The sequence below is a fragment of the Dendrobates tinctorius genome, unplaced genomic scaffold (genome assembly GCF_039654945.1).
Source record: "Dendrobates tinctorius isolate UK_male_01 unplaced genomic scaffold, ASM3965494v1 ptg000103l, whole genome shotgun sequence".
NCBI lineage: Eukaryota > Metazoa > Chordata > Amphibia > Anura > Dendrobatidae > Dendrobates > Dendrobates tinctorius.
Window position 1 is genome coordinate 43,942,159 of NW_027361771.1, and position 144,179 is coordinate 44,086,337.

Sequence of the window (144,179 nt, forward strand, 5' to 3'; positions counted from 1 at the left end):
GTTCTTGGTCTCCCCCTAGTGGCCAAATCCAGTACTTTCCCATCTTCCACTCTCTCTGTCTTCCCACAGCAGTCCAGTATTTTTACTGCACATTCTGCATTCACCTTCTTACTGCAGATAGGTATGCCGAGTTGCTGCTGAACACGTGCATACCGTCCCTCCTCTGGCATCCCGTTTTACCGGTTTTATCCAGTCCACTGCAATTATCCAGATTTTTCAAATATAGATACGTGTTTCTGGCATTCAGTAGCGTTGCATAAATTTCCTCTATTATCTCACAGCCAGTAACTGAAGAAGGCCATTCGTGGCTGCAATAAAAAATTATGAAATATACCTTTAAGTTGAGAACCATGGGATAGTCTGCTGCCACCTGGAGGCTGACACTATTATTGCAATTAAATACAGTTGGCTTCTCCCCTTGCTGCAACAGGCTTTCTCAGTTTTGTGAGAAAGCAGTAGGTGGAGAAAAGAATTAAGGCAAGAAAAAACATAACTGTAAGCACAAATGGGAAACAAATGGAGGGAGCTGGATCCCCAAATGAAGACTACGAGAAACAGATTTAACAGTAAGTAAAAAAAAAAAAATTTTCTCGTTCATCTTATTGGGGGACACAGAACCCTGGGACGTCCTAAAGCTGTCCCTAGGGTGGCATAGTATTAAATATCATACCGCTACCACCTAGTTTTTCACTGTAACTTAAGCTGAAGTCTGGTCTATAGCATCTGACGAGGCAAAAGTGTGCATCCTGTAAAACTTAGGAAAACTATACACTGATACCCAAGTAGTGGCTTTACAAAGCTGCAAAGCCGATGACCAATGATGAACCACCCAGGAAGTTCCCAACGCCCGTGTAGAGCACGCCTGAATCCCAAATGGGGACATCCTGGACTTAGCCTTAAAAACCTGAATAATAGCAGTCTTGATCAGTGGGCAATGGTCACTTTAGAATTGGATTGACCCTTATGAGACCATGTGGTATAACAAACAGGGACTCAGAACGCCTAAATGAGTCAGTAGCTGATAAAATATTACTTAAGTCTCTAACCACACCCAAGCTGCACAGACCCTTTTCCCTAGGATGAGATGGCACCGGACAAAAGGAAGGTAAAACAATATTAAGGTGAAAATTCAAAACCACCTTTGGGAGAAAAGACAGTACCAGCATCAACACTACCTTATCCTGATGGAGAATGAAGTAAGGGACGTGACAAGACAGAGTCGCCAACTCCGAGACCCTCCTAATAGCAGTGATGGCTATTCCGAAAACTACCTTACAAGAAAGAAAAAGCGCAGAAATCTCTCAGATTGGTTTAAAAGGCAGAGACTGAAGAGCCTCCAATACAAGATTCAGGTCCCAAGGGTCCCGATAGGGTGGCCTAACATGTGCCAACCCCTGTAGAAAAGTCTTTACCTGGGGTAAAGATTCTAGATCCCTCTGAAACAGAATAGCCACGGAAGATACCTGACCCTTGACGGTGTTAAGTACCAGCCCTGCTTCCAATCCAGACTGTAAGAAGGAGAGAAGAACTGGCAAGGAATAAAGAATAGGTGAAGTACTGGTAAACTCACACCAGTGAAAAAAGTCCTCCATGTGCGATGGTAGACTCGCAATGAGGATGACTTCCGAGCCCTAATCACAGTCTGGATGACCGAGTGGCTTTGACGGCCATGCTGTCGAAGGAAGCGCCCTTAAATTCAGATAAAATAACGGACCCTGGGACTGAAGGTCCGGGCAGTCCAGAAGAGCCCATGGAACATCTGCCAAAAGACTGATCACATTGAATACCAGGCCCTCCAAGGCCAATCTGGAGCAATGAGAATGACTGGAACACCTTCTGCCCTGATCTTTTTGAGAAGTCTGGGTAAAAGCGGTAGAGGTGGAAAGAGATATAAGGCAGAGTGAAATGGGACCAAGACATTACCAGGGCATTGACTGAGATCATCTGTGGGTCCCGGGAAGTTGCCATAAATTTTGGTCACTTGTGATTTACTCTGGATGCCAATAGATCTACTTCTGGCATACACCATTGCCAACAAATCTGCCTGAAAACCTTTGGGTGAAGAACCAGTCGCTAGCGGGTAGCAGCTGGCGACTTGAAAAGTCCGCCTCACAGTTGTCTCCCTCTATGAACTGAAGAGATTATAGGAACTTTGTCATCTGCCCACTCCAGAATCTCTACGCCTTCTGCCATGGCTGATGGGCTTTGTGTGCCCCCTTGGCAATTGCTATAGATCACAGCCGTAGCACTTTCTGACTGTACTCTCATCGGCAACACCTGGAGTAGATCTGCCAAGGTAAAACAGCCCCACAGACAGCGTCTGTCTTGGTGTTCCCATGCTTTCCGCAACACCTCTGTAAACTCCATATGGTTAGAAAAGGATGTAGCCATGCGCTTACCCTTCCCTAAGGCTGTGTTCACACACAGCGTTTTTTTCGCGGTTTTTCCCTCGGATTTGCCAAAAAATCCACGGGAAAAACGCGAAAATAAGCTTCCCATTCATTTCTATACATTTTCCACTTTTTGTGCACATTGATGCTTTTTTTACCGCGAAAAAACCGCATCGCGGTAAAAAACGCAGCATGCGCATTAATTTCGCAGATTTTTCAGTGTTTCTGATTATTTCCATGCGTTTAGTAAACGCGCTGAAAAAAACGTATAAAAACCGCAAAAATCACGGAAAAAACTTGCAGAAAACGCGCGGTTTTCTGGGAAGTGAGTCAGGTTTTCAAGCAGAAATTTTCTGCTACGTGTGCACTTAGCCTTAGGAAACCTGTTTCGGTAATGGGAGGAGACGGCGCAGCCGTCACTCCCAGAAAGGCATCCGCTGCCGACACAAAACTATCCATCATCTCCCTTAGTTTTCCCAAATTATATGGATCCAGGACAGATTCTGAACAGGATTCTGAGTGCTGAGGGAAGCAAATCCTCTGGGAAGGGAAAGGGAATTTGGGCACCTCTCCTGTGAAGGTGACCGGTATGTGGAAGTATCCCGGGGCCGTCTGGACTATTTTTGTGACCGGCCATATTGGTAGGGGGTGGCTGGAGGATCCTTCCCACTTGCAGCAGCGAATGAAGCTTCCGAAGTGACAACACTCACTGTCAATCGTTCCATAATAGCAACCAATGTCCTGGACACCTTGATTAGTTCAGCCACAGACTGAGCTAAATCATGAGCCCAGGCAGGAGGGGCCACATTCTCCACACCTATCATAGAGGTCCCCTGTGTGGCTATCAGCAAGGAAGCAGGAAAGGTACAGGCAGTACAATAGGTCACATGCTGGCAGGTGGAAAACTTACCATTAGAAGTCACACAAGCATAGTGACAAGTGCAGAATTCGCTAATGGGAGTGAAAACTCTGCTTTGGACTCACACATTCTGAGTAATAGAGAAAAGACAGAAAGAAAATAAAAGACTCCACTAAATAGTGACACAAATATTGCTAGAGTCCTAGTATCAGTCCCCAGTACCAAACAGCCTATCACATCCACGTTGCAGGAATCTATGTCCCTGGTGAGCTTGTTATCCCCCGATGAGGAAGACGCTGAAGTGCTTCTGTGCCCCACACCATTTCAAAGTACTGCGCCGTAGCCAGGTAGAGGAAGGATGAAAGCCAGAGGGGAACCCAGAACGGCGAAGACACTGCCGCTGATTGGCTGGAAACATCCAGCCCAGTGATTGGCAACAACATTCCGTCCGCAAAATAGCCAAGCTCTCCCACGGCCATGCCACATGTCAGTGGCGCACATCCAGATACCGCCGTTTCAATGCCCAACTCCCTGCAAGTCTAACCCTTACCCACTAAGGCTGAGGGGCCAGCTGGATGAGTTGAACCCCCAGCAGCAGTACCTGCCCCCTGCCCAGGTTGTTACCACCACCCCGAAAACATAGAGAAAGGGGGAGGATAGTGGAAAGGGGGGGGCATGGTTACGGGCTCACAACAGGGTTATACTTACCTGTCCTGAAGCCCGAGATCCCTTTATCTTCTGCTCTATGAAACTTCAACTATGTGGGGCGGCGGGCAAGAGCTAGTTGGCGTACAGACCTCAGCCCCAGTACCTGAACCGACTGTCAGGGAACCTTAGTTCGGCGACACCGACGCGAGTGGTCACGGACAATAATTACAACCTGTACTCTGTCGCTACTTGGGTGAATAATGATTAATAAGCAGGCATAGTTCCAACAAGAAGCACTTCCACACAGTCCCATTATATTGAATCAATCCTCTGTAGTAGATCAACAAAATGGCGCCATCAATTTTCCCTATTGTCAGACCCAGGGGTAGGGAGCAGGAGGGGGAGGCTCAAGGGGAATGTAATCAGAAGTTACCCGTACCCATGCTCTTGTCCAAATGCAGGAACGAATTTAACATACCATCATTTGGAATATTTTTATGAATATGAAAGCCAATTGTGTTCTCTCTATTATGCAGCTTTGATATATTCTGGTATGCCCGGACTCATCTTGAATTGCTCTGTTTCGGATTCATTATGTACTGTATTTCTTTATTATGCTTGTACTTTTAGAATTTTGTACTTACAATATTAAATAGCATTTTTGATATTATGAAGCTCTGTATTCTGGTGTTTTTCTCCAATTTTCTTGGTGTCTATGAGTGTTAGGAGCTCCATAGCGTATTACCTAATAGTATCCCGAATGGGATAATCATCATATGACTATACATATTGCACTCTGTACTTAAGATTTTGTTTCTTGGGTGAAACAGAGCGCACAATTACACTCTGTTACACTGAGACATCCATCTGAAAAACAAGACAGGTTAGCGTCTATCCTAAGGCAGGTCTGAGACTTTGCCTCTGACGGACACTACACTAAACTGAGGAAGTCTGCCCCCAAATAAGACTGATGGAGCTGCGTGATGGCTTGTTTGTTGCGGACAAGATGACTATAACATGTTTATTTACATTGATCACTTTCATTGCGTCTTTTTTTTTACACTTTTTTACAGCGGTACAATAAAAAACCATAGGGTGAACTAGAGTGACAGTTTTATAGATTAGGTCGTTCTGGAGGCTGCTGATACCAAATAAGTGTACTTTTTTTAATTTACTTTTGTTTTCACAAAAATACATGTATTTATGTATGGTGCAATATTTTTTGTTTTTTATTTTTTAAGGATGCTTATATAACCTCCTACCTCTATCTGTGTAAGCCTCAAAAACCTTTTAAAGTTACCCTACGCGCTATCATAATCAGGCCGGTCCGGTCCTCTCCATTCCTATCCCTGGCTACTGCTCGCCATCCTCCTGTAATTGACGTCTGTCACGGTGTCCTTCTCTGATACCACACAATCATCAGAGCGAGGGATGTTGTGAGTTCATTTTCCCCTTCATTACTGAGGCCCGAGGAACTCCCTCTTCTGGTGAAGAAAGGTAGTGAGCCTGATTGTCAAACACCTGAGGCTGATGATGATGACTGGCTGAGTGGAGTTACGGACTGGATATAATGCTGCCGACGCCCTTCTGCCCTGCGGGTGATTTCTCTGTGGGATCCTTGGAGACCAGTCTGAATTCCTGCTCCTCCAAAGCTAAGTTTGCTGCTCGGCCTTTGGCTTTTGTGCTTTGACTTTGTTTTTGCTTTGTTTTTCTGGATTTCTGCCATTCCCTGCTGGGTGTGCTGAATTCATTTAGCTCTGTCTTCTGAAAATACCTGAGTGCTGATTCAGTTTTTGAAGCCTAGCTGCTTCAGGGCCTTTTTCATATCAGCTGGTTGGCTTATGTCTTTGATAGGGTTTTGGCAGATTGCAGACAGCAGCCTTCCTGTCCTTTCCTATCTAGGTAGTTTTGGGGCCCCGTCTTTGCTCAGTCTATCTTTCTGTCTGTGTTAGTATTTTCATCTTGCTTCACCGTCATTATATGTTGGGGGCTGCCAATTGCTTTGGGGTCTGCTCTGGGGCAGTTTAGATTTCCCCTTTCTTTCTTTAGGCCTATGTATTTCTCCGGCTGTGATCGAGGGGTCTAGGGCATCGTAGGAACCCCCCACGGCTACTGCTAGTTGTGTTGATAGGTTCAGGGGTCTCCAATCTGATAGTTGCCAACTTCTCTGGTTTTCTGGACTTAGCTTGTATTTCTGCTTTTGCCTCCTACGGTGACTCATTCATAACAGAATCACCCACCATACCGCAGATTCTAGGGTACTCAATAGCAGGAAAGAATTGTAAAAAAAAAAAAAAAGTGTATATTTTTTCCTCTATATCTCTGAGGCCGTAGGGGGAATTTTTTTTTCTCTCAATGGAGATAAAGCAATTGTCTGATCGTGTGGAGCAGCTCGCTGCGGAAGTGCGGGGAATTTCCGCCTACCTTGCTCATTCACATGCTGCTGAACCAAAGATTCCTACACCTGATGTATTTTTTGGGGATCGGTCTAAATTTTTGAATTTCAAAAATAACTGTAAATTATTTTTTGCCTTGAAGCCTAACTCGTCAGGGAGCTCCGCGCAGCAGGTTAAAATTGTCATCTCTTTGCTGCGTGGCGATCCCCAGGATTGGGCGTTTTCTTTGAAACCTGATGATCCTATTCTGACTAATGTGAACGCATTCTTTCAAGCTTTGGGGTTGTTGTATGACGAACCTAATGCCATTGATCAGGCTGAAAAGACCCTGCTGGCATTGAGCCAGGGTCGTGATTCTGCAGAATTGTACTGTCAAAAATTCCGAAAGTGGGCAGTACTTACTACCTGGAATGATAATGCCTTGGCTGCTCTCTTTCGGAAAGGGTTGTCAGAAGCCGTAAAAGATACTATGGTGGGATTTCCTGTCCCCTCTGGTCTTGACGATTCTATGTCATTAGCCATTCAGGTTGATCGGCGTTTGCGCGAACGCAAAGCTGCACGAGAGGTGTTGCCACCTGTTGAACAAATGTCTGAACCTATGCAATGTGATAGAGTTTTTTCCAGAGAGCAGCGTCAGGAGTTCAGAAGGCGTAATAACTAAGTTGTGTTTTTTCTGTGGAGATGCCTCGCATATTATTTCTGTCTGTCCCAAACGAGAGAAACGCTTTGCACACACGTTTTCTGTTGGGGGTGTTCAACCTAAGTTTCTTCTGGCTATTACTCTGATCTGCTCCCTGTCCACATTTTCCGCCAAGGCGTTTGTGGATTCGGGAGCAGCCCTAAACCTAATGGACTTGGATTTTGCTAAACGTTGTGGATTTCCGATGACACCTCTGCAGACGCCTATCCCTTTGAGGGGAATTGATGCTACTCCTTTGGCTAAAAATAAACCCCAGTTTTGGACCCAGGTGGTAATGCGGGTCGCCCCAGACCATCAAGAAAATTGCAGATTTCTGGTGCTGCATAATCTGCATGATACTGTTGTTCTGGGGTTTCCCTGGTTACAGATTCATAATCCAGTTTTGGATTGGAAATCTGTGTCTGTGGTGAGTTGGGGTTGTCGGTGTGCCTTTAGTGAGGCTCCGGTGTTTTCCACCTCTCCTCAGTCGCATGATGTTCCTGATTATTTGGCGGACTTTTATGATGTATTTAGTGAGAATGAGTGTCAGGATCCTAGGACTTTCCGGTCTGTTTTGAATGAACTTTTGCCCTTGGTTAAGATGGAGTTTTTGGTCCTGTCACATCACTTCCTCTTAGCTGCCCTTAGTTAAGATGGAGTTTTCGTTTACATCACTTCCTCCCCAGCTGTATAAAAACCCGCCCCTAAGCACAAGCAAATCGCTTGAGTATATTGATTCCTGGTGTGCTCCTGCCTTGCCACTCTCCCAGATCTTGTGACTCTGGAACAACCCTGCTTCCTGCTTGAGACTTCACCTCTCTGGACTTCTGGCTACCGTACCCGGTTAGTGTTTGTGCCCACTGAAGGTCCCCTTACTGGATCTCCACCGGACTCATCATACCAGAGGCTCGCTACAACTGGACTTCTGTTTGCTATACTGGTTAGTAGCTGTTACCCGGTGCCCGCTGAACATTATCCTGCTGGACATTTGTTATACTCTGGACTTTGCCTGCAATACCCGGTTATATTCCGTACTCAGTGACTCCTAATAACTCACCATCCTCGCTGAACCTTTTGCTATGTGCTGCTGTATGTCTGTGCTCTGAACCTGTTACGTATTTCCACGTTTGTTGTGCACAATTGTATATAAATCACTTGCTTCACTAAGCGTGTCTCTGCCGTCATTGCCCTACGCCATTGAAGTCCTTATACCATACATAAGTATTATATTATACTCAAGCCATTTTTAGAGGACTTCGCTGGGGCAATGTCAGAGGCACGATTAGATCAGCTATACTCCATGATCCACTCCTTACAGCAGGACATGGATGCTGTGCACGCCAGGCTTGGAGATATCGAGGGACGGCTGAATCATGACCACCAGTTCCTGGGTACAGCTATGCAGGAGCTACAAGGCAAGGTGGAGGCTCAGGTGGCCGACCGTACCTCGCCCGGATTTGCTTCCAGTATGCTTAAATTACCTCCCTTCCGCTTTAATGGTGAGCGCAGTCAGTTCCGTGGCTTCATTAATCAGTGCATGCTATTCTTTGATGTGAATACTGACTATTACCGATCGGATCGATCTAAGTATTATGCATAATCATGCTGCTGACTTCACGTGCCCTGGCCTGGGCTAACCCGATTGAGACCAGGGACGTGCGGTTGAACTGCTTAGAGGATTTTCTAACAGCTATGGCACTGATGTTCGACGATCCGAACCGCCGTAATACTGCTGAAACGGCTCTCCTTTCTTTACGGCAAGGCAAGCGGCCTGTGATTGAATATGTCACCGACTTCAAAAGACTGGTGGTGGACACTGACTGGGGTAACAATGCGTTGTTGTCGGTATTTAAAAAGGGACTGTCCGGTGCCATCAAGGACGAGTTAGCCCGTGCCGAATCACCCGATGATCTTGACCTGTTCCTTCAACACTGTGTGCGCATTGATACCCGTTTAACAGAGCGCAGACAGGAAAGATGGGCAGCACTTAACCGGGTACCTGACTTTCCGTCACCTACCAGGGAACCTGTTCCTAAGACACCACGAGAGCCTGCGGAGGTTCCCATGCAAGTGGACTCTGTACAAAACCGAGAGAACCAGGAACGCCGCGAACATCGGCTCCGTGAACGGTTATGTTTTTATTGCGGCAAATCAGACCATTTCCTTATTGACTGTCCAAGGCGTCCTAAACGTTCCAATAAGATCTTGGCGGCTGTAGCCGAATATGATAATACCAACATAGAATCCGAAGCTAGTTCCCACCTGGATGCGGTATTTCCCTCCACAGTATTATCCACTGCAGCTAAGGACTCTGAAGGGAGATCCACCCACTGCTCGCTCCATATACAAATAAAATGGAAGAAACAGCTAATTCCTACGGCTGCAATGATTGACTCTGGGGCTGGGGGGAATTTCATGGATCTCTCTTTTGCTAGGAAACATGGTATCCCGTCTCAACAGAGAGCATCACCAGTTACCATGGAAACCGTGGACGGGTCCCCATTGACTTCCGGACCCGTGGATAAAGAGACTGTACCCCTCGAATGTATGATCAAACCAGCTCAGCAGCAGACCCTTGTCTTTATGTTAATTTCATCTCCACATTTTCCAGTCATTTTAGGAATCCCCTGGCTTCGGGCTACCAATCCAGTCATCAACTGGGAGTCAAAAGAGATTTCCTTCCCATCCCAGACTGCTCCTGCCGTAAAACCAACTGAACCGGCTCCAACAACGCATGCTATGGAGGACAATGTACAGGTACCCGTTCTGCCCCCGGTCTATCATGACTTTCTCGACATCTGCAATAAACAGAATGCTGATCAGCTCCCCCCACATAGACCTTACGATTGTCCTATAGACTTATTACCCGGAGCGGAGATACCGTTTGGACATGTGTACCCGTTGGCGGCCCCTGAACTACACGCCCTAAAAGAATATATTGATGAGAATCTTGCCAAGGGTTTCATTCGTCCCTCTACCTCACCCGCAGGGGCACCCATCTTCTTTGTAAAGAAGAAGGACGGAACTCTGCGCCCTTGCATAGATTACCGGGAGCTCAACAAGATCACCATCCGGAACCGGTACCCATTGCCCCTGATCCCCGAATTATTAGAAAGGGTCCAACAGGCTACAATTTTCACCAAGTTAGATCTCCGAGGGGCGTATAACCTGCTCCGTATCCGTCCAGGGGACGAATGGAAGACAGCATTCAGGTGTAGATACGGACATTTTGAGTATTTAGTCATGCCCTTCGGCCTTTGCAACGCCCCCGCAACATTCCAACACTTGGTGAACGATATATTCAGGGACATTATGGACCAGTTCATGGTCATCTACCTGGACGATATTTTGATTTATTCTAATTCTTTACAGGAACATCAAGAGCATGTCAAGACGGTCCTTGCTCGCCTACGTGATAACCGCCTGTACATCAAGCTTGAGAAATGTGAATTTCATTGTACTAATATTCAATTTCTAGGGTATGTCATTTCTCCACAGGGTCTAAATACGGAAACCAGCAAGATAAAAGCAATACTGGAATGGCCGGTACCGGGTACCATCAAAGAGGTGCAACAATTCGTCGGATTTGCCAACTTCTACAGGCGTTTCATCCGTAATTTCTCAGAAATTGTCCGCCCTATTACCGCATTAACCAAGAAGGGTCAGAGGTTTGTGTGGTCCGTCCAGGCTCAGGAGGCTTTTGACCATCTCAAGGTTTGTTTTACATCAGCACCAATTCTGATTCACCCAGACCCCTCACTTCCGTTCCTTGTAGAAGTCGATGCCTCTGATTATGCTCTGGGAGCAGTTCTGTCCCAGAGAACTGGGGACAAAGCTTTACTGCACCCATGTGCTTTCTTTTCTCAACGGTTGTCCCCTGCGGAGAGGAATTATGATGTTGCAGACGAGTTGCTGGCGATCGTGTCTGCTTTCAAAGAATGGCGGCACCACTTACAGGGAGTGGCACAACAAGTGGTGGTACTCACAGATCACCGCAACCTGGAATTTCTGAAATCTGCCAGATGTCTGTCCCCACGGCAAGCCAGGTGGAGCCTTTTTCTTAATCAATTTAATTTTGTTGTCACATATCGACCAGGTTCCCGTAACGGAAAGGCTGATGCCTTATCCCGTCTCCACACCTCGGACCCTGTGCCTTCATCATCATCTCAAACCGTGTTGTCTGATTCCAACTTCATCGGAGTGATCCAGGACCAGGACTTATGGAAGGACATCAAGCAGGCCTATGATGGTGATGTATTCCTTGCTGCCCCCACGAGCGACGTGGCACTTGTTCTTCGGAATGGTGTGTGGTTATGAGAACGTCGCCTGTATGTCCCGGAGGCTGTAAGACTTCGAGTCCTTAAATTGGTTCATGACTCCATGGTGGCAGGACATAGGGGGGTACAAAAAACTCAGGAGTTCTTGACCCGGTTCTTCTGGTGGCCTACCTGTATGAAAGACGTGAAAGACTACGTCACATCATGTGTGATCTGTGCCCGGTGCAAGGTCCCTCGTATGGCTCCTACAGGCCTCCTCCAGCCTTTACCCGTGCCGTCTCGCCCCTGGGGGTCCATCTCCATGGATTTTATTGTGGATCTGCCTCCATCAAGTGGCAGCACTACTATCCTTGTAGTGGTAGACCGGTTGACCAAAGCCGCCCATTTCATCCCCTGTACTGGCCTCCCCTCGGCCGCAGAGACTGTTGACCTGGTAGTACGGAACGTATTTCGTTTACACGGGGTCCCGGATCAGATCATCTCTGACCGAGGTGTTCAATTCACCTCTAGGTTCTGGAAGGGGTTTTGTTCTGCACTCCAAATTAATGTGTGTCTATCTTCTGCCTACCATCCTCAGACGAATGGACAGACGGAACGGACCAACCAGACCCTGGAACAATACCTGAGATGTTACGTGAGCCATCTACAGGACGATTGGGTGAAGCTCCTTCCTCTGGCAGAATTCTCCTACAACAACACCCAGAGTAGTTCCACGAAGGTAACACCCTTTTTTGCAAACCTGGGTTACCATCCAAGTATTCTGCCTAGGTCACCGGTCGCAGTCCCTATACCCGCGGTTGGAGACAGGGTGACGGAGTTGCAACGAGTTCAGGAGGTCCTGAAAGACACCTTGACAACTGCTCAGCGACGTTACAAGGACTCGGCAGACGCTCATAGGCGACCGGCACCCTCGTACCAGGTAGGGGACTCTGCTTGGTTGTCCACCAAAAACCTGAAGCTTGGTGTCCCTTCACAGAAGCTGGGGCAAAAATACATCGGCCCATTCAGGATCTCCGGGATTGTGAACTCCGTGGCCTGTCGGCTGAAGTTACCACGGACTATGAAGGTACACCCGGTCTTTCATGTTTCTCTGCTCAAACCGGTAACTCCTAATACCTTTCAGGGACGTGTTGTACCACCTCCTCCCCCGGTGATGGTAGATGGCCAAGAAGAATTTGTCGTTGAGGCCATTCGCGACTCCCGTCTCCATCGGCGACGGCTGCAATACCTGGTTCGCTGGCAAGGCTATTTACCCGAGGACGACTCCTGGGAACCCGTTGACAACATCAACGCATCTAGGAAGATTGCTCAGTTCCATCGGAGGTACCCGGACAAGCCCGATCCTGTTCCGTCCTGAGGCCGTTTTTTGGGAGGGATGTACTGTCAGGATCCTAGGACTTTCCGGTCTGTTTTGAATGAACTTTTGCCCTTGGTTAAGATGGAGTTTTTGGTCCTGTCGCATCACTTCCTCTTAGCTGCCCTTAGTTAAGATGGAGTTTTCGTTTACATCACTTCCTCCCCAGCTGCATAAAAACCCGCCCCAAAGCACAAGCAAATCGCTTGAGTATATTGATTCCTGGTGTGCTCCTGCCTTGCCACTCTCCCAGATCTTGTGACTCTGGAACAACCCTGCTTCCTGCTTGAGACTTCACCTCTCTGGACTTCTGGCTACCGTACCCGGTTAGTGTTTGTGCCCACTGAAGGTCCCCTTACTGGATCTCCACCGGACTCATCATACCAGAGGCTCGCTACAACTGGACTTCTGTTTGCTATACTGGTTAGTAGCTGTTACCCGGTGCCCGCTGAACATTATCCTGCTGGACATTTGTTATACTCTGGACTTTGCCTGCAATACCCGGTTATATTCCGTACTCAGTGACTCTTAATAACTTACCATCCTTGCTGAACCTTTTGCTATGTGCTGCTGTATGTCTGTGCTCTGAACCCGTTACGTATTTCCACGTTTGTTGTGCAAAATTGTATATAAATCACTTGCTTCACTAAGCGTGTCTCTGCCGTCATTGCCCTAAGCCATTGAAGTCCTTATACCATACATAAGTATTATAATGAGTCTGCGTCTCTGCCTCCTCATAGGAGTTATGACTGTGCAATTGAACTGAGCCCGGGGTGTAAATTTCCCAAGGGTCGGCTCTTCAATTTATCTGTACCCGAGCACAAGGCTATGCGATCCTATATTAAGGAGGCGTTGGAGAAGGGTCATATTAGACCATCCTCGTCACCCTTGGGTGCCGTTTTTTTTTTGTAGCCAAAAAGGATGGATCATTAAGACCTTGTATTGATTATCGTGCCCTCAACAAAATTACTGTTAAATATCAGTATCCGTTACCCCTGATTTCTGATCTATTCTCCAGAGTTAAAGGTGCTTGCTGGTTTACCAAGCTTGACCTCAGGGGGCGTATAATCTTATTCGCATTAAGCATGGGGATGAATGGAAGACGGCGTTTAATACTCCGGAGGGACATTTTGAGTACCTGGTGATGCCTTTTGGGCTCACTAATGCCCCTTCTGTCTTCCAGTGCTTCATGAACGATATTTTCTGAGATTTTGTCAATAAATTTTTGATTATCTATCTGGATGATATTTTGATCTTCTCCAAGGATTGGGATTCTCATGTGGAACATATTCGGACTGTGTTCCGGATCTTGAGGGAGAATTCCCTGTATGTCAAGGGATCTAAATGCCTTTTTGGAGTACAGAGGATTTCTTTTTTGGGATTTATTTTGTCCCCGTCAACTATTGAAATGGACCCGGCCAAGGTACAGGCCATTCACGATTGGGTTCAGCCCACTTCTTTGAAGGCCCTCCAGAAGATTTTGGGTTTTGCTAATTTTTATCGGAAATTTATAGCAAAATTTTCTAGTATTGCCAAGCCATTGACTGATTTGACTAAAAAGGGTGCTGATGTGTTAAATTGGTCTCCGGAGGCTGTTTCTTCCTTTCAGGAGTTGAAGCGAAGATTCACCTCCGCCCCGGTTTTGCGGCAACCTGATGTCTCACTTCCATTCCAGGTAGAGGTGGATGCTTCTGAGATTGGTGCAGGAGCTGTTTTGTCCCAAAAGGATCCTGTAACATCTAAAATGAATCCCTGTGCTTTCTTTTCCCGAAAGTTCTCTCCATCTGAACGTAACTATGATGTGGGGAATAGGGAACTGTTGGCCATGAAATGGGCATTTGAGGAGTGGAGACATTGGTTGGAGGGAGCTAAGCATCAAGTCGTGGTCCTTACTGACCACAAGAATTTGATTTACCTAGAGTCGGCTAAGAGCTTGAACCCTAGACAGGCTAGGTGGGCCTTGTTTTTTACACGTTTTGATTTTGTGGTTTCTTTTCTTCCTGGAACAAAGAATGTCAAGGCAGACGCCCTCTCTAGGAGCTTCCTTGCTGATTCTCCTGTGGTGACCAAGCCTGCTACCATCTTAGGCGAAGGGGTAGTTCTTTCTGCCATCTCGCCCGATTTGAGACGTGCTCTGGAAGAGTTCCAGGAGGACAAACCTGAGCGTTGTCCCAGTGGAAAGTTGTATGTTCCTGACCAGTGGAAGGAGAGTGATGTCTGAAGTTCATTGCTCTGCTTTGGCTGGTCATCCAGGTATTTTTGGTACTAGAGATCTGGTGAGTCGTTTTTTTTTTTTGGTGGCCCTCCTTGTCTCGTGATGTCAGGAATTTTGTGCAGTCCTGTGGGACGTGCTCCCGGTCTAAATCGTGTTCTCGCTCTAGTGGGTTGTTGATGCCTTTGCCTGTCCCCAAGAGGCCATGGACCCATATTTCAATGGATTTCATCTCTGATATGCCTGTCTCTCAGAGGATGACTGTTATTTGGGTGATTTGTGATAGGTTCTCTAAGATGGTTCATCTTGTACCACTCCCTAAGTTGCCGTCTTCCTCTGAGTTGGTGCCCCTGTTTTTACAACAGGTGGTTCGTTTGCACGGGATTCCTGAGAACATTGTATCTGACAGAGGAGTGCAGTTTGTGTCTAGATTTTGGAGAACTTTCTGTTCCAGGCTGGGAATTCAGTTGTCCTTCTCCTCTGCTTTTCACTCTCAGACCAATGGGCAGACAGAGAGAACAAACCAGACCTTGGAGTCATATTTGAGATGTTTTATTTCTGCTGATCAGGATGATTGGGTTTCATTTTTGCCCTTGGCCGAATTTGCTTTGAATAATAGAGCTAGTTCTGCCACTTTGATGTCACCTTTTTTTTTGTAACTTTGGGCTTCATCCTCGATTTTCTTCAGGGCAGGTGGAGCCCTCTGCCTGCCCAGGTGTTGACACTGTGGTGGAGAGAATGCACCAGATCTGGGACCAAGTGGTGGATAAGTTATCTCTCTCCCAGGAGAAGGCCCAGCGGTTTTCCAACCGACATAGCACCATTGGTCCCGTTTAAGGTTGGTGATATGGTGTGGTTATCATCAAAAAATATTGCTATGAAGGTGGCTTCTCCTAAGTTTAAGCCTAGATTTATTGGACCTTACAAGATTGTGGAGATTATTAATCCGGTCTCTTTTCGTTTGGCTCTTCCTGTCACATTTAAAATCCATAATGTGTTCCATAAATCTTTGAAGAGGTTTGTTGAACCTGTTCCGGGGGTGGCACCTCCAGACCCTGTATTGGTTGAAGGTAACATGGAGTATGAGGTAGAGAAAGTACTGGATTCCCGTCTGGCTAGACGGAGACTCCAGTATTTGGTTAAGTGGAAGGGTTATGGTCAGGAGGATAATTCCTGGGTCTCCGCCTCTGATTCATGCCAAATGATTGGTGCGTGCCTTTCATCGGGCTCACCCTGATCGCCCTGGTGGCATAGTTGAGGGTTCGGGTCCCCTCCTCAAGGGGGAGGTACTGTTGTGAGTTCATTTTCCCCTTCATTACTGAGGCCCGAGGAACTCCCTCTTCTGGTGAAGAAAGGTAGTGAGCCTGATTGTCAAACACCTGAGGCTGATGATTGTGACTGGCTGAGTGGAGTTACGGACTGGATATAATGCTGCCGACGCCCTTCTGCCCTGCGGGTGATTTCTCTGTGGGATCCTTGGAGACCAGTCTGAATTCCTGCTCCTCCAAAGCTAAGTGTGCTGCTCGGCCTTTTGCTTTTGTGATTTGACTTTGTTTTTGCTTTTTTTCTGGATTTCTGCCATTCCCTGCTGGGTGTGCTGAATTCATTTAGCTCTGTCTTCTGAAAATACCTGAGTGCTGATTCAGTTTTTGAAGCCTAGCTGCTTCAGGGCCTTTTTCATATCAGCTGGTTGGCTTATGTCTTTGATAGGGTTTTGGCAGATTGCAGACAGCAGCCTTCCTGTCCTTTCCTATCTAGGTAGTTTTGGGGCCCCGTCTTTGCTCAGTCTATCTTTCTGTCTGTGTTAGTATTTTCATCTTGCTTCACCGTCATTATATGTTGGGGGCTGCCTATTTCTTTGGGGTCTGCTCTGGGGCAGTTTAGATTTCCCCTTTCTTTCTTTAGGCCTATGTATTTCTCCGGCTGTGATCGAGGGGTCTAGGGCATCGTAGGAACCCCCCACGGCTACTGCTAGTTGTGTTGATAGGTTCATGGGTCTGCAATCTGATAGTTACCAACTTCTCTGGTTTTCTGGACTTAGCTTGTATTTCTGCTTTTACCTCCTACGGTGACTCATTCATAACAGAGGGAAGTGTGAACAATCCCAAGACCTTTATTATAGGCAAAACTAAAAAGGTCCATAAACAATCCACCACATTGAGGATACAATAGTCCAGAACACGAATGCAGTTCAGTAACAGGATGAATGTCAAAGGAGATGAGAGTCCGATAATCCAGCAGAGGATAAAATGGGTCCATATGCTTCCCCCTCCTCTCTGACGTGCTGTCTTCACACGATCATCACCACACAAGGTCTGACTTGTACAGCTCCTGTCCTCCCCAGCCTCCTCCTTATGTCCAGGGGTAGTCAGACAGGTTGGGGCAGTTTTCAAGCCTCCCAGACCTGACAAAGGTGCCTTGGGGATTATGGCACTACAGGGGGTTCATCAAGAGGCATAGATAGTCAGGCTGCGGACAGTAAGTGAGCTAATTCAATTATCAGACTTTTGGAAGGTAATTGAGACTCTAGACCCAATATGGGGAATACACGGAATGATACAGGGCAACAAGAGAACACTATGGAAATCCGTAAAATATAGACACAAAATGATACCCACATAACATATCACACCATCACAACGTCCATGACGCCTCTCATCATCTACATTTCCGAGCAAAATCTTGCTCCTGCTTACAGAAATCGCAGCTTTTGCCTGAGCACTATGCTTTGCCCTACTGCAGGCACATGAGCACTTATGTCTTTGGCTCTGCATGCAGTAGGGCTGCATTCAGATTGATTTCTGTGAGCAGTTGCAAGATTTCGCCTCGCAAGGTGGATGATAAGAGGCGTCATCCACGCCAATTAAAGGATGATGGTGAGCAGCAGCCGGAGGGTGGGACGGAGAGGCCCGAAACCAAGCCCATTGGCCTGGACCAACCCAATCATCATACAGCGCAGGAGAACTTAAAAAGGTTTTTGGAGGTTTATACAGAGGGTTATATAAGCATTTATAGAATGCAGAACAGGCGCTGAATAAGGAGATAGTTTTAGTTTTTATATGACAAAACTGGTGACAGGATGCCTTTACAAATTTTTTCAATCATCTTAACTTTTTTTTTTCTTACTTTTTCACTTAGTCCAACTATGGAACATTAACTTTTATTAGTCTGATCACTGGTCCCATGCATTGCAATGCATTAGACCTGCGATATTAACCCCTTCACCCCCAAGCTTGGTTTCACCTTCACGATGAGGCCAAATTTTACAATTCTCACCAGTGTCACTTTATATGGCAATAACTCTGGAACGCTTCAACAGATTCCACTGATTCTAAGACTGTTTTATGGTGACATATTGTACTTCATGACAGTGGTAAAAATTTCTTCAAAATGAAATTACATTTCCCACATGTCTACTTTACATCAGCACAATTTTTTAAACAATTCTTTTTCTTAGGAAGATAGAAGGATTAAAGGTTGACCAGCAATTTCTCATTTTTAGAACATTTACAAAACCATTTTTTTAGCGACCACATCACATTTGAAGTGACTTTGAGGGGTCTATATGACAAATAATACCCCAAAGTGACACCATTCTAAAAATTACTCCCCCCTCAAGGTGCTCAAAACCACATTCAAGAAGTTTAACAATCCTTCAGGTGCTTTACAGGAACTGAAGCAATATGGAAAGGAAAAAATGAACATTTTACTTTTTTTTCACAAAAGCGTTACTTTAGACTAGAGTTGAGCGACTTTTGCTTTTTTAGGGTCGAGTTTCGTTTCATGAAACCCGACTTTTCCAAAAGTCGGGTCGAGCAAAATCGGCCGACTATAGGGAAAAGTCGGGGGTCTGACCGAAACACGAAACCCAATGTAAGTCAATGGGGAATTAAAGTCGGCAGTGAGAGGAGGACAGGAAACACACCTACAGTGCCCATTTGAGTGCCAAAAGCATCAATTCTTCTTACTTAAGCTTGTCAACCTTAATTAACTTCATAATACTAGTTACGCACTGAAAAATGGGGGTTATTTGGCTAAAGTTGTGGGGGGGGTAGGGCTGGCTCCAGGTTTTCATGTGCCCTGGGCAAAAGAGCGCCCCTTTAACACATACCACAACTCATGATGCTCCGATACGGCAGAGAAATAGCGGTATAGTACAATGAAAAATACATCACTTTTTACATCTCATGACGAGGCCCATCTATTTCTCCATACAGAATCATTGGTCGCATATAATGTTTGAAACAGTATATGATGAGCTCCACATAATGCTACAGTATATGTTGGTCCCCATGGATGAAGCTCCACTGTCTTATGGGCCCAAATAATGCTCCAAACATAATGGGCCCCATTTCTAATGCTCTAGTGTATAATGGGCCCTGTAAATGCTGCTCCAGTGTCTGATGTCAACCTTTGGAATGTTCCAGTGTATGGTGGGCCCCATCTATCATTCTCCAGAGTATAGTGCTCCCCAAAAATTGCTGTCCCAACATTGAAAACAATGAAATAAGTCTCCTCGCTAGGGAATCCCTGTACTAGTCTGGACTCCTCGTCGTCCCCATCTTCCATCTCACTGCACAGTATTTCAACCTTGCAAGTGCTGTGATCCTGAGCAAGCAGGGGGGCCCACTCATTGGCGACGGCACTGGCACAGGGCCCTTGATAGTACGGTGGTGTGTCTGACGGCGGGTGTGCCGAACCTGCACTTTCATCTGCAGCTTCCTCTTTGTCACCGTGTAAGATGGAACTGTATATGGGAAGGGTAACCTGAGTTTCATCAGGGTCAGATTCAGGCCGTGTAGTGTGCGAGGGGAATGTAGTGGTCTGGGTCAATGTACCAGCAGATTCATCGAGCAGTGGCTGGGCATCAGTGCACTTGTGTCGCCCCCAGGAGTACGGTCGCCACAGTGGCATTACCTTCCTCCTAGGGAGTGTGATGTCATGCTTGGGAACAACGAAGGATCTCTCTAGCAGGTTAACTTATTGGGCGGCGTTATTCCCACGAGTCACGACCCTCCAAACAGCGTTCATGAAGACAAAGTGTTTGTTTTACGTGGGCAGTATGGTTGCAAAGCTGAACCTTAAAGGAATGTCCAGAAGGGCACCACCAGGAGTGGAGCCTACGGTGTAATTTGACTCAACATGGGCAACCTCAACCATCCAGCCACAAAAAAGATGCACACATTGCAAGCTTAATTCCGTTAACGAACGAGACTCCGTCATGCCCCGCGGTCCGAGTCCGGCTTACTAGAGGGACACGCGAGGCTCTGGCACGTGAGATTGGCTAATAACTGGTGTGTCATGCCCTTACATGTCCGTGGCTGCATGTGCGCTACACTGAAAAGGCCAGCGTTTGTCGCTTACAGGTGCAGATAACCCGCTGAACACCGTTAGTGATGGGGATCTGGGATTACAATTATTACCCGCGAACGATGATTTCCCAGTAAGTGCAGGTCAACCGCAGTTCTGGAATTAGGCCTAACCGTCATTCCTGAAAAAATGAAAAACTTACGTGTGCAAACCACAGGTGCTGTAGCTTGCTTAAAAGCTCGCCAGCCGTTCTCAGGCCCAGTATGGATTACACGTGATTGCACAAAAGTGAGAAAGGGTACCGTATCCCCGGATAACATGTATGGATAGCATAGTGTACACATTCAAAATATATGTCTATAGATCAGGAGGCAGGCTCAGACGGTGTCAGGCCCAGTATGGATTACACGTGATTGCACAAAGGTGAGAAAGGGTACCGTATCCCCGGATAACATGTATGGATAGCATAGTGTACACATTCAAAATATATGTCTATAGATCAGGAGGCAGGCTCAGACGGTGTCAGGCCCAGTATGGATTACACGTGATTGCACAAAGGTGAGAAAGGGTACCGTATCCCCGGATAACATGTATGGATAGCATAGTGTACACATTCAAAATATATGTCTATAGATCAGGAGGCAGGCTCAGACGGTGTCAGGCCCAGTATGGATTACACGTGATTGCACAAAGGTGAGAAAGGGTACCGTATCCCCGGATAACATGTATGGATAGCATAGTGTACACATTCAAAATATATGTCTATAGATCAGGAGGCAGGCTCAGACGGTGTCAGGCCCAGTATGGATTACACGTGATTGCACAAAGGTGAGAAAGGGTACCGTATCCCCGGATAACATGTATGGATAGCATAGTGTACACATTCAAAATATATGTGTATAGATCAGGAGGCAGGCTCAAACGGTGTCAGGCCCAGTATGGATTACACGTGATTGCACAAAGGTGAGAAAGGGTACCGTATCCCCGGATAACATGTATGGATAGCATAGTGTACACATTCAAAATATATGTCTATAGATCAGGAGGCAGGCTCAGACGGTGTCAGGCCCAGTATGGATTACACGTGATTGCACAAAGGTGAGAAAGGGTACCGTATCACCGGATAACATGTATGGATAGCATAGCGTACACATTCAAAATATATGTCTATAGATCAGGAGGCAGGCTCAAACGGTGTCAGGCCCAGTATGGATTACACGTGATTGCACAAAGGTGAGAAAGGGTACCGTATCCCCGGATAACATGTATGGATAGCATAGTGTACACATTCAAAATATATGTCTATAGATCAGGAGGCAGGCTCAGACGGTGTCAGGCCCAGTATGGATTTGACGGCCCAGACTACACAGCGGAGGAGCAGGGAGAGGTAAAGATTGCAAATGCTGGGGCCCCGCTCAAGCAAGGGGGGCCCACTCGTGGGCGTCGGTACTGGCACTGGGCCCCTCATAGTACGGTGGTGTGTCTGACGGCGGGTGTGCACCACCACCGTCAGAGACACTTGATTGCACTATGAGGGACCCTGTGCCAGTGCCCGCGCCCAAGAGTCGGCCTACCTACCTGTCCAGGGCAACGGCACTCGCACGGTTTCGTGCGCTAGGTGGTGACCCCGGCCATGGGGGGGGCAGGCAGCACAGTTAGGGAGTTTTAGAAAGTGGCATATGTTGATGTTGGACATTCAGCTGATGCAAAAGGCAAAACTGTTCAAGTCCCAGGAAGAGGAGGACCAAAGCAAGCCATTTTTCTGTCACCCTATGTGTCATCAGGGGAAGGTGGGACAAAATCCTTGGAAACCCATGCATGGTTCATTTTAATGAAGGTTAGATCATCCACATTTTGGGTTGACAGACGGGTCCTTTTTTCTGTCAGGATTGATCCAGCTGCACTGAAGACTCTTTCCGATAGCATAGAAAGAACACCGTGAGCACAACTCAAGATGGTGCTAAGGTTAGGTTCCCAAACCGTTAAAGCAACAAATATGAACCTAGCACTCAACTTAAAGGTATTTGTAAGGCAGTTTATTGTAGTACACGAAAAAAGACGTTTCGGTCAATGTGACCTTCTTCAGTTACGTGTGGTATATAGATTGTATAGAGCTTATAGGCATCTATCAGAAAGGACGATGGTGCTTTAGGCATTGAGGAGAATGATCTCTCTAAGGAAATGAGCTTGTCAGTATATAGGAGAGGGGCAAACGTGCCTCCAGATGCGGTTTGCCCCTCTCCTATATACTGACAAGCTCATTTCCTTAGAGAGATCATTCTCCTCAATGCCTAAAGCACCATCGTCCTTTCTGATAGATGCCTATAAGCTCTACACAATCTATATACCACACGTAACTGAAGAAGGTCACATTGACCGAAACGTCTTTTTTCGTGTACTACAATAAACCGCCTTACAAATATCTTTCCGATAGCACACTTGCAGCTGGGCAAGCGAGCTCCTGTAAGGCATATTGTGCCAATTCAGGCCAGGTGTCCAGTTTAGCGGCCCAATAGTCAAAGGGGAATGACCTGTGCGGGAGAACATCGATATGGGAGGAAAAGTAGTTTGTAACCATAGTTGACAACTGCTGTCTCCTGTCACTTTCCATTGATGCAGTATTACCAGTTGTGTGAGCGGTACTTGAAAAATCAGTCCACAACATTGTCATGAAACCCCTGTCTCCAACGCCACTTCTGCTGTGTGCACCACGAATACCTCTGCCAAGCTGCCCCCGGCCCGTACGACTCGTGAGAGAACCATCACCGCTGCTGTGTGCTGGGAATGCCTCAACCAACCGGTTTACCAGAGTTGCTTGTTTATTAGCCAATATTAGGTCAAGGTTCTTGTGTGGCATGATGTTTTGTAATTTGCCTTTATAGCATGGATCCAGGATGCTGGCCAACCAGCAGTCGTCATCGTTCATCATTTTGGGTCCCTTTTTAGGATCTGCAAGGCATAATCTGACATGTGGGCCAATGTTCCCGGTGACAATGATGCACTGCGAGTGCTGGTTGGAGGAGCACTTTCTGGCAAATCCACATCCCTCCAGTCACGCACAAACCCTGTACCAGACCTTGCCACGCCAACATTTTCACTTGCCCCACGAGATGCATCCTCCTCCCCTAAGTAATTGTCCCCATCATCATCCTCCTCATCCTCCACCTCATCCAGGAGAGGTCCCTGAGCAGACAATGGCTGAATGTCATCAAGGATTCCCTCCTCCTCTTCCTCCTCGTCAACATTGGCTGCAGACGCCTGCTCCTTAAGGTGCGTCAAAGTTTGCATGAGCAGACGCATAAGTGGGATGCTCATGCTTAGGATGGCGTCGTCTGCGCTTACCAGCCATGTGCATTCCTCAAAACACTGAAGGACTTTACAAAGGTCTTTCAGCTTCGACCACTGCACACCTGTCAACTCCATGTCTGCTCTCAAAGTGCCTGGCCGTGTATCCTCCCACAAATGCATTATGGCCTGCCTCTGTTCGCACAGCCACTCAACCATGTGCAGGGTGGAGTTCCACCTTGTTGCAATGTCGATAATGAGGCGGTGGTTGGGAAGGTGGAGCAATCGCTGCAGCTTCTGCATACGAATGGAGTGTACAGGCGACCGGCGGATGTGCGCGCACAGTCATCGCACCTTCTGGAGCAGGGCTGTTAACTCCGGATAATTGTTGAGGAAGCACTGCACCACCAGGTTCAAGGTGTGAGCCAAGCAAGGTATGTGGCTGAGTTTTGAAAGGGCTATGGCTGCCACAAAATTACGGCCGTTATCACTAACTACCTTGCCTGCCTCAAGATGTATACTGCCCAGCCATGACTCAGTTTGTCGCTGAAAGTACTCGGCCAGCACCTCCGCGGTGTGTCTGTCGCCCAAACACATCATCTGCAACACAGCCTGCTGACGCTTTCCACTAGCTGCTCGATAGGGGGACACCTCGTGTGCAACAGTGGCAGCTGCAGATGGAGTGCTCGTACGACTGCGCTCTGTGGACGAGCTTTCGCTTCTGGAGGAGGAGGAGGGTCGAACGCCTACAGCCAACTGTTTCCTATACCGTGGGCTAGGCAGCACTGTCCCACCACCGCTGTCCCCTGTGGACCCTGCATCCACCACATTAACCCAGTGCGCAGTGATGGACACGTAACGGCCCTGGCCATGCCGACTGGACCATGCATCTGTTGTGAGGTGCACCTTTCCACTCACTGACTGCTTGAGTGCATGGACAATGCGGTCTTTCACATGATGGTGGAGGGCTGGGATGGCTTTGCGAGAGAAGAAGTGGCGAATGGGTAGGTCATAGCGTGGTACTGCATAGGCCATGAGTTCGCGGAAAACTGCGCTTTCCACTAACCGATAGGGCATCATCTCTAACGAGATTAGTTTGGCAATGTGGGCGTTCAAACCCAGTGTACGCGGATGAGAGACTGAGTACTTTCTTGACCTACTCATAGTCTCTGGGAGGGTGAGCTGGACTTGAGAGCTGCATATGGTGGAACTAGCGGTGGACAGAGAGAGGGTTGATGATGGTGATGTAGTTGGTGTTCTTTCTGATGGCCTAGATTCAGTCTTTCGTTGATAAAACAGTGGGATTCCCTGACTGCTTTGGCCTTGCAACGACACCTCAACATTTGCTGCTGTGTTAACCGGTGGGCTTACAGTGGGGGAAACAATGTAGCGTTGCTGACTACCTTCTTTGTGATCAGTTGCACATGTGGTACTTGAGGTTTGGTGTTGTGTCCACGCTTGCAAGTGCATGCTGGTTAAATGTGTAAGCATGCAACTGGTATTCAAATTTTTCAGATTTTTCTCTCGGCTAAAAGGTCTTTGCGCACTTCTTACAGATAACCTTGGCCTGATCATGAGGATTTTGTTCAAAAAAGTGCCACACTGCACTCTTCCTACTTTGGAAGACATTTTGCGGCCTAGCACGCTGTGCTATTTTGACCGTCTGGACAAGCTGTCCAGCAACTCTTTTGATTTTTGTAACCTTTCTTTGGAGTGCTCCGGGCCTGCCAGATAACAGCTGTTGCGATGTCGATGTCTGCTGTGGATGCTCCTCCTCCTCATCTGAGCTATTGGAAGCAGCACCCTCTTCCCCCAATGGATGCCAATCTGGGTCAACAACTGGGTCATCCATCACCTCCTCTTCAACGTCATGTGCACCTTCCTCTGTGTCACCGTGTATGGTGATATAGTATGCGGGAAGGGGCACCTGAGTCTCATCAGGGTCAGAATCTGGCTCATTACACTGCGAGGACAATGTAGTGCTCTGACTGAATGTACCAGCAGAATCATCTATCAGTGGCTGTGCATCAGTGCACTCCATGTCAGATTCATCTTGGCCTGGGTAATTCACCATTTCACTTGATAACCCAGGCATGGTATGTGAAAACAGCTCCACGGAGTAATCAGTTGTATGACCTGCGTCATCCTTCAATCTTGGTTGGGGTGAAGGACACAAGGAAAGGTGTGGTTCATGAACATGACCCTCCAATGACGACTCAGTGCTTTTATTTTTTACAACTTCAGAAGAGGAGGCGATAGAGCTGGAGGCTGAGTCAGCAATGTAAGCCAAAACTTTTTCCTGATGCTCTGGCTTTAAAAGCGGTTTGCCAACTCCTAGAAAACTAAGCCTTCGAGGCCTTGTGGAGCCAGACGATGATGCAGGCTCAACACCTCCTGCATTCGGTCCTATTTTGCTTTTGCAACTACCATCAGATCCACCACCAACACCATCATTACCAGCTGGCAACCCCTGCCCAATTCCACGGCCTCTTCCACCAGCCTTCCTCATTTTTGGTAAAAATGTACACAAAATCCCACAAACTATATAGTAATGTAAAACAAGGTACACGGTGTCTATAGGACAGGGGAGACGTCGAATTTCTGAACACACTTGTGGACACTGTTGGATTGTGTGAGGCCCAGTTAATATCACACCGCTATGTCACAGGCTCAATGTCGCAGGTGTGAAAAATGTCACTATAGGACAGAGGAGATATAGAATTCCTGAACACACTTGTGGACACTGTTGTGTGAGGCCCAGTTAATATCACACCGCTATGTCACAGGCTCAATGTCGCAGGTGTGAAAAATGTCACTATAGGACAGGGGAGATGTAGAATTTCTGAACACACTTGTGGACACTGTTGTGTGAGGCCCAGTGAATATCACACTGCTATGTCACAGGCTCAATGTCGCAGGTGTGAAAAATGTCACTATAGGACAGGGGAGATGTAGAATTTCTGAACACACTTGTGGACACTGTTGGATTGTGTGAGGCCCAGAGAATATCACACCACTATGTCACAGGCAGAAATTGGCTAGTGTATGACAAACTACAAGGTGTATATAGAATTGGGCAGAATAGGAATCTCCCTAGAGTGTAGGTCTGTAAGAACGGAACATGTCCTCGACTTATTCTTACAGAGTGACACACAGATAGCTTCGCTGTGGCCGTGATAACAGCCGTTACACGGTACTGAGAGAGGAGCGTGCACGTACACCGCTGTCCGGTGTCCGTAAAATTGTCAAGCTCCGTGTTTTTTAAGTATACGGACTCACACACGCTGTCTCTCTATAGTTTTGAATGTGATCAAACAGCAAATATACTTAACTGTTTGAAAAGCAGACAAAACTAGAAGGGGGGGTCTGTAAGAACGGAACATGTCCTCGACTTATTCTTACAGAGTGACACACAGATAGCTTAGCTGTGGCCGTGATAACAGCCGTTACACGGTACTGTGTGAGGAGCGTACACCGCTGTATGGTGTGAAAAAATGCACGCTCAGTACCTCACCAGGACAAAAAAAAAAATTTGGATTACTTTTAAAAAAGCAGTTTGCAGAGCAGTGGGAAACAGCAATGCAGCTATCAGGAAGCCTTATAAGGCAGCCTAACAACCAACACAGCTGATCCAGCAAAATATAGCCTCCACTTGCACTGCACACACAGTGACTGTGTTGTACAGGCAAAATTGCTAGCAGCAGAAGCAGTTTTTGGTGTCTTCTTCCCTGCCTAACGCTCTCCCTACAGAATCATCAGCAGCAGCTCTCCCTATTCTGAGATCAGCATGAGTAACATGGCGGTCGGCGTGCACGTCCTTTTATACCCCCTGTGACGCCCCCCAAAGCAAGCCAATCACTTGCATGCCCTTCTCAAAGATGGTGGTGACCCCTGCCTATGTCATCACGTTGCCCACAGTGTCCGTGGATCCTGATTGGCTGAAAAAGGGCAGAAAACAAACTTTTGAAACGCGACTTTGGCGCTAAAGTCGCCGAGCTCGTGGCCGACCTCACCCTAGGGTCGGGTTTCGTTTCATGAAACCCGACTTTACCAAAAGTCGGGGACTTTTGAAATTTTTCGACCCGTTTCGCTCAACTCTACTTTAGACCCAATTTTTATTTAATTTTCACAAATTTGTGTTGAGCAATTTCTCCTGAGCACGGTGAAACCCTATATATGGGGAAAAAATACTGTTTGGGTACACGGCCGGGCTCGGAAGGGAAGGAGCGCTGTTTGACTTTTTGAATGCAAAATGTCATGGAATTATTAGCAAATGCCATATCGCATTTGTAGAGCCCCTGATGTGCCTAAACAGTGTAATTCCCCCCTTCATGTGACTTCATTTTGAAAACCAGACCCCTCAAGGAATATATCTAGATGTGTGGTGAGCACTGTGACGGGAGTATTCTCCAGAGCAAGGAGGAACAACAGGCCTGGGAACGATCCAACAGATTTATTGACCAGAAAACAGGAACAACACGAAGGTAATTTGCAGAGTCCCAAAATAAGTCCACAGGAAACTGATTCGGGGGCACCTCCCGACAATCTTTGTGCCAGATCACAAAACCATAGTCCTTTAAGAGTCCCAGAAATCCACCACGATCACACAGAGGCTGAGGCTTCCTCAGACAGCCTCATCCTTCTCTTTTAGCATCCAACTCACATCTGACTGAGTTGCACAGGGATCTAGTGTCTCTGCTCCTGGATCAGCCCATGTGTGTAGTGGAGGAGGGTTCCACTCCTCCTATGCAATGGTTTGGCCCACAGCAAGGCACCGCTGTGTCTAGGAGGATGTGCATTGTGAGTCCTCCCCCTGCTGAGGAGAATAATGGTGATTCCCCTAGCTGTGTTGACCCAAGCCTGAATTCAATTATGGTCTAGATACACAAGTCTTGTGGAAAGGAGACAGGTTACTTACATAATTACATTATAGTCCCAGAGACACAGGCAATGGGGAAAGGAAACATATTGTTACAGGTATACACAAGACATTGCAAAGTATTGGGGAAAAATACATATCATGACAATCCCTTCCCCTCCTAATTTGTGTACGTACTAGGGACCTCTACAGGTCACTGGTTAAGTACACACAGGCATGGCGTAACTTACATGTGGCTTCATGCAGCCACGAATTGGCATCGTAGCTTTCCCACATCATTGCCCAGGAGAACAGCTGCAGGCAGACCACCCATCACCCCAACCAAACATCGCCTGACCCCAAAACCAAAGATCAGATCCACAGTGGCTGTGGGAATAGTCCTCCATTGTCCACCAGCCAGTTCAATGACAATCCCAGGTCCTCTATGGATTGCCTCAGGCCGAACCACTCGGGGATCCGCCAGCGTGAGGAAAGCCCCTGAGTCACAAAATCCAACAAGTCTTTGTCCATCCAGCACGACCTTCTGCAAGTGCTTACCTCGTTGAGCTGAAGTCGTCATAGCTGCGGGTCGCACACCATAAACTCCTAGTGGTGCAACATGGGTGGGTGAGGCACTAGGCCAGTCCTCACTGAGTGGTGACACGTCTTCCTCCATGGCACTTGGCTGTACATAATTAATAATATGATTGGGTACAGGATCAATCCTCATTTGAACAGCTGGGCAGGAGGCTTGCAGATGCCCCGGCTGCCGACATCGATAGCATCTGTGCTGTGTCTCACTCCATCCAATGCGTCCTCTTGGGCGAGGAGTAAGGGAACCTGCCGGTCGGCTCCCACCTGAAGGTGCTGTAGGGGTTTGAGGACGATTCCTCCATGAGCTGGCTGGACATGAGGCCTGCAGATGCCCCGGATGCCCACAACCATTACACCTGCGCTCTGCTACTTCCTCTCCTCGTCGTATTCCAGAAAACGCAGTGGAAGCAACAGGAGGCACATTAACACAGGTATCAACACGAGGTGGTGGCTCAGAGGAACGGGGAACAATGGGGACAGAAGAACTGGGGGCCACCGGTGTTGTGGAGCTGGTAGGCCTCTCTCCATCCTCCAACAGAACTCTCCACCGAGGCTTGATGGTGAGAGCCTCATCAGCGAGAGATGCAGCTTCTTCCACTGTAGCAGGTTTCCTCTCACGCACCCATTCCCTGATCTCAGCGGGGCACTGGGCAAAAAATTGTTCTTTTAGGATAACCTGGAGACAGGTGTTCCAGGTTAAGGCCTCCTCTGCCTCCAGCCAGCGATTACATATTTGTTTGAGTCTGTGGGCATACATCTTGAAAGACACTTCCTCATTACAGGCTAAAGTACGAAACTGGGTCCTGTAAGTGTCTGGGGTCACAGCATAATGTTCTAGAACAGTCCGTTTAATCTCTGCATACTCACAGTTCCACCGAGGGTCCATAGCTCTATAGGCTGCGGCAGCTCCACCCTCTAAGAGCCCCACAAGATGTCGGACGCGCTCCCTTTCCGGGACTTCCATTAATCGACACTGATGCTCAAAGTCCAGGAAGAAGCCCTCAATGTCACCGGAAGCCTCATTAAACGGCTTGAAGTCTTTGCGGGACACTCTGGGGAGTTCCCTCATGGGGGATGCTGTGGGTACAGTCTGTCTGGAGCTTCTCGCTGCCTCCAAAGCGATCTCCCTCTCCAGCATTGCCCTCTCCTCCATCCTGCGCTGCCTCTCCTTGGCTGTGCGCATGACCTCCCTCTTATCTTCTATGGTAGCCTCTTCTCCCAGCAAGGCCATCTCCTCCTCGTACCACACAACCCACTGACTTTTTTGGGTATTTACCTCCGACTGCCGCCTTTCCTCTCTTTGCTGTGAGGATCCTTCCTCAGCATCATCTTGCAGGCGAACTGCTTCCAAAGCTTCAATCAGCTGCTCCTTGGAGAGTCCCTTGCAGCTGACTCCCAGTTCACGGGCCTTTGTTTGTAGGTTCTTTGCAGTCCAGTTCTTGTACTCTGAGGCTCTGGTTCCAGAAGTTGATGGGCCGTTGTCCTCCATTTCTTCTGCTCTGATCCCACCGCTGCCAACCAGTTTGTGACGGGAGTATTCTCCAGAGCAAGGAGGAACAACAGGCCTGGGAACGATCCAACAGATTTATTGACCAGAAAACAGGAACAACACGAAGGTAATTTGCAGAGTCCCAAAATAAGTCCACAGGAAACTGATTCGGGGGCACCTCCCGACAATCCTTGTGCCAGATCACAAAACCATAGTCCTTTAAGAGTCCCAGAAATCCACCACGATCACACAGAGGCTGAGGCTTCCTCAGACAGCCTCATCCTTCTCTTTTAGCATCCAACTCACATCTGACTGAGTTGCACAGGGATCTAGTGTCTCTGCTCCTGGATCAGCCCATGTGTGTAGTGGAGGAGGGTTCCACTCCTCCTATGCAATGGTTTGGCCCACAGCAAGGCACCGCTGTGTCTAGGAGGATGTGCATTGTGAGTCCTCCCCCTGCTGAGGAGAACAATGGTGATTCCCCTAGCTGTGTTGACCCAAGCCTGAATTCAATTATGGTCTAGATACACAAGTCTTGTGGAAAGGAGACAGGTTACTTACATAATTACATTATAGTCCCAGAGACACAGGCAATGGGGAAAGGAAACATATTGTTACAGGTATACACAAGACATTGCAAAGTATTGGGGAAAAATACATATCATGACAAGCACCTTGAACCCCCAGGTGCTTCACAGACATTTATAACGTTGAGCCGTGAAAATGAGATAAAAAATTTTAGAAAAACAACATTTTTCCCACAAAAATGTTCCATTAGTTCCATTTTTTTTTCATTTTCACAAAGGTAATAGAAGAAAATGGATTACAAAACTTGTTGTGCCATTTCTCCTGAGTATGCAGATATCCCATATGTGGAAGGGGGGAAATACTGTTTGGGTGGACGGCAGAGCTCAGAAAGGAAGGAATGACTTTTTTGAACTCAGATGGAATGGTCTGCGGATGTCACATTTGGAGAGCCCCTGATGTGCATAAAAAGTGGAAACTTTCCACATGTGACCCCATTTTGGAAAATAGACACCTCAAGGAATGTATCTAGATGTTTGGTGAGCACCTTGAACCCCCCGAAGTTTCTAACGTTGATCTGTAAAAATGAAAAGATAAAAAATAAACAAATTTCCCACAAAATTGTTGTTTTAGCCACAATTTCTATCCCTGTGAAGAAAATGAAAAAAAGAGAAAATGGACCCCCAAACTTTGTTGTGCAATTTTTCGCAAATACACCGATATGCCATACATGGTAGAAAACTACTTTTCAGGCACAGAGCAAAGCTCAGAAGGGAAGACGTGCAATATTTAGTTTCAGACTTTGCTGGACTGGTTTGAGGCTGCCATGTCACATTGCTGGAACCCCCCATAAGTAACCTTAGTTTACAAACTTCATCTCTCAACAAATTTATCTAGGGGTGCAGTCAGAGGTGTATGTAGGTTTTCTGGCACCCGGGGCAAGAATTCAGTTTGGCGCCCCCTCCCCCCAAGCACATATGCGATTTGCACACTTAGTCACGTGTCAATGAGCTGCTCGCCCTAATTCAATGTTCAGTTGAAAACTGAGAGACGTAGAAGAGAAGCTCGTCTTTACCTAACAGTATGAATATTGCATATGAGTGAAGAAGCCATGTGATGACTGCTGGAACCAGCAAGTAGAGCTGAATCCTGACAGTGATGATATTACACTCTGTTAGGTTTGGCTGAGGGCTTAATTTTATAATTAAAAGGTGCGTCCAGGTTTGAGATGAGGCTGCAGTCACTGAATAGGTGGCTCAGGCTGCAGGCTTCTGAATTCTCACAGTGCATGCACTGCACACTTTTAGGATTCTCCATTGCACACAAGTATGTGATTTGGATACTTCTGGCCACATTCCGACTAGATGTGCCCAGCCTCGCCCAATTCTTTTTCATTGAGTGAGGCCACGCATATCAAGTCAGCACGTGACCACATGTACACAAACCACTGGCACTAGAGAATCCTGACAGCGTGCAATGTGCACTGTGAGAATTCAGAAGCCTGCAGTCACATAGAATGACTACAGACTCAGCAGAAACCTGGACAACCCCTCTAATATTCTTTACGTAAATAAAAACATAAGAATTAGTATCACCAAAAAAAACATTTACTTCCAGATAGCTGCTAGATGACGTCTTTGGAGTCATTCTCTTTCTTTTCTTCTTCATCTTGTCCAGACTCCATGAGTTTTCTCATCCACAGCTGTCTCTGCCGACTTTCATCTTCCCTGATCTCCTGCAGCACATCCCCACATGACACCCTTAAAGATAGAAGTGTCATTATAATGCGCATAAATAAAAATATCTGCCCTACGCTGGGCCCCTGAATAATTGCCCCTCACTATATGCCCTGCACAAAATATCACCCCCAACTCCCCCTCTTATGGTACATGCCCTCCACTCCACACTGTCCACCACATTCCATAGTGGGCCACCTCTTCACACTTTTCTCTTACACTAAGTCACCCCTATAGGGCCCAGTCTCTAAACTGTGCCCCCTTACCACACTCCCTCTCCTTGGTATACTGTTGTCTCCTGACTGTTCCCTCATGCTACACCCCCGCACTACTCAATCTCTATTCTGTGCATACTCACACTTTTTTACGATTATACTGTCTCCTCGCACCTTTCCTCCTCCCTCCTCATACATTTATCTTCTCACTTTCCATACTGCCTCCTCACACATCCTTCCGACTTCGCATATTATGTCCTCATCCATCCCATCATCCTCACTCCCCATACTATGTGTCTCATACATATTTCCCTCGCTCTTCATACTGTGTCCACACCCATACCACCATTAACCATACATTGTTTTCACCCATCTGCCCATACATGCCCAACATCTCATACCTTCCTACTCATATTGTATCTTCAAGTCCCCCCCCTCACACACAGTAAATCCCCACACACACAGTAAATACGGAATGTGGAACATTACAATCAATCCGCACCTCTGCAGCATCGGCAAGTGACATCAGCAGCGTGATCACATGACATGATCACACTGCTGGCGTCACTCTGACCCGGCGGTCAGATCTTCAACTGTACTCGACGCAAGTACAATTGAACATTGGGAGCTGGCACGCTGCAGTTTCTCTGGCTCAGAGACCTGCTGACTCCCAGTCTGGGGGGTGGCAGAACGCAGCTGCCGGGGAAGAAACTATGGACTGCCGCATTAGGCGGCCCGACTGCGCCCCCCCTGCCAACTGCACCTGGGGCACATGCCCCGGCTACCTCCCCCTGGATACGCCTTTGGGTGAAGTGATTATATTGACACCACAGGTGTGTCACAGAACTTTATACTATTGGGCAGTGAATAAAAAATAATTACATTTTTACCACCAAAAGGTTTTAGCCCCAGATTTTACATTTTCACACTGGGTAATGGGTAAAAATGGCACCAAAATATGTCAATTTCTGCAGTAGAAATACCCCATATGTGGCTGTACAGTACTGCGTAGCCATGCAGCGAAACTCAGTAGGGACGCGTTTTGAGGTCCATTCAGTGACCTCTTCTTCAGGTTGATTTTCTGTACATTCGACCTGAAGAAGAGTGTCATGATCCAGGACGGGATTTTGCTTTGACCCGTCCTGGTTAGACTATGGGTTAATTGTGCTGCCTCTCTCTGGCAGCAGGAGGCTATTTAGTGCTCACTGGACCTGGGTCCGGTGTCAGTTATACTCCTGCCCTCGGCTGAGTTAAGTGACCTCTTGTATACGTGTGCCTTGTGCCTGATATCTTGCTTGCTTGTTCGGTTGTGATCTGGTTCTGTCCCTGTTACGAGTTCTGCCTGACCTTCTTGTACTGCGCTACCTCTCGTGTATGACTCTCTGCTTGTGACCCGATTTCTCTCTGCTCGTCCCCTTGGTACCACGTCGCCCTCTTGTGTATGACCTTTGGCTCTGTCTGACTACCCGTCTGTTTGTCCCTCCTGTACCTCGTTTGCCCGTACTGCTGTGACCTCTGTTTTGCCTGACTCTGAGTTGTTGTATGGTGCCCTGTCCTATCTGAATACAGGACGCTAAGCCCCGCCCCCTTGCAGTCACATGACCATAGGTCCCGTGCAGACTATTCAGTTTCAGTGTCCGCAGGTCCTATGCCTCTTTACTTTCCAGCGCTGACTGGACCCTGACACTATTAGCCTGAAGCACGCATTGTCACCTCTGCTGCCCTGCTCCACAGGTAACTTTCAGCACTGCTTCTGTACTCAGGACACGCGCACTGGCTCTATGAGCAAGTGCAGTGCGGTGTCTCTGACATTATAACTGACCCATACCATTTTTTTTTCTCTGCTCCCATTCACCTGTGTGTGTGATGGATCCTATGCACACTCTTTCTGAGCAGGTTAAGCATCTGACGCAGATGTCTCAGAAACTCTTTGGAGAACAAAGAGTCCTGGCTCAGTCTCAGCAGCTGAAAGCCGACACTGTGCAGGGAGTTCTTTCATGGGGGGCTCGGGATGTTACATTAATTTCCCCTGAGTCTCCAGTGAAGTTACCAGATACCTTTTCTGGAGATAAAAATGACTTCAGAGTTTTCAAGGAAGGCTGTAAGCTTTTTTTTTCCTTTAGACCACACTCTTCTGGGGATGAAAGTCAGAGAGTGGGGGTCATTATGTCTCTGTTAAGGGGAGTCCCCCAAGCTTGGGCTTTCTCCCTTCCTACCACGGCCCCTGAGCGTTTGACTGTGGATGCATTTTTTGAGGCCCTGGGGCATATTTATGATGAGCCTGATCGGGTGCGTATGGCTGAGGACAGGCTGATGAATGTTTGCCAGGGGAAACACTCAGCCGAGTGGTTTTGCTCAGAGTTCAGACGCTGGGCTGCTGAGTTCTGCTGGAATGACGCCGCTCTCCGGGGGTTGTTCCGTAGAGGCCTGTCTGAGCATCTGAAAGACGCCTTGGCTCTCCACCCCCCACCTGATGCCCTGGAGGAAGCTATGACACAGGCCGTCCGAATGGATCGCAGGTTACGGGCAAGGGGAGTGATACAAACCGAGACATCATTATTCTCCCAAGGAAGGGGAGCCAGTTCTTCATTGAAAATCACGGAGATGGGAATCATCAACCTTAAGGAGGAAGAAAGGAGACAACGGCACGTGAGAAAATGCTGTGTTCACAGTGGCGATTCTGGACGTTGGAAAAAGGATTGCCCCTCCCGGCCACTAACCAACAAGCGACTGAGCCCGGGTGATTATCGTGGAGGTCACCCAGGCTCTCAGGTACCCTTTTCTGCATTTTCTAAAATGTCATTTCAAGTCGAACTTTGTTGTGGGGGTGTCTCCACATCCACTTCTGCCTTCGTGGATTGCGGTTCATCATTGAACTTTATTGACTCTGACTTGGTGGCCAGGTGTAAGTTAGGGACAGTTAGGTTGGAAACTCCGATTCACCTTGTTGCTATTGACAAAACACCACTGGTTAAGAATGACATTGTGTTTTGTACTGAAGAGTTTCTCCTTAAAGTGAGTTCCTTACACCAGGAACGTATTTCATGTTTTGTAATGAACAACCTGCCTGCGGGACTGGTGTTGGGGTTCCCCTGGTTACAGCTGCATAATCCTGTGATTAATTGGGAATCTCGGGATATTGTTAAATGGGGTCCCTATTGCTCTGAGAAATGTCTTGTTTCTGTGTCTGTGTCGTCCGTGGGTCTAGAAGGCATTCCGGAGTGCCTGATAGATTATACTGACGTTTTCTCCGAAAAAGAGGCTGAGGTTTTACCACCACACCGCCCATTTGATTGTGCCATTGACCTGGTTCCAGGTTCTAAATTGCCCAAAGCCCGCCTATATAACCTCTCGGGTCTGGAACGGGCTGCGATGAAGGAATATATTTCCGAGAGCCTCCGTAAGGGACATATTCGTCCTTCTGTTTCTCCTGTGGCGGCAGGGTTCTTTTTTGTATAAAAAAAAAGACGGTGGTTTGCGCCCATGCCTCGATTTTCGTGAGTTAAATAAAATAACTGTGAGGAATACTTATCCCCTTCCACTTATTCCTGATTTATACAATCAGTTGTCCGGAGCTAAGTGGTTTTCGAAATTAGATCTACGGGGAGCGTATAACCTTATCAGAGTCCGGGACGGAGATGAATGGAAGACCGCTTTTCTCACTACTGAAGGGTTGTTTGAAAATTTGGTCATGCCCTTCGGCCTGACCAACGCTCCAGCGGTCTTCCAAAATTTCATAAATCATGTGTTCTCCGATTTGATTGGACGTTTTATGGTGGTGTATTTGGATGACATTTTAATCTACTCGCCTGATAAACAGACTCACAATGGTCATGTTCGGGCAGTTCTCCAAAGGCTCAGGGAGAACTGTCTGTTTGCTAAACTTGAAAAATGTTTATTTTTTGTTCAGGAACTGTCCTTTCTGGGGTTCATCGTGTCTGCTGAAGGGTATAGCATGGATCCTAATAAGGTGCAGGCCATTCTCGAGTGGGTTCAACCATGTGATTTGAAGGGTCTGCAACGTTTCCTAGGGTTCGCTAATTATTATCGGAAATTTATAAGGGGGTTCTCACAGGTGGTTAAACCCCTCACAGACATGACTCAAAAGGGGGCCGATATCAAGAATTGGTCAACCGCAGCGGTAGCGGCATTTCAGTTTTTGAAAAAATGTTTCATGTCGGCCCCGGTTCTTATCCAACCGGACCCCTCTGAACCATTTATTGTTGAGGTAGACGCCTCAGAGGTGGGGGTGGGGGCGGTATTGTCCCAGGAACCCGCCACTTTGACCAATTTAAGACCTTGCGCCTTTTTCTCAAAGAAGTTCTCCCCTGCGGAGAGAAACTATGATGTGGGGAATCGGGAACTTCTGGCCGTAAAATTGGCTTTTGCAGAATGGAGGCATTTTTTGGAGGGGGCTATTCATCCTATAACGGTAATCACGGACCACAAAAACCTAGCTTACATTGAGTCAGCTAAAAGGTTGACTCCCAGACAGGCTAGATGGTCACTTTTTTTTTCTCGATTCAACTTCTCGATCACTTTTCGACCAGGATCCAAGAATATCAGAGCGGATGCATTGTCACGCAGTCTTGATCCGGTGTCCCCCCCGGAACCTCCATCCTCCATTCTTCAGCCTGGGGTGGTGGTGGCAGAGGTTTCTAATGTGTTGGAACGGGAGATTCGAGAAGCCCAGGCTCTTGCACCTCCAGCTAAGCCGTTGGATAAACTTTTTGTGCCAGCTCAGTTTGGTCTCAAGGTCCTCCTGGAGTTCCATGACTCAGTTCTGGGTGGACATCCAGGGATCTCAGCGACCCGGAAGGCCATTGCTAGAATATTCTGGTGGTCTTCTTTAGCCTCTGATGTTGGGGAGTATGTGTCTGCGTGTGAGGTTTGTGCCCGTGCGAAAACTCCCCATAACCGGCCGGCCGGGGAATTGGTACCACTGCCAATTCCTGAGAGACCAAGGACTCATCTGTCCATGGATTTCATCACCAACCTTCCCCCTTCCAAGGGTAATACCGTGGTCTGGGTCGTAGTGGACAGGTTTAGTAAGCAGGCACATTTTGTACCTTTGGCAGCTCTACCTAATGCGGAAACATTGTCCAGATTGTTTGTGGAGCATGTGGTGCAGTTGCATGGGGTGCAGTTGCATGGGGTACCCCTGAATGTGGTGTCTGATAGGGGAGTGCAATTTGTGTCCAGATTTTGGAGAGCTTTTTGTAGGAGGTTGGGTATTGGTCTGTCCTTTTCATCCGCCTACCATCCAGAGACTAATGGGCAGACTGAGCGGACCAATCAGTCTCTGGAGCAAATTCTGCGTTGTTTGACCTCAGCCCGACAGGATGATTGGTGTTCTGTGTTACCATTGGCTGAGTTTGCATTTAACAACCGCACTAACCAGTCTACGGGTACATCTCCTTTTTTTTGCAATTATGGGTTTCAGCCTCATTTTGGAGAATTTTCCCGCTTGAATTCTGGGTGTCCTGGGGCGGACGAGACGATCCAGCGGTTGGGGGAGGTATGGCGGGAGGTCCAGAATAACATTACGAAGGCCCAGGACAAATTTAAATTTTTTGCGGAAAAAAACCGATCCGTGGGTCCAGTGTTTCAGGTCGGAGATAAGGTATGGTTATCCACCAAAAATATAAGGCTCAAGGTCCCCTCTGCGAAGCTTGGACCCAAGTTTATAGGTCCCTATGTAATTACCGAAGCAATTAACCCGGTGGCTTTTCGGTTGAGTCTTCCGCCATCTCTAAGGATCCCTAATGTTTTCCATAAGGCCCTTTTGAAACCTGTGAGGTCCAGTGGGGAGGGATCATCATCTTCCCCGACACCGGTTCTGGTAGATGGGCAGGCTGAGTACGAGGTGGAACGAATTGTCGACTCCAGGTTGGTACGTCGCGCCCTTCAGTATCTGATACATTGGAAGGGCTACGGTCCTGAGGAACGCTCGTGGGTTCCTGCTCGATCAGTTCATGCGGATCGGTTGATCCGAGCCTTTTACGCCAAGTACCCTGAGAGACCTGGGGGTCCGGTGGCCCCCCATTGAGAGGAGGGTACTGTCATGATCCAGGACGGGATTTTGCTTTGACCCATCCTGGTTAGACTATGGGTTAATTGTGCTGCCTCTCTCTGGCAGCAGGAGGCTATTTAGTGCTCACTGGACCTGGGTCCGGTGTCAGTTATACTCCTGCCCTCGGCTGAGTTAAGTGACCTCTTGTATACGTGTGCCTTGTGCCTGATATCTTGCTTGCTTGTTCGGTTGTGATCTGGTTCTGTCCCTGTTACGAGTTCTGCCTGACCCTCTTGTACTGCGCTACCTCTCATGTATGACTCTCTGCTTGTGACCCGATTTCTCTCTGCTCGTCCCCTTGGTACCACGTCGCCCTCTTGTGTATGACCTTTGGCTCTGTCTGACTACCCGTCTGTTTGTCCCTCCTGTACCTCGTTTGCCCGTACTGCTGTGACCTCTGTTTTGCCTGACTCTGAGTTGTTGTATGGTGCCCTGTCCTATCTGAATACAGGACGCTAAGCCCCGCCCCCTTGCAGTCACATGACCATAGGTCCTGTGCAGACTATTCAGTTTCAGTGTCCGCAGGTCCTATGCCTCTTTACTTTCCAGCGCTGACTGGACCCTGACACTATTAGCCTGAAGCACGCATTGTCACCTCTGCTGCCCTGCTCCACAGGTAACTTTCAGCACTGCTTCTGTACTCAGGACACGCGCACTGGCTCTGAGCAAGTGCAGTGCGGTGTCTCTGACAAAGAGGTCACAGAATGGACCTCGAAACGCGTTGTCTCTGTATGTACCATAAATAAAGTACTGATATTGGAACCAATTTCTACAATCTACTGGATTTCCTCTATTTGATGGTTGAAATATAGCAGCGCGGGAATCTGTTTTTTTTCCTCTTGGGATTTCCTCTTTGAGCAACTGCCATTGTAGTGACCAGTACGGTGTAATGACCAGTGCATTGTAGTCACCTGTGTATTGTAGTCACCAGTACTTTATGCACAGCTCGTGCTTCTGGAGACACGCACCCGTAAATTAGGTGAACTGTCATCGCTGCAGAACTGCCAAACTTGTGGATGCTCAATGTGCTTTAGGCACACTGGAGTTCAGAAGGGAGGGGGCATTTGGATTTGGGAGCACAGAATTTGCTGACTTTGGGGGGCAAGGAGCCATTTCACTTTTCCAGAGTCTTTGTACTAGTAGCAACGTGGAAGCCTCCTATATTAACAGATGATGGACCTTAGTGTGGCCTTGCTTTTTTGTGGATTGAATTGAAGCTTTTATTGGGAACAGTTTACTTACCATTTGGGATCACATTTATCTGGCGCTCTACGCTGAGCACTTACTTTGGGTTTCCCTCCACATCTCTGAGTGACATGATTCAGATGAAACCCTGATGGATCCATTCACTATAATGAGGCAGCAGAGTTAGGCTGCATTCATATGTTCAGGTTTTTTCGCGCGATTTTGCCGCGAAAATGCAAAAAAACAGCATCCCATGCAATCCTATGGGATTCCACAAATGCTGTGCTAATGCTGCGGATTTTCCCACGGCGGAATCATGTCACAGAAAAATCCGCAGCATGCTCATTAATTTGCGAAATCACGGCGATTCCGCCCACATAGGAATGCATTGTTCTGCTTACTTTCCGCATGTGGCTGTGCCCACCATGCGAAAAGTAAGCAGAACATTTGCGGATGGTACCCACGGTCCGGAGGAGAGGAGACTGTCCTCCGGACTCTGGGTACCATATCCCTGTAAAAAATAGAATTAAAATAAAAAAAAAAAAAATCGGGTTATATTCACCTTCCGACGTCTCGCGCAGCGTCCCCAGGCTTCAGCGATACACACGGCAGTTCCCTTTCCCAGTAATGCATTGCGATGACCTTTGCTGACGTCGCATCTTGCGATGCTGTAGCGGTCATCAAAATGTAATGTAACGTTATCAAAATGCATCACTGGGAACGGGACCTGTCGGAGCATCGCGGAGGCCTGGGGACGCTGCGCAGGACGTCGGAAGGTGAATATAACTAGATTTTTTATTTTTTTTATTATTTTTAACATTAGATCTTTTTACTACTGATGCTGCACTATGTTTGACGAGTGTGACCAACCTGTAAATCAGTTCTCCAAGCGATGTTACAGATCGCTTGGAAAACGCCAGTATTCTGCAAGCTAATTACGCTTGCAAAACGCTAGTTTTGCCACGGGAAAATCGCGGGAATTTAAAATGCGATTTTCCCGCAGAATGGAATTCCGGAATTCTTGCGGTAACTTCCGCGGGAATTCCGCTACGTGTGAACTACTCTGGACTCTGCCTGGCCTGTTTAGCATTGTCCTTTCCAGCAGTGCACAAAACTGTGACCGACAATGGTTTTGTGCACACCTAAACAGACAGGCACAGCTGAATCATAAACGGCCAGACAGCATCCACAGTGCCTCCATCTGCCTCATTACAGGGTATCTTCTGCCGGAGGTTCTGTTTGAATCGCGTATTTCAGATATTTATACGGAAACCCTGATGCAAGCGATCAGCGCAGAGAACTGGATAAATGTGAGCAGAGCCTTACTGTGATCTTTGGAAGGCAAAATAAACAAATCAACAGCAGGTGAAGAATTGGTTTCATTTATTTTTTACGTCATTCCTCGTGCTATATAAGTAATTCGAAGACTTTATTCTTCAGGTCGGTGCAATTACAGCGATACCAGATTTATATCAGATTTTTATGTTTGGCTGCTGTCACACCCTAACAGACACTTTTTATTGCAAAAACTATATTTTTGCATCCCCATATTTAGGCAGTTATAATTTTTCCATATTTCGTCCGACAGTCATGTTAGGGCTTGTTTCTTGCCTGACAAGTTTACATTTTTATTGTACCATTTTCTAGCATATTACATTTTTTGACCGCTTTCAGTTCTGATATTTGGGAGGCAGAATGAACAAAAATCAGCAATTCAGGAATTGTTTTTTTATGCCGTTCCACGAGTGGGAAAATTGATAAGGCAGTTATATTCTTCGGGTCAGTACGATTACAGCGATACCGCATTTATATAGTTTCTTTACGTGTCAGCGCTTTTACACAAACTTTTATAGAAAAAATAATACCATTTAATTTATCTTTTTTATTGCGTTTTATTACACTTTTTGTTCGGTGGTTAGATGATAAAAAACAAGGCAAAAAAAGATTTTTTATTTTTTTTTATGGTGTTCACTGACAGGGTTGACTAGTGGGACAGTTTCATAGCTCAGGTCCTTCCAGACACAGCCATATGTGTATTTTTTATTTTATTTTTACAGAAATAAATGTTTTTATTGGATTAATATATATATATATATATATATATATATACACACACACACACACACATGCACAGTGTGTATACATACAATTAGGTCCATATATATTTGGACAGACACAACATGTTTCTAATTTTGGTTCTAGACATTACCACAGTGAGTTTTAAACAAAACTATGCAGATGCAGTTGAAGTTCAGACTTTCAGCTTTCATTTGAGGGTATCCACATTAAAATTGGATGAAGGGTTTAGGAGTTTCTGCTCCTTAACATGTGCCATCCTGTTTCTAAAGGGACCAAAAGTAATTGGACAATTGACTCCAAGGCTATTTCATGGACAGGTGTGGGCAATCCCTTCGTTATGTCATTCTCAATTAAGCAGATAAAAGGCCTGGAGTTGATTTGAGGTGTGGTGCTTGCATTTGGAAGGTTTTGCTGTGAAGGAAACATTCAGTCAAAGGAGCTCTCCATGCAGGTAAAACAAGCCATCCTTAAGCTGCAAAAACAGAAAAAACCCATCCGAGAAATTGCTGCAACATTAGGAGTGGCAAAATCTACAGCTTGGTACATCCTGAGAAAGAAAGAAAGCACTGGTGAACTCCTCAATGCAAAAAGACCTGGGCACCCACGGAAGACAACAGTGGTGGATGATCGCAGAATAATCTCCATGGTGAAGAGAAACCCCTTCGCAACAGCCAACCAAGTGAACAACACTCTCCAGGAGGTAGGCATATCAATATCCAAATCTACCATAAAGAGAAGACTGCATGAAAGTAAATACAGAGGGTTCACTGCACAGTGCAAACCACTCATAAGCATCAAGAATCAAAAGGCTAGACTGGACTTTGCTAAAAAACATCTAAAAAAGCCAGCACAGTTCTGGAAGAACATTCTTTGGACAGATGAAACCAAGATCAACCTCTACCGGAATGATGGAAAGAGAAAAGTATGGCGAAGGGGTGGGACAGCTCATGATCCAAAGCATACCACATCATCTGTAAAACACGGCGGAGGCAGTGAGATGGCTTGGGCATGCATGGCTGCAAGTGGCACTGGGTCACTAGTGTTTATTGATGATGTGACACAGGACAGAAGCAGCCGAATGAATTCTGAGGTATTCAGAGCCATACTGTGCTCAGATCCAGCCAAATGCAGCCAAACTGATTGGTCATCGTTTCATACTACAGATGGACAATTACCCAAAACATAAAGCCAAAGCAACCCAGGAGTTTATTAAAGCAAAGAAGTGGAATATTCTTGAATGGCCAAGTCAGTCACCTGATCTCAACCCAATTGAGCATACATTTCACTTGTTAAAGACTAAACTTCAGACAGAAAGTCCCACAAACAAACAGCAACTGAAAACCACCGCAGTGAAGGCCTGGCAGAGCATCAAAAAGGAGGAAACACAGCGTCTGGTGATGTCCATGAGTTCAAGACTTCAGGCAGTCATTGCCAACAAAGGGTTTTCAACCAAGTACTAGAAATGAACATTTTATTAACAATTATTTAATCTGTCCAATTACTTTTGGTCCCTTTAAAAACAGGGTGGCACATCTTAAGGAGCTGAAACTCCTAAACTCTTCATCCAATTTTAATGTGGATACCCTCAAATGAAAGCTGAAAGTCTGAACTTCAACTGCATCTGAATTGTTTTGCTTAAAATTTATTGTGGTAATGTCTAGAACCAAAATTAGAAAAATGTTGTCTCTGTCCAAATATATATGGACCTAACTGTATATATATATATATATATATATATATATCACACATACACACATTATATATACAGCATTTGGAGAGCCCCTGACGTGCCTAAACAGCGGAACCCCCCCAGTTCTAACTCCAACCCTAACCCCAACACAACCCTAACCCTAATCCCAGCCCTTCGGCTTCTTTTACACTTACCGTTTTTTTTTGCGGCCCATTATTGCGGGCCGTACTGCCGCAGTTTTCATGGTCTGCCACAATAATGGACAGCAAAAAACTTTCGGATCGCCGTTTTTCAGGTTTTCTTCTATGGAAGAAGTATTTGGAAAAAAAAATGCGTACCGCAAAAACAGAAGTGACAGTGCACCGCAAAAACAACTTCTGATGTTTTTGCGGCCCCATTGATTTTCAATGGGGGCCCGTGTCCGTAAGCCGTGGAAAAGATCGAGCAGGCTTGATCTTTTTGCACAGCCGCAAATACTGCCCTCACGGTCATACGGCGCTCTGACTAATTTTTACGGGTCGATTTTTCGGCCCCATAGAAATCTATTGGGGCTGCAAAAACAGCCAGCAAAAACACAGTAAATGTAAAAGAAACCTTACCATAACCCTAACTGCAAACCTAACCCTAACACAGCCCTGACCCTAATCCCAACCCTAACTTTAGCCCAATGGAAATAAATACTTTTTTTATTTTATTAATTTTCCTTAACTAAGGGGGGTGATAAAGTGGGGTTTGATTTACTATTTATAGCGGGTTTTTATGTTTGGCAGCTGTCACACACTAAAAGACGTTTTTTATGGCAAAAATAGTTTTTGCATCACCACATTTTGAGAGCTATAATTTTTCCATATTTTGGCCCACAGAGTCATGTGAGGTCTTGTTTTTTTGCGGAACTAGTTGACGTTTTTATTGGTACCATTTTTGGGCACATAACATTTTTTGGATCGCTCTTCCTTCTAATTTTTGGGAGGCAAAATGTACAAAAACCAGCAATTCATGAATTTATATTGTTCCGCGTGTGGTAAAATTGATAAAGCAGTTTTATTCTTCGGTTAAGTACGATGACAGCGATACCTCATTTATATCATTTTTTAATGTTTTGGCGCTTTTATACTATAAAGACTTTTACACAAAAAAAAAATATTATTTTTGCATCCCTTTATTCTAAGAGCTCTAACTTTTTTATTTTTCCGGTGATAAGCCGCCATGTAGCTCTGTTTTTTGAGGGACAAGACGATGTTTTCATCAGTACCACGTTTATTTATATCTGTCTTTTTGATCACGTGTTATTCCACTTTTTGTTCGGCGGTATGATGATAAAGCATTGTTTTTTTGTGTTTTTTTAATGGTGTTCACTAAAGGGATTAACTAGTGGGACAGTTTTATAGGGCAGGTCGTTACGGACGCAGCGATACTAAATATGTGTACTTTTATTGTTTAGATTTTTTTATTCAAATATTTATTTTTTATGGAATATTGATTATTATTATTTTTTATTTTCTTAAAATATTTTTACAATTATTAATTTTTTTAATTTAATTCTTACTTTTACACTTTGTCCCACTATGGGACACTCATTTTGTGCAAGCTGATCGCTTCTAAAGCATGCACATCTGCATGCTATAGAAGCTGTCAGCGCTGTAGCTTCTATTACACTTACTTGAGAGACTTCCTGGTCATCACTACGCATAACAGGAAGTCTCTCAGATCTGGAGACCCAGATGTCGTCATGTCGACATCGGGTCTCCATGGCAGTGATTGGGACCTCGCGTCATGCCGCGGGGTCTCGGATCCAAAGACAGAGGGGCTTTCAGCCCCTTTGCTGGCTGTGGAATGCTGCAATATTTAATCGCAGTGTTCCGGAGGTTAAAGTGCCGGAAGCGGTCCGTGACTGCTCCTGGCACTTAGTGCCGGGTGTCAGCTGTGAGAGTCAGGTGACACCTGGCCGCGATCAGCCGTGCTCCCCCCGTGAGCGCGGCTGATTGCCTATGACATACTATTCCGTCCATGGGAATTAAGTCCTAGGTCACATGGACGTAACAGTACGTCTAACTAGGGATGAGCGAGTAGTGAAATACTCGGACTCGCTGTACTCATTACAAGTACCTCCTAATACTCGGGTATTCGTAACGAGTCCAATGTAAGTCTATGGGAAATGCGAGTAATGGGCAGAAAATGTGTGTGGGGGTCTGTGAGGCTGTGTGTGTGTGCAGGGCTGTGCGGGCATCGTCCCATCTAGCTATGCCCGCTACAGTGACAGCATTAGTGGATGATGGGAAAGTAGTATTCCCATCATCCGGCTAATGTGGTGAATGAAAAAAAAAAAAAAAAAAGACATACAGAACAAACAACATACAGTACATACACATAACATACAACACAAAACAGAGTACATAAAATATACGTCATTTTTTGGGGGGTCCCCTATTTTAATAGCCAGTAATAGCCACCTGATAATGAGGACGACAATTCGACATTGGGAGTTTCTGACTGGATTTAAGACAGCCGACTCCCTCTATCCCTGCTGGTGATTTTTTTCCTGCCTCCTGAGGTCTTCGTTTCCAGCTCAGTCCCTGCATGCTCAATCTAAGTGTTCTTTTGCTATTGTTCACATTTGATTTGGTTTTGTCTATTTCAGTTTTGTGTGGTCAGCCAGCCCCGGCTGGGGTTGTGCTGAATTTCCATCCTTATGTTACTGCTTGTGCCAGTTTGTTTTTGTCCCTTATTAGATTGGCCTCTCTTTGCTCTGTTTTCAGAATATACCACAGTGCTGATATAGTGGGCTAAGTCTAGTGACTTCAGTATTTTTTCTATCAGACGTGTTGGGCATTTTTTGCAGGGTTTTTTGCGTGATTGCAGACAGTGTCTTTCCTTTTCTGTCCTGTGTAGTTAGTGTGGGCCCCATCATTTGCTCAGCCTATTTTCCTACCTGCGTTTGCGTTTTCATCTTGTCTCACCGACATTATATGTTTGGGGGCTATCTATTCCTTTGGGGTCTGCTCTGGGGCAGTTTAGATTTCCCCTTTCTTGCTTTAGGCTTATTTAATTCTCCGGCTGTGTCGAGGCATCTAGAATCATCATAGGTACGCTCCACGGCTACCACTAGTTGTGTGGATAGGATCAGGGGTCTGCAATCCGCTTAGTTACCAACCTCTCTGGTTTTCTGTGGCTTAGCTTTGTCTTGCTTTCCTCCTTGGTGACCCAATCATAACAGTATTCCTTCCGCTTTTATCTTTTTGATTACCCTAGGAATCAGCGGAAGGGGGTGGAAACAGGTATGGAAGGGAGAACTGTGTCCAAGGTATTGCTAGTGCATCGAATCCGATCACTAGCAGGTTGCGAGATCTGGACACAAACTGAGGAACCTTGTGGTTGAGTCTGGACGCCATGACTGGTCGACTTCTGGAATCCCCCATCTGAGGCAGATCCTGTGAAAAACTGACAGATTCAGCGACCATTCGCCTGCGGTGAGACCCTCTTGGTTGAGAAATTCTGCCGCCCAAATTTAGACTCCTGGGATGTGCACTGCAGAAATTTCTGGGACAATCTGCTCAGCACAAGACAGGATCCGAGCAACTTCTGACAACACTGCCCGACTTTGAGTTCCCTCTTGATTGACATACACCACCGCCATGGCGTTGTCGGACTGAACTCGAATCGGACATTCGTAAAGAAGTTCCTGCCAGTGAAGCAGGGTGAGGAATAATGCTCGGAGTTCCAGGATGTTGATCGGGAGAGATGACTACTGAGCTGACCATCGACCCTGGACCGTCAAATCTTGGAATACTTCTCCCCATCCGGAGACTGGCATCCATTGTGACTAACTTCCAACGACTGGGGAGAAAGGACCTCCCGAGATGGACTGACAGAGCACTCCCACCATTTCAGGGACTACTTTATCCGCGGGGGAATTGAGAAACACCAATCCAGGGAGCGGATCGACGTGTCCCATCTCGCTAAAAGGAAGAGTTGGAGAGGACGCCTATGAAACTGAGCAAACGGGACTGGTTCCATTGAAGCAACCATCTTGCCTAGTACACTCATGCAGAAGCGGAGGGATCAGGGAGAATGACTTCTGAGAGATCGAACCTCGAGCATAAGTGCTAGAGACTTTTCCTTGGGTAGGAAAATTTTTGCTTGGGCGGTGTCGAAAAGCATCCCCAGGAAAACGAGACATTGGACCAGGATCAGAGACGACTTTGTGGTGTTGACGATCCAGCCCAGACAGGAAAGAGTGTCTAGGGTGATCCGTAGACTCTCCTGGCACACCAAGAGTGTTGAGGCCTTGATGGAGTATGTCGTCTAGATAGGGAATGATGAGGATGCTCCTGCTGTGTAGAATGGCCATCACCATCATTTTTGGAAAGACTCTGGGAGTGGTGGCTAAGTCAAACGGCAGCGAGGTGATCTGGAAGTGAAGTACCTGAATGGCAAAGCGAAGGAACCTCTGGTGCAAGGGAAAGATGGGAATGTGCAGGTAGGCATCTTGAATGTCCACCGAGCAGAGGAATTCTTATGGCTCCATGGAGGCTATCATGGATCGAAGGGACTCCATCCTGAAGTGGCGCAGGCGCACATATCTGTTTAGTAATTTCAGGTCCAGAATGGGACAAACTGAAAAGTCCTTTTTGGAGACCACAAACAGGTTTGAATAAAAACCTGAGAAGCGATCTCGTGTGGGAAAAGAGGCGATAACGCCGGCCTTGAGGAGGGCGTCGACAGCCTTGAAGAAGCCCGGAATAAGAGAGACATTCTTCGGAGGACGGGACTCGAAAAAACGAAATCGAGGGAGAGTAGAAAACTATCTTGTAGCTGTAGGAGACAACGTCTCGGACTCAGGCGTCGTCGACTACGGATAGCCATTCTTCTCGGAACTGAAGGAGATGACCACCCATCCTGAGAGGCCTCCCAGGTGGGGGTTACCCATCATGCTGAGGAGAATCTGTTGGAGCCTGACCTGGCTGGCTGGCGTTGAACAGGTCTTGAGTGCCAGGTCGGGGTGAAGTGGGCCTTTTCCTTTTGGGGGTTACTCTGTGGTGGGAATCTCCGAAAGGGGCAAAAGGAAATGGCACAATGGGGCATACGTTTGGCCCTCTGTTAGGGTAGAGACGCACTCTTTCCTCCCGTTGCATTGATGATATTCTTGTCCAGCTTGTTATGAATGAGTCACCGTAGGAGGCAAAAACAGAAATACTAGCTAAGTCCAGAAAACCAGAGAAGTTGGCAGCTATCGGATTGCAGACCCCTGAACCTATCAACAACAACTAGCAGTAGCCGTGGGGGGTTCCTACGGTGCCCTAGACCCCTCGATCACAGCCGGAGAACTACATAGCCTAAAGACAGAAAGGGAAATCTAAACTGCCCCAGAGCAGACCCCAAAGCAATAGGCAGCCCCCAACATATAATGACGGTGAAGCAAGAAGAAAAAACACTAACACAGATAGAAAGATAGACTGAGCACATGATGGGGCCCAAGCTAACTAGATAGGACAGGATAGAAAAGCTGCTGTCTGCAATCCGCCAAAAACCCTATCAAAACAAGAGCCAACAGACTGACAGGGAAAAAGGCCCTTTTGCAAAAAGACTATGTCAGTACTCAGGTATTTTCTGAAGACAGAGCAAAAAGACACAAAGGAATTCAGCTCACCCCAGCAGGGAATGGCAGAATCCAGAAAAGCGAGGCAAAATAAAACCAAAGCACAAATGCAAAAAGCAAGGCAGAAAACTTAGCTTTTGAGGAGCAGGAATCAGACTGGTCTCCTAGAATCCCTCAGAGAAATCACCAGTGAGGCAGAAGGGCGTCGGCTGCCTTATATCCAGTCAGCAATTCCCGTCACCCAGTCATCCTCTACCAGCTCAGGTGTTTGGTAATCAGCCTCACTACCTTCCTTCACCAGAAGAGTGAGTTCATCAGACCTCAATGGTGAAGGGGAAAATGAACACATAACACCAGCTCTTCTCCAAAGAGGCGAGAACCGTGGAGGGGAAGGCCTGTGAGGGACTTCTTTGAAGTGGAGTCCGAGTTCCAGGCTTTCAGTACCCTGAAAGTACCCTGCGTATAGTAAAGATGTTGCCGGCTACTATGGCTGAACAGGCGGTTGCATCGAGGGACGCGGACAAGAGGTATTTTCCCGCGTGGCCGATCTGGTCCGCTAGGTCCACCAGCTCATCTGCAGGGGCACCAGATACGATACCGTGGTGGAGATGTTTCGCCCAGGCGGAGACTGCCTTGGCTACCCAGGTAGCCACGAAGGATAGGCAGAGGGAAGAATCCACGGCCTGAAAAGCGGGGACTTGGCCAGCGATTCGATATGTCTGTCGGAGGGTCCCTTTAAGGAGGAACCGTCAGACAGCGGAAGTATAGTATTTGTGGCCAGCCGGGTGACACTGCCCACTTGATAAGCAGGTCAGGTTGAAAGAAAATACAGTACGCTCATGCGTTTTTGGGTCGCCCTCCCAGGGCTGCGGGGTACTCTGTACCGGGCCGGTGTCAGTGGGATGTCACGGCAGCTGTGACCCGGTCCGTGGCCCTGGGCGCCCAAATCAATGGTGGTTTGAGATATAGTTTATGTGAAAGTTCGTGACGCTACCTGTGGTGTTTGGCAAGCAAGATGTTAAGTCAACGCTGCATGCAGATCCTCTGGGGCTGATGGTGTGCTGCAGCATAGATGGTGTAGCTCCCCACAGGTGAAGCTGTAACTCCAGGGCAGTGTATAGGCGCAGGCGGTGTGAGGAATGTTGGTACCCAGATGTAGCGGTGCTGACGGGGTTGGCGCACAAATGAATGGAGGACACCAGGGCTTGTAGTTCCAAAGCTTTACTCACAGTTCGTGGTACACACTGGTGCCTGCCTCCGTGCCGTGTCCTCCGGGGTAGAGACTCAATCAACCTCCCGGGCAAGTCAGGATTCTCCTCTCCAACACCCCGCCAACATGTACCTCTCCTGAACGACTCCTCTATTGCGCCTTGTAGTGTGAAGAGCTTCAGTGCCGTGGAACTCTGAAGTTCCTCCTGTCAGATGTTCCTAACAACTCTACTTGTATGACAGACAGCTGTAGCCTCTCTTGGGGACTCCCTTCTCCGGAGTCCTGGCTCTCTATTCAGTTGCTGTTGTGCCCCAAGTCTTAGATGGGAGTAGTGCATTTACAGCCAACTACTCCACCGGTGTCTGCTGCAGAACCATAAGTGTCCATACAACCTCGGGGACTGGGCGCTGGCCTTGCGCTGAGAACCTATAGGCAGGGTTCCTCTTCCAACCCACAACTCCTCTCTGTTCTCCTACTCCTTCGTTCCGCGCTGTTCCTTCTCTCTCTTATGGAAACTTAGGTTGCAGTTCTACATCTTTCTCCTTCTGTTCCTTTCCCGTGCCAGCTGGCTCAGGTCACTGAGGCAGCTGCAGCACTCCTTTCTCCATCCCTTCTTCCAGGGATGCCCACTTCTCCCGAGTGGCTTCCTTCCTCTCTGACCTCCTGTCAGACTGACCCTCCAGACTGAACCTCTAATTCCAAACCTTCCCAACCTTTTATATCAATCTCAACTCCACCCACCTCCCAACACATCTCGTGTTACGAAGCAAGGACCCACGAAAGGTGCTCTGCTACCCTCTAAGCATGGAGCCGCAATCTGGTCCTTTGCTGAACTATCCTGTGTGTGAGGTGCAGGTGTTGGAGTGTGGAAAGGAGTTCCCAACTTACCTAGGTGGTGGGGCACTACACCTTAGGAGAAGGTGCAGTAACTCTGTGGCGACAGAAATACAAAAATAGGATAAATTGGTCGCAGATAATTTAAAAAGAGCCATAGAAAATATATAGCAGCAATCCATAAGAATGTCAAACATACCTATAATCTATATACCACACGGTATGTTTGACATTCTTATGGATTGCTGCTATATATTTTCTATGGCTCTTTTTAAATTATTTGGCGTGATATGGGCAGTGTGGGATACCTGGCGTTATCTGCGACCAATTTATCCTATTTTTATATGACCATTTTGACTATTGTATGTATATACTTCTGTTTTCCTTTGTTTTTTTCCTTTTTTTTTCCTTTGTTATTTTTTCTGTTTTATATGACGTTTTGTTTTGTAATTATATTTACCCTTGTAGTAACTGAAGGTCACATTGACCGAAACGTCTTTTTTCGTGTACTACAATAAACCGCCTTACAAATACCTTTAAGTTGAGTGCTAGGTTCATATTTGTTGCTTTAACGGTTTGGGAACCTAACCTTAGCACCATCTTGAGTTGTGCTCACGGTGTTCTTTCTATATCATTTTCCTAAAAGACACAGCCTGCTCAGAGGGAGAAATCTCTGAGTCCTTTAAGTTAAGAGTCTCATTAACGGCGACAATTAAACTATCCTCCGTGTCACGCAATTTGGAGACCTGTGCTGAGTCCAGATCAGAATCGGACTTGGAATGTGGGTCTGACTCTAGCACCTCTGGAGCATCAGATGAGGGAGACAGAGAGAGAGTTGGGGTCCTGGAGGGCGGTGACGGAGATGATGAACTGAACGGTCAAGTAATGCGAGCGAGCTTATTGCAACTTCTGGACTTCCTGCGAGGGGAATCCCTTTGGATATGCGAGGGATTAACAACCGACGCATCTGGAGTAGGTAATTGTGACCCGCTGGAGGGTGCAGTATTAGGAAGCCGTTCCAAAACTGAGACCTCACACTTTGGTTATGTCAGCTACTGACTGAGATAGGGATGTCACCCACTCAGGAAGGGGCGCGCCCTCATTGCGAGCAGTGGGGTCTCCTGGGTAGCCATATTAGATGGTCTGCAATTATGGCAGAGAGATGAGGTCTAACCAGAGAGGAACTTCTTGTTACGGGATGAACATGCAAAGTGTACCATGATAGGAGGGGGATGACAGTGAGGCTCCCTAGGGTTAGACACAGATGAAAAGAAGGTGGCAGAGGGAGAGACCAAGTGCCAGGGGAGAGATGCCAGGGATGAGAACTGACCCCCCCAGAGACAGAGCACACAGACCTGGATCCTGGCCGGAAGATCGTTAGGCAGAGCTGCAGGAATAGCCGGTTGTAGACAGGAAGCTGCGCTGTAGACGGCGTGAGATGGCGCAAAGTCGTGGGTGGAGCCTGTAGTGTGCGCAGAGTTTCCCGCTTGGGGAGGCAGAGAGGCCGAAGGAAAAAGGCGTGCAGTGTTGCCGGGCCCAGTTGAGAGAGCCATGCTGAAAGGCTGGAGAGAGGGGGTGGAGCTAGCCGGCACATCAGCCCATCTGATAGGGTGACCTGCGGGGGTGTGTGGCTTAGTCCTGTAGTAGGCTGCAGCTGGGGACTAAATTTGGGCCGGGAAGCCGCAAGGGGGAGGGGGATGGCACGTTAGGCGTCATGTGCCTCCGGTGATGGAACCGGAGAACCGCTACTTTACCCCCTGGCCTAAAATCCTTAAAGAGATATCTCAATTTTTTTTTTGGAGCCCTCTGCACTGCCGCATTACCTGTCCTGATGAGGGATGCAACCCCATTCGCAAGCTAGCGCTGGAAGACGGGCTTGCATGCAGACCTCTAGACCAATGAACGTCCTCGGTGGGTAATGATTCCATCTTCCTTCCATGAATGACCTGCTCTGGAGGGCGGGCGGTGGCAAGGACCAGTCCGCATCTTCAGTCTTGTGGATGCCCCAAATACGCTTGAAGTGTTAGGAGGCAAGGGGTCCTGCCTGGTAGACACGAGAGGGTACAGTAGTGACGCATTCCCACACTGCTCCCGGTCTCTAGAGCAGAGTGACCCACTACACTCCGTTGCCCAGATCACAAGGTGAATCTGAATAATAGAGATGATTAATTAAAACACAACAAAAACCTAAGGTAGAAACAGGGCTGAGAGGAGCCCTGTGTCCACCTTCTACTGACACTAAGATAAAACTGATTAGTTTTCTTCCAGTTGGTGGGTATATACTGCTGGGGAGGAGCTAATCGATTTTTTTGCATAGTGTCAACCTCCTAGTGGTAGCAGCAGCATACACCCATGGCTTCCTGTGTCCCCCAATGAAGCGAGAAACAAATTTTTACAACTTCACTTACACAGAAAAGCTTTAATCCCTTTCCGCAACAGCCAGTTTCTTATTCTCTATCCCATCTTTCCAAACGATAATTGGGTTTTTCACCAACATACCTATATGAGGGCTCATTTGTTGCATAAGTAAATGTATTTCTAATGTATGCCACATTCTTTGTAGGGCAGAGTGTAACAAAAGGCCTTCTTATCAAGAGGTTTCATATATGCAGCCTTCATTATACATTAAAAACACATTAGCGTTCTTTGCCATTTTAACCCATTAACGTCCAATGACGGGCATAGCTCCGGCGGTGAGCCCGAATCAAAGCCGGGACATGTCAGCTGTTTTGAACAGCTGACATTTGCCCGCAATAGGCGCAGGTGGAATCACGATCCACCTGCGCCTATTAACTAAACGCTGCTGTCAATCGCTGACAGCGGCATTTAACCAGCGCTTTCAGCTGCGCGGCTGGAAAATCGCGCATCCCTGACCCCCGTCACGTGATTGGAGGTCAGCGATGCGTTGGCATAACAACCAGAGGTCTACTGGACACCTCTATGGTTGTTGATGCCGCATTGCTATGAGCACCACCAGCCAGTAATTCAGCTACATATAGGCGATCTGCTCATCGTCTATACGTAGCAGAGCCAATTAAGTATGGGATGTTTCTAGCCTCCCATGGAGGCTATTGAAGCATGCAAAAATTAAAAAATTAAAAATATGAAAAAATAAATAAATAAAAGTTTAAAATCACTCCTTTTCGCCCAATCTAATATATAAAGCTCAATGTGTGTATGTATGTATGTCCGGGATTGGCATCCGCACAGTCGCAGCTACAGCCACAAAATTTTGCAAAGTCACACATCTGGACCCCGAGAGCGTCATAGGCTATGTTGTGAGGTGAAATTTTAACCCCGCGCGTTCCAATTCACCAAACAATTTTGCCCCTATCTACATAATGGGGAAAAAGTGAAAGGAAAAGTGTTGGAGGCAAATTGACAGCTGCCAGATGTGAACAAGGGGGACTTAAAGAATGAGAGCGATGGCACCAAAGAGTATATACCGTACAGTTGCTAAGGTGGGGCCCTGACATGGGATACTCACCACACACGGGGATATGAACACACACAAAATGCGCCACACACTACCACGTGCTTCACCACATATACCACCCTCAGCACACATTTCACCACACATACACCAACCTTGCCACATAAAAGTCGCCACTCAAAACTCGCCACGCTGTCCCAGAGCCGTTTAAAAGATGAAAAATGAGCTGTGATTGGTTGCTATCAGCAACAGTTTTCTTTGTAGACAGTTGTGGTAACTGAGGCCTATTATTCTTATTATTTCTATGGTGTTATCATCCTTCTGTAAAGCTGGAAATAACACAATTTATTACCGTGCCAACACAGACCACCCTCTGACACAGACGGCAGGGGGAGCCCAGTATCACACAGGATAGGATTAGACACATGGCTCAGCAGTCAGTATCACACAGGATAGGATTAGATACAGGGCTCAGCAGGCAATATCACACAGGATAGGATTAGATACAGAGCTCAGCAGTCAGTATCACACAGGATAGGATTTGATACACGGCTCAGCAGTCAGTATCACACAGGATAGGATTTGATACACGGCTCAGCAGTCAGTATCACACAGGATAGGATTTGATACACAGCTCAGCAGTCAGTATCACACAGGATAGGATTTGATACACAGCTCAGCAGACAGTATCACACAGGATAGGAATAGATACACAGCTCAGCAGTCAGTATCACACAGGATAGGATTAGATACACGGCTCAGCAGTCAGTATCACACAGGATAGGATTTGATACACAGCTCAGCAGACAGTATCACACAGGATAGGAATAGATACACGGCTCAGCAGTCAGTATCACACAGGATAGGATTAGATACACAGCTCAGCAGTCAGTATCACACAGGATAGGATTAGATACACAGCTCAGCAGTCAGTATCACACAGGATAGGAATAGATACACGGCTCAGCAGTCAGTATCACACAGAACAGGATTAGATACACGGCTCAGCAGACAGTATCACAGAATAGTATTAGATACATGGCTCAGCAGTCAGTATCACACAGGATAGGATTAGATACGCAGCTCAGCACAGTATCACACAGGATAGGATTAGATACACAACTCAGCAGTCAGTATCACACAGGATAGGATTAGATACACAGCTCAGCAGTCAGTATCACACAGGATAGGATTAGATACACGGCTCAGCAGTCAGTATCACATAGGATAGGATTAGATGCACGGTTTTTATGTACAATATAATCATTATAATTTGTTATAACTAACCACAGTTGGTTACTATGCCCAGGCAACGCCGGGCTCTTCAGCTAGTTCAAAATAAAACAATTAAAAAAAAAAAAAATCAAACATACACATATTTTGTATCGCCGGGTTCAGAATTGCCAGATCTCGCAATAAAAAAAATAAAAAGATTAACCTGATCGCTAAACGGTGTAGCGAGAAAAAAAATCAAAACGCCAGAATTAAGTTTTTTTGGTCGCTGTGGCATTGCATTAAAATGCAATAACGTGCGATCAAAAGATCGTATCTGAACAAAAGTGGTGTCAATAAAAACGTCAGTTGGCCCACAAAATAATAAGCCCTCACCTGACCCCAGATCATGAAAAATGGAGACGCTACGGGTCTCGGAAAATTGCGTAATTTTTTTTTTTAACAAATTATGCCATTTTTTTTCACCACTTACATGAAAAAAGAACCTAGACATGTTTGGTGTCTATGAACTCGTAATGACCTGTAGAATCATAATAGCAGGTCAGTTTTAGCATTTAGTGAACCTAGCAAAAAAAGCCAAGCAAAAAACAATTGTGGGGTTGCACTTTATTTGCAATTTCACTGCACTTGGAATTTTTTCCCATTTTGTAGTACACTATATGGTAAAATCAATGGTGTCGTTCAAAAGTACAACTCATCTCTCAAAAAATAAGCCCTCACATGGCCATACTGACGGAAAAAGGAAAAAAGTTACGGCACTGGGAAGAAGGGGAGCGAAAAACGAAAATGCAAAACCAAAAATACCCCTGGTCGTTAAGGGGTTAATACAGCGACAAATTGACATTGTTTTTATACTTGAACAAAATTAGACTGTGGCTGGTGTCTGAGAGACATACATTTGTGCTACGCGAGAGGTTAGTTTTATTACAAAGAAATCCGAGGTTGTGATAAAGGCCACATTGCCTTGTATCAGGCCATGTGTGGGAATAATAGGGGCCATGCACCTCCAGTCATGTCAGCCCCAACACCTGCGGGCATTGCTTGCGTGTGCCCACCAGAACGGCTCCCGATCCTGACCTCCTCGTCCCTAGGTCTCCTGGGTATGACGTCACGGGGAGCGGGGCTTAGGAAGAACATCACCTGTGCCAACTCGTCACATGACCTAGCAAAGGGGAGAGCTGGTGCTAACATCCCACCCGAAACTGTGTGTCCGGTTCCCATAGTGACTGCTCCTCCTTTGCTTAGTTCCTGTTATCGCGGATCTATTACCAGTAGCTCATTACTGTTGGAACGCAGCACATATGTAACACTGAGGTTTGGAACGCAAACAGGAAGTGCCTGAGAGGAGTGAAAGGAAGTACTTCCGGGAGCTAGAATGGCTGCGCAGGGACAGGAGGCAGAGAGCGGGTCGGTCCTGCTTTATTCATTTCGCATGTGTATGTTTTGTAATGCTATGTCCCTGTAATCACCTCCATGCCTCATATAATCCGCCCCTGTATGCTCATATGGCATCGCAACCGACTAACGTGCACCCATCCTAACACCCTCCTGTCATGTCTGCTCCATTGTATTAGTAGTGCTCAGTACATGATGCTGAAATCAGACACTAAGCCCCATACTGGGAAAGTAATGTCACACTGCTCCCCCACAGGTACTGCTATGCTGTCCATACCCCATACTGGGAAAGTAATGTCACACTGCTCCCCAACAGGTACTGCTATGCTGCCCCATACCCCATACTGGCAAAGTAATGCCACACTGCTCCCCAACAGGTACTGCTATGCTGTCCCATACCCCATACTGGCAAAGTAATACCACACTGCTCCCCAACAGGCCCTGCTATGCTGTCCCATACCCCATACTGGGAAAGTAATGTCACACTGCTCCCCAACAGGTACTGCTATGCTGTCCATACCCCATACTGGCAAAGTAATGTCACACTGCTCCCCAACAGGTACTGCTATGCTGTCCCATACCCCATACTGGCAAAGTAATGTCACACTGCTCCCCACAGGTACTGCTATGCTGTCCATACCCCATACTGGGAAAGTAATGTCACACTGCTCCCCACAGGTACTGCTATGCTGTCCATACCCCATACTGGCAAAGTAATGTCACACTGCTCCCCAACAGGTACTGCTATGTTGTCCATACCCCATACTGGCAAAGTAATGTCACACTGCTCCCCAACAGGTACTGCTATGCTGCCCCATACCCCATACTGGCGAAGTAATGTCACACTGCTCCCCAACAGATACTGCTATGCTGTCCCATACCCCATACTGGCAAAGTAATGTCACACTGCTCCCCAACAGGTACTGCTATGCTGTCCATACCCCATACTGGGAAAGTAATGTCACACTGCTCCCCAACAGGTACTGCTATGCTGTCCATACCCCATACTGGGAAAGTAATGTCACACTGCTCCCCAACAGGTACTGCTATGCTGCCCCATACCCCATACTGGCAAAGTAATGTCACACTGCTCCCCAACAGGTACTGCTATGCTGTCCCATACCCCATACTGGCAAAGTAATACCACACTGCTCCCCAACAGGCCCTGCTATGCTGTCCCATACCCCATACTGGCAAAGTAATGTCACACTGCTCCCCAACAGGTACTGCTATGCTGTCCCATACCCCATACTGGCAAAGTAATACCACACTGCTCCCCAACAGGTACTGCTATGCTGTCCCATACCCCATACTGGCAAAGTAATGTCACACTGCTCCCCAACAGGTACTGCTATGCTGTCCCATACCCCATACTGGCAAAGTAATGTCACACTGCTCCCCAACAGGTACTGCTATGCTGTCCATACCCCATACTGGCAAAGTAATGTCACACTGCTCCCCCACAGATACTGCTATGCTGTCCATACCCCATACTGGCAAAGTAATACCACACTGCTCCCCAACAGGTACTGCTATGCTGTCCATACCCCATACTGGGAAAGTAATACCACACTGCTCCCCCACAGATACTGCTATGCTGTCCCATACCCCATACTGGCAAAGTAATGTCACACTGCTCCCCACAGGTACTGCTATGCTGTCCATACCCCATACTGGGAAAGTAATGTCACACTGCTCCCCACAGGTACTGCTATGCTGTCCATACCCCATACTGGCAAAGTAATGTCACACTGCTCCCCAACAGGTACTGCTATGTTGTCCATACCCCATACTGGCAAAGTAATGTCACACTGCTCCCCAACAGGTACTGCTATGCTGCCCCATACCCCATACTGGCGAAGTAATGTCACACTGCTCCCCAACAGATACTGCTATGCTGTCCCATACCCCATACTGGCAAAGTAATGTCACACTGCTCCCCAACAGGTACTGCTATGCTGTCCATACCCCATACTGGGAAAGTAATGTCATACTGCTCCCCAACAGGTACTGCTATGCTGTCCATACCCCATACTGGGAAAGTAATGTCACACTGCTCCCCAACAGGTACTGCTATGCTGCCCCATACCCCATACTGGCAAAGTAATGTCACACTGCTCCCCAACAGGTACTGCTATGCTGTCCCATACCCCATACTGGCAAAGTAATACCACACTGCTCCCCAACAGGCCCTGCTATGCTGTCCCATACCCCATACTGGCAAAGTAATGTCACACTGCTCCCCAACAGGTACTGCTATGCTGTCCCATACCCCATACTGGCAAAGTAATACCACACTGCTCCCCAACAGGTACTGCTATGCTGTCCCATACCCCATACTGGCAAAGTAATGTCACACTGCTCCCCAACAGGTACTGCTATGCTGTCCCATACCCCATACTGGCAAAGTAATGTCACACTGCTCCCCAACAGGTACTGCTATGCTGTCCATACCCCATACTGGCAAAGTAATACCACACTGCTCCCCAACAGGTACTGCTATGCTGTCCCATACCCCATACTGGCAAAGTAATGCCACACTGCTCCCCAACAGGTACTGCTATGCTGCCCCATACTGGCAAAGTAATACCACACTGCTCCCCAACAGGTACTGCTATGCTACCCCATACCGGCAAAGTAATGTCACACTGCTCCCCAACAGGTACTGCTATGCTGCCCCATACCCCATACTGGCAAAGTAATGTCACACTGCTCCCCAACAGGTACTGCTATGCTGCCCCATACTGGCAAAGTAATACCACACTGCTCCCCAACAGGTACTGCTATGCTGCCCCATACCCCATACTGGCAAAGTAATACCACACTGCTCCCCAACAGGTACTGCTATGCTACCCCATACCCCATACTGGCAAAATAATGTCACACTGCTCCCCAACAGGTACTGCTATGCTGCCCCATACCCCATACTGGCAAAGTAATGTCACACTGCTCCCCAACAGGTACTGCTATGCTGCCCCATACTGGCAAAGTAATGTCACACTGCTCCCCAACAGGTACTGCTATGCTGCCCATGCGCCATACTGGCAAGGTAATGCCACACTGCTCCCCAACAGATACTGCTATGCTGTCCCATACCCCATACTGGCAAAGTAATGTCACACTGCTCCCCAACAGGTACTGCTATGCTGTCCCATACCCCATACTGGCAAAGTAATGTCACACTGCTCTCCAACAGGTACTGCTATGCTGCCCATGCCCCATACTGGCAAAGTAATGTCACACTGCTCCCCAACAGGTACTGCTATGCTGTGCCATACCTCATACTGGCAAAGTAATACCACACTGCTCCCCAACAGGTACTGCTATGCTGTCCATACCCCATACTGGGAAAGTAATGTCACACTGCTCCCCAACAGGTACTGCTATGCTGCCTCATACCACATACTGGGAAAGTAATGCCACACTGCTCCCCAACAGGTACTGCTATGCTGTGCCATACCTCATACTGGCAAAGTAATACCACACTGCTCCCCAACAGGTACTGCTATGCTGCCCCATACCCCATACTGGCAAAGTAATGTCACACTGCTCCCCAACAGGTACTGCTATGCTGTGCCATACCTCATAGTGGCAAAGTAATACCACACTGCTCCCCAACAGGTACTGCTATGCTGCCCCATACTGGCAAAGTAATGTCACACTGCTCCCCAACAGGTACTGCTAAGCTGCCCCATACCCCATAATGGCAAAGTAATGTCACACTGCTCCCCAACAGGTACTGCTATGCTGCCCCATACCCCATACTGGGAAAGTAATGCCACACTGCTCCCCAACAGGTACTGCTATGCTGTCCCATACCCCATACTGGGAAAGTAATGTCACACTGCTCCCCCACAGGTACTGCTATGCTGTCCATACCCCATACTGGCAAAGTAATGTCACACTGCTCCCCCACAGGTACTGCTATGCTGCCCCATACCCCATAATGGCAAAGTAATGTCACACTGCTCCCCAACAGGTACTGCTATGCTGCCCCATACCCCATACTGGGAAAGTAATGTCACACTGTTCCCCCACAGGTACTGCTATGCTGTCCATACCCCATACTGGCAAAGTAATGTCACACTGCTCCCCAACAGGTACTGCTATGCTGCCCCATACCCCAGACTGGGAAAGTAATGCCACACTGCTCCCCAACAGGTACTGCTATGCTGTCCCATACCCCATACTGGGAAAGTAATGTCACACTGCTCCCCAACAGGTACTGCTATGCTGTACCATACCCCATACTGGGAAAGTAATACCACACTGCTCCCCAACAGGTACTGCTATGCTGTACCATACCCCATACTGGGAAAGTAATACCACTCTGCTCCCCAAAGGGTACTGTTATGCTGCCCCATACCCCATACTGGCAAAGTAATACCACACTGCTCACCAACAGGTACTGCTATGCTGTACCATACCCCATACTGGGAAAGTAATACCACACTGCTCCCCAACAGGTACTACTATGCTGCCCATACCCCATACTGGCAAAGTAATACCACACTGCTCCCCAACAGGTACTGCTATCCTGCCCCATACCCCATACTGGCAAATTAATACCACACTGCTCCCCAACAGGTACTGCTATGCTGTTCCATACCCCATACTGGGAAAGTAATGTCACACTGCTCCCCAACAGGTACTACTATGCTGCCCCATACCCCATACTGGGAAAGTAATGTCACACTGCTCCCCAAGAGGTACTGCTATGCTGCCCATGCCCCATACTGGCAAAGTAATACCACACTGCTCCCCAACAGGTACTACTATGCTGTCCCATACCCCATAATTGGAAAGTAATGTCACACTGCTCCCCAACAGGTACTGCTATGCTGTCCCATACCCCATACTGGGAAAGTAATGTCACACTGCTCCCCCACAGGTACTGCTATGCTGTCCATACCCCATACTGGGAAAGTAATGCCACACTGCTCCCCAACAGGTACTGCTATGCTGTCCCATACCCCATACTGGGAAAGTAATGTCACACTGCTCCCCCACAGGTACTGCTATGCTGTCCATACCCCATACTGGCAAAGTAATGTCACACTGCTCCCCCACAGGTACTGCTATGCTGCCCCATACCCCATAATGGCAAAGTAATGTCACACTGCTCCCCAACAGGTACTGCTATGCTGTCCCATACCCCATACTGGAAAAGTAATGTCACACTGCTCCCCCACAGGTACTGCTATGCTGTCCATACCCCATACTGGCAAAGTAATGTCACACTGCTCCCCCACAGGTACTGCTATGCTGCCCCATACCCCATAATGGCAAAGTAATGTCACACTGCTCCCCAACAGGTACTGCTATGCTGCCCCATACCCCATACTGGGAAAGTAATGTCACACTGTTCCCCCACAGGTACTGCTATGCTGTCCATACCCCAGACTGGGAAAGTAATGCCACACTGCTCCCCAACAGGTACTGCTATGCTGTCCCATACCCCATACTGGGAAAGTAATGTCACACTGCTCCCCAACAGGTACTGCTATGCTGTCCCATACCCCATACTGGGAAAGTAATGTCACACTGCTCCCCAACAGGTACTGCTATGCTGTACCATACCCCATACTGGGAAAGTAATACCACACTGCTCCCCAACAGGTACTGCTATGCTGTACCATACCCCATACTGGGAAAGTAATACCACTCTGCTCCCCAAAGGGTACTGTTATGCTGCCCCATACCCCATACTGGCAAAGTAATACCACACTGCTCACCAACAGGTACTGCTATGCTGTACCATACCCCATACTGGGAAAGTAATACCACACTGCTCCCCAACAGGTACTACTATGCTGCCCATACCCCATACTGGCAAAGTAATACCACACTGCTCCCCAACAGGTACTGCTATCCTGCCCCATACCCCATACTGGCAAATTAATACCACACTGCTCCCCAACAGGTACTGCTATGCTGTTCCATACCCCATACTGGGAAAGTAATGTCACACTGCTCCCCAACAGGTACTACTATGCTGCCCCATACCCCATACTGGGAAAGTAATGTCACACTGCTCCCCAAGAGGTACTGCTATGCTGCCCATGCCCCATACTGGCAAAGTAATACCACACTGCTCCCCAACAGGTACTACTATGCTGTCCCATACCCCATAATTGGAAAGTAATGTCACACTGCTCCCCAACAGGTACTGCTATGCTGTCCCATACCCCATACTGGGAAAGTAATGTCACACTGCTCCCCCACAGGTACTGCTATGCTGTCCATACCCCATACTGGGAAAGTAATGCCACACTGCTCCCCAACAGGTACTGCTATGCTGTCCCATACCCCATACTGGGAAAGTAATGTCACACTGCTCCCCCACAGGTACTGCTATGCTGTCCATACCCCATACTGGCAAAGTAATGTCACACTGCTCCCCCACAGGTACTGCTATGCTGCCCCATACCCCATAATGGCAAAGTAATGTCACACTGCTCCCCAACAGGTACTGCTATGCTGTCCCATACCCCATACTGGAAAAGTAATGTCACACTGCTCCCCCACAGGTACTGCTATGCTGTCCATACCCCATACTGGCAAAGTAATGTCACACTGCTCCCCCACAGGTACTGCTATGCTGCCCCATACCCCATAATGGCAAAGTAATGTCACACTGCTCCCCAACAGGTACTGCTATGCTGCCCCATACCCCATACTGGCAAAGTAATGTCACTCTGCTCCCCAACAGGTACTGCTATGCTGCCCCATACCCCAGACTGGGAAAGTAATGCCACACTGCTCCCCAACAGGTACTGCTATGCTGTCCCATACCCCATACTGGGAAAGTAATGTCACACTGCTCCCCAACAGGTACTACTATGCTGTCCATGCCCCATACTGGGAAAGTAATGTCACACTGCTCCCCAACAGGTACTGCTGTGCTGTCCCTTACCACATACTGGGAAAGTAATGTCACACTGCTCCCGAACAGGTACTGCTATGCTGTCCATACCCCATACTGGGAAAGTAATGCCACACTGCTCCCCAACAGGCACTGCTAAGCTGCCCATACCCCTTATTGGCAAAGTAATACCACACTGCTCCCCAACAGGTACTGCTATGCTGCCCATACCCCATACTGGCAAAGTAATGCCACACTGCTCCCCAACAGGTACTGCTATGCACTCCATGCCCCATACTGGGAAAGTAATGCCACACTGCTCCCCAACAGGTATTGCTATGATCTCCATGCCCGATACTGGGAGAGTAATGCCACACTGCTCCCCAACAGGCACTGCTATGCTGCCCATGCCCCAAACTGGCAAAGTAATACCACACTGCTCCCCAACAGGTACTTCTATGCTGCCCATACTGGCAAAGTAATGCTACAGTTGTGGCCAAAAGTATTGACACCCCTGCAATTCTGTCAGATAATACTCAGTTTCTTCCTGAAAATGATTGCAAACACAAATTCTTTGGTATTATTATCTTCATTTAATTTGTCTTGAATGAAAAAACACAAAAAGAATTGTCCTAAAGCCAAATTAGATATAATTCCACACCAAACATAAAAAAGAGGGTGGACAAAAGTATTGGCACTGTTCGAAAAATCATGTGATGCTTCTCTAATTTGTGTAATTAACAGCACCTGTAACTTACCTGTGGCACCTAACAGGTGTTGGCAATAACTAAATCACACTTGCAGCCGGTTGACATGGATTAGAGACAGGTCTATAGTTAGCGACACAGTTTTGGTCGAGGGATGGTTTTTTAAGTAGTGGATGTATGATGGCATGCTTAAATAAGGAGGGAAAGATACCAGAAGAGAGAGAGAGTTTAAATATTTTAGATAGGTGAGTGGTGACAGCAGGGGAAAGGGACTGGAGGAGATGTGACTGAAATGGGTCACTGATGCAAGTGGTTGGGCGAGAAGATGCAAGGAGCCTGCTTACTTCTTCTATGACTGGTTCAAAATCAAAGAGTGAGCTAGATTCAGTGGAGGAGGGAGGACAGTGCATGTTATGAGGTGATTGAGAGATAATTTCCTGTCGGATATGGTCAATTTTTGCTTTGAAGAAATTGGCCAGATCGTCAGCTCGAAGCTCCTTCGTTGGGGCATGCGCTCTTGGGTTGATCAGGGAATGAAAACTGTCAAAGAGACGTTTAGGGTTATTGGACAGTGAGGTGATGAGGGTGTTGAAATAGGTTTGTTTGGAGAGGCGAAGGGCAGTGTTGTATGTTCTAAGCATAAACTTATAATGGATGAAATCTTCATGTAGATTGGATTTTCTCCACAGACGTTCGGCACACCTGGAGCACCACTGCAGGGAGCGTGTTTGCAGGGTGTGCCAGGGTTGTCGCTGTCTGTGTCGTGTTCTATGTATAGGAGGTGCAAATTCATCCAGGGCACATTGAAGTGTTTCATTGTAATGCTTCAGTGCAGAATCAGGACATGAGAGGGCGGAGATAGGGGCCAATAAAGGCTGCAAGTTCTTCATAAGTTTCTGGGTGACCTGAGCGGCCTGGCAGTTCTTGATAGAGAATGAAAGAAGGTTGTGGTCAGAGAGTGGAAGAGGGGAGTTTGCGAAATTATCCACTGCACAAAGCCGGGAGAAGACCAAGTCGAGGGAGTTTCCGCTTTCACTCGTTGGAGAATAAGTAAGCTGGTGGGTAGCAGATGTTGAGAGGGGAAGAGCAATGGGGATGTTGAAATCGCCCATGATGAGGGTAGGGGTGTCACTGGAGAGAAAATGTGGAAGCCAAGTGGCAAAATGATCCAGAAAATGATGGGAGGGGCCGGGAGGACGATACACCACCGACACTCGCATGGAGAAGGGGGTGTACAGTCTGACAGCATGGACCTCAAAAGAAGGGAAGACAAGTGAGGGTACTTGAGGGATAACCTGAAAGGTACATTTGGATGATAGGAGTAGACCAACGCCTCCACTTGCTCTTTTGTCTGATCTTAGGGTATTAGAAAAGGGTAATCCCCCATATGAAAGAGCAGCAGCAGCGGTAGTGTCTGACTGCTGGATCCAGGTTTCAGTAAGAGCCAAAAGGTTAAGAGAATTTGAAAGGAAGAAGTCATGGATGAAGGAGAGTTTATTGCACTCGGAGCGAGAATTCCAAAGGGCACAATTAAGAGAGACAGAAGTCATGCAGGGAATATTAATAAGATTAGAGGGGTTTCTGAGTGTAGCAGTTTGACTTTCTATAACATGGGTGACCAGGGTTGGGGGCAATGTCTCCTGCGACTAGGAGATGGAGGATAGAAAGTGAGCAGATGGTTAAGCGATTTGTGGGAGCGTCTCTTATGTTGAATGGTGGGACTGACTGGATCTGTGCAATTTAACAATGTGAAAAGAGTGTGAGTGCTATATATAGGAGAAGAAAGGACTGAGGGGCCGATATGGATGGAGTGTAGAGAGTTAATGCCAGGGCGGTGGATGTGTGTGAATGCAGCGGCCAGGATATAAATTACACAAATGCATATGGTATATATTTGTTGTAATCCAAATGTACAGGGGATAGTTGTATATAAATGTCTTACCTGTCTACTGCCCTGTCTACTGCCCTGTCTAACTGCCATGTTATAACTGCCTCATACTTTGATCAAATGTACTTCGATTAAATGTGCATAAATGCTCCCCCAAGCTAGGTCTGAATATATAGCATGTGATGTCACGTGTGACTGGATACTCCGCCTCCAGCAGGGCGAATTTCTATGACACCCGTGACCCTGGATACACCTCCTCCAGCAGGGCGAATTTAAATAATGAAACGTGCAGCCGGATACACCGTCTCCAGCAGGCGAATTTCAATAGTTACAAGTGTATCTGGATACGCCGCCTCCAGCAGGGCGAATTTACAGAGATAAGGGAAACACCAGGGAAACCAATACAATGGAGGGCCCTGCATTAGGGAACGGGGACGTGTAGACCTCCTGCACTCCCCTGGGTCAGTGTCTACACTCCTGATGGTCCCTAGGCAGGTTCCGCACCTGGCGTCGAGCAGGATACCTAAAAACCCTAGCTCGCCCTGCACCTATCCCTTTCTAATGAATTGGACGGTGCACAAACTAATCCCACCACTGCACTAAAACACACATAAGGAAAGTTACAAACAGGGAAAAACCACTTAGCTTTGCTCTGTTGCTATTGCTCCCAGCAACAGAGTCCATCACCTGAGTGCAGCTTTCCTCCTGAATAGCTGCTACTTCACCAAAGCTTTGTCAGAGCTGCAAGGGACTCCTCACTGTTGCTCCTTCGCCACCAGGACTCTGACTGAGCTGCAAGGAACTCTTCTCTAGCTCCTTCCTCCACCAAGGATGGTTGGGAATGACCAATATCACCAACAGTGAGTGAGACCACCTGACTCTCCTTTATAGACATCACACCTGCCAGTGATTCCCGTGTAATAATACTAGACACCATCGGGGGGGCAAAACTAGAACTAAAGACACCACTGTGTAATGACCTTAATGGCCACCGGGGGCAAAACTAACTTTAAGCAAACAGCTTAAAGGAAGAAAAAAAGGTTACATGTGCTTTTATCTGTCACAATCCAGCATGGATCGTGACAGTACCCTCTCTCAATGAGGGGCCTCTGGACCCTCAAGACCGCTCCTCATCAGGGAACCACCTACAGAGGGGACGCCCAGATCCAGAGTTCACCCCAGCGACTACCTGAACTTCAGGTTCATGACAAACGTGTTATGAGTGGCGGAAGGCACTAAAAAAAATAAATAATTAAAGTGCCTTCGCCACTCGGGGTCCACCGTGCGGCAGATGGCAAAACCGCTGCTAAGGGAGGCAGTGCACTACAGCGGTAGTGTGCACAGGGTTCTAAATCACCCAAGTGCAAAAGAGGCAGTCTCTGCTATGGGACACAGAGCTGCACAGAAAAATAATAAAGAAAAGGTAACGCTGAGCCTGTTAAACGCACAGGGACACAGCGGCACACGTACGGTAGCCGAGCACAGGAGTAGTTAAAGTGGCACTACAACCAAACGGACTTACCGTGAATGAGCGTGTGCACGGCGTCGCAACTGCGAACGCCACAGAAGTCTGCAACCGCAATAACACAAGCGCGATGGAGGACGCTTTGCTGCTGAGATGGCTGAAGCTTGAGCGCGCTGGCGCTAGCGCTGCTACTGGCTGACCCAATCACTCAAACACTCGTAATAACCGAGGGAAGGGGTTTCATAATAAGTCATACACCAGACCAAGAATCCATCAACAAACATACAGCAGCAAGTACCAGAAAATACTAGCGCATGGCATAACGGCCATGTGCACTTTTTATAGTGACCGGGACCTTCCGGAAATCTCCAGAGACCTGAGCTGCACCAATGGAATCAGGAGCAGGACCTGAGCAGCTGACTCCCGAACTCCAATGGGAGCTCATTCCAGGAGCATGCACACAAACTGGCAGAAAGGACTTAGCCTCTGGAGATGAATGTGAGGATCTGGATCTCTGCATTAGTATGGCAGGACACAGATTCCTAACAAAACGAGCACCGCTGGTATCGGCAATGTATGTTCTGGAGGCACCACACATCTCCAAAGCGCCGACCTGGGGAACGAGTTGTGTATGTGCATGTTTGGGGGTAACTCGAGCTGGTAAGACTCCGCAACTTACTTCCACTGGATGTTATTTGGTGGCCACCCATACATGCTCGTTCACATACAGGTCCGGACCTGAACGTTTATTGCCACACATTAGTTTGTCACAATACGGTGAACTCTTACTGGAACTGACAACAGAGGCGTCCCCCTGTGTCACCACACTCACACTCCCACAATTCACCAAGGGGCTCACCACCCTCCAACCCCTTCCACCACGAGGTCTGCGCCTCCCAGGGTTGGCTAATGGCGAGGGTTGAGACTTGCCCCTACTCTCCTGTAGCACATCTGCTGCTCCCACGGGAGAGGAAGGGGCCAGTTGCAGAGAGACGGCAGAGACAGTAGCCCCTAGGCAGCAGCCCTCTCACGACTGCCCCCCAGTTGACTACTTCCGTAGCCCGCCAATCTATTACCGGGTTGTGTTTTTTCAGCCAAGGGAGGCCTAAAACGATAGGCACCGGCATTCCCTCCAAGACGTAGCATGCCAAGGACTCCTCATGATGTCCTATCCGCAGATGGATATTTTCTACGACTTGAGTCAAGCTCCCCTGGCTCGGTGGAACAGAGTTAATGGCCTGGACGCCTATAGGTTGGGCTAGCGTCCTACACTTCAGGCCATGAGTATGGACAAAGCGAGCATCCACGAGACTGACTCCTGCTCCACTGTCCACAAGCACCGGTATCCCCTCCGGTACCCCGCCAGCCAACACCTCCGCTGACATAGTACCTTGGGAGGGCAAAATGGAGGAAATATACACTCCCTGGTCGCCTCCCTCCAAGCGACCAGGGGAATGCAGCTTCTGAGATGGCATATATAATTTGGCGCATGTAGGGCAAGCCTTAAGGACATGACCAGTCTGCCCGCAGTGGAAACATGCCGACACCATTCCCTGAACCGTAGGCAGCCTTGTACACAAATTAGCTCCTCCTACTTGCATGGGTTCTTCTGGAGACTTGGCACGCACTGGGAAGGCTCCCATGAAATGGCCCGGCTTCCCACAGGAAAAGCATACCCCCCACCACGGCGAGCCGCAGACAACCCCTTTTTTGTACCAACGACACCGTGCTACCTGGGTTCCTCCGTCCGCACTGGTGGGTCCTCCTCCCTAGCGAGGACAACAGGGGGCACATTTTGTGTATGTCTCTCCCTAAGGCGTCTATCCACCCGGATGGCAAGGGACATGGCGGCCTCCAGCGACCTGGGGGCGGCGTACTGCACCAGAGTATCCAGCAACTTTGGAGACAGACCCTGCACAAATTGACTCCTAAGTGCAGGGTCATTCCACTGAGTGTCAGTGGCCCACCTCCTAAACTCTGAGCTGTACTCCTCAGCAACCCGGGCTCCCTGTTTACACCTAAGGAGTTGGGATTCCGCCAGGGAGACGCCATCAGGATCCCCATACACTAGCGCCAAACCCGCAAAAAACTCGTCCACGGACTCTCATGATGGTGAATCGTCCGGCAGGGAGAAGGCCCAGGATTGGGGATCCCCCTTAAGAAGGGACATAATGATTCCCACCCGTTGCTCTTCACTCCCTGATGAACGAGGGCGCAGCCTGAAGTATAATTTGCAGGCCTCCTGAAAAACCAAGAATTGATCTCTCCCTCCAGAAAACCTGTCAGGGAGGGATAGCTTGGGTTCTGGCTGAGCCTGTTCCTGAACCAAGCCCCCAAAGCCCACCAACAGCTGCAGTTGCTGCACCAAATCACGGCGCAGCCCCCTAATCTAATCAGTAAATATCTGCAGCATTTGGGCAAAGGTCTGCATTGGGTCCATGGCTCAGCAGAAAAAAATGTATGGTTGTTGATAATGTGATGTCACGGGTGACTGGATACTCCGCCTCCAGCAGGGCGAATTTCTATGGCACCCGTAAACTGGGATACACCGCCTCCAGCAGTGCGAATTTAAACAATGAAACGTGCAGCCAGATACACCGCCTCCAGCAGGCGAATTTCAATAGTTACACGTGTATCTGGATACACCGCCTCCAGCAGGGCGAATTTACAGAGATAAGGGAAACACCAGGGAAACCGATACAATGGAGGGCCCTGCAATAGGGAACGGGGACGTGCATTTCCCTGAGTCAGTGTCTCTACACTCCTGACAGTCCCTAGGCAGGTTCCGCACCTGGCGACGAGCAGGATACCTAAAAACCCTAGCTCGCCCTGCACCTATCCCTTTCTAATGAATTGGACGGTGCAGAAAGTAATCCCACCACTGCACTAAAACACACATAAGGAAAGTTACAAACAGGGAAAACCACTTAGCTTTGCTGTTTTGCTAGTGCTCCCAGCAACAGAGTCCAGCACCTGAGTGCAGCTTTCCTCCTGAATAGCTGCTACTTCACCAAAGCTTTGTCAGAGCTGCAAGGAACTCCTCACTGTTGCTCCTTCGCCACCAGGACTCTGACTGAGCTGCAAGGAACTCTTCTCTAGCTCCTTCCTCCACCAAGGATGGTTGGAAATGACCATTATCACCAACAGTGAGTGAGACCACCTGACTCTCCTTTATAGACATCACACCTGCTAGTGATTCCCGTGTAATAATACTAGCCACCACCGGGGGCAAAACTAGAACTAAAGACACCACTATGTAATGACCTTAAAGGCCACCGGGGGGCAAAACTAACTTTAAGCAAACAGCTTAAAGGAAAAAAAAAAGGTTACATGTGCTTTTATCTGTCACAATCCAGCATGGATTGTGACATAGCAGGCTAGTTCTCAGATCTTGTTTTTTTTTCTTTTTCTCCTCGTTACCAATCAATCAAACTAAAACTGAGATAGCAGGACCCAATAAATATTGTGGTCAGATAAACAAATGTCCAGCACTACATGGATAATAAAGCACTTTGAAAAGTTACTTGACCTCACAACATAAGAGGACAAGCAGAGTAAGTTGAAATAACTATGTACCAGATATATACTTGCTAAGATGAAACACATATGTAGCATTCAGGATTAACTGCTTGCTGACATTGAATGGAGTGGAGACACACAGGAATTGATTCAGAGCAGAGATTGAAAAAGCTGGTTACCAGATATATACTTGCTAAGATGAAACACATTTGTAGCATTCAGGATTAACTGCTTGCTCACAGGTACTGCTATGCTGCCCATACCCAATACCAGAAAAGTAATGTGACAGCGCTTCCCAACAGATACTGCTATGCTGTCCCATGCTCCATACTGGCAAAGTAATGCCACACTTCTCCCCAACAGGTACTGCTATGCTGTCCCATACCCCATACTGGCAAAGTAATGCCACAGCACTCCCCAACATGTACCGCTATGCTGTCTCATATCCCATCATGGCAAAGTACTGCCTCACTACTCAACAACGAGGAGAAGAAAAAATGCAGCACTCACTGGTTAAATTTTTAAAAATCCACAGTCCTTTATTAAACCATCATTGATATGAACAAGGTTTATATCGGGCTAGGTACGTGCAGGCATGCAGTGAACAGAGCTCTGTGTTTTTTTTTTTTAATTTAACCGGTGAGTGCTGCATTTTTTCTTCTCCTTGATGTTGGATTCTTGAACATGTTTTTTCCTTGCAAGCACCGAATAACTGTTTTTTGAACCACCGATGTGTCGTTGACGCAGGAGGATCTCTCCCCACTAGTGAGTAGATTTGCTTTGGTGCCGTTTTTTTCTACTTATTTCTTACTGCCACACTACTCCCCAACAGGTACTGCAATCCTGTGCCATACCACATACTGGCAAGGTAAAGTCATACTGCTCCACAACAGGCACTAGTATGCTGTCCATACCCCATACTGGAAAAGTAATGCCACACTGGTTCCAAATAGGTACTGCTATGTTGTCCCATACCCCTTTCTGGCAAAGTAATTGTTAGCCGTCGGGTTTCTCCCTCTGCACAGGAGGAATCCCGAGCCTTGCCTTCTGCGGTCTCCCATTCTGTCCCGGCCGCAGAGGAGCCTGCTCAGCAAAGGCTTCGTTCCTGGCATCTTGCTCAGGCTAGTGCTGTCAGGTTGGTTGCTGCTGCCATCCCTGGTTCAGCTATAGCAGCCTGCACTAGCCAGCGATGAGCAGATCCTGGGACCAAGTCCCTTTTTCGCTCCACTGAGCATGCCCGTGGCTCGACCTCCCATTGGAGTTCAGGGGTCACATGTGCAGGTCCGGTCCCTGTTCCAATTGGACCATCAGGAAGGTCCCGGAAGGATGCTGCTATAAAAGGTTTGCATGGCCGCTTGGTGGTATGTGTGATGATGGATGCATGAGACTGGTGACTGACTCCTTATGACTCCCTCCCTCTGGTTGTGCTTGTTATAGGGTTTAGAGTTAGAGTCAGCGCCAACGGGTGGCTATACTCTCACCACCGTGCTCCTAGCGTCAGCAAACACTAGCGTCCGGTGGTGTCGTCCTGTACGAGGCACTACCGTACCGCGCCAAGTCATAGCACCCGCCAGTGCAGCCTCATGCGCAAGTTGTGCGCTGGTTAGCCCAACCCTGGGCGATTAGTGGCGCATGCCAGAGTGGCTCCGTGCACACTTGCATGTTACTTGTATATTTAGATTGCTTCCTTGCTGGCACCGCAGCCGCGGCGCCGAGCGCTGGTGGTCTAGAAGGACCCTTTCCCTTGTCTCTGGGGCAGGGTCCTGTGACCGTTTAGTAGCGCTCCCCCTGCCGAGTCCTGTGAGGTTAACAGGCGCCGGCATTAGTTCCAGCAGCTCTGTGAAGTAACAGAGTTCGCTCCTGTACACACCAGGTCAGTGGTTAACCCGCTGGTGTTCAGGTAGGACTCTGCCCTTACCCAGCGGCAGTTTACTTACCATCTATGCACGTTGGACCCCGGGTTGCGATCGCACTCTCTTATATTTTATATTTAGTGCGATCTGCAACCCTAACAATAATGCCACACTGCTTCACAGCAGGTACTACTATGATGTCCATCCCCCATACTGGCAAAGAAATGCCACACTGCTCTCCAACAGGTACTGCTATGCTGTCCTATAACCCATACTGACAGTGTAATGCCACACAGCTCCACAACAGGTATTGCTATGCTGCCCCATACCATACCCCGAGCAAACGCCAGTGTACTTGATGGAAGCTCTCAGGTTACACATGAGTTTGATCTGTGGCCTTCATGGTGTAGAGAAGAAGCCGAGCAGAATTATACATAGCGTTGTGGGAATCATTCAGTATAACCTGTATATTATTCCTAAAAAATGTTGCTCGTATGTGTAATAGTCCACTAGTGACTGACTGCAGGTTGAGATGGAGGTCATACAGGGAAGACCATCATTCACTGTACAGGGCCACCCACTGGACTCCTAATCCTAGAAAGTGGAAAGATTTTTAAATCCTTAGTGACCAAGCCAAATTTTTCACATCTGACGTGTCACTTTAACGGGCACTAACTCCGAATGTTTCAACACATCCCATCAATTTTGAGATTGTTTTTTCAGGACAAGTTGTACTTTACAATCATGGTAAATTTAGGTGTAAATGTTTTAGTCACGGAGTGACTGATCCAGTGTGACACGAGTTAATGGTTGGTTGGTCACCAAACAGCACAACACACAAGGGAACACCAGGGAAATTATAACAACGGTGGGCCCTGTCGATAGGGAAAGGGGAAATAGACACCTCGTGCACTTACCTGAGGATGTGCCCTGATCTCACTGTCATCCCTATGTGGGTTCTTTAACCCTGTCGCCGAACAGGATACCTAATCCCTCACTTGCCCTGCTCTTATCCCTAAGTAGGGAACTGACAGGTGAGTTTTTTTATTTGTCCGGTTTTTTATTCAGGGCTGAAGTTCATTTGTTATTCGGCAATTTCTTTTTTTCTGTTTTTAAAGGTTTACCGACAACAACAAAAATTACAACTAATGAAATACAATGTATCGAGGCACTCGGATGTGAATACACTTAAAAGTAGTTACAAAAGTTATAAATTGGCACAAAAATGGGCACTAAAGTTGTCACTGAAGGGCATTATTGAAAGGGTTACGGTAAATGATTTTGGGCCACTGATCTCACACTGCAGACACATAGATCAGGGTGCCCCACATCAAATTCAGGTCACTCCAGCCTTGGGCAATTGGTTCTGGGCATCAGAACTGGCATCAAAGTGGGCAGTCAGTCAGTTTTGATGATTTGAATAAGTAACCAGTGTTTTTTACGAGTTAAATGACTTTGGGCCAACGATCTCACACCACCATTACATAGACAGTGATATTCCACATCAAATTCAGGTCACTTCATCCTGGCCCAAAGGGGTTCTGATCATAAGAACTGACATCAAACTGGGCAAATAGCCAAATTTCACAGCTTTGAATAAGTAACTGGTGTTTTTCAGGTGTTAAATGACTTTGTGCCACTGATGTCACACCACCATTACATACATAGTGATTGCGTGCATCATATTCAGGTTTCCCCATCCTGGTTAATTGTGTTCTGGGCATCTGAACAGGCATCAAAGTGGGCAAACAGCCAATTTTCACAGATTTGAATAGGTAACTGGTGTTTTCTCTACGCCACAACAGCACCCACTGACAGAAGGGATCCGCCCCTAGGAACAGGAAACCTACGGAGAGATAAATGGGGTGGTCCCCCTCGCTTCCACAGTTGGTTTCCTGTTCCTACGGGAACCTGTGGAGAGAAGAGGATACCTGGGCTGTGATGCCACCTGTGCGGTTACTGTAGGAACGGCTCCAGCTTCAGAAGCAGCGTCGGGGGACTCCTGTATCCAGCTCCACCCTCAGCTGACAGGACTCCATGAGGCCGAGATCCAGGGGGTCGCCCTGGTTCATGGGAGAGCGTGGCGTGGCAGGATGGCTCGGCACTTGTCCAGGGCTGCGCATGAAGTTGGCTGGAGGAGGTAATGCGGTCCCATGAGACGCGCCGCCGGGCAGTACTGCCGGCGTGCACGCGTGGGCAGAGTCCCCAGAAGCGCTCTCCCCTGGTACCGATGGAGGTGAAAGGAAGCGCCTGGTACAGAGTGGCAAAGTGGTGAGCACTTCCGGGGCAGGAAGAAAAAAAATGGACATGAGTTTCTGGCGTATGGAGGTGAGAAACCGCATAAAAACACCAGCTAGAAGCCCCACCGGTGTGCAAAATGGCATTCCCTAAGGTGACCGCTGTACTCCCTCTGGAGAATACAGCAGCATCAGCACGCAGCAGCCATAGAAGCGGCAGTGGACCTTCTAAACAAAGCGGATCCTCAACAGAGAGTGGGAAAGACAGGAAATCTGATCGCTCCACATCTCAACCTGTGCCTTCACCTCAGCAGCCGGTACCATGTGACAGAAGCTTCCCTGGGTGAGTGTTATCTTTCCACCTATTAAGCTGATAGTCCCCTTCTTTCTGTGTACCCTAGGCAAAAAGAACTGAAAAATCTAAGCATAGAGAATGCGCCCTGTGTTCCCAGCCCCTTCCGGACAGTTACCCCAAAAGGCTATGCCAAATATGTATCGGACATACCCTACAGGAAGAATCCTCTATAAGAACAGAGGATATCAGACTAATGATCAGAGAAGTATTGCAGTCCTTAAGGGGTTCAAGTAGTGTTACGGAAATAAGGCCCAATAGGGTTTATGACTCCCCGAGATCAGAGCGTTCCTCGGATACCGTTGATGAAAGCTCAGAATCCTCCCGGGAATCCCTTTCTTCGGGAGAACAGTATACATGTTTCCCAACCGAGAGTATCAACAATCTCGTCAGGTCAGTTCGGAAGACCATGGTTCTTACGGACACTAAAGATCCCAAGACCCCTCAGGACATAATGTTTGCAGGACTCTCTGAGAAAAAGAGACGAGCATTTCCAGTAATTCTAGCAGTAAAGGAATTAGTTAAAAAGGAATGGGAGAAATAAGGGCAAAGAGGCATTCCGTCGACATCTAAAAGACGTTACCCCTTTGATGACAAAGATCTGTCTAAGTTGGCAAAAGCCCCAAAAGTGGATGCAGCTGTAGCCTCCACATCAAGATGATCCTCGTTACCAGTGGAAGACTCAGGGACCCTACAGGACCACTTAGACCGTAAAGCAGACTCGCTTCTAAAAAGGTCTTGGGAATCATGTACAGGTGCATTCAAGCCTGCCATATCAGCCACATGTACTGCAAGATCCATGCTAGTAAGGTTAAACTATCTGGAATAAGGCATAAAAGGCGGCCTGTCCAGAGATAAATTAATGTCCTCCATCCCTGTGATCAGAGGTGCGGCAGCCTTCTTGGCAGATGCCTCAGCCGATTCTATAAGCCTAGTGGCAAAGTCAGCAGGGTTAACCAATGCAGCACGTAGAGCCCTATGGTTAAAAGGATGGAAGGGCTACGCACAGACCAAGTCTAAGCTCTGCAGCCTACCGTGCCAGGGTGAGTACCTGTTTGGCACAAAATTGGATGAGATTCTCACCAACGCGGGTGAACGGAAGAAGGTGTTTCCTAATACTTATATTCCATCCTATAGGAGAACCTTCTGAAAGCCTGCGTTTAACAGGAGGAAGGACTATAGAAACCAGGACCGCTGGCCCCACAAGGAGTTTAAACAAAAAGGTGCCCTGTTCGGCAGACGTCCCTTCAGAACTGAATATAAGCCACGTTAATTCTGACCTGCCTGTGGGTGGCAGACTATCTTTTTTCTGCCAACAGAGGAGGGGGATAACGTCCAACTCATGGGCCATTAGCCTTGTGACATCCGTCTTAAAACTAAAATTTGCCAGGGTTCCCCCGGACACCTTCCTATTGACTTCTCTAAGCTCCCGATCTCAACAGGAGGCTTTGGAGTTGGAAATAAGAAGTCAAATATACAAACGGGTTCTGGTAGAGGTTCCGGCAGACCAAAGAGGGAAAGGGTTCTACTCCCCCTATTTTTGGTGTCCAAACCAGATGGTTCATATAGATCCATAATAAACCTGAGAAAACGAAATGTCTTTTTAGAAAACCAGACCTTCAAAATGGAGTCCATCCAATCAACCATGAAATGTTTATTTCCCAGGTGCTTTATGTCGGTCCTCGACCTCAAAGATGCGTATTACCATCTACCAATATGTATCAAGCATCAACAATATCTACGTGTGGTGGTCATGTTGGAAGGTCAAGTCTGTCACCTCCAGTACACAGCAATGCCCTTCGGGCTTTCATGGCGCCCAGAGTCTTCACCAGATTAATGTCAGAGGTGATGTCATATATGAGGACACTCTCATAATCCCATACCTAGACGACCTATTGGTGGTAGGAAATTCTGCTTCACAATGTCAGCAACGTCTAGCTAACGTAATCTCATCTTTACATGATTTGGGATGGCTAATCAATTGGGAAAAGTCCAGACTGTGTCTGATAACCTGCCAAACATTCCCGGGCCTTCTGCTAGACTCCGTAAGTCAGAGGTGCCTTCTCCCAGAAGCAAAACAACTAACAATAATTAATAAAATAGGGTCAGTAGTCCACAAGCCTACAACAACCCCACAATATCCCTTAGACAGGGTATGTCTATTCTCGGTTATTTAACATCATGTATCCCGGCAGTTCCATGGGCTCAGTTCCATACTAGACAGCTACAAAACACGATCCTGCAGGAAGAAAAGAGGTTGCACGGTCATTTAGAGGGTCTAATGTCCCTATCAGCAGGAATAGTTGAATCTCTGTCGTGGTGGCTAGAACCAGATCACCTCTCAGTTCCATGGGTGATAAAACCCTCAAAAATATTTTTTATGGACGCCACTCCTAGGGGATGGGGAGCACACCAGGGAGAACAGGTAGTTCAGGGACAATGGACTATTAGCGAAGCAAACGACTCATCAAACGTGAGAGAATTAAAAGTGATTTACCATGCCATACGTAAATTTCTTCCACAGCTGCGAGGGACCCATACAAGGGTTCTATCAGACAACATGACATCTGTGGCATATATAAATCATCAAGGAGGAACGAGATCAGGAGCTCTCATGTCTATTGCGGACAAAATCCTAACAATGGCCGAAAAGCATCTCCCATCCTTGTCAGCTCTGCACGTCAGGGGAGTAGACAACTCCAGAGCGGATTTCCTCAGCCGCCATACCCTGCACCAAGGAGAATGGGTACTCAAACGTGGCATTTTCAAAATGATAAAGGAAATGTGGGACATACCAGAAATAAACCTGTTTACGACAAACAACAGGTCGAAATGTTCGCTTCGCTCTACATAACGGACAACCCAGATATTCTCGACTCCCTTCATACCCCATGGACCTTTCATCGGGCATATGCATTTCCTCCAATGATAATCTTGCCAGTAGTCATCAGGAAAATAAAGGAGGAAGGGGCGAACGTGATTCTAATAGCCCCGTTTTGGCCCAAGAGACCATGGTTCTCCTGGATCAGAGCCATGTCGATCTCAGACCCGTAGATTCTCCCTTGGGATAGAGACCTGCTATCTCAGGGACTCTTCTACCACCCTCACGTGAAGGGCTTGCAGTTAACAGCCTGGAACTTGAGAGGCAACTACTAAGGCTAAGAGGTTTCTCAGAGAATCTAATTGATATCCTCTTACAAAGTAGAAAAGAGGCCACCACCAAAATTTACACAAGAATGTGGAAAAAATTCCTTAGTTTCCATTCAGCGGCCCTTTACAAAGAAGTACCCATTCCTGCTATTTTAGAATTCCTACAGAAAGGGCATGATTTAGGTCTTTCGGTCAACACCCTGAAAGTACAAATATCGGCGCTAGTAGCCCTATACAATTACAATGTTGCAGGGGACAAATGGGTAGCACTCTTTGTTTCAGCATGTCAAAGGGCAGACCCGGTGCCTATTCCCCCAGGTTCCACCTTGGAATCTCAACTTAGTACTAGACGCTTTGACAGGAGTCCGATTTAAACTACTACACTCAAGCCCGATAAAATGTTTCCTTCAAAACAGCCCTACTGGTGGCACTAGTTTCAGCCAGAAGGGTAGGTGACATTCAGGCCCTGTCAATAGATCCACCCTTTCTATCAATATTTCAAGATAGAATAGTCCTGAAAACATACCCCTCTTACCTTCCGAAAGTATCCACTAGATTCCATAGGTCGCAGGAGATTGTTCTTCCCTCCTTTTATAATAACCCTACAAATCAGGAGGAAGAAAGATTTCACACATTGGATGTGAAAAGGGCCATAATAACGTATTTAGACAGGACTAGACCCTGGAGGAAGAGCAGGGCTCTCTTTGTCTCCTTCTAGGGCTACAAGAAGGGTTCTGGAATCATGAAAGGTACACTATCCCGATGTATTACAGACGCAATTAGCCTGGCATGCTCTTCGAAAGGGGAGAACCCACCTCAAAACGTGAGGACGCATTCCACTCGAGGTGCAGCATCATCCTGGGCTGAAGAGCAGTTGTCCCTATCGAACTCATATGTAAGGCCGCAACTTGGTCTTCACCTTCCACTTTTTACAGTCAGTACAGACTGGATTTATCGTCTTCTACCGAATTAGTCTTTGGGAGATCAGTTCCTGAAACAGTGGTCTCCCCCAGGTGATTGTTTCTGAAAATCTCTCAGTGGGTGAAAAAAAACGGATTACTTACCGGTAATGCTCTTTTATAGAGTCCACGACAGCCCCCACTCACTTCCCTCCCTAATGGTGGTTTCACATAGTTCACTTTAAGGGTGAATGGTGCATATACGTAAGATATATAAATTTAACTGAAATACAGATAGAAATATTTGGATAGCCTACTAACTCGGTGGGCGGTTACTCCATTCTCTGTAACCCAACTGTGGGAGCGAGGGGGACCGCCCCTTTTATCTCTCCGTAGGTTTCTTGTTCCTAGGGGTGGATCCCCTCTCTTAGTGGGTTCTGTCGTGGACTCTATAAAAGAGCATTACCGGTAAGTCATCCGGTTTTTTTCAGGGATTAAGTGACTTTGGGCCAATGATGTCACACCACCATTACACAGATAGTGATGGCCAGCATCAAATTCAGGTCACTCCAGCCTGGCACAAATGGGTTCTGGGCATTTCAGATGGGGGGTTTTCAGAGTGAATGGTGAGTTCAGAAAGACTTAAAAGAATAGATAACAATAAAAGGGCTAATAATCTGCAAGGCTTACAAAAAATTGCCTAAAATGGCAATATTTATTAGATATAGTTACAAAAAAATGAACACAACCCCAGAGAGACAAAACCATTGACACTTATAAGCAAAACTGGGAATGCAAAAATAAATGCATATCCCTAACTACTGGGTCAATTGACATTTGAGGTAATTACTAGTGATGAGCGAGTACTAAAATGCTCGGGTGCTCGTTGCTCGGGTCGAGCAAATTGCAATGCTCGGGTGTCCTTTTCGGGTCTAAAAACGTCTGAAATTGATGGAAACTGTGCTCAAATGACATAAGAACATCATCGGGAATACCCCTGGAAGCATTTTTGACTCCCAGGTCACAGCTGTGAACAATGTTGTCAGAATCTTAAGCCACTTTTACAGACGCACAATAAAACTTACAAAAACGAAACCAAAATGGATTTTCCTGGGAAATATGTTAAGGAACATCCTTTCCAGGGTAATGATTTGTATGTAAGGCAAAATAAATAACCCAAAGCAAAAATGTTCCTCCACTATGTTCACACGTAGCGTGTTTGATGCATTTTTCAACTTTAGCATTGCTTTCAACCAAGACAAATGCATTCACTGGGAAATGTCATTTTAACATTTTACAACCTTATTTGGCCTTGTGGTGTGTGGCACATCATCAGACACATCCTGTTTCATTTATGAAGGGGGTACTTTGAAAGTCACAAAGTCTATTTTTATAGGGCCAGCAGTCAGCCCTCACTTTTCTTAGAGAGCCATAAGCCGGCTATGCATTGTTGATCCCATTATTAAACAGTGGGTCCCTTATACTGTTATTGCGTATGCAGTGAGTGGCAGGGCTGCCCAAAATTTGGACGCACCCCAACAACCCATTGAACAGACGTCATAGATGACCACATGCAACCAAAGTTCCAAGTATGCGTTTGGTACTCCTGTACTGTTTGCTTATGCATTGAATGCCAGGCCTGCCCTTCACCAAAGTTACACGCACCTCAATAAGCCTTTGAACCCATGTACTGGATGGCCACAGGAAAACTAAGTTCACATCATTCATTTAGTACTCCCATACGGTTAGCGTATGCATAGAATGCAAGGCCTGCTCTGACCCAAAGTTACATGCACCCCAATAAGCCTTTGAACGCAACATACTGGATGGCTGAGAACAGTTTGCAGGATGCAGTGATGGACAAATGACAGAGCAAGGGTTAAAAATTCTACTTAACACAGGGATACTCCTCGTAGGGAGGTAAACAGTTAATGGGGGAAATAAGCAGTTCAGAAGTAAAGGATATACTGGTTGGAGGAACAACGGACACAATAGAGCCAATAATTTGAGTAGGATTAACTTATCAAGTCAGTCGGTTCTCAGGTTGTGGGGATTCAAGACAAGCGATGGCATCAACAACGGCTGACGCGGGGTTGGTCCAGTGGAATCCTGCAGATAACGATGATCCGTCTTCTGGAGGGCAGCGGTTAGTCTCTGATATCTCCCACTGAGCTCCTAGTCCATATGCGGGTGCGGTGGAGAGTATACAGGTCGCAGCTTGGCTTGAGCCTAACGTGGCTTGGCAAATATAGATGGGAAGGTCAGAGCACAGATACCGGTCACACACACACTCAGGCAGCACACATGCGGTACTCACGGGCCCAAAGCGTTCTGCACCTTGCTCTGTAAAAGCCAGCGGGGACGCTGTCAGTCTCTTTACAGTCTTTGCGGGTGGTAGCGGGGATGCGTGGGCCGGCGCTGCTGCAGTGCTCGAGGGCTGGAGCACTCATTCTTTCTGCTGCGCGCTGTCTGTCCCTGCCAAATCTGACCATTTCCGCGTGCACTGTGGCTTTTTTTTAGCTTAGCCACACTCCCTGCTACCAGATGCAAGTCTACGTCCGGTCCACTAAGCTTTCCTCCGGATAACACAGGAGACAGCCTGACAGTTCCGGACCTGGCTCAGAGCAGGTACCCACGGTCCGAGTCCCTTTTCTTACACTCCCCCTCTCCTTTTGCTCGCCATTCCATGGGCGAGATTTCCTGTAGCAAACGTTGATACTCTTCCATCTCTTGAACATTTCTCTGCCAAATTAATTGGTCTTGTTCATGTCGGTTGGGTGGTACTCCAGCTGTTGCCTGTATGGTGCGGCGTAAGCCAGATTGAGTAGTGGGGTCAGTTTGAGTAGTGGAGTCAGGTTGGTTAGTGGAGTCAGGTTTAATATGCGAGAGTGGGATGCACCCAGGTTCAATGGAGCAGCCATTTCGGGAGCTTTAGGCTCCTGTTCCTCTGCTGGGCCGATGGGTGATGCATCAGAGAATTCTTCCTCGTCATTGTCAAAGTCTGCAGGAGGGTGTGGCTCAGATGTAAATTGTGCTCTCTCTGGCTGATCGGGGTCTCGTGACAAACAAGGACGTAGCATGTTCCGATGTACTACTCGAGTGGGAGCACCTTCTTCCCCTTCAGGGTGAATCTATAAACAGCACCTTCGGTCCCGATCTGGCATTTCACCATGTACGGGGTCTTTTCCCACCGATACTCCAACTTACCTCGAGCACTAATGTCTCGGACAAACACGCGGTCCCCAGCATTAAGAGCTGTCCCTCGCAGGGGAGTTACCTCAGAATGTTCAGGCTCCCGGAACTTGGTCTGCAACCGGTGTCGATGTTCACGGACCCAGGTGGACTTCCCCACCGCGCGTAGTCCTCCTCTGGTTCTAATTCCAGCTCAGTGATCTCTTGCTCCTGTTGTCCAAGCAGCAGGGTGTATGGGGTGTATCCAGTGGTGCGATGGACTCAGTTGTTGTGCACCCAAACTAATTCAGCCACAAACTCAGGCAAGCAAACTTTCCTGTCTTCCTCTAACGTCCTCAGCATCTGAATCAATGTACGATTGAAACGTTCGCAGGCCCCATTTCCTTCTGGGTTTGATACAGGTGATACAGTTCTTCCATCACTCGTACCTGAAAACAGGCATCCTGGTCAGAATGAATTCTCTTCGGACAGCCATACACTTGAATGAAGTTTCTCAAAATGGCCTGCGCTGCCGACTCAGCAGTCTGGTCCTGTGTCAGGGTCACCACAGCAAATTTGGTGATGTGGTCTGTCATCACCAGACAGTGTTCATATCCCAGATGTGCCGGGCCTATAGTCAAGTAGTCAATCATCAATACCTCTAAGGGAGCAGAAGTCACGATGGTCTGCGTAGGAGCCCTCTGTTCCGGAGGTTTAGCTAACTCACAGCTTCTGCACTGCCGACAGGTCTCATCTGCCACAGCTTTCAGCCAAGGATGATAGACTAACTTCTGCAGCCACCGTCTTCTCCAGGCCAAAGTAAGCCCTCTTTTGTGAGCCTCTGTGGCCACCTGGTGAAGCAGTGTTTCGGGGAGCACCATTTTCCAGGTGGCTCCCAGTTCTCGGGTCAACTGGACTTTCCGATACAATGGACCATCTTCCAGTCAGAGCCTTTCCCACTGCCGAAGGGTTTGCAGAGTTCCCGGAGACAGGACGTCCCTCTCCCTTCGGTTGGGAAGTTGTTTCAGAGCCATCCATTGCCTGATCCGATCGAGATCCCTATCTTCCTGGTGAAGTCGTACCCAGTCATCATGGGATTGTCTCAGGTGCATCCTCTAGGCGTCTCCTCGATCTGTTCCTGCGTAGCCACCACCGTCCTGGCTGAATTACGGAATTCAGGGATCTCTTCAGCTTCCAGTTCTTCATCTCTGTTAGGTCCAGGTCGCTCATGCGTCACTCGAGATAAAGCGTCGGCATGTGTGTTCTCAGCTCCTTTCCGATAGGCGATCTTATTTCAGTACTTAGCCATGCGGGCCACCCATTGCTGCTCCAGGGCCCCTAGTTTTGCATTTTGCAGGTGTGCTAAAGGATTGTTATCTGTGCGTAATAAGACTTCAGATCCAGACAGATATTCAGCAAACTTCTCAGTCACTGCCCACACCAACGCCAGCAGTTCCAGCTTGAAAGAACTGTAGTTGTCTGGATTTCGTTCAGAATCGTGGAGGGACCGGCTCGCATAAGCAATCGCTCGTTCTTTCCCATCCTGCATTTGTGACAACACCGCTCCTAATCCATGTAGACTTCCATCCGTGTGAAGGATGAAGGGTTGAGAGAAGTCTGCGTAAGCCAGTACGGGTGCTTCAGTTAGAACGATCTTTAAGGCTCAGAAATCTTCTTCTTAACTGTTTCCCCACTGAATGGTCCTATTTTTTGCACCAAACAGTACTCCTTTCAACCACGCCAGCAGCGGGTTAATAATGCGAGTGAAGTTCTTAACGAACCGTCGGTAGTACCCAGTGAGTCCCAAAAAAGCCCTTACATCCTTTAGGGTGTGTGCGCACGTTGCGGATTCTGTTGCAGAATTTTCTACTCAGATTTGTCTGAATCCGCAGGTAAATCCGCAGGTCAATAGACCTGCGGATTTTCTGCGGATTAGCCTGTGGTTTGACACCTGTCATGGAGCAGGTACCATTTTACATAGATTAAAAGGACACTGTACAACGCAGCAGAAACTGCTGCGGATCCACAGAGCCAATTCCGCTGCGGATCCGCAGCAGAATCCACAACGTGTGCACACACCCTTACAGTCTTCGGGGTGGGCCAGTCCTGTACCGCTGCTATCTTCTCACGCGACAATCTTACTTTTTCAGCAGAGACGACATGTCCCAGGTATTCATTCTGTTGGTGAAAGAGGTGACACTTCTGGGGCTTCACTTTCAGGCCATGCTTTTGTAGGTAGCCAACTCAACACTTGTTTCAGCAGTTGCAGGTGCTGTTCAAATGTGGCTGCGTCGACGATGATGTCATCCAAGTAGATGAGGGTAACCTAGAAGTTTAAGTCCCCTAAACATGTCTCCATCAATCGCTGGAAGGTCCGGGGTACGTTGGTAAGGCCAAAGGGCATTCGGTTGAACTTGAACAACAACATAGGCAGTATGAAGGCTGTCTTTGCCCGGTCATGCTCTGACATTGGCACTTGCCAATACCCACTGGCCAGGTCCAACGGCGAGAAGTACTTCGCGTTTTCCAGAGCAGACAATGATTCCTCTATTCTTGGTAGTGGGTACGAGTCTTGCAAAGTGCAGGCGTTCAGTTTCCGATAGTCTACGCAGAAGCCATGGGGTGGGTTCAATGCATCCTCTTTCATTCTGAGCAGAGAGCTTTTCAGAATGCAGAGAAGCGGGATGAGGACGCTTATTATGGCATCATCACCACTTAACATCTTGGTGGAGTCCTCAAAGTTTTGTAGGATCGTACATATGTCTGACATCCATGTCCACTTTTGAGGTCTTATGTGTGGAGTCTGAACTGAATACCAACGGCCTTGTTGATGCTGGTATTCAACAACAGCCCTCTTCTGCTGGCAAATCCTTTCCAACATATGCAGTGTAGAGTTCCAATGCGTGGGGACATCACACACCAGTCGGTGAGCAGGATGCTGCAAACGCTGCTGAAGCACAGCAAGTGTGGCTAAAGCTATAGCTGACCTTCTAAAGTAGGCACAGAGGCGGCGTATTTTGACAAGCAGATCCGGCAGCTCTGGGTAGGTTTTGTGAAACCGCTGAATCACGAGGTTAAGCACATGGGCCAGGCATGGTATGTGTGCGAGCTCGCCTCTGAGCCGCCACCAGGTTACTGCCATTGTCACATACGATCATGCCTGGCTGTAGGATTAGCGGTGTCAGCCACAGATCTGCCTGCTCTTTCAGAGCTGTCCACAACTCTTCAGCATTGTGAGGTTTGTCACCTAAGCATATTAGCTTCAGCACAGCCTGTTGCCACTTGGCTAAGGCAGTGCTGCAGTGCTTCCAGCTTGTGACTGATGTGCTCATTTCAGAGATGTAGGCTGAAGAGGAGGAGGTGCAGGAGCTGTAGACTGTGGGGGCAACCCTGATTGACGTAGGGCCCGCAATCCTCGGCGTCGGAAGGACGTGTTCCATCCCAAGGTCCGACTGGGTCCCGGCATCCACTATGTTAACCCAGTGTTCTGTCAGCGAGATGTATCGTCCCTGTCCATAAGCACTTGTCCACGTGTCTGTGATTAGGTGGGCTTTCCCAGTAACAGCATTGTGGAGGGCACAGGTAATGTTGTGGGACACATGCTTGTGTAATGCCAGGACGACACACCTGGAGAAATAGTGGCGGCTGGGGACCGAGTACTTTGGGACGGCCGCCGCCATCAGGTTGTGGAAGGTGTCCGTCTCCACGTGCCTTAAATTCAACATTTCGAGCGCAAGCAGACGAGAAATGTGTGAATTTAGTACTTTGGCCTGTGGGTCGTTGGCTGCGTATTTCCGCTTGCATTCCAATGACTGGCGTATAGACAACTGAAGGCTGAACTGGGACAAGGACGTGGACGTGCTTGATGATGGTGGTAGTTGAGTGTGTGCAACGACGGGTGCAGGGCAGGAGGCATCTTCGCAGGCACCGTGGACAGGGGATTGGCTTCCACACACAACAGTGGAGGAAGCAGTGGTGTCACCCGCAGACAGTGTTCCTGGACCCTGGGGTTTGGCCCACAAAGTCGGGTACTTTGCTGCCATGTGCCTGATCATACTCGTGGTGGTCAGGCTGGTAGTTTTGCTACCCCTGCTGATGCGGGCATGGCAGGTGGTGCAAATGGCCTGTTTGGGGTTATCCGCAAGGTCTTTAAAAACAACCAGACTCGGGAAGACCTAACAGTTGTACTGCCAACTTCCATTGTGTTGGTGTTACGAGGAACGGTTGCCCGCCTTCTGTCTGCGGCCACCACACTGCTTCTTTCTGCCTGTTGGGGTGCTACGCCTCCCTTCCCCTGTGTGCTGCTGTCCTCACTCTGCATATTTTCGTGACAGGTTGGGTCAGTTGCTGTATCATCCACCATCTCGTCTTCCACTTCTGGCAATTGTCTCATCTTTGTCCACCTCTTGTGACACGTTCCCACTGTCACTTTTGTGTGACTGTGACTTCTCAAATATTTGGGCATCTCTACATGCAATCCCATCTTGGCCTGCTTCAAGTGGACCTGGCAAGAGGCCCGAATCTATAAACAGAAAAGTGAACAGCTCTTCGGAGTGTCCAAGTGTGGGATCAGTTGTCTCAGGGCACTCGGCATGGTGGGAGGAAGGAGGATCAGGGTGAGGAATATGCGGTCCAGACTCACGGCTACTCAGATTTAAATGTGTGGAAGACAGGGTGCTGGTAGTGGTGGCAAAGTGACTGGAAGCATTGTCCGCTATCCAACCAACAACCTTTTGACACTACTCTAGCTTCAAAAGTGGTGTTCTGCGGTCCCATAGTAATTCGGACTGGATGGTCGGGCGAAAACATGAGGGTGTTCGTTGTGGCACAATTTCAGCTTGTCCGTGGCCTCGGCCTCTGCATGCACCATCACCATTACATCCACTTCTCCATTCCTTGCCAAGCGCCTTGCCCATTTTAAATGGACTATAATATTTTCCACGTTCACTACAAATACCTGAATTGGGAGCGAACTTATACCGTGTGCCGGAAAACCACAGTTTAAAATATCTGGACTGTAGGTAAAATTTTTTTTTTTTTTTTGGCAAACTGGTGTCAATAACTAGGGTAAAACACAGTAAAAAACAGTTGAATGGAGGTCTCAAATGCACAATTTGTAGCCCACAGATAGATGAGGCCTCTTACGGAGATACCATGCTGTTCAATATGTGGCCTGTATTCTTTGTTTTTTAATGCAAAATAGTGTATAGAACTAGGATAACAGACAGCAAAACAGTTGAATGGAGGTCTCAAATGCCACAATTTGTAGCCCACATGATGAGGCGTCTGACGGAGATCGCCCACTTTTAAATATCTGGCCTGTATTTTTTTATTTTTTTTTTGCCCAGCTAAATTCTGTCAATAAGTAAGCTAAGACACAACCAAAAAAAATTATATGGAGGCCTGAAATGGCAAAATTTTGAGTGCAATGATATGCGATCCGTGTGGCGGACAAAACCCAGTGTAAAATATCTTCCCTGTAATATTTTTTTGGCAGCAAAATGGTGTCAAGAAATTACATGTCACTCAAAATTTTTTTTACAGTACCATAAAAATGGCAAAATTGTATGCGCAGATGTGATGGCTGGGACGGGTAAATCCGTTTAAAATAGCTGGATTTTCACACTGTACTATGAAAAGGATCTGGCTGTATTCTGCAGTGTCAACAAGCAAATAGAGAAAAAAAGGGGGCTCTGGATTGCTTTGGAATAAAATAATCAGAATTAAGATGCAAAAAAAAAATACCCACTGATACCTGGGGCTATGTATATACGGTCAACATATGTAATAGGCAGCAGCAGACAGTAATGGAATGGACCCTCTTGATGTATGCAATGAAGTACAGTATGCCACATACAATGCCTGCCTGCTACTGATATCTATATATCCACAGACACTCCCTGCCTACCTAGCACTGCAATCTATATACCCCGTAATTAATCCTTAGAAGGACTGTTGATTAAGCTGGATTTGTATATTCTATTATGGTATACCCACACTAACTTATAAACCCCCAAATCTGACCCTATCTCAGCAGCAGCTCTCCCTACACTGTCTGATTCTGGAGGTGGCTGAGACGAGCAGGGGGGCGGCAGTTCTCATATAGACCTGATGACGCTGTGCTGCCAGCCAATCACTGTAATGCCACAACCAACTTTGCTGCGGTATTACAGTGCGTTTCAGATATTCCCTGCATGTTTATTGGCGCTCTAAAGAGTGCCAAACATGCAGGGCGGGGACCTGAACTCCCGCTGAGCAAACCCAGAAATGCTCGGAGCTCGCCGAGTACAGCGATTCTCGAACGAGTACTGAGCATTATCGAGTATGCTCCTTCATCACTAGTAATTTCCCCCAAAGGTGTGGATGAATATGGTCCCTCCTATGTTATTGTGTGCCCCAAGAGGCCCGATTTGAGGTGATACACGCGAGACATAGGACCAGCTCCTATCTCGTATAAGAATCGCTATTACATTAGATATAGGATTCAGATAGCAATCACAATATCGAATTGAGAAAATAGGTTTGGATTTATCTCAAGTGGACTGCAGACATGATGTCACCATGTGAATGGTGAGTTCAGGAAATGGGAGGAGAAGTAGCTCAGAAGTGGAGAAAGGAGCAGAATTCTCTGATAAAATATATTACATAATTTCTTATATTTGCTTGTTCTGTTGCAAAGGTTGTTGAAACGACAGTGACCATGTAAGTGATCCTGCCCCATTGTGCAGAGATAATGCTATACTGCTCCCCAGAAAGCATTAGAGTACATAAATGTTCTGAAGCAGGGGTGGGTAACCTCAGGCCCGCTGGCAGTTTATGGCCCTCGATGACCTTTATCCAGCCCTCGGGCAGATTCCCAGGGTCTGCAGTGCTTTGGATGGCAGCTGTATATTGACAGTCGCCGGCCCTTCACTTTTCTCATGCTCTGTAGGCACACGCACGCATTGTTCACTCCTGAGCACTGAGGCGTATGCAATGAAAGATTATGTCCTGACACCAATTCCAACGTAAGGACGTACTTTGTGGGCAGATTTATCGCACAATTTGTAGGGCCCGCGAAGGATGGTATAAATATACAAATGGGTTTTGGCAGAAAAAAAGGTTCTCTGTCCCTGATTTAAAGGGAACCTGTCACCACCAAAACACGCTATTAACCTGCAGATGTGGGGTGTATCTTCTGGTTAATAGCCTTATTAACGTGGCCGCACTTAGCCGAACGCTGTGGTGAGAAAACTAACTTTATCCCCCCCGCAGCGTTCCAGTCACGGGCGGCGCCGGCTCTGGTTCAGTCACAGCTCTGAGGACAGAGAAGCCGCACCCCGGGCCAAAGGTGCAGTTACAACTACCGTTCTCTATACTTAGAGCAATGCCTGAACCAACGCCAGCACCGTAACTGAAACCCGAACACTGCCGGGGGAATGACGTTCATTTTTCTCCCCTCAGCGTTCGGCTGAGTCCGGACACGTTAATAACGTTATTACCTTGCAGATTAATACCATATCTGCAGGTTAATAGCGGTGTTTGTGGCAACAAGTTCCCTTTAAGTTATTTGCAGTAATAATAGAAAAAAGAATGAGTAGACAAAATCTGTGTATTGATGTCATGGTCATTACGGAATTATTCAGTGAATTGATTACCATGGCTATATCAGGGGCACCCGTCTTTCCCCAGAGGGACACCTTCTAATTACTGTCTGTCTCACACTGTGTGTAGGTCTATACTGTTATGAAGAAGACAACTGATGTAGCAGAATGACCAGAACCCACACCACATCCCACGGCTTCCACCTCCGAAAACAATGAGCAAGAGATCCTCAAACTCTGCACCAAGGTCATTGAGCTGCTGACTAGAGAGGTGAGGCATGTTGGCACATACTACTGGCACATGAACGGAGGTGCCTGTATCTCTGAATACTTTCTTCTGCCCTATACTTGAAATAGTTTAGTTGTTCCAATGTGTTGCCTCTGTATGGTTTTATGTCTTCTTGTATGTTTCATAAATTGCATTGATAATTTTGGAAATACTAGTTTACATGGACATTGTCATTAGCTTAATACTCCTTTCTTTTCCTTTACAGTATGGAGCATGGGGATGTTTTTCTCAAGGATAATGAATCTATCGGTATGAAGATTCCTATTGTTATAGTCCTGTAAATTCCTCTCTAAATGGTTGTGGGCTAATTTTATATGTTTCCTGTAACCATTTCTTGTAATTCTTTGTCCTGTATATTAGTGAGGCTATAACCCAAACTGATTTATATCCGTTATCCCTATTTTAAAGGGAATGTCATGTTATATTATCTCCTTACAATTGAATCTCATCCATTGTACAGGCTGCTCCATTTATATGGATACACCTAAATAAAATGGGAATGGTTGGTGATATCAACTTCCTGTTTGTGGCACATTAGTATATGGGAGAGGGGAAACTTTTCTAGATGGGTGGTGACTATGGCGGCCATTTTGAAGTCTGCCATTTTGTATCCAACTTTATTTTTTCCAGTGGGAAGAGGGTCATGTGACACATCACACTTATTGAGAATTTCACAAGGAAAACGATGGTGTGCTTGGTTTTAACATAACTTTATTCTTTCATGTGTTATTTCCAAGTATATGACCACTTAAAAAATGTGTTCAAAGTGCTGTCCATTGTGTTGGATTGTTAATGCAACCCTCTTTTCCCACTCTTGACACACTCATATCACCAACCATTCCCATTTTATTTAGGTGTATCCATATAAATGGCCCAGGGTGTATTGTCATTGCTTCATTTATGGTTTTGAAATCATAATCTTGTTTTAGTTTGTAGAACTCATGTTAAAAATGTTGCCTGCAGAGAGAGTTTTTTTTTTTTATCTTCAATACTGGAAGTAAGCCAGGAAAGAGCAAAAAAAGATATATTAACCAGGGTCAAATTTTGCAACTCCTGATCTGATGCTCTACAAGTTCCACTGGTCTTGATGAACCAGTTTTTACTACAGCGGTCACAAATTACTGTACCTGTAAGAACAGACAACCATAGGATGGTGTAGTGTGGCAGTGTTCACACCACGCGGTAATGAGGCAGTGACCCATTAAAGTTCAAAGCAAAATATCTTTAATGTCCAAAAAGACACACAAATGAAAAGCAAACTGTATTGGTTGCCTTGGGCGGCGGAACCACCGTGTCACACCTAGGGGGGGGCGCCAGGTGTTCGCTTCCCTTGGCTCTGTGTTGACTGCACACATAAGCCAGATGTTGCAGAGCCACCTGCTCTGCAGCTTGCAAACCAACAATGACACACCCAACCATTTCTGCAGGGTTTTTAAATGTCATGATTAAGAGCTTAGTGTAGCTCGAAACGCGTCAACCATTATCATATTTTTTAAATTTTTCCTTTTGATGTTTTAATCTACTAATAAATGTGATGTTTTATAACTTTTGGGGTTGCTGGATTTTCCCATTTTTTTTCATGGTTTTTAAATGAGATCTGTGACCATGGGCCACTTGTAACACCTGGCTGGAGAGAGTGAACAGTCCCAATACCATCCTGTACTTCACTCCAAAAATAAAAGCCCATGCCGGTTTTTCTTAAATCTGCCTCTGACAAATAGCTTGTCCAAGACCAAACTTACTTTCTTTATCGCCTTATTGGGGGACACAGATTACCATGGGTGTATGCTGCTGCTGCTAGGAGGCTGACACTATGCAAAACAAGAAAATTAGCTCCTCCCCGGCAGTATACACCCACCGACAGGCACCAAGCACCTCAGTTTGTGCTTAGTGTCTGTAGGAGGCGGACCGGGATCTCCCCAGATCTGCAGTTTTAATCCAATTTTCCTTTCAGGTTTAGTTTGAACTTTTTAATTTTCTCCCTCTTTTATCTTTTAGGTTTTTTCCACTGGGAAACAGGGTATAGTTATCACCCTGATTTCCTATATCATGCGGCTGAGTGAGCAGTGTGGTGTCACCCACATCGCAACTCTCAGTACCGCAGGCAGGACTTTTCCCTATCACCTTCTGGTGATAAGGGTTGCGGACAGGTGGCTGGTCCTTGCCGAATCCCCCTCCTCACCCCTTTCTCGGGACAGGGCTGAGAGGAAGACGGCGATCGTAGGTGTTCCAAGCTGTCTTCTGCAGGATGCGGGTACAGAGGACTCCTTCCCCTCCCAGCGGCCTGCCGTTTCCCCGTGGGCCCCTGTGGTCATCCTCTTCAGGGACGTCAGGTAAGTGCCTGTACGTTCCCTCCGGCCCCGCATAAGCTTCAGTGACATGGGAGAAGAAGGGACCTTGTTGGTTTCAGGTCCACAGATTTGAATCTCCCGCCCTTTCTGCCTGCCGCGCGCTCACACAGCCGCTTGCGTTCCTCCACTTTCCCTGCTCTAGTCAGGGAGTCTCGGGGGATCTCCTCACTCACCGCAGTGTCGCAAGCGGCAGGACCGGGTCAGATTGCCATCCTTAGCGCGGTATGTCGGGCATGGGGCTGCGGCGCCATCAGGGTGGGAGGCACTTTCACTTTCACTTTCCCCTCAGCGCGGGGAATTCCTCTGCTCTCCCTCCTCCCTTCCTGAGCGCGCTCCTTCCAGCGCGCCTTTTCTAGCCCATCACAGGGCTTCTTTCTCTTTTGGATGCCAGCCCCCCCTATTCTGCCAGGCCCTCTCCGTCGCTATTAACCAGTCACGGCGCAGCCGCTAAGCTCCGCCTCCATCTTCCAGCACAAGGATTTCCTGATGCTTGAATCACTCCTTCCTGCGCTGTTTGGGGGACACTTCGGCGTTTCTTCTGCTGCTCGCACAGAATCTCGGTAGGCTCGGCTCTGAGGCAAGGATTAGCTCTCCTCGGCAGTTATTCCCTAATTTCTGCGGCCATTCAGTGCAGTTTACTTATGCCCAACCCTTCAGGGGATCTTTGCTTCAGACCCACCGCTACCTTTTACGCCTGTGCGCACTGTAAAAAGAAGTGGGCATCGGGTCGGTCGTCCCCATTCTGCCCCCCCTGCAGTCCTTCAGATATGTCAGCATCTCGGAAACGCACAGAGTCCCGGGCGGAGGGCGCTCTTCCCTCCTCTCTCCCCCCGGAGTGGGCCATTACAATGTCACAGTCTGTTTCTGACTTGACAAAAGTATCACAGTCGCTGGTCCAGGTCTTAGAACGATTGCCTCAGCTATCCTCAGCCACCTCTGTCCCGACCGCCTCTCGGGGTGAGTCGTCCACACCTGACCGCGACCTTCAGAGAGACAGACAGGGAAGGACTTCTAGGAAGCGGGCTCTGTCCACTTCGTCCTCGAGCTCGCAGGGCCCTTCCGCTCCCAGGCCTCCTTCTCCTTCCTCGGATGACAACCTTCAGTCAGGCGATGATTCTCAATCGGAAGCTAGTTCAGAGGGGAACAGCGTTTCTAAAACGCGGGACATGGTCGATAGTCTTATTGCAGCTATCTTCCAAACACTAAAAATTAAACAGGATGAGGCTCCACCTCAGGAACGCTCGGTTCTCCTTAAACGAGCCAGACCTCCGTCTCGAACCTTTCCCAATCACAACGATTTTGATACTACCTTATCGAAACACTGGGAGCGCCCTGAGCAACGTTTCTCAGGCCGCAAGTATTTGGACGTTCTGTACCCCTTTGACGCAGAACTGCTCTCAAAGTGGTCCAAGGCTCCCGAGGTGGATCCTCCAGTTTCCCGGATAGCCTCAAAAACGGTGCTCTCTCTGCCAGACGGGGCATCGCTCAAAGATCCTACTGACAGGCAGATTGAATCTCTGGCTAAGTCTATCTTTGAGGCATCTGGCGCCTCTCTCTGCCCTATTTTCGCATCCGCCTGGGTGGCGAAAGTCATTTCCGCTTGGGCAAAAATTCTTCGCAGAGGCATCTTAGCGTCAGCTCCTCAAGACGAATTGGCGGATCTGGAAGATCAGATTAACCATGCGGGTAAATACCTTTTGGCCGCCTCCTTGGACGCGGCCGGCTGCGTAGCAAGGGCTAACAGCAACATAGTAGCTGTACGCCGAGTCCTCTGGCTAAAGTCATGGAATGCGGACACTACTTCAAAAAAGTCGCTTACCAATCTACCATTCCATGGCTCTAGACTCTTTGGAGCAAAGCTGGATCAGATAATTTCCGATGCCACTGGAGGTAAAAGTACTTCGCTTCCCCAATCTCGACCAAAACGTCTTTTCAACAGAAAGGGCTTTCGACCATTCAGGCCCTTTCGTCCCTTCTCTGCCATGGAGAGAGACACTCAACAGGATCGGCCGGCCGCCACCAGGGAGCGGGATCAGAGGAAACCTTCCTACAAACCCGCTCCTCGCTGGAGATCTAGAGGACAATATTCCAGATCTGCAGGAGCCAATTCCGGCAGATTTTCGTCTAAGTGACGGGTCAACCCCACCTGGAATTTCTTCCAGGGTGGGAGGCAGACTTTCCTTTTTTGCGGATGCTTGGCTGTCCGTTGTCGACGACGCTTGGGTCAGAGAACTCGTCGCATCCGGATACAAGATCGAATTTGCTTCACTCCCGAACAGACGGTTTTTCCGGTCTCGGCCTCCGCGACAGCGGGCCCAGATTCCGGGTTTTCTGCAGGCCATTTCCTCCCTTCTTTCCGCCGGAGTCATTGTTCCCGTTCCCTCAGACGAACGGTTTTCCGGGTTCTACTCCAATCTCTTTGTAGTCCCGAAGAAAGACGGCTCTCTTCGTCCTATTCTGGACCTCAAATTGCTCAATCGCCACGTGAAGATTCTTCATTTCAAGATGGAGTCTCTTCGGTCGGTGGTTGCTTCCATGGAGCCCGGGGAATTCCTCTGCTCGGTGGACATTCGGGATGCCTATCTGCACATTCCAATTTGTGTGCAGCATCAGAAGTATCTTCGATTTGCGTTTCAGGGAGACCACTTTCAGTTCACAGCTCTTCCTTTCGGCCTAGCTTCAGCGCCCCGTTTTTTCACGAAGGTGATGGCGACCGTCATGGCCATCCTTCGCTCCAGAGGGATCCTCATCATCCCTTATCTGGACGATCTTTTGATCAAGGGTTCGTCTCGCCAGGACTGTCTCCGGAGCCTTCAGATAACCCTGGACACTCTCAGCCGCCTAGGTTGGCTAGTCAACAAGGAGAAGTCCATTCTGATCCCCACCCAGCGTCTGACCTTTCTGGGCATGGAATTCGACACGAAGCTAGCCTGTGTTTTTCTTCCAAGGGAAAAATTTACAACTCTTTCCAAGGGCATCAGAACTCTCAAGAGGCCTGCTCCCATTCCCATTCGGTTCTGCATGAAGGTCCTGGGGAAGATGGTGGCTTCCATGGAAGCCGTACCCTTTGCGCAGTTTCATCTTCGCCCCCTCCAGCTGTCTCTGCTTTCAGCCTGGGACAAGACCACGATGTCCTTGGACTGTCCTATTCGGCTTCCTCTCAGAGTGAGGCAGTCTCTCACTTGGTGGCTACGGCCAGCGTCAGTTCTCCAAGGGAGGTCCTTCCTTCCGCCTCAGTGGCAAGTCATCACCACCGATGCAAGCCTTCTAGGATGGGGAGCCGTGTTCCATCAGAAAGCGGCCCAAGGCCGCTGGAAGCCACAGGAGTCTCTCCTCCCAATCAATCTTTTGGAGATCAGAGCAATCTTCCTGGCCCTTCTTCATTGGCAGCCCCTCCTATCCGGCAAGCCGGTCCGTATTCAGTCGGACAAAGCCACGGCCGTGGCGTACATAAACCATCAGGGGGGCACGCGCAGCAAGCAAGTAATGTCAGAAGTGGCCAAGATATTCCGCTGGGCAGAACGTTATGTTCCGGCAATCTCCGCCGTCCATATCCCAGGGGTGGAAAATTGGGCAGCCGACTTTCTGAGTCGCCAGGGCCTAGCGTCCGGCGACTGGTCCCTGCACCCCGCAGTTTTCCCTGATATGCGACCGTTGGGGCACCCCGGATGTCGATCTCATGGCATCTCGGATGAACCACAAGGTGCCGCAGTTCGTAGCCAGGTCCAGGGACCCTCTAGCCGTCGCGTGCGACGCACTGGTGACTCCGTGGTCCCAGTTTCAGCTTCCGTATCTGTTCCCGCCTCTGGCATTGATCCCTCGGGTGGTCAAAAAGATAAAATCGGAAGGCGTACCAGTGATTCTAGTCGCTCCAGATTGGCCAAGACGGCCTTGGTACGCGGAACTGGTCAACATGCTCGCGGACGTCCCCTGGAGGCTTCCAGACCGTCCAGACCTTCTCTCGCAAGGCCGCCTTTACCGCGAGAATTCTCAGTCTCTGAGTTTGACGGCATGGCCGTTGAGACCGCAATTCTGAAGGAATCAGGTCTGTCGTGGCAGGTTATTCAAACTATGATCAGAGCCAGGAAACCAGCCTCTTCCCGCATTTACTATAGGTACTGGAAGGCTTTTTTCCGTTGGTGCGATGATAAAAGAGTCTTCCCAATGGCCTTTTCTATCCCATCTATCCTGGGGTTTCTTCAGTCTGGGTTAGACGCGGGTCTGTCCCTCAGTACGCTCAAGGGCCAGGTTTCCGCTCTCTATCCTCTTCCAAAGAGAGCTAGCTTCTCTACCACAGGTCAAAACCTTTCTGCAAGGGGTTTCCCACGTGGCTCCTCCTCATCATTCGCCAATAGACCCGTGGGATCTCAACCTCGTCCTTAGCGCTCTCCAGAAGGCGCCGTTCGAGCCTCTCCAGGACATTCCTTTGTCCCTTCTCTCTTGGAAGGTCACCTTTTTGATCGCCATTTCATCCATCAGAAGAGTTTCTGAATTGGCGGCCTTGTCATGTCGTTCCCCTTACCTCATTCTCCATCAAGACAAAGCCGTCCTCAGGCCCGTTCCTTCTTTTCTTCCAAAGGTGGTTTCCGCTTTCCATATCAATGAGGATATCGTTCTTCCTTCTTTTTGTCCGGCTCCCTCTCATCCGCTTGAGAAGTCTCTCCACAAACTGGACGTAGTTAGAGCCCTGCGTGTCTATCTCGCCAGGACTTCTTCCTTTCGTCTGTCCGATTCCTTGCTGATCATCTCTGAAGGTCGCCAGAAGGGCCTTCCGGCTTCCAAATCCACGATCGCTCGCTGGATTCGTTCTACCATTCTGGAAGCGTATCGTCTTCAGGAAAAGCGGCCCCCTCCGGGAGTAAGAGCTCATTCCACCCGGGCTGTGGCGGCTTCGTGGGCTGCTCGTCACCAGGCCTCGGCCATGCAAATTTGCAAGGTCGCAACCTGGTCATCTTTGCACACTTTCACGAGGTTCTACAGGGTTCATACCCAGGCCTCGTCTGATGCTGTGGTTGGTAGGAAGGTTCTGCAGGCGGCGGTGGCGCACCGGCTGACCTAAGCCTTTCCGTTAATTTTGTTCCTTATTGCTGTTCCCACCCTTGGGACTGCTTTGGAACGTCCCATGGTAATCTGTGTCCCCCAATAAGGCGATAAAGAAAGATGGATTTTTGGTTCTTACCGTAAAATCTCTTTCTTGGAGCCTTCATTGGGGGACACAGCACCCTCCCTGTTTAAGTTGTACCGTGTTGGGTCTTAGAGTCCCTTGTTGGGTTGGTACATATGTTTAGAGTTTTCTCGTTGCTTCTCCTACTGCTTTTTCACCAACTGAGGTGCTTGGTGCCTGTCGGTAGGTGTATACTGCCGGGGAGGAGCTAATTTTCTTGTTTTGCATAGTGTCAGCCTCCTAGCAGCAGCAGCATACACCCATGGTAATCTGTGTCCCCCAATGAAGGCTCCAAGAAAGAGATTTTACGGTAAGAACCAAAAATCCATCTTTTATTCTGCACTGCAACCACAGCCATGTCTGTGACTGCAAAGTACTCCAGCGGTCTCAACACGCTTCTATGTGCATCCTGGGGGATATATACCGTTCCTCGCATATAATTCCCCTCACTGCCTCACAATGGACAATATCAGAACGGGAACCTTGGGGCTTTGGTCAAGTGAAAATATCTTTTTGTTTTTTTTTCATTTCCAACATTTGAAAATCAAATGACTCTCCTGGACAACCACTTTAAGATTTAAGATCAAGGGATTAAGAGAATGCCAGATGAGTTCTGCATAATATAAGCTATGTACAATAATGTTTATTTAGGTCCAGGTGTCAGGACCAATCTTTCTTTTAGAAAACAACTGTTGGTCCAGTACAACTCACTGAATGGCTTTCTGAAGCCAGGTGTTCAGAGAATGTTTTGACCAAGCAGGATCATCTGAGATGTTTCATGGCATTGGCGTGCTTTCAGCTCTATTTTCTATATGACTAATCCATTAGTTTATTTTGCTAAAAGAGTTAAGGAATATTGCCTTGGTGATTCTGTATAATCAAGAAATCTTTCTTCTCATTCTATTACATGTAATGGAACAAAATATTTTCTTGAACAATACTTTTTCATGTCTTTGTAAGAATCTGAAAATGTAATTTTTTTTTGTAGAATGGGACAAAGACAGAAAGCCACCTGGAGCATTTCATAATCTCACTGTTGTCGACCATACTACCTCCATAACACGTGTTGTAAACAATAATCATGGACAATCTGTCAGAAATGTTAAAAAGGAGTCTGTGTTACAAAAAGAAAGTGGCGACAGATCACCTTCAGACTCTGAATTTCCAGCTACACAGCACAATACTGCTTATATCAAGGAAGAGTCCCAGGAAAATGACAACCCTGACAATGTCGTCCCCAAGACACTGACCCAACATGTATTTACTGATAGTGACATGGATTCCTTGTCTAGTGAGGAGGGACGTCAGACAAGCTCTGACATCGATACACAAGCACAATCTGACCATTTAAATAGAAACTGCTTACCAAAAGAATATACAGAACTTTGTTTATCTACACACATAAAAGAAGAATCTAAATTATGTGAGGAAGGAAATCTCATAAATACTGATACGTATTCCCCAACACATGGTGTAAGCGCAGAGCAAATGTCTGTCCAAGTCAAAGAATCAGAATGTGGACACATGAGTACACCTGTAGATCATGCACAGTATCATCCATCTCCTGACTTTAAGGAAGAATCAGATTCTTGTGAACAAGACAGTGTCTCTGATATGGAGGGTCACCACACTGAAGATTATATCCCAGTGATCATCAAAGAAGAATCTACCTCGTGTGATGATGATAACCTCACAGAAGGTGGCCTTTGTCTGCCAGAAGAACATATAACCCCCCATTCCCTGTACCAAAATCACGGAGAATGTTCTTGTCCTGTATGTGAAAAGACCTTTAATACAGCAAATGAACGAGTGAGACACCAACGAATTCACATGCAGAAGAAAACGCTCTCATGCAGCTTGTGTGATAAATGTTTTAGCAGTAAATCGGACCTTGCAAGACACGTGCGAATTCACAAAGGAGACAAGCCTTTTTTATGTTATGAATGCGGCAAATCTTTTAGCAAACAATCTCATGTTATCAGACACGAGAAAATCCACACTGGTGAAAAGCCATTTTCCTGTCCGGAATGTGGAAAATGTTTTAGCCGAGACTCACATTTGAACAGACATCAAAGAATCCACACTACAGAACATGATTTTACGTGCTCTGAGTGCGGAAACATATTTACCAGAGAGTCACAACTAATCCGACACTTGAGAATTCACACAGGCGAAAAACCTTTCTCTTGTACAAAGTGTGATAAGTGTTTCCGTAAGAAGTCAGATGTTGTCAGGCATGAGAAAATTCACACAGGGGAGAAGCCATTTGTTTGTTTGGAATGTGACAAGTGTTTCAGCAGACATTCTCATCTTGTCATCCACCAGCGGGTACACACAGGAGAGAAAACCTTCTCCTGTTCCGAATGTGGCAAATGCTTCACTCAGTACTCAACCCTCATCTCCCACCGCAGGATACATACAGGTGAAAAACCTTTTGCTTGCCCAGAGTGTGGAAAAACTTTTGCTCAGAAACGAGACTTGAATAAACATATGACTCTTCACACCGGGGTGAAACCTTTCCCGTGTTCGGAGTGTGGCAAGAGTTTTGTGTTGAAATATGAGCTGAGGAAGCATCTGAGAATCCACACGGAAGAGAAACACTTTGTCTGCTCTGAGTGTGGCAAATGTTTCATCACAAAGTCCGACCTAATGCGTCATCAGAGGATTCACACGGGAGAGAAGCCTTTTGCATGTTCAGAATGTGGAAAATGTTTCAGTAGGCACACTTATTTGGGGATCCATCAACGGGTTCACACAGGGGAGAAGCCATTTGTTTGTACAGAGTGTGGCAAATGCTTTAGTCAACGGACAGCCCTAGCTGCACATGGTAGGACTCACACAGGAGGTAGACCATTTGTGTGCTCAGAGTGCGGTAAGAGTTTCAACAAAAAATCGGATCTTCTCCGACATCAAAGAATCCACACAGGGGAGAAACCATTTACGTGTCCAGAGTGTGATAAATCCTTTAGCCGTCAAACCTATCTTATTATACACAAGAGGATACACACTGGGGAGAAACCATTTCTGTGCTCCGAATGTGGAAAGCACTTCTCTTATAAGTCACACCTTGTCCGACATCAAAGAATCCATTCAGCAGAAGGGGCCTTCCCTTACTCTGAGAGTCAGTAGGAAGTTCATAATGAAAGAAATTAACCCGTTGATGGGGATCCATCAACGGGTTTACACAGGGGAGAAGCCATTTGTTTATACAGAGTGTGTCACATGGTAGTCTTAACGGGTAGGTAGTCATAACGAAAAAAATTAACCTAAAGGGGTATTCCCATCTCCTAGATCCTATCCCAATATGTAGTAGGTGTCGTAATAATAATAGCAAATGCCTCCAATTAGAAATGTAGCATTGTTTTTTTTTATTCGCTATGCCTTTCTTCATGTGCAAACATTGCCAGACCTTAGGTATACACTCACTGGCCACTTTATTAGGTACACCATGCTAGTAAGGGGTTGGACCCCCTTTTGCCTTCAGAACTGCCTCAATTCTTTGTGGCAGAGATTCAACAAGGTGCTGGAAGCATTCCTCAGAGATTTTGGACCATATTGACATGATGGCATCACACAGTTGGCGCAGATTTGTCGGCTGCACATCCCTGATGCGAATCTCCCGTTCCACCACATCCCAAAGATGCTCTATTGGATTGAGATCTGGTGACTGAGGAGGCCATTTGAGTACAGTAAACTCATTGTCATGTTCAAGAAACCAATCTGAGATGATTCGAGCTTTATGACATGGCGCATTATCCTGCTGAAAGTAGCCATCAGATGTTGGGTACATTGTGGTCATAAAGGGATGGACATGGTCAGCAACAATACTCAGGTAGGCTGTGGCGTTGCAACGATGCTCAATTGGTACCAAGGGGCCCAAAGAGTGCCCAGAAAAAATTCCCCACACCATGACACCACCACCACCAGCCTGAACCGTTGATACAAGGCAGGATGGATCCATGCTTTCATGTTGTTTACGCCAAATTCTGACCCTACCATCCGAATGTCGCAGCAGAAATCGAGACTCATCAGACCAGGCAACGTTTTTCCAATCTTCTACTGTCCAATTTCGATGAGCTTGTGCAAATTGTAGCCTCAGTTTCCTGTTCTTAGCTGAGAGGAGTGGTACCCAGTGTGGTCTTCTGCTGCTGTAGCCCATCTGCCTCAAAGTTCGACGCACTGTGCGTTCAGAGATGCTCTTCTGCCTACCTTGGTTGTAACGGGTGGCAATTTGAGTCACTGTTGCCTTTCTATCAGCTCGAACCAGTCTGCCCATTCTCCTCTGACCTCTGGCATCAACATGGCATTTCCGGCCACAGAACTGCCGCTCACTGGATTTTTTTTCTTTTTCGGACCATTCTCTGTAAACCCAAGAGATGGTTGTGCGTGAAAATCCCAGTAGATCAGCAGTTTCTGAAATTCTCAGACCAGCCCTTCTGGCACCAACAATCATGCCACGTTCAAAGGCACTCAAATCACCTTTCTTCCCCATACTGATGCTCGGTTTGAACTGCAGGAGATTGTCTTGACCATGTCTACATGCCTAAATGCACTGAGTTGCCGCCATGTGATTGGCTGATTAGAAATTAAGTCTTAACACACAGTTGGACAGGTGTACCTAATAAAGTGGCCAGTGAGTGTACATGGTTATGTCCACTGATAAAGTCACAGTTAGCTAGATGCTAGTGGTCGTAACCGTGGATACCTAAGGTCCTGCAATGCCTTTATATGAGAAAAGAGACATAGCAAATCAGATAAACTATACTACATTTCTAATTGGAGATATTTGCTAATATTATTATCATTACACCTACTACATATTGGGATAGGATCTTGGAGATGGGAATACCTCTTTTAAAGGAAGAAGGACTTCTGTAATTAAAAGGTAGTGTAGGTATTGAAGGCAACTCTCTAACAGTGAAATTCCACAGAAACAATATTGCTACTAATACTTTATTTTATATTCAAGTGCTTCTCACTAAATTAGAAAATCATCAAAAAGGTGTTATAAAGTATTCTAATTTACTGAGATAATGACTTTTGGGTTTTCATTGGCTGTAAGCCATAATCATCAACAGTAACAGAAATAAACACATGAAATAGATCACTCTGTTTGTAATGACTCTATATGAGTTTCACTTTTTGTATTGAAGAACTGAAATAAATTAACTTTTTCCCATCTCCCATGACGGCACACATGAGAGAAGGGATCCGCCCAGTCAGGACAGGAACCCTACTGAAATAAAAGGGCGGTACCTGTCCCTCGCTTCAGTTGGGTTTCCTGTTCTGACAGGGACCTGTCTGCTGAAGGACGGCTTGTCAAGATTGTCGTACTTGCCCATCCCCGTGCCAGCGTGGAAGGACAGGCAGAGCCTGTGTGCTGGACTTCGGGGGTGGAAGCGCCATCCGCGGGTCCCCCGGGGGCTTGGCGTCCGAGCAGGCTTCAGCGCAGCACGGTCAGGAGTCCAGGGGTTCTTCCGTGCCTGCCGCGCCGCCCTCTTCCCTTTGCCGGCATCCAGATCATCCAGGAGGGGCGGCCGCTTCCTGGTCGCGTCCCTCTGACATCACGCGCAAGGCACGTGACGGGGCGGGCGCCGGATCCAAGATGGCGGCACCCATGAAGAAAACGCCAGCCGGTGTAAAATTATCCTGGCGACGCGGCAGTGGGGGAGAGCCATAGATGGAACCGGTGGAGGCGGGCAATGCAGTGGATCCCTCATAAATGAGGGATGACCACAAAGACGCACTCGTGCCCAGAACCTCATAATGGAAGTGGGGCAAGAAGAGCCGCAGCAGCAGCTGCCTTGTCTGCAGGAGCTCTCGCCAGATGCCTTGCTGAGCCGCCAGCATACTAGGAGTAGCTGCTTGAGTGATCAGAGTGGCAGTCGTCCTGACCGGCAAGACCCTTCAATATCCAGAAAGAACGTTATACGTGCATCTGATCAGCCTCCGAAATCGGTACCTTTGATTGACAGCGGTGGTGAGTGATCTACGTGAATGTCACCCTTATGGTAACGGGGTTCCATATTTCTGTTTGATCACTAGGGGTCGAGGAAGTCTAGCGGCAAAACAAAGAACAGAGCATGTTCCCTATGCAAAAAATCGCTGTCAGTCCAGTGGCACAAAAATCTCTGCGCTGGCTGTATAAATAAAACCAAACGGGATGAGACCCCTGATTTGGTCTCTAGCCTTAGGGCTATAATACAAGAGGAGGTAAAAGGCTCCTTAAAGGCAGCCCTAAAAAAATGGATAAAAGAAGCCACAAAAGGGATTCTGGTTCTGAGGCCTCTCTAGTGCAGGAAGGTCGGGAAAGATCCCTGTCCCCCTCCGCCTCCTTTTCCTCTATTCAGTCCTCAGAATCTTCCTCAGACAGCGATATAGGGGGCAGTCCGTGTTTCTCAACAGAGGATGTAGAAAAGCTGGTCAAAGCTGTCAGGTCTACAGTGGGCCTTAAGGAGGAAAAAACACCTAAGTAATTGGAGGATGTTATGTTCAGAGGGCTAGAAGAGAAAAGAAAATGCACCTTCCCTGTCAATGACAAGATAAAGGCTTTAATTGACAGGGAATGGAAAAAGCCAGAGAGGTCGGGTACTTTACCTTCTACATCAAAGAGGAGGTACCCATTTGAGGAGAAAGACTCAGAAACTTGGGAAAAGATCCCAAAAATTGATGGTGCCGTGGCTAGGTCCTCAAAAAAATTATCTCTACCATTAGAGAACTCTGGCGTGCTGAAAGACCCGCTTGATAAAAAAGCAGATGGCTTCTTGAAACATCTGGGAGGCATCAGCAGGGGGGGTTAAAACCGGCAATAGCTGGTACTTGTACCACTTGTGCCCTCATGGTCTTGCTACAACAAATAGAAGACCAAATTAGGGATAAAGTTCCTAGGAACGAAATACTATCAAACCTGACATTGGTACACGGAGCAGCAGCTTTCCTAGCGGTTGCCTCGGCAGATTCCGCAAGGTTAACAGCTAGCAGGCTTGTCCAATGCGGCAAGACGAGCCCTGTGACTTAAGGGGTGTCCGGGGGATTTGCCATCCAAACATAGACTCTGTTCCTTCCCATGTGACGGTCAATTCCTTTTCAGCGAAAAACTGGAGGAAATTTTGGAGCACGCGGGGATAGGAAGAAAGGCTTTCCCCGATTTCCTGGAAAGTAAAAAAAAACGTCATTTCGGAGGAGATTTAACAGGGGTCGTCCCCCGGGACACAGGAAAAATTGGGACTTTAAAGAAAAAAGAGGATCAGGCTACATGTTTAAAGGGCCCTCCACGTCCTCCAAAAAATCTCCCCAATGACACCAGGTCAGAGGTAGGGGGAAGGCTTTCTCTCTTCCTTTCTGCCTGTGCAAACATCTCCCCCAGTTCGTCGGTCCTAAGTATAATCAAGGATGGTTTAAAAATAAAATTTATCTGTGTGCCCAGGCAAACCTTTATAATGACACCCCGAAGAAAAGCCCAGGAGGAACAACTGCCCTGAAAACGAAGGTCTTGGGACTAGGGCAGAAACAAGTCCTACAGGAAGTCCCAACTCAGGAAGAAGGAAGGGGGTTTTACTCCCCCTTTGATACAAAAACCAGACGGCTCTTGGAGGAGCTTAGTCAATCTGACTAGGCTCAATCAAAGGGTAGACAATTGCTCCTTCAAAATGGAGTCAATCAATACGGCCATAAAAATCTTGTTCCAGCACTGCCTCATGGCAGTGATAGACTTAGAAGATGCCTACTATCATATCCCAATCCATAGGGAGTATCTGAAGAACTTGAGAGTAGCACTCTATGTCCAAGGTCAGGTCAAACACTATCAATACACAGCCCTTCCGTTCGGCCTGTCTACAGCCCCCAGAGTCTTCACCAAAGTGATGGCCGAAGTAATGTCATTTCTTCGTTCCTGGGACATAGTGATCATCCCATACCTGGACGACTTCCGTGTGGTAGGGAGATCGGAGACCCACTGCACTCAGCAAGTAAAGGAATTGACGTCAACTCTAATAGAATTGAGATGTACAATATTAATTGGTCTTAATCAATATTAACACCAGTAAAGGTGCAATCCTTCCTAGGGTTAATACTGGACTCCGAGCGACAGCTCTGCCTCCTACCAGAGAACAAAGTGGCCAAGATAAGGGGCCTAGTTTGCACAGCAATACAAAGGCCAGCTGTGACACTGAGGAATACAATGTCCCTTTTAGGCTCGTTGACATCATGTATACCCGCAGTAGGGTGGGCACAGTTCCACCTGAGACAACTGCAGTGGGAAGTTCTGTCAGCACAGAAACAATTGAAAGGGCGTTTATAAGGAGAACTATATCTCTCCAAAGCCGTGAGAGATTCCCTACTCTGGTGGATGGTAGAGGAGCATCTAACAGCCGGTGTCCTGTGGCAAAAACCAGTCCAGGATATCATTACAACTGACGCGAGTGCTGCAGGGTAGGGAGCACACCTGAGATCCCACTCAATACAAGGAACTTGGTTCTCGCTAGAAAGGGATATAACATAGTTAGGCCGAAAAAAGACATTAGTCCATCCAGTTCAGCCTATAAAATTCTGTCAGAATAAATCCCCAGATCTACGTCCTTCTAAAGAACCTTAACTGTAAGATACAATATTGTTACGCTCCAGGAAGACATCCAGGCCTCTCTTGAACCCTTCGACTGAGTTCGCCATCACCACCTCCTCAGGCAGGGAATTCCAGATTCTCACTGCCCTAACAGTAAAGAATCCTCTTCTATGTTGGTGGAAAAACCTTTTATCCTCCAGATGCAGAGAATGCCCCCTTGTGACCGTCACCTTCCTTGGTATAAACAGATCCTCGGAGAGATATTTGTATTGTCCCCTTATGTACTTATACATGGTTATTAGATCGCCCCTAAGTCGTCTTTTTTCTAGACTAAATAATCCTAATTTTGCTAATCTCTCTGGGTATTGTAGTTCCCCCATCCCCTTCATTAATTTTGTTGCCCTCCTTTGTACCCGCTCCAGTTCCATTATATCCTTCCTGAGCACCGGTGCCCAAAACTGTACACAGTACTCCATGTGCAGTCTAACCAGAGTTTTGTACAAAGGCAGTATAATGCTCTTATCATGTGTATCCAGACCTTTTAATGCACCCCATGATCCTGTTTGCCTTGGCAGCTGCTGCCTGGCACTGGCTGCTCCAGGTAAGTTTATCATTAACTAGGATCCCCAAGTCCTTCTCCATGTCAGATTTACCCAGTGGTTTACCATTCAGTGTGTAATGCTGATATTGATTCCTTCTTCCCATGTGTATAACCTTACATTTATCATTGTTAAACTGCATCTGCCACCTTTCGGCCCAAGTTCCCAACTTATCCAGATCCATCTGTAGCAGAATAATATCTTCTCTTGTATTGACTGCTTTACATAGTTTTGTATCATCTGCAAATATCGATATTTTACTGTGCAAACCTTCTACCAGATCGTTAATAAATATGTTAAAGAGAATAGGTCCCAACACCGACCCCTGCGGTACCCCACTGGTCACAGCAACCCAGTTAGAGAATATACCATTTATAACCACCCTCTGCTTTCTATCACTAAGCCAGTTACTTACCCATTTACACACATTTTCCCCCAGACCCAGCATTCTCATTTTGTGTACCAACCTCTTGTGTGGCACGGTATCAAACGCTTTGGAAAAATCAAGATATACCACATCCAATGACTCACCTTGGTCCAGTCTATAGCTTACCTCTTCATAAAAACTGATTAGATTGGTTTGACAGGAGCGATTCTTCATAAACCCATGCTGATATGGCGTTAAACAGTTATTCTCATTGAGATAATCCAGAATAACATCCCACAGAAACCCTTCAAATATTTTACCAACAATAGAGGATAGACTTACTGGCCTATAATTTCCGGGTTCACTTTTAGAGCCCTTTTTGAATATTGGTACCACATTTGCTATGCGCCAGTCCTGTGGAACAGACCCTGTTGCTATTGAGTCTCAGAATATAAGGAATAATGGTTTGTCTATTACATTACTTAGTTCTCTTAGTACTCGTGGGTGTATGCCATCCGGACCCAGAGATTTATCTATTTTAATCTTATTTAGCCGGTTTTGCACCTCTTCTTGGGTTAGATTGGTGACCCTTAATATAGGGTTTTCGTTGTCTCTCGGCATTTAACCTAGCATTTCATTTTCCACCGTGAATACTGTGGAGAAGAAGGTGTTTAATATATTAGCTTTTTCCTCATCATCTACAACCATACTTTCTTTACAATTTTTTAATGGGCCTACACTTTCACTTTTGATTCTTTTACTATTGATATAGTTGAAGAACAGCTTGGGATTAGTTTTACTCTCCTTAGCAATGTGCTTCTCTGTTTCCTTTTTGGCAGCTTTAATTATTTTTTTAGATAAAGAATTTTTCTCCTTATAGTTTTTTTAGAGCTTCAACGGTGCCATCCTGGTTTAGTAGTTTAAATGCTTTCTTTTTACTGTTAATTGCCCCTCTTACTTTTTTGTTTAGCCACATTGGGTTTTTCCTATTTCTTGTCCTTTTATTCCAATAAGGTATAAACCGCTTACAGTGCCTATTAAGGATGTTCTTAAACATTTCCCATTTATTTTCTGTATTCTTATTTCTGAGGACATTGTCCCAGTCAACCAGATTAAGGGCATCTCTAAGCTGGTCAAACTTTGCCTTCCTAAAGTTCAGTGTTTTTGTGACTCCCTGTCATGTCCCCCTAGCGAAAGACAAGTGAAATTGTACAATATTGTGATCGCTATTTCCTAGATGCCCAACAACCTGCAGATTTGTTATTCTGTCTGGTCTGTTAGATAGTATTAGGTCTAAAAGTTCTGCTCCTCTGGTTGAATTCTGCAACAATTGTGAAAGATAATTATTCTTGGCTATTAGCAGAAACCTGTTGCCTTTATGGGTTTCGCAGGTCTCTGTTTCCCAGTTAATATCCGGGTAGTTAAAGTCCCCCATAACAAGGACCTCATTATGGGTTGCAGCTTCATCTATCTGCCTTAGTAGTAAACTTTCCATGATTTCTGTTATATTTGGGGGTTTGTAACAGACGGTTCAAATGTAAAAGAACTGTGGGCAGTGGAGAAGGCCGTGAAACATTTTCTCCCTTTACTTTGGGGGCCGCCGTCGAGTTATGACGGACAATTGTGCAGTGGTAGCTTACAACAACCACCAGGAGGGAACGAGATCCCGGGGCCTCATGGAAATATCAAACCTATTGTTCCAGTTAGCCGAACAACATCTGTTATCCATCACGCACTGCATATAAGGGGCGTTGAAAATATACAAGCAGACTTCCTGAGTCGCAGACACCTGAGACAGGGAGAATGGTCCCTAAACCCCCAGGTTTTCCAACAAAAAGCGCAAGCTTGGGGCAAACCAGAGATAGACCTGTTTGCCACCTCACATAACAGAAAAGTCAGGAAATTTGCTCACTAAATCCAAAAGAACACCCGTTCGCAGTAGATGCCCTACAAATACCCTGGAAGTTCTCCCTGGCCTACACGTTCCCCCCGATAATGATGATTCTGATAGTAGTCCGGAAAATCAGGGAAGACCGAACGAGACTAATTCTCATAGCTCCGTTCTGGCCGAGGAGGCCTTGGTTCTCCCTTCTGAGACTCATGTGAGTAACAGATCCATGGCTGTTACCGGAGGTTCCAGACCTGCTTTCCCAGAGACCAGTGGTCAACTCTCAGGTGAAGGGCTTCCATCTAGCAGCCTGGAATTTGAGAGGGTGCTTCTCAGTTGCCAGTGATTCTCACCAAAGTTAGTCTCCACCCTGTTGAAGAATAGGAAACCTATAACAGCCAGAATCTATGGTAGAACGTGGAAAAAGTTCCTTGACTTCCTGGGGGAACCTTTAGGAGATGTAGCTCCAGTGGGACCTATCCTAGAGTTTCTACAGACGGGGCTGCAACTCAGGTTAGCAACCAGCACCCACAAAGTTCAAGTCTCAGCTCTGGGGTTGCAATACAATTGCAACCTAGCGTCTAATAGGTGGGTGTCCTGCTTCATAAAATCTTGTGGTAGGTCTAGGCCGGTCATCATGCCAAAGATACCACCCTAGGACCTGAGTCTAGTCTTGGAGGCTTTAACCACAGACCCGTTTGAGCCATAACAGGAGTTGTCACCAAAATTACTCACACTTAAAACCGTATTACTAGTAGCCTAACATCAGCCCGTAGAGTGAGCGACCTACAAGCTCTGTCTGTATGCCCTCCATATACACAGATTTTTGATGACAGAGTGGTTCCAAGACCAGATCCAGTCTATCTCCCCAAGGTGGTCCTCAAGTTCCATAGAATTCAGGAGATCTCCTTGCCATCATTTTGTGATAATCCTAGAAACCCTGGGGAGCAAAAGTTTCATATGTTGGATGTAAGGAGGGCCATACTATATGTCAGTGACTAGTCAGTGGAGGAAAGTTCAGTCCCTGTTTGTAGCCTTTCAGGGTAGTAGAAAAGGGTACAGGGTAGCTAAGAGTACCATTGCCAGATGGATCAGGGAGGCCATTATGTTATCCTACTCTGCAAGTGGCACTCCGGTTCCAGAAGGCATCAAGGCTCACTCCACCAGAGCCGTGGCTACCTCATGGGCAGAGAAGGCTGAGGTATCGATTGAGCAGATTTGTAAAGCCGCTACTTGGTCCTCACCTTCAACCTTTCTCAACCTTTTTCAAGCACTACTGACTTGATCTATCTTCCTCTACTGACTTAACCTTTGGTAGAAGGGTGCTACAAGCGGTGGTCCCTCCCTAAGGTATCCTATTCTACAAAAGTCTCTCATGTGTGCCGTCATGGGAGACGGGAAAACACCAAGGTTACTTACTGGTAGCCGTTTTTTCCAAAGTCCATGACGGCACCTGCATATTCCCCCCCTTATCACTCCTTTGGTGTGCACTATAGTTTGGATGCTTTTTTAGTTAATAATGATGTGGCGATAGTTTTACCATGTGTACTAACCCGGGGGGGGGGGGCTCTCATGCTCTGTAAACCAACTGAAGCGAGGAAGAGGTACCGCCCTTTTATTTCAGTACGGATTCCTGTCCTGACTGGGTGAATCCCTTCTCTCATGTGTGCCGTCATGGGCTCTGGAAAAACCAGCTTACCGGTAAGTAACCTTGGTGTTTTGATGATCTAATTTAGTGAGAAGCACTTGTAATTATGTAGGAGCTAGAGAATTAAACGTGTGTCTTTTATGTGTGTTGCAAGCTTCAGGTTGTCTTAATAAACATTGCGTCACTTTTTCCGTCGCTTAGCTTTCTGTAGAGTGAGAGGAGGTCGCGTGATAATCGGTGTACGGTACGTTTATCAAAAATGTATTTCCTAAAAAGTTTTCTGTTATTAGAGGAAGATGTAAACAGAAATATAGAGTAACAATGAGCCATTTCACTAAACATACAGGAAGAACTAAAAGCAACACCAATGCCGAACTAAAAGCAACACCAATGCCATATTTTAAGGGTTGTGTTCAACGTTTTAGTTAAGATGCATCACTGGCATTAGATGGACTGGGCACTCAAGCATTTTGCAAAACGCTATGTGCAGAGAGGACACCTAAAATCTGCAGCAAAACGGTAGTGTCTGAACATGGCCCTACACTTCATTTTGGAACCATGAAAGAGCTGTCCTAAATGGTATGTTAAAACAAAGATTTCACAGGTACACAAATATTCTGGTGATATGTTAGTTTATATGTAGGAATACTGATATAGTAAGGCTAAGATTACATAAGCAGAGAGTAAGAAAGGGTTATTCCTAGCGCTGTACACGGGAACACAAAGTATTTGAATTCATGATATTTTCCATACATATGGTATTTTAATTTCAATAAGGCTTTATTTGACAATTTGAAATTATAAGTACATAGCTGCTTGAAAATATTCAAATATTCAAATTTTCATAACAGAAAAAAAAGGGGGTAACAAATACAAATCTAACATGGGGGAAGACAAGACAAAGACAATGGTAGGGTAAGACAATAGGGAAGTAAACGGAGAATCCACTGTATGTTTTGTGTCAATATCGAAAGATGCTCATTATATTAACCTCATGACATGCTCTAGTCAAATTGCATCTAGGTTACAAGGTTAGAATAGGCAAGGGATAATCATATATTGTAATCCTAGACTCAGTTCCGCATCTCCCCAACCCAAAAGCATCATGGGGAAAGACGCAGGATCCGGTCGAATTTTGTATTCGACTCTAAGTCCATCCTGGACTCCATCTTAAAAAAAGGCCCTACGTGTCATTTATGGTAGCCTCAATGCGTTCATACAGCATCATAATCATCCTTTCCTTAACAAGCAATATCGAAAGCGAATGAGATTTCCATTTTGCCGCAATATGGATTTTGGTGGCCATAAAAAGAAAGTTTACTAATTTGTGAAGACTACTAGAAATGAGAACTGTTCGTTTCCTCCTCACTAGTTTCACTTTCCATAGATCACTGTTCAGCGTATGTCTGGGGGAGGAGCAGCTGGGTGGTTCTGCTCTCTGCACTGAGGCTTCTAGAGGGGGAGGATTTGTTACTGTGTGAGGAGGGCTTTTTCAAGTGGTTGGGGAGGGCCTGTAGCTATGGAGGGTGGGGTTGTTGCTACAGACGGCATGTTTTTAGTAGAGTAGGAGGAAACGACCAGTTCTCATTTCAATGCCAGAACACACCCCCCCTGGATGTTTTTCTTACAAGCAAGAGATGATATCTAGCAAACCCTGCAAACTGGCCACAGAAGGTAAATTACTTATTGTCAGCATTCTGCAGCCCAGATATGCACTGAGATTATGTGAAAAGCCTGGACAACCCCTTTAAGGCATATTATATGAAGGTGTAGTGGCAATATGATATACCAAGTTTTATTGACTGTCATAAGTTTGAATAAAATGTTATATGGGCATAGACAAGGCCAATTGTGATTTTAAGGGAACATGGAGGTAAGTAGTATGCGCTAAGATAAAGACATGCTGGTTATAGATAAGTAAAATAGTGTTATATCATAATAGTAATACAAGCGCATGCTAGTTATATAGAGGTAAAATAGTGCTACATCAGCTAATACAAAGGCATGCTGGTTATATGGTGATATATAATGTTATATGCAAATAGACTTTATACATAATGTCATGTAGGGATATATTGGAGGCATTGTCGTGTGGGTTTACAAGAAGACTTCACTGCTGTATGTACAGTGCCTTGCGAAAGTATTCGGCCCCCTGGAACTTTTCAACCTTTTCCCACATATCATGCTTCAAACATAAAGATACCAAATGCAAATTTTTGGTGAAGAATCAACAACAAGTGGGACACAATTGTGAAGTTGAACGAAATTTATTGGTTATTTTAAATATTTGTGGAAATTCAAAAACTGAAAAATGGGGCGTGCAATATTATTTAACTTAATACTTTGTTGCGCCACCTTTTGCTGCTATTACAGCTGCAAGTCGCTTGGGATATGTCTCTATCAGTTTTGTACATCGAGAGACTGAACTTCTTGCCCATTCTTCCTTGGCAAACAGCTCGAGCTCAGTGAGGTTTGATGGAGATCGTTTGTGAATAGCAGTTTTCAGCTCTTTTCACAGATTCTCGATTGGATTCAGGCCTGGACTTTGACTTGGCCATTCTAACACCTGGATATGTTTATTTGTGATCCATTCCATTGTAGATTTTGCTTTATGTTTGGGATCATTGTCTTGTTGGAAGACAAATCTCCGTCCCAGTCTCAGGTCTTTTGCAGACTCCAACAGGTTTTCTTCAAGAATGGTCCTGTATTTGGCTCCATCCATCTTCCCATCAGTTTTAACCATCTTCCCTGTCCCTGCTGAAGAAAAGCAGGCCCAAACCATGATGCTGCCACCACCATGTTTGACAGTGGGGATGTTGTGTTCAGGGTGATGAGCTGTGTTGTCTTTACGCCAAACATATCGATTTTGGTTTCATCTGATCAGAGCACCTTCTTCCACATGTTTGGTATGTCTCCCAGGTGGCTTGTTGCAAACTTTAAACAACACTTTTTATGGATATCTTTGAGAAATGGCTTTCTTCTTGCCACTCTTCCATAAAGGCCAGATTTGTGCAGTGTACGACTGACTGTTGTCCTATGGACAGACTGTCCCACCTCAGCTGTAGATCTCTGCAGTTCATCCAGAGTGATCATGGGCTTCTTGGCTGCATCTCTGATCAGTCTTCTCCTTGTTTGTGATGAAAGTTTAGAGGGACGGCCGGGTCTTGGTAGATTTGCAGTGGTATGATACTCCTTCCATCTCAATATGATCGCTTGCACAGTGCTCCTTGGGATGTTTAAAGTTTTGGAAATCATTTTGTATCTAAATCCGGATTTAAACTTCTCCACAACAGTATCACGGACCTGCCTGTTGTGTTCCTTGGTCTTCATGATGCTCTGCGCATCAAACAGAACCCTGAGACTATCACAGAGCAGGTTCATTTATACGGAGACTTGATTACACACAGGTGGATTATATTTATCATCATTAGTCATTTAGGACAACATTGGATCATTCAGAGATCCACAATGAACTTCTGGAGTGAGTTTGCGGCACTGAAATTAAAGTGGCCAAATAATATTGTAAATTTCGTTCAACTTCACAAGTGTGTCCCACTTGTTGATTCTTCACCAAAAATTTACATTTGGTATCTTTATGTTTGAAGCATGATATGTGGGAAAAGGTTGAAAAGTTCCAGGGGGCCAAATACTTTCGCAAGGCACTATAAGGCTGCATGGTGATGTCTGAGGGAATATGACTTCATATTGGTTAAATTTAGGAGTAAAGATTTTATGGTGCATGGTTGTATGCAGGTAAAGGCACTATGTAGTTAAAGAGGGGTTTCTCGGCCTAAATTAATAAGTCTGTAGTCACTTTGTGTGACTGTAGACTTAGGAATTCCCCCAGCGCATGCCTTATGTGCTGCGAGGATTCGCTGCTTTCTGAGCCAGGACCAGCGGCTACGTATGAGTTATACATACTCACTGCCAAAGACCCTCTAGTGGGCCCTGGCCAGGAGCATGTATAGCGCATAAGTACCTGCTGTTACCGGCTGAGAAAATGGCAAATCCTTGTAGCAAACAGTGTGTACGCTGAGGGAATTCATAAGTCTACAGTCACACAGAGTGACTGCAGACTTATAAATTTAGGCCGGACATCCCTTTTATGTGTGAGATTATATTGTATAGTAGTTATATAAAGATGAAGGCTTGAACCTAATTTACTTGCGTCTTTTTTTCAACCTATGATTTTAATGAGGCATGCTAGTTATTTGGTGAACTATAATGTTATAATGAGGTATATATGAATTATATGGAGCAAAACTGGTTATATGGAGATATACTGCTTACAGGGATTTTCCGATTTCAGAAAACATGTCTGCAGGTTGTTTTTATTTTAACAAACTGTGCTTTAGGCCTCTTTCACACATCCGTTTCTCCATATGTGTGGTAACAGTTTTCATAAGTACCAGAGACACTGACATACGTAGACCCATTCAAATGAATTTGTCTGTGCACATCTCAGTGTGTTTTCATGGACCGTTTGTCCATGAGGACCACACATAGAAATATCCGCTTTTTACAATCTGCACGGGCGGCAAAACGTCCAGCACACGGAGAACACACATTGATGTCATCCGTGTGACACGCTTCGGCATCGGGGAAGAAGCGCTACAGTAAGCGCTGTACCCCGGCACCGGGTGCTGAAGACGGCTCTCATCATTCTCCCCAGCTCTGCAACGATCGGCACAAGCAGAATGATGGAAGTTATATTAAAGTCAGATGACAGCAGGTGGGGGGCTTTTGGGACTATTACTCCCATTATATATATATATATATATATATATATATATATATATATATGCAGCTCTGGCAAAAATTAAGAGACCTCTGCACAATTTTATAAAAATCAGCTTTTCTCCATGTCTGACAGCCATTCCATTCCAGTGTCAGTCGAATTCCACCCACTGTACACCTCATTCTACTTATTGTGCTTCTGATTAGGTGATCACCTGAACCAAATCTTATTTAACAAAGGAAAGTATAAGAAAACACTGCTGTGGTGTTCACAATCCTCTTGCAATACAACAAGCTGGTTGTCAAAACAAGTGCTAGTAATATCCCAAAGTAATAGGAATGGAAAAATTACTTTTAACCTTGCCAAAGGAGTTGAAAAGAAACGTCTTGAGTGAGGAAAAGAAGGGCTCAATTCTGGCTTTACTGGCAGAGGGATACAGTGAGTTTCATGTTGCCTCCATCCTTAAAATTTCTAAGATGGCAGTCCATTACAACAAGGTCAAGCAGCAGACATTGGGGACTACAAAGCTACAGACCGGCAGAGGGCAAAAACGACTTTCCACTGGCCGGGATGACCGTCATCTTATTCGAATGTCTCTCAGCAACCACAGGATGACATTAAGTGACCTACAAATGGAATGGCAGCTAGGGTGAAGTGCATGGCAAGAACAGTTCGTAACAGACTCCTAGAGGCAGGGCTCAAGTCATGTAAAGCTAGAAAAAGCCTTTCATCAATGAGAAGCAAAGGACAGCCAGGCTGAAGTTTGCCAAAAACCATAAGGATTGGACCATAGAGGACTGAAGTAAGGTAATCTTCTCTGAAGAGTCTAATTTTCAGCTTTGCACAACACCTAGTCATCTAATGGTTAAACAGAGACCTGGTGAGGCGTACAAGCCACAGTGTTTTGCACCCACTGTGAAATTTGGTGGAGGATGGGTGATGATGTGGAGATGCTTCAGCAAGGCTGGAATTGGGCAGGTTAATCCTTGCAAAGTACGTATGAATCAAGCCGCATACAAGGTTATCCTGGAAAGACAATTGATTCCTTCTGCTCGAGCAATGTTCCCCAACTCTGAGGACTGTTTTTTCCAGAAGGACAATGCACCATTCCACACAGCTAGTGTTACGATAATGTATAATATGAGCTATGATTTCCCTATTATCACACCTTCCGGAACATTCCAGAATCTTCTATTCACATACTGAACTCTGCTATACCAGTGGTGAGGGTTTGACCCCCCCTTTCCTTCCCTCTGCCTGTATGTCTTCACTCGCAGCCTGTAATACTCCCTCCTCCCCCCCCAGCCCTCTTCACACACATTCATTGTAACCTGAGATACCAGTGAGTGATATCCCCCCTCCCAAAGGAATATCTTTGTCTAAAAACCCATGTGCCGGCTTCTCATAGCCTATAATTAGAATCTATTCATTTGGTCATAAAGCGATGTGAGTTTATGATAGAAGTATAAAAATGACATCTGGGACGTGCGTCAACAAAGCTTCGTAGCCCATGTTTTTCCCAGTTCCAGCGCCAACAGAACCTGAGAAATGGATTTCTCCTGAAGAGAGGTGAATAGACCATCCAAGTTTGGACTCATTAGAAAGCTAATTTCAAAATTAGATGAATGATGGTTCTGCCGATATTCTGCTAGGTTCTCAAGCCCAGTTATGATCGTTATAAGTTTTCTGAACCAAATCTGTAACTCTGAGCTAGAGGTGCTTGAAGGTAAACCAGCCCCTTTAGTGATGTCACAAGCCCAGAGGTATAAGTTACTCTACTCAGCTCAACCTTCATTCTTGCCTGGGAAGCTGCTGCAACCAGACCCTCAATGTATTGTGACGTCTGGCCCATCCCACCAGCATGGTTGCCTGAGATGATCTAAGTAACATGTGAGTGTTCATTTCTGTTTTAATCCCCTTTTTATGTGTAATCGCGTGGTACATATTTTAATCATCTCATCTTGTAAAATCTTTTTATACCTTCTGTAAACACTGCCTACCTTTTGGAGTAAAATATAAAATTACTAGTTCGTCTCCATGTTCTATACCAAATTTATACATGCCTGAAGTTGATTACGCTACTAATTTGGGTTGGCTCGGACCCTCTTTATTAATTTAAATATTGATAGAGTAATCGGAGCTGGTGGTGGCGAAGTGTGTCTGGACTAGGTGGGCAAGCGGGCAGTGATGGAAGGGGTTTTATAAGCTGATTGATTGGCTGTGGCCAGAGCATTTATAATTCCCTCGCTGCAGCGTGACTAATAGCCAGTGCACAACAAATGGCCTGTCCGGTGACTAATTATCCTAGGTGCAGTTCCCTGACTGACCTGAGGGTAAAGGGGGCGGCGGAGAGCTGCAAGTTCCAAAGCGGAACCCAAAAGTGGGATATACAAAAATCCCGGCAGTTTGTAACAGTGTTGGCAGCGGTGGGATAACTAAAAAGCCCCCCTGCGGTAAATTGATAGGTCAGGACTAGCTTGCTGTTTTCATCACATTGTGGCAGCGGTGGGATAACTAAGATAAGCCCCCCTGCCCATGTGATAGCCGTGTGCTGGCCAAACGTCATACCCCCTTTCCCTGACAGTTTGGTGGCAGAGTGGTGGGATCATAGAGCATTAGTTATCTGGTTTGAGGAATCATCCCTCTCACTAAAACTTGCACGGTTCTTCCAAGGACCCTGCAGCATAGTTTGGAGAACGAAACTCAGTGTTAATTAGTCCTGAGATAATTGTGTGTACATGCCATTACCCCCTCCCTTCTCTTTGTTTTTCTATCCTATCTTTTATTTGGCAACCATGGCTACGATGGGAGCAGAGTGGTATAAACAGCATAAGAAGGATGCTCTTATTGCCATTTGTGGCAGATCGACACCATGAACAAAAACAAAGACCACCGCGGCTCTGGTGCAACGAGAAAACGCCCAGAGCCCAGGGGGTGCAAAAGCTGGCCCCAGTGACTGGTGCCGCAGCAGAGGCTCCACCCCTGAACACTGTGAAAAATGAGGATGAATGAACTCATGGAGATCAACATCCAACACTGCGGAGATACCATCACATGTTTCTCAACGCAGTGATTCTAGAGCAAAGCCCCCATCCCTTATGGGAAATATGTAAAAATATGCAAAACACAAGCCGCGGAGACACCATCACGTTTCTCAATGCAAGCAATGACTAGCCAGGTTTCCCTGGGAAGGAACAACCACGGGAAGGGCAGTCTCCTGTTGTGAGTTCATTCTCCCCTTCACCTTTGATGTCTGATGAACTCCCTCTGCTGGTGAAGAGAGGTAGTGAAATTGATTGGGATGGGAAGAACCTGTCATCTGAACAGGAGGAGTGTGATTGGACATCTGGAATTTCTGAGTGGATATAAGGTAGCCGACGCCCTGCAGGGCTGCTGGTGATCCTTTCTGCTCTGAGCTCTTGCATCCAGTTTAGTTCCTGTCTACTAAAAGCTAAGTTTTTTGCCCTGCTATTATTCCATGAGATCTTGTCTGGTTTCCTTAGTGTTTGTATTCAGCCAGTCCTGGTTGGGACTGGCTGAATTCCATTTTTGTCTCTGATCAGTTGATCTCTTTGCTCTGTTTTCAGAATATACCTGAGTGCTGATATAGTGATTTTGAAGTCTAGCGACTTCAGGGCCTTTTTACCTATCAGAGGGTTGGGACATTTTTGGTAGGGTTTTTTGCGGATGAAGGCAAAGGCCAAAAAGCGCATTGGGGTGGGCGCGCACACCCTTCTGGATCACCTCTAGTAGCAGAGCCCGTTTGGATATACAGGTAATACCGTTCATGTGTCCACATATTGCATTAGTACAATAGTAATTACTCATATTTGTGGGGTGAACTGTTGCATTGGTCACTATTACCTGTGACATTTGGCTCTATTGTTAATATTGAGAGATTTTCTCTTTTTGCAATATATACATATTATAGCTCCTGTGGCTGTTTTCCTCCAGGGGGGTGGTGCGTCCCTTAATTAACAGCAGCATATTTTGCACATTGTTGTCCATCATTCCCTTATGTTCTTCTCCTGTGTTGTTCTGTGTATAATTCTTTGTATGAAATTTTAACAATAAAATATTTCCATTATTTTGAAAAAGCTTTTTGAACTAGTACACCTTTTTGTGTGTTTTTGTACAACCTTCATTCTTGCCTGGGAAACTGCTACAACCAGACCCTCAATGCATTGTGAAATCTGGCCCCTCCCACCAGCATGGTTGCCTGAGATGATCTAAGTAACATGTGAGTGTTAATTTCTGTTTTAATTTCCCTTTTTATTTGTAATTGCTTTGTACATATTTTGTCTCATCTTGTAAAATATTTTTATACCTTCTGTAAACACTGCCTACCTTTTTGGAGTAAAATATAAAATTACTAGATTGTCTCCATGTTCTATACTGAATTCATACGTGCCTGAAGTTGATTACGCTACTAAATTGGGTTGGCTTCGGACCCTCTTTGTTAATTTAAATATTGATAGAGTAATCAGAGCTGGTGGCGGCGAAGTGTGCCTGGGCTAGGTGGGCAAGCGGGCAGTGATGAAGGGGTTTTATAAGCTGATTGGCTGCAGCAAGAGCATTTATAATTCCCTCACTGCAGCGTGCCTAATAGCCAGTGCACAAGTGGCCCATCTGGCGACTAATTATCCTCAGGTCTGCCGGAAGGGGATGCCGGAGAGCTTCAAGTTCCAAAGCAGAACCTAAAAGTGGGATATACATAAATCCCAGCAGTTTGTAACAGTGTTGGCTGCTGTGGGATAACTATAATAAGCCCCCCTGTGGTAAATTGATAGGTCAAGACTAGCTTGCTGTTTTCATCACATTGTGGCAGTGGCAGGATAACTAAGGTAGGCCCCCTGCACATGTGATAGCCATGTGCTGGCCAAAGGTCAATACCCCTTTTTGTGACAGCTAGGTCAATCAATGTGAATGAAGGACCACCACATCAAATCCCTGTCATGGCCAGCCCAATCTCCAGAACTAAACCCCATTGAAAACCTCTGGAATGTAATCAAGAGGACGATGGATAGTCACAAGCCATCAAAGAAATGCTTACATTTTTGTACTAGAAGTTGCATAAGGTCACCCAAAAGCAGTATGAAAGACTGGTGGAAAGCATGCCAAGACGCATGAAAACTGATAAAAAATCATGGTTATTCCACAAAATATTGATTTCTGAACTCTTACTGAGATAAAACATCAGTATTGTTGTTTCTAAATGATTATGAACTTGTTTTTTAGCATTATTTGAGGTCTGTAAGCACTGCATTGTTTTATTTTGAACATTTCTCATTTTCTGAAAATAAATACAAAATGTAGTGCTTGGTAATTCAAAGACATGTCAGTAGTTTATAGAATAAAAAAGCAATTTAGATTTTACTCAAAAATATACCTATAAAGAGAAAAATCAGACAAACTGACAATTTTGCAGTGGTCTCTTAATTTTTGCCAGAGCTGTATATATACAGTATGTCAGCCAGATACCCTCCTTAATAAAATGGTGCATAAAGACTTAAATAAACGACACACACACAAGATTTGTGTGAAACGCAATGTTTATTTATTTTTTTAAATTAAAAAAATTGCGTGGGCTCCCACGTAGTTTTCAAACCCAGCACTGGGAAAGTCAACGGCTGATGTTAATATTCTCGGAAGGAGCCAATAGCCATAAAGGTTCCCAGGCTATTAATATCAGCTTACAGATGTTTGCTTAGCCTTTGCTGGCTAGTTTACAGGGGAACCCCAGAAAAATAATTGACATGGGGTCCCCTTATAAAATCAAACTAGCAAAGGCTAGGAAGACAGCTGCAGGCTGATATTAATAGCCTGGGACAGGGCCATGTATATTGGCACCCCCCTAGGCTAAATACATCAGCTCTCATCCGCCCCAGAAATGGCGCATCTTATAGATGCGCCAATTCTGGCACTTAGCCTCACTCCTCCCACTTGCCCAGTAGTGGTGTCAAGTGGGGTAATATTTGTGGGTTTGATGTCATCTTGTCCGGTGACATCAAGCCCACGGATAAGTAATGGAGAGGCATCAATAAGACACCTATCCATTACTAATCCTATAATCATATGGTAAATACACAGCCAGAATAAAGTTCTTAATTTGAAATAATCACACAGACTCCTTTATTGAATCTTAATTTACCATACTTACTGCATCACCTAATCCCCGAATTCCTCAATCTCCTGCAACAAAAATAAAATAATAAATCAACACAAATACTCCCTGTCCAATGTAGTCCAATTACCGAGTGTCCCACGATGACGATCTCACATCGTGGGGCACTCATTATTAAATGGACTACAGCGGAAAGGTAAGTATATGTCGGTTTATTTTATTAGGTGTTTGGTGAGTATGAATGTGTTTTTTTTTATTACAATTGAACACAGTTGCCAGATGATGGGACTACTACTGTCCCATCATCGGCTCATGCTGTCACTGTTATATGTGACACCAGACATAGCCGGATGGGAGTAGTAGTCCCATCAGACGATGCCTGGCTACACACACCCACACACAGACATGCACATATTCTCCGCTCATGCACACTTTCTCCGTTCACACATGCTTCCTCCTTCCTTTCCACAGCGTTTTTGGCTCGCAAATCCGCAAACCTTTTTACACCTGCAGTTTAGCTGTGGATTTGACTGACTCAGTGTAAGTAAATGGGTACAGAAACGCTGCAAATCCGCAAAAAGAATTGACATGCTGCGTTAAATAAAACGCTGAGAATCAGTGCGGAATTTTCCACAGCATGTGTGCACACCAGTTCTGGATTCCCATTGATTAACATTGCTTGAGCTACCCTTTGCGGAAAAAACGCTGCGGAACCGCAACCAAATCCGCAATGTAAGCACATAGCCTAAGGCTTTAGGAGTATTGACAGCACAAAACAGTTTTTTTAAAGCAGTAAAGTAAAACTAAAATCATACAACTAAAATGCAAAGATCAATGCTGGAATTGCCATTTTTTTTATTCCACCCCACAAAAGAAAGTCTCATTAATTGTGTCAGTCACAACAAACCCCAATATGGCTACGGAGACTGGAAAATAAATTATGACTTTACAAAGTGGGGAGGAAAAGGAGAAACCGCAGAAACAGAAAATGGCGACATCCATGAGGGGTCAATATATTTCCCCCACCGTTCACCTCATGGAACACAAACATTCCTCTCCAGTCACATGGTATGTACCGATATATCAGCAATGGCTGTGATGGTGTGATATGCTATGTGGATATCATTTTGTGTATATTTCTATTTCATTGATTTTCATAGTGTTTTTCTTGTTGCCTTGTATGTCTGCAGCCTGACTGTATCTATGTCTCTTGATGACCCCCTGTAGTGTCATAATCCCCCAGGCACCTTAGTCAGGCATGGGAGGCCTGAGAACCACCCCAAACCATCTGGCTACTCCTGGACATGGGCAGGGGGCTGGAAGGCACAGGAGGGGGGGGGAGTCAGTTCCTGTGTGGAGCGCATCGTGTAAACACAGCACGTCAGAGAGAAAGGGAAGCGTATGGACTTTTTATCCTCTGGCTGCTAGATTTTTGGACTGTCATCTCTCTGGACATTTTTCCTGTTACTGAACTGCATACGTGTTCTGGACTATTGTATCCTCAGTGTGGTGGATTGTTCATGGACATTCTAATTTTGCCTATAATAAAGGTCTTGGGATTGTTCACACTTCCCTCGCTCTGTTGATTGTGTGATACTGGAGAAGGACCACGTGACAGTGGCATCAGACCTGATAGCTCTGACAAACCTCATAAATGAGCCAATGTGGTCAGTCACACGGCACAGCGCTGTGAGCAGAAACCCTCTAGTCATCACAAATAGAGAAAACTCATCAGTGACGCCGCCATCACTGGTCTGTTTTCTCTTCTGCCAAGTGACTGCCAACTGGGCGTGAGCCCTGTCAGAATAAACCTGCTGCTGCAGTTTTCCCGCCAACCACTGGACATGCCCCTTGCCATATATGTTGGACTGCAAACTGTCTCCTTCCAGCCCATCTTGCTGTTGTCAGAACGCATGCGCACTGCGAGGCTTTATTACCCAATGGTTCTTGGCACTTTATAGAGGAGGAAATGGTATGTGGTGCAGCATTCTGCCTGTCTTACTCCTGCCCTCCAGAACAATGGTGGCTGGATCCTTATTGATCCAATGTAAAGTGGGATAAGTTCTGGGGTTAGAATAAGAACCCCCCCATCCCAGTACAGCCTGTTAGAAGCCTCTATGTAGTTCTGATAGGTGAGAGCCTGTATGCCCTGACGCTTCTGCTATATATGTGCCTTGTTCTGTTTTATTGTATGCTGAGTGCCTCATAAATTATCTATAATGACTGCAAGAAAACCTCTCCCCCCCCCCCCAAAGCATCCAATCAGGGCACAGCTTTTATTTTTCTAGGAGCTCTTTTAAAGTGAGAGCTGCACTGTAATTGGATGCTATGTGCAACAAAGGCAGTTTTTCTTTTTAGAAAGTGTTAAATCTGCCCCATTGTAGTCTTGATGTGGCGGGCGGCCGTGAGCTCCATCCCCTGTGATGTGTATGCCTTATCCTGCACCCTGGATTATGGTGATCATGCTGGTATTCTAGGGTGACAAGCATCTGTGTGATCATGGAGAAGATCCTAGGGGTGGGTCACTATGGAGATTATCTGCTTGTTGATTGGGCAAGTGAGAAATTCTTGAGAGCCAAATGGAAGAGAAGATGTACAGCTCTGCTCATCCGTGTGTTCCTGTAGCTTGTTTTAGTGATTGCTGGGAGTTTCATTTCTCCTGAGTGATCAAAACTTCCAACATGTCAGCCATATTGACGAATACGTGTTAAAGCTGCTATCAACCTTCACCCCATGTAATCTCATCCCTTCACTCTACTTTTTTTGCTGCAACTTTCCATGAACGCTATAAAATGGGGTAATTTTACCTCCTATCTGCGTTTTTGGTACAGATGTGAATCCGCATTTTTAATGCTTTTATAATAATACAGAAAAGCTTTGATCATGTACTTGAAAACGCTACAGTTTTTTTCATACTTTTTTCAGAAGAATCCTATAAAGAAAAAATACAACAAAACCATAGAGTTCAGCAGTGTCACGCACAGAGGGCGGAGATTTAAAGGAATCACATCCACTTTGCTTAGACATTTAGACTAAATTCACATGTAGTGTAAATGCTGTGTTTTTTTTCTGCTATTTTTTTTTGCACCGTTATTTCTGCTGTGTTTAACTGTTGAAACATAGAAAAACACAGTAAAACAAACATACAAAAATGCTCTGTAAAGAAGTAACAGTAAACAGTGCTAGTAAAAAGATGATAAATAACAGGGTATTTGGTTGATACGTTTTTTGCAAAGAATGTATACTAAGCTGCTCTACCAAATGTCAAGGTAACTCATATCAGAGCAGTCCCTAACTGATGTATTTAACCTCTTTCTGACTGCTGACGGGATAGTACGTCAGTGGTCAGACTCCCCTGCTTTGAGGTGGGCTCCGGCTGTGAGCCCACCTCAAAGCCGCAACATGTCAGCTGTTATGAACAGCCGACATGTGCCCGCAATAAGTAGGCGTGGGCGGAATCGCCATTCACCCGCACCTATTAACTAGTTAAATCCCGCTGTCAAGCAGGCATTTAGAGCTTCCAGCCGCCGGGCCGGAAGTGAGCTCATCGCCAACCCCCGTCACATGATCGGGGGTCGGCAACGCGTTGCCTGGACAACCATAGGTCTCATAGAGACCTCTATGGTTGTTACAGGCAGATCGCTTTGAGCGCCGCCCAGTGGCAGGCACTCAAAGCACTGCAGTAAATCTGCTACATATGGGCAATCTGCTCATCGCCCATATGTAACAGAGCCAGTCGGGTTGTGCATGATTCAAGCCTCCTATGAAGGCTATTGAAGCATGCCAAAAGTAAAAAAAAAAAAAAAAATGTTTAAAAATTAAAAAAAAATAAAAAAAACCGAAAAGTTCAAATCACCCCCCTTTCGCCCCAATCAAAATAAAACTATTAAAAAAAAAATCACACATACACATATTAGGTATCACTGCGTTCAGAATCGCCCGATCTATCAATAAGAAAAAGCATTAACCCGATCGCTAAACGGCGTAGCGAGAAAAAAATTCAAAACGCCAGAATTATGTTTGGTCGCCACAACATTGAATTAAAATGCAATAATGCGCAATCAAAAGAACGCATTTACACATAAGAGGTATCATTAAAAACTTCACCTCGGCCCGCAAAAAATAAGCCCTCACTCGACCCCAGATCACAAAAAATGAAGACGCTACAGGTCTCGGAAAATTGCCCTTTTTTTTTTCTTCGCAAACTTTGGAATTTTTTTTCACCACTTAGATAAAAGAGGACATAGACATGTTTGGTGTCTATGGACTCATAATGACCTGGAGAATCATAATGGTAGGTCAGGTTTTGCATTTATTGAACCTAGCAAAAAGGCCATGCAAAAAACAAGTGTGGGTGTTAGGCTGGCGGAACGTACCAAATAATAAAGATGTTAATGAGGTGCGTTCGCAGCCTGGGGTCCACCATGCAGTGATGGAAACTGCTGCTAGATAATGACGGATACGATAAAACAGGTGGAGGCCGGTGCTTGCAAGAGCAGACCCTGTTACCTCACGGAGTCCGCACTAGCCGGCATATAACTGCCCTGTTAAGCTTCACAGGACACGACTGGGAGTAGTACACCGAACAGAGCGGATGCTATGACTACCCTGATGGTCGCCACTAACCAGCATGAGAACAGTGCTGGAAAGTGCTAGTAACTGCGCACGGCGCCACACGGATAGCCGCTGCGGTAACTGCGGAGTTGTGTCTGCACTGTCTGGCGCCCACTGGTGCAAATGGAACCAGAGCTAACTGCACTGTGGCGCTAAGCAGTACTAGTGCTAGATGCAGATACTAACTCTAAGGCCCAAACTCATACACAACCAAGGAGGGGGATCTTAATGAGTCAGTCACCAGAATCATACATCCATCATCAGACACACCACTAAAGCAAAAGACTCAATGTCTATCATAGCGTATGGCGGGGCGGCCATGCGAACCTTTTATAGCAGCGTCCTTCCGGGACCTTCCTGATGGTCCAATCTGAGCTGGAGAAGGACCTGAACATGTGACCTCCGATCTCCAATGAGATCGCCCCAAGGGCATGCTCAGTGGACCCAAAGGAGGACTTAGTCCCTGGAGTCATTCGCTGCTGACCAGCATGCGTTGCTATAGCTGGACCAGAGGTGGCAGCAGCAACCAAACCTACAATGCTGGTGTGAGCAGAGTGCTGGGATCGACAAGTCCGCTGGGCAGGCTCCACAGCGGGCAGAGATGAATGGGAGACCGCCTAAGGCAAAGCTCAGGATTCCTGCTGTGCAGTGACAGGAACACGACACCTAACAGTGGGATTGCAATTTTACCGCACTTGGAATTTTTCTCCCGTTTTCAAGTAAACGACATGCTAAAACCAATGATGTCATTCAAAAGTACAACTCGTCCCACAAAAAATAAGCCCTCACTTGGCCATATTGACGGAAAAATAAAAAAGTTATGGCTCTGGGAAGGAGGGGAGCAAAACAAGAAAATGAAAAATCGACAAAAGCTCCGGTCATGAAGGGGTTAAAAACCAGGTCATGTGTATAGTACCTATATGAACAGGATTCAGACAGGCAATGTCCGATGTGAACACACTGCAGAGGATGGCCTTTATGTGCATGGCCCACAAGGGAGGGGTGGAAAACCTCCCTAATCTTGCAAAAACAAGAAACCAATTAAATACTGTTAAATGTGTTTAACTGTTTCAGCAAAGTGGATGTGATTTCCTGAAAACTGCTTCTCCTGTGGTCTAAAAACACTGCTGAACTCTGCTGTCTTGGTCCTTTTTTTTTCTCTGCAAGCTTTTATGTGGAACCTTAAAAAATGCATGTAAAAAACAGCAGGTTCTTTTTAACCCCTTTACGACCCTAGATGTATAGTTACTAGTGCTGGGCGAGCACTAAAATGCTCGGGTCAACCAAATTAGAATGCTCGGGTGCTCAACCCAAGCAACGAGCCCGATGTAAGTCTTTGGGAAAACTCAAGCATTTTTCCGATGCCCCACCCCCCTGGAGGTCTGCAGAGGGACTAGAAATAGCAGAAATCGATGAGAACAGTGCTCAAATGACATGGGAACAACATGGTGAAGACCCCTGGAAGCATTTCTGACTTCCAGGTCACTGCTGTGAATAATGTTGCCAGAATCTTACTCACAATTAAACATACAAAAACGAAACCAAAATGGATTTTCCTGGGAAATATGTTAAGGAACATCCTTCCAGGGTAAGTAAATAACCAAAAACAAAAATGCTCCTCCACCACTTTTGCTATGTTCACCTGTAGCATTTTTGATGCGTTTTTAAATTTTAGCATTGCTTTCAACCAAGACAAATGCATTCACTTGGAAATGTCATTTTAACATTTTACAACTTTATCTGGCCATGCGGTGTGTGACACATCATCAAACACATCCTGCTTCATTTATGAAGGAGGGACTCTGAAAGTCACAAAACCTATTTTTATAGGGGCATCAGTCGGCATTACTATTCTTAAAGGGCTAGCAGTCGGCCCTCACTATTTTTAGAGAGCCATCAGCCGGCTATGTTTGTTGTTCCCATTATTAAATAGTGGGTCTCCTATACTGTTGTGTATGCAGTGAGCGGCAGGGCTGCCCAAAATTTGGATGCACTCCAATACCCCTGTAGGGGATTGGGATAGAACATCCCTTTATTGCCTCCTCCCCTCTAGGAGCTTTAATGTAAATATACTGTTATGCTTCGGTACTGCTACACGGCTGTGTATTACCGACTGTCTTATTGGTATTGCCATATGATGTGTTACCATACTGTACATACTGTAAGATATTATGCATTATTAAGTCTTTTGTATTGTATTCCTGTACAGATTATTATTATTATAATTATGCATTTATATAGCGCCATTTATTCCATGGCGCTTTACATGTGAAAAGGGGAAATATAGACAGGTATAATAGACATGTGTAAGACAAGGAACACACAAGTACATAAGGAGAGGGGAACCTGCCCGCAAGGGCTTACAGTCTACAGGGATAGGTGAGGATACAGTAGGAGAGGGTATAGCAGATTAGGGTAAGATAGTGCTTCCTTTGGGAACATTAGAGGAGGGCACTTATAGAAAAGAGTTCATAGATATGGGTAAGTGTAATATTGGAACGGGCCACTAAATGTGGCATACTAGTGGGTACTTGATAGGTATAGCTGGTTAGGAAGTTCACATAGGGGTTAATTGTAGGAGAAGCTGCTATGGGTTAAGCAAGTGTAGGTTGTAGGAATTAGAAGGCAGTGCACGCCCAACAGGTCCACAAGGGCTCTAAGCCCAGGACAACATAGCCACTACGCAACATGAAGAAGCACGGGCACAGTCAGATGGGTGTTGGATAAGACCGGAGCACCCGGGGAAGTTACAGTTCACGGCAGCAGCAGGAACGAAGGAAACGTGGTCCAAAAGTCATGCAGGGCGCAGAACGTTCATGATGTGGCAGATCCTCAATAGCGCTGAAGCTGGCAAGTCCTGGGTGAAACGGATGAGCGGGATCCCCTATCTACTGAGGTCCTTCAGTAGTGAAGCTTCAGTGCCGCCAAGGGCCCTACTATCACATAATGTACGTAAGGGCGAAGAAAGGGAAAAAGCAGGAGGAATGCTGTGTGGACTAATGTAACTGATGTGTCCGGGACCGTTGAAGAAGTAAAAGCGTTGATTTGCATCAGAACCGGTATCTGTGTCTGTTATTTCATCTTCATGCACTGGAATCAAGTGTGCAGGAGCTGTGTCGCGCCGCTGTGGAATCTCTGACCGTGGACCAGCAACAAGAACAGGTACATCGGTAGATGCTGATGGTATTTCTGTGAGAGGAATTCAGGACACCAGAGCCCCGGTGTCCTCGGCTGCGACAACCGTCCTGGCCCCTTCTTATACCCCTTTGAAGAGACGTACAAGAGGGCCTCCGGAAATCAATGTTCCCATTATTAGGAAGTTGGTCCTCCCATACTGTTTGCCTATGCAGTGAATGCAAGGCCTGCCCCAAATTTGGATGCACCCCAATACCCCTTTGAAGAGACGTACAGGAGGGCCTCCCAAAATCAATGTTCCCATTATTAGGAAGTTGGTACTCCCATAATGTTTGCCTTATGTAGTGAATGCAAGGCCTGCCCCAAATTTGGATGTGTAAGGAGAAAGACCAGACTGCGGGTACCTGTGTCATGTCAGGTCCAGAACTGTCAAGGCTGCATCCAGTGTTGCCAGGTGGAAAGAATGGGGAACCGGACAGGTCTCTTGACCCTGGGATAGGTGGCGTGGCTAAGCTGGGTAGTGAGCAGGAAGCGCGGGAAAGAGGTCTCAGTTTACCATCGGCAGTAAGAGCAGAGAGAGGTGTGCAGCGCGCTCTGCAGTGACAGAGGCAGTGCGGAGACGTTCCCCTGCAGAGCTTAGGCGAATGCTCCAGTGAGCCAGTGAGTGTTCAGAGCGCCGCTCGCCGGACCAAGCAGAGTGCAGTGCTCGTGCGGAGGAGCAGGTGCCAGTGACAGGACCCTTTGCTGATAGATGCACAGCAGCACACGTGTGAGACAGAGACTCCTGCAGCGCTCCCCACTTTGGCTGTACAGATTTATGGACAAGGGGCTAAGCGGACAAAACCGGTGACCGCCCATTGCCGCTAGAAGCTGGACCGTGATTTGTTGTAATTCATCTGAGGACACCACCCCAGCCGTTGCTCCAGCTGCCATCAGACTGTATGTGGATGAGGCCCAGTGAAGACGATAGGTGTTGCTTCAATACTAGACTGTTGCGTTAACCATTTTACTTCCCTCGTTTATTGTTTATTAGCTCCCAACGAGACCATTTCCATCCTTCTTCTTGTTAAAAACTAAATAGCATTGTTATACAGCTTTGTTCTGCAATCCCTGCAATGCTGCATTCCAGCACCTCCTTACATACGCAACCCCAATACCCCTTGTTGGTGGTGGAGCATGTCCATGAAGGGGGTAAGATTCCTCCTTCAATTCGCCCTCGTTCAACCAAGTTTCCCCCTCTGGCTACTTGCATGAATGTTGAGCTGTTTGTTCAGGTTGTGACTCAGGAATTACTTCGGATCCCTAGGTTCTCCAAAATTGATAATCTTACCAAGGAGGAACGCGTCAGATTGAAGTATTTTCAAACTCTTCCTGATGTGGTGCTGAAGCCGGCTGACAAGGGTGGTAATGTCGTTCTGTGGCCAATGAAATTATACGAAAGGGAAGCTTTTCGTCAATTGAATAATCATATATGTTATAAGAAATTAACATATAACCCTCTAAGTGCCTATTCTGGCCAATTGGAGAATATTATACAGAGGGCAGCACAGAACGACATTATCACCAAGGAACTGGCTTCAGCACTACTTGTAAGAGAGCCTACTGTGGCTACATTCTATCGACTCCCGAAGACCCACAAGGACCTGGAGTCAGCGCTTGGACGACCGATAGTGTCAGGGAGGGGCAACTTTTTAGAACACGTCAATCGGTGGATTGATTTCCACGTACAACCCCTCGTGACTGCTCTCTCTTCCATCATATTTAAAAGATACAGGAGATCTATTGCACAAGGTCGATGGCCTTTGCTTTGAGGGTGAATCTCTACTGGTTTCAGCAGATGTGGAGTCCCTTTATACTAATATTAAACATAAGACGGCATTGCTGCGGTTAAATTCTTTCTTCAAACATCTAACTTATCTATCGGACTTAGGGGACTCCTGCTGGAACTACTGGAGTACACCCTCACCCACAATTTCTTTGTCTTTAAGGGGTCCTTTTTCCTGCAGCTCCAGGGGACAGCCATGGGGGCGGCCTTGCGCCGGCCTATGCCAACCTGTTCCTGGGGCTGTGGGAAAGGGACCTCTTTCTGTCAGACCGGTTGTTGTCGATGGACCGCATCCCTTTTTGGGCGCGGTACATCGACGACATCCTGTTTGTCTGGCAAGGCACGGCCATCGACCTTGCGCAATTTGGTAACTGTCTCAACAGCAGTGATCTAAATATCACCCTCGCATTTGAGTGGGATAGAGGTAAAATCAATTTCCTGGATGTCTCTATTTACAAAGAGCTTAGTGGTAATGTGTATACTGATATATACTGGAAGCCGACTTCCACAAATACACTGTTACATGCCTCCTCGCCACATGATTTCTTCTATACCAGTGGGACAGTTCCACCGCCTGCGTCGCATTTGCTCCAATGATAGTGATTTTGAGAGGCAGGCGGAGGAACTGAAGACACGTTTCCTTGATCGTGGATACAGCAGGCATATTGTGAAAATTTTTTGTGTTTTTTCTTTGTATTTTTTTTAATTATAGCAGGGTTTTTTTTATTTTGTCTTTTGTAGGTTTTTGTATGCTTTTTGGCCATGTGAACATGCATTTATATGCTGCATGTGTACCAACTCAAACCAAGCTCAATTTTTGTTTTTTCTTTATATTTTTGCATTCTGTGCAAGCTGGGGTGTGGCCTCCCTCTCCTGAGCTGGAAATTGTATTTAGAGGCTTCCCCTGACTGGTGTCCTAGTGGTTGGGACCCGGTTCGTGTCTGCCCTTATTCACACAGATGTCAACTTTGACACATGATAAGATTATTAATACTAGACAGTGTAGGACTGCCCCGACCACAGAGTCACCTTGTCGATGGTGGGACGGCTTTTATGCTATGTTTGATCAAATGCAGTATTACTAAGAACTCTATGATTTAAATGCACTTTTGCTTTTTACTTATTTAATTATAGCAGGGTTTTTTTTTATTTTGTCTTTTGTAGGTTTTTGTATGCTTTTTGGCCATGTGAACATGCATTTATATGCTGCATGTGTACCAACTCAAACCAAGCTCAATTTTTGTGTTTTTTCTTTGTATTTTTGCATTCTGTGCAAGCTGGGGAGTGGCCTCCCTCTCCTGAGCTGGAAATTGTATTTAAAGGCTTCCCCTGACTGGTGTCCTAGTGGTTGGGACCCGGTTCGTGTCTGCCCTTATTCACACAGACGTCAACTTTGACACATGATAAGGTTATTAATACTAGACAGTGTAGGACCGCCCCGACCGCAGAGTCACCTTGTCGATGGTGGGACGGCTTTTATGCTATGTTTGATCAAATACAGTATTACTAAGAACTCTGTATGATTTAAATGCACTTTTGCTTTTTACTTATTTAATTATAGCAGGTTTTTTTTATTTTGTCTTTTGTAGGTTTTGTATGCTTTTTGGCCATGTGAACATGCATTTATATGCTGCATGTGTACCAACTCAGACCAAGCTCAATTTTTGTGTTTTTTCTTTGTATTTTTGCATTCTGTGCAAGCTGGGGTGCGGCCTCCCTCTCCTGAGCTGGAAATTGTATTTATATGTGTCATATATGTTGCCAATACTTTGTATATTGTTCATTGTAGAGATCATTTCTGCAGTATCTGTTTATTTAATTGTTGTCATCATTTTAATTGTATATGTGCATCAAGGGGGGTTTGCTGATTTTGGGGTGCTAATTGAGATATGTTTGGAAGACTTTGGATTTGCCCGATATCTATTGATGTATTAACTATGATACATGTATGATGTTGATGGTCTGCATGTGTCATCTCTGCATGGCTGTGCAGCATATGATTTATTATTGATAGTATATTTCTATTGAACTATTGTTGATGTGTGACTCTATGTTGCTGTATCACCCATGCGTGATTATACCTGCTGATCTTGCTATATATTTCGCAATACATCTTTTGGCAGTCATTTAATATACACCATTATGCGAACCCTATTTATTTTATATCTATTTGATGCATATACATTTGATTTCGATCGTTATTTATATGGTATCATAAGGAGTCTTGTCTCTTCCGGTTTTGTGTTGCAATACTATATCATGCCCATATCTGTCAGCACTAAAAATGGTTTCCTCTGCAGCTGAGTGTGGGGCGCATGCGCTCTGGCATCACTGGGTCGGCCGTTTTGCTTTCTGGTGGTGTGCCGATGTCCGGGTCACGTGGGGCCCCACGTGTTTCCGGTATCGGGCCGCCTGCTGGAGCGCGATACGGCGGACGCGCTGACTGCTGGGGCGGCGTGGCGCCACACTTATCTTCCGGGTGTAGGATATTTAAACCGTGTGCCCTGTCCCTGTCATATGCCCCTTGAGAAAGGCACCTGCCGAAACGCGCGTTGGGGCGTGTGGGTGGTCCTGTTAGGCATTCTCACTCTCCACAAGGTAATTATTATTCTTTTACTCCGATTTTTGTGATATGTGTTATGGCTATATACCTATCCAGCTGCAGCACCTGCAAGCAACTGTGGTCTACATTTGCCCATTAATATATATATGTATGACGGCTTTGTACAGTTGTGGCCAATAGTATTGACACCCCTGCAATTTTGTCAGATAATACTCAGTTTCTTCCTGAAAATGAATGCAAACACAAATTCTTTGGTATTATTATCTTCATTTAATTTGTCTTAAATGAAAAAACACAAAAGAGAATGAAGCAAAAAGCAAAACATTGATCATTTCACACAAAACTCCAAAAATGGGCCAGACAAAAGTATTAGCACCCTCAGCCTAATACTTGGTTGCACAACCTTTAGCCAAAATAACTGCGACCAACCGCTTCCGGTAACCATCAATGAGTTTCTTACAATGCTCTGCTGGAATTTTAGATATCAAAGAAGTACTTTTCGGATTAACCGTGCGCTGCTAGACAAAACGACTCCTTTCCAGATTGTGTACTTGTATACTTTTATTTTCCCATTTTCCCATTTTCCCAACGCGTTTCGAAGTTTATAACTTCTTCCTCAGGGGATGATATGTACAAACAGACAGAGTGGCTCCCAGTTTTATACATACAAATTTCAAATATTGGCGCCAAAAGTCACATGTTACAGGGAAAGAATGTCAAAGGTCATCAGTAACAAAAAAATGCACAAAAAAATGTTTAAACTGTATTGTTTCCACCTTAATAAATTCTCTTAAAATATTTATTTGCAGGTCATGAAAAGAAAAAGAAGAAAAAACGAAAGAAACAAAAAAATATATAAAAGGATAGATCTGTGTTAGAACTATAAGAGAAGCAGGAAGGAGCAGTGAAATCACAGCTCAAACCATCATCCTAACTAGGCAGACGAAAGAGAACGAGAAAAAGAAGAAAAGAAGAATATAATGGATGATGGATATATATATATATATATATATATATATATGTTAAAAACGATTCTTTTATTCAATATGTTTTATATAAAAATGTATTCACATGATGTGTACTTAATAAAAATTATTAATAAAAAATATTTTTATTTTTATATATTTATATTTTTATGTACATAATATATTTAGGTATAAAAATTAACCAATTTAAAAAAATAATAAAATGATAAAAAACAGTGGTATGAGGTGCAAGTAATTGTAGGTGCATGTTTAAAAGTACTAGATGATAGAGATTTATAAAAAATAGATTTGCAAAGACATCTGTGAAAAGTCAGTGGCTCACAGAAAAAGAAGACAGCTCACAAAGGAGGGAAGCACCCAGGGAAGACGGATCGCATCCAGGAGGGGGAGAGACCGGAGGAAACACCTGTCCAGACCGCAAGACGGTATAAATTTATCAGTTCAGAGAAGAAAAGTTTCTTTTAGAACAATAGGGCTAGAAAACATTTAAAATATAAACATACCAGATACATCAAATAGAATCAGCAAGAAATCGCTCTGACAAAAGATAGATCAAACAAATAAAATCGGCAGAAGATCGCACTGACAAGGAATAAATCAGTCAGATGGGATCAGCAGAAAGTCGCACTGACAAAAACGCAAACATGATAAAAAGTGAATAGAAGCAGACATTAATAAAATGTAGATAAACCCCAAATAATCATTCAGAGTGGAAAATAACAATTTGAAGAGTCTTTACAGAAAAACCTCAGTTATTTCGTTTAACCCATTTGGTCTTAAAGTGTTTAGCCTATAGATCCAAAAAATCTCCTTTCTATTCAGTAATCCTATTCTGTCAGGCGCATTATCCGGGATATGTTCGATAGGGCTGATTTTTAACACATTAGGATTTTTATTATGTTCAATCGTACAATGTTTAGAAAGACCATGTTTTAGAAAACCCCTCTTAATATTATATCTGTGGGAGTTAATTCTTAGATGTAATGGTTGGACTGTTCTACCCACATACTGTTTGCCGCACTCACATTCAATTAAATATATTACAAAATCAGTGGCGCAATTAAGGAAATCTTTGATAGGAAAAACCTCATTAGTGCTGGTAGATTTAAAACATTTATCTCTATGTGTAATATAAGAGCAGCACAGACAGTTTTTCTTGCCGCATTTATAAATGCCTTTAAAGGGAGTTTTGGGTATAAAATGAAGTCCATTATTATAGATATTTTTAGAAACATTTTTTAAACGGCTCGGGGCTACTATACTTTTAATGGTGGGTGCCCTTCTAAAAGTGACACCAGGGTTATCTGGAAGAAATTTCTGCAAGATAGGGTCATTTAGTAAAATATGCCAATTGCTGCTTAGAATCCTCCTAATTTCAATGTGGTCAGAGCAGAATTGAGTAATGAAATTAGTCAGAAATTTATTGTTTTCAGGTTTAACTGATTTGATTCCATTAATGAGGGTTTCTTGGGATAAATTAATACATTTATTAAAAGCGTTCTTAAGTAAATTGTCCGGATATTTTTTATCAGAAAACCTACTTTGTAATATTTCTGCTTGATCCTTGAAAACTTTTATATCAGTACAATTTTTCCGAATTCTTCTGTACTGGTTTTCGGGAATATTCCTCAACCAATTTTTAAAATGACCACTACTGAATGGAATGTAACTATTTGTATCAACATTTTTAAAAAAGGTTTTGGTTAAAATACTATTGTTCTCAATATAAATAGTTATGTCTAAAAAATTGATAGAATTCTCATCATAGACAGTGGAAAAAGTAAGACCCCAAATATTATTATTAATATCACAAATAAAATCACCAATATTATTCTCAGTGTTATCCCATATAAAAAACAAATCATCTATGAATCTCTTATATAAAATGCAATTATTATGCCATTTAGATTTAAAAATATAAAAATCTTCAACGACCCCCATAAAAATATTAGCGTAAGTTGGTGCTACTTTTGAGCCCATTGCAGTCCCAAGGCACTGGTGGTACAGAATTCCATTAAAGGTGAAATAATTGTTATTTAATATAAAATCCATGCCTTTTAACAGAAACTTCTTTTGTTCCTTACTTAATCTATTGTCTTGTAGTAAAATCTTATTGAAGCAGGCAAGACCTAAATTATGTGGGATATTGGAGTATAAAGCGGTTACATCCATAGTTACAAATATATAGTGGGGTTTCCATTCAATTTGTTGTAAGCACTGGATTAATTGTGTAGAATCTTTGATAAAACTTTTTAATAAAGGGACATTTGAAACCATTATTCTATCAATGAAATGTGATAAATTACTGGTTAGTGAATTAATACCGGAAATAATAGGTCTTCCTGGAGGGTTGACTAGACTTTTATGTATTTTCGGTAAATGGTAGAAAAAGGGAATTCGTGGGTTCATAATATTCAGAAATTTAAATTCATTTTTATCAAAAATACTGTTATCCTTGCCCTCCAAAATTAATTTATCATAGATTGCTTTAGATTTTCTTTTGACACTTTAACAAAATCTAAAGCAATCTATGATAAATTAATTTTGGAGGGCAAGGATAACAATATTTTTGATAAAAATGAATTTAAATTTCTGAATATTATGAACCCACGAATTCCCTTTTTCTACCATTTACCGAAAATACATAAAAGTCTAGTCAACCCTCCAGGAAGACCTATTATTTCCGGTATTAATTCACTAACCAGTAATTTATCACATTTCATTGATAGAATAATGGTTTCAAATGTCCCTTTATTAAAAAGTTTTATCAAAGATTCTACACAATTAATCCAGTGCTTACAACAAATTGAATGGAAACCCCACTATATATTTGTAACTATGGATGTATCCGCTTTATACTCCAATATCCCACATAATTTAGGTCTTGCCTGCTTCAATAAGATTTTACTACAAGACAATAGATTAAGTAAGGAACAAAAGAAGTTTCTGTTAAAAGGCATGGATTTTATATTAAATAACAATTATTTCACCTTTAATGGAATTCTGTACCACCAGTGCCTTGGGACTGCAATGGGCTCAAAAGTAGCACCAACTTACGCTAATATTTTTATGGGGGTCGTTGAAGATTTTTATATTTTTAAATCTAAATGGCATAATAATTGCATTTTATATAAGAGATTCATAGATGATTTGTTTTTTATATGGGATAACACTGAGAATAATATTGGTGATTTTATTTGTGATATTAATAATAATATTTGGGGTCTTACTTTTTCCACTGTCTATGATGAGAATTCTATCAATTTTTTAGACATAACTATTTATATTGAGAACAATAGTATTTTAACCAAAACCTTTTTTAAAAATGTTGATACAAATAGTTACATTCCGTTCAGTAGTGGTCATTTTAAAAATTGGTTGAGGAATATTCCCGAAAACCAGTACAGAAGAATTCGGAAAAATTGTACTGATATAAAAGTTTTCAAGGATCAAGCAGAAATATTACAAAGTAGGTTTTCTGATAAAAAATATCCGGACAATTTACTTAAGAACGCTTTTAATAAATGTATTAATTTATCCCAAGAAACCCTCATTAATGGAATCAAATCAGTTAAACCTGAAAACAATAAATTTATGACTAATTTCATTACTCAATTCTGCTCTGACCACATTGAAATTAGGAGGATTCTAAGCAGCAATTGGCATATTTTACTAAATGACCCTATCTTGCAGAAATTTCTTCCAGATAACCCTGGTGTCACTTTTAGAAGGGCACCCACCATTAAAAGTATAGTAGCCCCGAGCCGTTTAAAAAATGTTTCTAAAAATATCTATAATAATGGACTTCATTTTATACCCAAAACTCCCTTTAAAGGCATTTATAAATGCGGCAAGAAAAACTGTCTGTGCTGCTCTTATATTACACATAGAGATAAATGTTTTAAATCTGCCAGCACTAATGAGGTTTTTCCTATCAAAGATTTCCTTAATTGCGCCACTGATTTTGTAATATATTTAATTGAATGTGAGTGCGGCAAACAGTATGTGGGTAGAACAGTCCAACCATTACATCTAAGAATTAACTCCCACAGATATAATATTAAGAGGGGTTTTCTAAAACATGGTCTTTCTAAACATTGTACGATTGAACATAATAAAAATCCTAATGTGTTAAAAATCAGCCCTATCGAACATATCCCGGATAATGCGCCTGACAGAATAGGATTACTGAATAGAAAGGAGATTTTTTGGATCTATAGGCTAAACACTTTAAGACCAAATGGGTTAAACGAAATAACTGAGGTTTTTCTGTAAAGACTCTTCAAATTGTTATTTTCCGCTCTGAATGATTATTTGGGGTTTATCTACATTTTATTAATGTCTGCTTCTATTCACTTTTTATCATGTTTGCGTTTTTGTCAGTGCGACTTTCTGCTGATCCCATCTGACTGATTTATTCCTTGTCAGTGCGATCTTCTGCCGATTTTATTTGTTTGATCTATCTTTTGTCAGTGCGATTTCTTGCTGATTCTATTTGATGTATCTGGTATGTTTATATTTTAAATGTTTTCTAGCCCTATTGTTCTAAAAGAAACTTTTCTTCTCTGAACTGATAAATTTATACCGTCTTGCGGTCTGGACAGGTGTTTCCTCCGGTCTCTCCCCCTCCTGGATGCGATCCGTCTTCCCTGGGTGCTTCCCTCCTTTGTGAGCTGTCTTCTTTTTCTGTGAGCCACTGACTTTTCACAGATGTCTTTGCAAATCTATTTTTTATAAATCTCTATCATCTAGTACTTTTAAACATGCACCTACAATTACTTGCACCTCATACCACTGTTTTTTATCATTTTATTTTTTTAAATTGGTTAATTTTTATACCTAAATATATTATGTACATAAAAATATAAATATATAAAAATAAAAATATTTTTTATTAATAATAATTTTTATTAAGTACACATCATGTGAATACATTTTTATATAAAACATATTGAATAAAAGAATCGTTTTTAACATATATATATATATATCCATCATCCATTATATTCTTCTTTTCTTCTTTTTCTCGTTCTCTTTCGTCTGCCTAGTTAGGATGATGGTTTGAGCTGTGATTTCACTGCTCCTTCCTGCTTCTTTTATAGTTCTAACACAGATCTATCCTTTTATATATTTTTTTGTTTCTTTCGTTTTTTCTTTTTCTTTTCATGACCTGCAAATAAATATTTTAAGAGAATTTATTAAGGTGGAAACAATACAGTTTAAACATTTTTTTGTGCATTTTTTTGTTACTGATGACCTTTGACATTCTTTCCCTGTAACATGTGACTTTTGGCGCCAATATTTGAAATTTGTATGTATAAAACTGGGAGCCACTCTGTCTGTTTGTACATATCATCCCCTGAGGAAGAAGTTATAAACTTCGAAACGCGTTGGGAAAATGGGAAAATAAAAGTATACAAGTACACAATCTGGAAAGGAGTCATTTTGTCTAGCAGCGCACGGTTAATCCGAAAAGTACTTCTTTGATATCTGATGATCTATGGTCACGGTGTGGCCATTCGGATGTGCAGCAGCTTTGACCTCTATTCCTTTATGCCTTAAACTCTCCTGCCATTGGTGAGTATAACAGCTTGAACTTTATCTCTTTTTACCTGGGTAAGATTCTATTGCGCTCTTTCTCTTTTAGTTTTAACCACTGCTGGAATTTTAGACCATTCTTCTTTGGCAAACTGCTCCAGGTCCCTGATATTTGAAGGCTGCCTTCTCCAAACTGCCATTTTTAGATCTCTCCACAGGTGTTTTATGGGATTCAGGTGTGGACTCATTGCTGGCCACCTTTGAAGTCTCCAGTGCTTTCTCTCAAACCATTTTCTACTGCTTTTTGAAGTGTGTTTTGGGTCATTGTCCTGCTGGAAGACCCATGACCTCTGAGGGAGACCCAGCTTTCTCACACTGGGCCCTACATTATGCTGCAAAATTTGTTGGTAGTCTTCAGACTTCATAATGTGGATCATCAGCTCCTCCTCACTATGCTCCATTCCATTGGCCTCAAGGACACCGTTCTCTCCTGGTTCTCCTCCTATCTCTCCGACCGCTCCTTTACTGTTTCTTTTGCCGGTTCCTCCTCCTCTCACCTTCCCCTTACTGTTGGGGTTCATCAAGGATCGGTTCTAGGCCCCCTCCTCTTCTCCTTGTACACTGCCCCTATTGGTCAAACAATCAGTAGATTTGGTTTCCAGTACCATCTCTATGCTGATGACACCCAATTATACGCTTCTTCTCCTGACATCACTCCAGCCTTTCTAGAAAACACTGGCGATTGTCTAAACGCTGTGTCTAATATCATGTCCTCACTATATCTGAAACTGAACCTGTCAAAGACTGAACTCCTGGTGTTTCCTCCCTCTACTAATGTACCTATACCCGGCATTGCTATTTCTGTGTGTGGTTCCACAATTACTCCCCAGCAACATGCCCGCTGTCTTGGGGTCATACTTGATTCCGAGCTTTCCTTTGCCCCCCACATTCGATCACTGGCTCGCTCTTGTCATCTGCACCTCAAAAACATTTCTAGAATTCGACCTTTTCTTACTTTTGACTCTGCAAAAACTCTTACTGTTTCTCTTATTCATTCTCGTCTCGACTATTGTAACTCTCTTCTAATCGGTCTCCCTCTTACCAAACTCTCCCCTCTCCAATCTGTCTTGAATGCTGCAGCCAGGATCATATTCCTCGCCAATCGTTACACCGATGCCTCTACCTTGTGCCAGTCATTACACTGGCTACCCATCCACTCCAGAATTCAGTATAAACTTATTACCCTCACCCACAAAGCCCTCCATGGCTCAGCACCACCCTACATCTCCTCCCTTGTTTCAGTATACCACCCTACCCGCGCCCTCCGTTCTGCTGATGACCTGAGGTTAGTATCCTCAATAGTCAGAACCTCCCACTCCCGTCTCCAAGACTTTACACGTGCTGCGCCAATTCTTTGGAATGCACTTCCCAGGTCAATACGATTAGTCCCCAATCCCCACAATTTTAAGCGTGTCCTGAAAACGCATTTATTCAGACTGGCCTATCGCCTCAACACATTAACCTAACCTATCCCTGTGTGGCAGAGCCAAAAGTTTTACCATAACCAGGTTCCCAGCATCATGTTCCCACATGCTTTATGCATCCATTAGCCCTCTGTGTCTGTACTGTTACACACTTAACATTATGGCTGGTCCATACAATCAGAGCAACTGTTACCACCCACCTTTCGTGTCTCCCTCTTTCCTCATAGACTGTAAGCTTGCGAGCAGGGCCCTCACTCCTCTTGTTATTTGTTATAATCTACTGTATGTGATAATTGTTATGCTGTAATGTCTATTGTCTGTACAAATCCCCTCTGAAATGTAAAGTGCTGCGGAATATGTCGGCGCTATAAAAATAAAATTTATTATTATTATAATGCCATGCACACGGTCAAGCAGTCCAGTGCCAGAGGCAGCAAAGCAACCCCAAAACGTCAGGGAACCTCTGCCATGTTTGACTGTAGGGACCGTGTTCTTTTCTTTGAATGCCTCTTTTTTTCTCCTGTAAACTCTATGTTGATGCCTTTGCCCAAAAAGCTCTACTTTTGTCTCATCTGACCAGAGAACATTCTTCCAAAATGTTTTAGGCTTTTTCAGGTAAGTTTTGGCAAACTCCAGCCTGGCTTTTTTATGTCTCGGGGTAAGAAGTGGGGTCTTCCTGGGTCTCCTACCATACAGTCCCTTCTCATTCAGACGCTGACGGATAGTACGGGTTGACACTGTTGTACCCTCGGACTGCAGGGAAGCTTGAACTTGTTTGGATGTTAGTCGAGGTTCTTTATCCAACATCTGCACAATCTTGCTTTGAAATCTCTTGTCAATTTTTCTTTTCCATCCACATCTAGGGAGGTTAGCCACAGTGCCATGGGCTTTAAACTTCTTAATGACACTGCACACGGTAGACACAGGAACATTCAGGTCTTTGGAGATGGACTTGTAGCCTTGAGATTGCTCATGCTTCCTCACAATTTGGTTTCTCAAGTCCTCATACAGTTCTTTGGTCTTCTTTCTTTTCTCCATGCTCAATGTGGTACACACAAGGAC

General features: G+C 46.0%; 1 protein-coding gene across 1 annotated transcript; it reads left to right on the forward strand.

Annotated features, from left to right (window-relative positions):
• The first annotated feature begins 57,434 nt into the window (after positions 1–57,434).
• LOC141100103 (uncharacterized) lies at positions 57,435–102,384 on the forward strand. Its single transcript, XM_073588331.1, has 4 exons — positions 57,435–57,567; positions 91,375–91,515; positions 91,739–91,782; positions 100,037–102,384. Exons 3-4 carry the CDS (start codon positions 91,740–91,742, stop codon positions 102,175–102,177), a joined length of 2,184 nt encoding a protein of 727 aa, XP_073444432.1. The 5' UTR covers positions 57,435–57,567; positions 91,375–91,515; position 91,739; the 3' UTR covers positions 102,178–102,384.
• The last annotated feature ends 41,795 nt before the right edge of the window (positions 102,385–144,179 follow it).

Coding starts and splice junctions, on each gene's coding strand:
- LOC141100103 (XM_073588331.1), top strand. CDS start 91,740: ATGGAGCATGGGGATGTTTTTCTCAAGGATAATGAATCTATCG. Junction 91,783..100,036: donor CAAGGATAATGAATCTATCG/GTATGAAGATTC, acceptor TTTTTTTTGTAG/AATGGGACAAAGACAGAAAG.